Source organism: Macaca thibetana, chromosome 8 (genome assembly GCF_024542745.1).
Source record: "Macaca thibetana thibetana isolate TM-01 chromosome 8, ASM2454274v1, whole genome shotgun sequence".
NCBI classification, from domain to species: domain Eukaryota; kingdom Metazoa; phylum Chordata; class Mammalia; order Primates; family Cercopithecidae; genus Macaca; species Macaca thibetana.
This window is the reverse complement of record NC_065585.1, coordinates 129,935,172-130,079,350: the sequence shown is the minus strand read 5'-3', so window position 1 is coordinate 130,079,350 and position 144,179 is coordinate 129,935,172. Positions and strand designations below refer to the sequence as shown.

General features: G+C 37.1%; 1 pseudogene; it reads left to right on the top strand.

The window, feature by feature from the left end:
- Positions 1-74,119: 74,119 nt before the first annotated feature.
- On the top strand, positions 74,120-77,430 carry LOC126960722 (zinc finger protein 654-like; annotated as a pseudogene).
- The last annotated feature ends 66,749 nt before the right edge of the window (positions 77,431-144,179 follow it).

Here is a 144,179-nt window from a genome sequence, read left to right as displayed (position 1 = left end):
TAGGGTAATGCTAGCCTCATAGAATAGGGAGAATTTATTCCTCTTCTTTTGAAATAGTCGGAGAATAATTAATGTTTAAAAGTTTGGCAGAATTTAGCAGTAAATCTGTACAGTCCTGGGCTTTTCTTTGTCAAGAGAATTTTTATTACCAGTCCAATCTGCTTAATTATTATTGGTCAAAGTTTTCTATTCCTAGTTCGGTCTTAGAGTTTATATGTATTTAAGAATTTATCCATTTCCTCTAGACTTTCCAAGTGGTTGGTGTGTAGTTGCTCATAATATCTAATGATCCTTTGTTATTTCTGTGGTATCAGTTGTAAGTTTCCTTTTTCCATTTTTTATTTTATTTGGGTCTTTCCTCTTTTTCTTAGTCTAGGTGATGGTTTGTCAATTTTATCTTTTTAGAAAACAACATTTGGCTTTGTTGATCTTTATCTTTTGTCTGTTTTTAATTCTGTTCCGATCTTTATTATTTATTTTCTTCTACTAAATTTAGGTTTGTGTTGTTCTTCCCTTTCTAGTTCCTAGTGGTGCATAATTAGCTTGTATATTTGAAATCTTTCTACTGCATGTTTTTGTTTTCTACGTAGAATCTTTTTCCATCATTTTGCTTTCAGCCTATGTGGGTCTTTATACGTGAAGTGGGTTTCTTACAGGCAGCGTGTAGTTGGGTCTTCTGTTTTTACTTATTTAGTCAGTTTATATCTTTAAATTGAAGAATTTAAACTGTTTACATTCAAGGTTATTGACAGGTGAGGACTTATTTCTGTCATTTTTCTTGTTATTTTTTAGATTGTTTTGTATATCCTGTGTTCCTTTCTTTCTCTTATTTTTTCAGGTAGGTAGTGTTTGTAGTAAAAACATTTGATTCCTTTCTCTTTCTCATATATGTATTTGCTTTACCAGTGAATTTTATACTTTTATGTTTTCACGGTAGTAGGTATCATCCTTCTGCTTTGAGATGTAGAACTCCCTTAGGCATTTCCTGTAGGGCAGCTCTAGTGGTGATAGATTCCCTCAGCTTTTGTTTGTCTGGGGAAGGCTTGCTTTATCCTTAAATTCTGAAGGACAGCTTTGCTGTGTACAGTATTCTCGGCAGAAGTGGTTTTCTTTTTCTTTTTTTTTTATTTCAGCACTTTGAATATATATTTCCATCTCTCCTGGCCATGAAGTTACTGCTTAGAAATCTGTTAGTCTGATGAGAATTCCATTATATGTAACTTGATGCTCTTCTCTTGCTATTCTTAGAATTATGTCTTTGACTTTTGACAGTTTGACTATGATGTGTCTCAGGAAGGACTTTTTGGATTTGATTCTATTTGGGCATCTTTGAGCTTCCTGTGTCTAAATGTGTGTATCTTTCCCAAGATTTAGACAGTTTTCAGCTATTATGTTATTAAATTGGTGTTCTGTGCCTTGTTCCCATCTCTTCTCCTTCTGGAACTCCCCAAATGTGAACACCTTTTTACTTAATGTCATCACATATGTTATGCAACCTTTCTTCATTCTTTTTTATTTATTTTTGTCTGGGTTACTTCAAAAGACCAATCTGCAAGTTGAGACGTTCTTTTTTTCCTGTTTGATTTAGTATATTGAAGTTCTTGATTGCATTTTTTTGTTTCATTAATTGAATTCTTCAGTCCCAACATTTCTGTTTTTTAAATGGTATCTATCTTTATGCTTAATTTCTTACTCAGATCAAAGATTGCTTCCCTGGTTTCTTTGAATTGTCTATTTGTGTTCTCTTGTATCTCACTGATTCTCCTTTAGGGCATTTTTTTTTTTTTTTTTTGCATTTCTTTTCAGACATTTCATAGGTTTTCTTTTCTTTAGAGTCTGCTACTGGAAAATTACTGTGTTCCTTTGGAGGGGAGTCATCGTCTAGCTTTTTCCCGTTTCTTGTGTCCATACATTCATATCTGTACATCTGGTGTAACAGTCACTTATTCTAATATTGTGGAATAGCTTTCATAAGGAAATACTTGTTTTTTCCCCTGTAGATACATCTATAGTGTTGATTAGGTAGATTTGGCTTTGGTTTTGGGTGGACATAATAGTCTCCACACAGTATCTTTGTCTGTAATCCATATCACTGGTTAGTAACTGACATTGTAGTGGTTTGTGAAGGGTATGGCATGGCTTTACTGTGGAGGGGAATGCCAGGCAGGCTAATCACTGGGCCACTGGGAGATGTGTGACAGCCCCATCACTGAGGGGTCAGGGTTGCTGGCAGTGCTGAAACTCTAGGTAGGTGGCTCTCAGGCTTTGGTGAATGTGTGCCTTCGCTCTCTGTCTTGGGGTCAGCCTCCCGGATGTGCTGAAGTGCGTATTCTCTGGGTTGTAGGGTGCTATGTGGGCTCAGGTGCTAAGGACACTGTTGCACCTCTATGTCCAGCAAATGTTATGATGCTATAGCCCTATGGGTGGATGTGGAGGGATGCCGGTGGGGCCCCAGTAAGGTGGGTATGCTGGGCCTGGTGGGCCTTAGAGTGTGATACTCTGTTGGTGGCTCTGGTCTCAAAAAGGTTCTATGCTATATTTTGGTTGCAACCACCACAACAAAAAATTCCCTGTTGCACGTGGAAATGTACATGGTATTATGTATACTTCTGCATTTTCACGGAAAAAACAATAGGATTAAGGTTAGATCAGTTTGGGTCCTGGGGAATGACAGGGATTTAGTGTACATATCCTTTCTGGAATAATGCAGTCACATGTACTCCAGGCAGCTCCTTACAAAAGGCTCATGGCCTGTGAGGAATACGGGGCTCTCCTGACAGAACTGCAGGCATCTGGGGTGGAAATGTGGAGTGCTGAATGTCTCTCACTTTTTCCCTATAATGGATAATCTCTGTTGATACTAAGCCAATCCTACTGGCTACTTCATTTCTGTTTCTAGGCTGACATTTCAAGTTTCTCTGCCTCACAGTGTCATTTGGCTGCTGAATTCCAATATTCTCCCTTTGATGCTCTATTTAATGTGTGGGTATCTGTTGTTTTGATTCCTCCTTGTGGAGGAGGCTAGTGTTGGGCACCTCTAGTCAGTCATCTTGATCTAAAGGAGCCAGTATTTTTATCTTAAACAACATGCAGTTTTCTTTAAAAAGCTGATGTTGGTGTATGTTATATATTACATAGTGATGGTAGATCAAGGAAGGAAATTATTGAAACTTTAAAAATATCTGCCTAGTTCCACAAAAATCCCTGATATAGCTATTATTAGAATTCAAAATATTTAGTAATATAAATGGCATGAACACTGACCAGAGGTAATACAGACTGTAAACAACATGTATGGGCATATTAGGGCATACTAAATTATGATTGCCCCAGGCTGGGCACAGTGGCTCACACCTGTAATCTCAGCACTTTGGGAGGCTGAGGGGGGGCAGATTACCTGAGGTCAGGAGTTCGAGACCAGCCTGACCAACATGGAGAAACCCCGTCTCTACTAAAAATACAAAATTAGCTGGATGCGGTGGCATATGCCTGTAATCCCAGCTACTCAGGAGGCTGAGGCAGGAGAATCGCTTGAACCCGAGAGGCGGAGGTTGCCGTGAGGTGAGATCACACCATTGCACTCCAGCCTGGGCCAAAAGAGCAAAACTCTGTCTTAAAAAAAAAAAATGCCCCAAATATTATATCTGTTGGAGATACTGAAAGTAAAGCTCTGAGAATCTAGTGCCTGTTTGCCAAATAACCGATAAAGCTAGAATATAAGCTGATCTAACCCTAATCCTATAATTTTTCTGTGAAAATTTAGCAATGTACACAATAACATGTATGTTTCTGTGAGTATCAGTAAATTTTTTGGTTTTGGTGGCTGCAAAAGTAGAAATAAATTAATTATAAGTATTGTAAGTACTTATAAACAAATCAAATGACTAACTCCGATTTCTTATGTCATTAATGCTTGCTTTTAGGTCCATAAAGAGATATCTTTCTAAATCACAGAGCATTATAACTTAATAGTTTAAGAACCTAGTATGGTTCAACATAGAGTCATTACATTGGAGTCTGTTCTTAGAGAAAAATTAATACAATGCAGATGTTATTTACCATAGTGACGTGGATTATAGTGCCGCAACTGAAGAAAAATTACAGCATTTCAGAAAAGAGCGAACTAGATGTAATTTCATATGAATAATAAAAATGCAAAGGAATGACACAATTTAGGCACTGATGCTGGCGAGCAAGTGGGTAGATTATTCTATTGTTGTGCAATGAGGTATGTGTCAAAGAATGCTAGATGCCTATCTAATATTCATTGTCTTTTTATTTACTAACTGAAGTCCATTTTTCATAGAAATTTTGTGCGGTTACAACACATTTTCAGCATTCCTTGTAGCTAAGTGGGGCCTTTTAACCCTTCAAAATAGGAAATAGCTAATCCTGCTTTGCCCTAGACTTAATTTAATATTTATTGAACTTCTGGTATGTGCTAATTATTATTTATCTAGAAGATGGTGTGCCAGGTCAGATTTTTAAAATGTGAGTAAATTCCCATTGATTTTCAAAAGAATTTCATTTCATGCTTTCAAGATACGACTGAGAGGGTAGAAAAATCCATCTACGGGTATAGTAAGTGATATTTCTGAGGTTTGCTCCTCTGTGCTTAAGTAATTTCTTATAGTAATTTTTCTATGCCCTTAATATCTATCCTGGAAAATATAACCACAATCTGATTACTGTTGAGGTTGCCTTAGTATGTATTCAAGGGAAAATAATGATTGAGACTGTAAGTTTTTTTAGGTTATACAAAAATATAATATACCTGGTTATGTGTGTGTACCTACATGAATGGTTCATTTCTTTCAGTTAAAATTTCTGTGATACAATAATGATATAAAATATAACATTTCTGTAATATAATAATCCTCTACCTCATAGGTAGAGGATGTAAGCCTTTTAGTAAAGGCTTAACAGATACTATCTGTATTTTCTATTCTCTTGCAAATAACCATTCTGTTGTATTATTTTGATAGTAAAGAGATACTAATTCATCTTCTCTGTAAAGTCTTTTATGCAGTTGAAGACTGTTTTTCCTTTATGATTAGTAATCTTCTTATGCTTATCCATCTTAGTATATATTTTCTGCCATTTAGATTGTTGAATCTTCTTCACAGTCTTCATGAGCTTCTTCAATTTTAGCTGTTAGGGATAAACATTTACTATTTGCTCAATTTTTAAAAGATACTCAAAATGAATCCTTTCTTAGTGAAAATGTTCTGGTACTATCCGTAAATGCCATGTCAAAAACCAAAATGCAGTATTTTTACATTTCTCAATTAGTCTTTTCCAAAGATACATGATCTTTTCTTTTTTTTTTTTTAATTTATTTATTATTATTATACTTTAAGTTGTAGGGTACATGTGCATAACGTGCAGGTTTGTTACATATGTATACTTGTGCCATGTTGGTGTGCTGCACCCATCAACTCGTCATTTACATCAGGTATAACTCCCAATGCAATCCCTCCCTCCTCCCCCCTCCCCATGATAGGCCCCGGTGTGTGATGTTCCCTTTCCTGAGTCCAAGTGATCTCGTTGTTCAATTCCCACCTATGAGTGAGAACATGCGGTGTTTGGTTTTCTGTTCTTGTGATAGTTTGCTAAGAATGATGGTTTCCAGCTGCATCCATGTCCCTACAAAGGACACAAACTCATCCTTTTTTATGGCTGCATAGTATTCCATGGTGTATATGTGCCACATTTTCTTAATCCAATCTGTCACTGATGGACATTTGGGTTGATTCCAAGTCTTTGCTATTGTGAATAGTGCTGCAATAAACATACGTGTGCATGTGTCTTTATAGCAGCATAATTTATAATCCTTTGGGTATATACCCAGTAATGGGATGGCTGGGTCATATGGTACATCTAGTTCTAGATCCTTGAGGAATCGCCATACTGTGTTCCATAATGGTTGAACTAGTTTATAATCCCACCAATAGTGTAAAAGCGTTTCTATTTCTCCACATCCTCTCCAGCACCTGTTGTTTCCTGACTTTTTAATGATCGCCATTCTAACTGGTGTGAGATGGTATCTCATTGTGGTTTTGATTTGCATTTCTCTGATGGCCAGTGATGATGAGCATTTTTTCATGTGTCTGTTGGCTGTATGAATGTCTTCTTTTGAGAAATGTCTGTTCATATCCTTTGCTCACTTTTTGATGGGGTTGTTTGTTTTTTTCTTGTAAATTTGTTTGAGTTCTTTGTAGGTTCTGGATATTAGCCCTTTGTCAGATGAGTAGATTACAAAAATGTTCTCCCATTCTGTAGGTTGCCTGTTCACTCTGATGGTAGTTTCTTTTGCTGTGCAGAAGCTCTTTAGTTTAATGAGATCCCATTTGTCAATTTTGGCTTTTGCTGCTGTTGCTTTTGGTGTTTTAGACATGAAGTCTTTGCCCATGCCTATGTCCTGAATGGTACTACCTAGGTTTTCCTCTAGGATTTTTATGGTATTAGGTCTAACATTTAAGTCTCTAATCCATCTTGAATTAATTTTCGTATAAAGAGTAAGGAAAGGATCCAGTTTCAGCTTTCTATTTATGGCTAGCCAATTTTCCCAGCACCATTTATTAAATAGGGAATCCTTTCCCCATTTCTTGTTTCTCTCAGGTTTGTCAAAGATCAGATGGCTGTAGATGTGTGGTATTATTTCTGAGGACTCTGTTCTGTTCCATTGGTCTATATCTCTGTTTTGGTACCAGTACCATGCTGTTTTGGTTACTGTAGCCTTGTAGTATAGTTTGAGAGCTGTTTATGACAAACCCACAGCCAATATCATACTGAATGGGCAAAAACCGGAAAAATTCCCTTTGAAAACTGGCACAAGACAGGGATGCCCTCTCTCACCACTCCTATTCAACATAGTGTTGGAAGTTCTGGCTAGGGCAATTAGGCAAGAGAAAGAAATCAAGGGTATTCAGTTAGGAAAAGAAGAAGTCAAATTGTCCCTGTTTGCAGATGACATGATTGTATATTTAGAAAACCCCATTGTCTCAGCCCAAAATCTCCTTAAGCTGATAAGCAACTTCAGCAAAGTCTCAGGATACAAAATTAATGTGCAAAAATCACAAGCATTCTTATACACCAGTAACAGACAAACAGAGAGCCAAATCATGAATGAACTTCCATTCACAATTGCTTCAAAGAGAATAAAATACCTAGGAATCCAACTTACAAGGGATGTAAAGGACCTCTTCAAGGAGAACTACAAACCACTGCTCAGTGAAATAAAAGAGGACACAAACAAATGGATGAACATACCATGCTCATGGATAGGAAGAATCAATATCGTGAAAATGGCCATACTGCCCAAGGTAATTTATAGATTCAATGCCATCCCCATCAAGCTACCAATGAGTTTCTTCACAGAATTGGAAAAAACTGCTTTAAAGTTCATATGGAACCAAAAAAGAGCCGGCATCTGCAAGACAATCCTAAGTCAAAAGAACAAAGCTGGAGGCATCACGCTACCTGACTTCAAACTATACTACAAGGCTACAGTAACCAAAGATACATGATCTTTTCTAATCTACAAACACTCATAAGCCGCCATGAATGTCTAAATATGGCACTTCAATAATTTTTTTCTTTCAGCATATAAGGATATATCTACAAAGTAATATACATTTAAATTTAGCTTTTAAATTTTATTATACTTCCTTTCCTTAAACTTCTTTCCACCATTTCAACTGTGTTAACTTTCTTTCCTTAGTTCACTATTCCTTCTTCTTTCTTTTTTTTTTTTTTTTTTTTTTTTTTTTTTTAATTTGAGATGGAGTCTTGCTCTGTTGCTCAGACTGGAGTGCAGTGATAGTTCACTATTATTTCTAAAAATGTAGGTTCAGAAGAATTTCAAATAATGTACTGTGAAAAGTATTTACCTTTCTAAGCTTCAGTTTCTTTATCTGGAAGACCAGGACGTTGGATTAGATGAGCTTCCAGATTCCTTTTAGCTTTAGGTTACAAAGTGTCAAAAATAAAGAGAACTAATTTTTCTGGTATATTGAATATATATTGTTGTTATAAGTTTCACAACATTTCCTTCGTCTTTTTAAGCTTGACTTGTTAGTCCTCCTCACCACTCTTTTCTAACTTAGAAGAATGGCTATTTATATTTCAGTTCCTTATGTAGTTCTTATATTCATTGTAACCTTGATTCCTTATTAAGAATAGGATAACTTTTGGTGTGGCCCCAGGGCTATGGTAAGAAAAAATCAGAGGGTCTCACTTGAAAGAATCGGAGTGTTAAATTTCATTTGTGGGAGGCAATGGTTTTGCCAGAGGGAAAGAGTCATTCTGTCTTGGTAGTCTTTTTTTTAAAAAATTTTTAAATTTTTTGTTTTTCTTTTGCATCTTTACCCTTGGATCCTAGTGCCTGAACCTACAAGTCTGCTAAATTCTTCAATGATTTTTTATCTCACTACATATAGCATTCTTTCAAATGCAAGGTCAGGGTGTAAGTAGCTTTTGATATCATGGTTGTAAAAGGAGAATTGGCGCCTATTTCAGATAAAACCTCTTTTTAGCTTTCCATAAAAGCTTTGTTTTTTCCCATGTAGTATTTGATTTTTATATCTACGTAAAAAATAGAATAAAACTGGAGAAACAGAGGAACAAGGTTTGTGACTATTGAAATAACGGAAATGCATGTTGGGATGATACATTAAAAGGGCATTTATTTCACTTCTTCATCGTCAAACAAACTTGCTGTTAAGTCAGCCAGGAACATGAGTCTGTAATCTTTCTATGCTGTTCTGTGACATCAATATCAACTGCTGCTTTTTCAACATACAAGATTGTTAACTTACTAATTTAGGCTTTTAAGTATATCTAAGTCACTGGGCCTTTGGAATACAGGAATTTTTTAAAATACCAGGAAATATTAGCTGTGCATGACTCATTAACTCATTTAAATTGTAATTTCTTTTTTGATCGGAGGGCAAATGTAGAAGATATTTGCATATTTTCTTTTGAATAAGCATCTGTCCCAACCTCACACCATACATAAAGATTAAGATGGATTAAAAACCTAAATGTAAGAGCTAAAATTATAACACTCTTAGAAGACATATATGTAAACCTTTCATGCTTTTGGATTTGGCAGTGTTTTTTATATGACCTCAAAAGCCCAACAATAAAAAAATTGGATAAATCAGGGTTAATCAAAATATAAAAACCTTTGTGCTTCAAAGGACACTATTAATAAAGTGAAAAGATAGCCACAAAGTGGGGAGAAAAATTTGCAAATCATGTATTTGACAAATGATTTTTATCTAGAATATATGAATAATGTTTGCAGCTCAACAATAGACAACTAATCCAACTAAAAATATAACAGAGGTATGAGTGAGAACATGCGGTGTTTGGGAATTGAACAATGAGATCACTTGGACTCTGGAAGGGGAACATCACACACTGGGGCCTATTATGGCGGGGGGGAAGGGGAAGGGATGGCATTGGGAGTTATACCTGATGTCAATGATGAGTTGATGGGTGCAGCACACCAACATGGCACAAGTATACATAGGTAACAAACCTGCACATTGTGCACATGTACCCTAGAACTTAAAGTATAATAAAAAAAAAATATATAACACACGTCCTGAAATAGAAATTTCTTCAAAGAAGATATACAAATATCCCATAAGCATATGAGAGATGCTCAATGTCAACTGAGCATCAGAGAAATGCAAATATTACAATGAGATATACTTCACACCCACTAGGATGGTTACCATAAAAAGGTGGACAGGCCGGGCACGGTGGCTCAAGCCTGTAATCCCAGCACTTTGGGAGGCCGAGACCATCCTGGCGAACACGGTGAAACCCCGTCTCTACTAAAAAAAAAGTACAAAAAAACTAGCCGGGCGAGGTGGCGGGCGCCTGTAGTCCCAGCTACTCGGGAGGCTGAGGCAGAAGAATGGCGTGAACCCGTGAGGCGGGGCTTGCAGTGAGCCGAGATCCGGTCACTGCACTCCCGCCTGGGCGACAGAGCAAGACTCTGTTTCAAAAAAAAAAAAAAAAAAAAAAAAGGTGGACAATAACCAGTTTGGGTAAAGACACTGAAGTCAGAACCCTTATACACTGCTTCTGATGGAAATGGGAAATGGTGCAGCCACTTTGGAAAGCAGTCTGCTGGTTCCTCAAAAATGTGTACACTTACCTTTTGACCAATTTAACTCTTGCACATTTACTTATAAGAAATGAAGACATGTTCATATAAAAGGTTGAACATTGCTGTATACAGCAGTATTATTTCTCATAGACAAATGGCAGAAACAACCCAAATAACCACTAACAAATGGATAAACAAAGTATTTTATATCCATACAATGGAATATTATCGAGCCATAAATGTAATGAAGTACTGATACATGAAAATATGCTAAATGAAAGAAGCCAGTTATAAAAGGCCATGTATTGTATATTATGTAATCCCATTTATATGAAATGTCCAAGATAGGAAAATCCATAGAAACAGAGTAGATTACTGTTTGCCAAGATGTGGGGAGGGAATGGGAATATTGAAAGGTGACAGCTGAATGTTACAGGGTTTCTGTTTGAGGTAATTGAAGTGTTCTGGAATTAACTCATGGTTTGCACAAGCTGGTGAATATACTAAACACCTGTGAATTGTGCCTCTCAAATGGGTATTAGTATTACACTCAATAGGTAGTATTTATATTACATTCAAAAGTAGTATTTGTATTACACTCAATAAAACTGTTACCAAAAATAAGCGTATTTTGCCTTCTTTCTGTCAAAGTAAAATTCTGAATATGTTAAAAATATTCCCATAAAAATATATGAGATACAGAGATAAAATAGGCTAGAATCAGTTTGCTTGGTTACATGCCACACTGGTATAATGTCTTATGCAGGATAATAAAACCATAAAGTTTTGAGTTTACCTTTTTTTTTTTTTTTTTTTTTACCATACTCATATCTATTAAATAATCATTTTTATTCTTTTTTCAATTGAGTTTCTAATTGTATAGTCTGAGCTCTAATGATACAAAATTAGTAGTACATAGAATGATTTTGCTAGAAACTTAGATGACTCTTAAGAGGACTTGTTAAAAGGTGCTCCAGGATCACATAAAAAGAGCATGTAGTCATCCTTTTACCTCAATTTTAATAAATTTTTATCAAAGCTCCTATACTATCCACTGCAATTTATTGGCATGCAGCTTCCTCCAAGAAATGAAGTGACCAGAAGCTTACACTCCTGATGTTAAACACATACACACACACACACACACACACACACACACAGAGAGAGAGAGAGAGAGAGAGAGAGAGAGAGAGATGTACAAATGTAGAAGGGTAGGCAGAGTTTCAAGATGAATGCTGGTATTTATGGCTGGAGAATGATAAGTTATTTGGAAGCACACTGTGCTTGTTATCACTATATTGCTTCTCATGCCCAAACTATCCTTTTTTGCCCTACTTTGTAATACTGGAGCTGGACCCCGTAAACATTTCTCCTTTAATAGTATAATGCTAAGCTCTGTAGTAGAGGGATCTAGAAGAGTTTTTCTCTTTCTGAATCTGGTGTCCTGCTTTTCTTTCTTGCTTCAGTGACATGCAGCTGAGCTGTCATTGGTGAGGGTCACCAGTAGTGTGCACCCAGTGAGTGGCTTCTTAGTGAGTTTTGCCAGCACTACAGAAGCAGCTTTCTAGTGAGATTTCTCATCCCACAAGTAGCTTCCCAGCAAGTTTCACTGCCCCCTAGCTGATGAGGCTGGTGATGCTGTTGGTTTCACAGTGAGTATCAATGGAATATTTGGGGGCAGGTTTCTGTTTTCCAGGCTTGGTGTGCATCATTTCAGTGAAGTTCTCAGACATCCTGTGGGTGACAACTGTACCTTCTCTAACCAGTTCAAAATATTAGCCTTACCACAGTTGTCTTCTAAGATCATCTCTTTTTTGGATACTTGTTTCTAGCCCTAGAGGTAGTGGCTGCCACTTACATCTGCTAGTTGTATAACTTCTTTTTTTTTTTTTTGAGATGGAGTCTCGCTCTGTTGCCCAGGATGGAGTACAGTGATGCAATCTGAGCTCACTGCAACCTCTGCCTCCCAGATTCAAGCAATTCGCCTGCCTCAGCCTCCTGAGTACCTGGGATTACAGGTGCCCATCACCACACCCAGCTGATTTTTATATTTTTAGTAGAGAGGTGTTTCACCGTGTTGGTCAGGCTGGTCTCAAACTCCTGACCTCAGGTGATCCACCTACCTCGGCTATATTTTTTAGATTTTTATATATATATATTTTTTATTTTTTTATATTTTTTGGTTAATCCCCTGTTGTGAATTCATATTTCCTTATATTCTGTTTTCACTCTTCGGATTACCGGTGTGGTTTCTGCTCCTAACTGATGTCTAACTGATACAGATAGCATTAGGCTTTTACCTGAATCCTTTTATCAGAGGAGAAGCAGCTAAAATCCAAAAGAAAGAGTCTTTTGAGGCCAAATTTGAAAGCACCTGCAGTAATATTTGGTGTGTCATTACTGTTAAATAGTTTAATATTTTCTTCAAAATTCTTAAATTTTTTGCTCCAGGAAGATACAGATACTTAGCAGTGATTGTCAACTATGACTTTTTCTACCTCTGAATAAATTGCTATGCTCACCTGAAAGTATACATTCCCATGTTGGTTGTATAATGCGTATATTCTTAAAGAGTCTCAACACAGTCTCAAGCTGGTTCAATACTGTTTCTGTAGTCTCACTACCTGCCAAGTAGGTCTTAAGTGTACCACTGTGACTCTTCTTGGCTTACAATAATCTTTAATCTTGGAGAGGAAAGGTGCCCACAGGAAATTCAGATGAGAAGCATGCAACATTTTGAAACACTTATAGGTGTCACTATTTCTGGCTGAATGCTGTGCAGTGCTGGTTGCTGATAATTTACTATCTTCTGTAGATAATAATAAAGAGAATTATTTGTTCCGTGAGCCACAGGATGGAGCTCACTTGTATAAAGTTTGGATAGTTCATGACCCCTGTCTCTACTCCTGTGGGACAGCATGGTCCTTGAACAAGATGTCTCCTCGAGGTCATTTGCTAATTGCCTGCCATCCCTGTAATACGGATATCTCACCATTGCTGTGTTTGTTTCCATCTTTCTACATGGGTACCTAATAGCCACTTTTTTTCTGGACATTCTTGCTGTCTATGATTTGTGGTCAAATAAATAATGAAAATTCTCACTTTCAGTATTCATTTTAATGAAAATTCACAGACTGGGGACTGGTACAGACTCCATTGTTTCACAGCCTTGCTTTCCCCCACCCCACCCCAGGTCCAGGCTTCCCCGGGCCTGGTGGTCCACCTCTGTCTATGCAAACACACCAAAGCCACGAATGCTGGAATGCAAAACTGATGAGGTTTCTTTCTTTTTCAGAATAATGAAAATTCGCATTTTCATTATTTGCTTTGTATCCTTTTTGAACACCCGCTTCCCGACACCACTCCTCCCCACAGGGCTGAAGCTGAAAGAGAAGGAAAGGAGGGAGCTCCATGAGGAGTTTGGACACCTGAAGCGGGTCCACCAGGAGAAGTGCAAGGTGGTGGAAAGGCACCAGGAACTGGAAGAGGAGACCAATGCTTTCAACTGACTGAAGGCTGCGGTAGAGGCCTTGCAGTCGCAGGCTTTGCAATATCACCTTACAGCAGCCCCTGTGGAAGGCAAGGACAAGAAGAATCAACACATGCGTGCTTACATGTCGAGAGTGGACTTTAGACTCTCATGTGTTCAGTTGTTTGAGTTACACCTTGCGACTCTTCTCATAACATAGTGTGAGGACAGACTGGGAGCCGGTACCGACTCCATTGTTTAAGAGCCTTGCTTTCCCCTACCCCACCCCAGGTCCAGGTTTCCCCGGGCCTGGCGGGTCACCTCTCTCTTTGCAAACACATAAAAGCCATAAATGCTGGAATGCAAACCTGATGAGGTTTCTTCTTCAGAACCAGTGGTTGTTCTTCCATTTACAGTGTCACTGTTGCTTCATGGAGGAGTTAGGTGTGGCTCTAGCAAAGGCTCCAGCCATGATACTGGGCCTGATTGTGCAGCAGCTCGTTTGGTGCCATAGGTGCAGCTGCTGGTCTGGTGGACTTGCTGCAAAATGTGCTCATAGTTGCTCATTTTAACTTTCCAAACCTAGAGCTCAGTTTTAATAACTTCAAAACTTTAAAACACTTCTAAATTTTTATTTTGGCATCAGTGTAAAGACAAATAATATCCTCTCCTACTATTTTCATAAGGAACACACATTCACTGATTTAAAAAAAAAATCACTAAACTTTTCTAATGTATAAAACATCCCTATAATAGAGAGTGAGAGATGGGTAATAAACTTCCTGTAATAACAGTGTTTGGCTTTTTATTTATTTTTATTTTTATTTTTAGACAAGATCTCACTATATGCCCAAGCTGGAGTCCAGTGGCAGGATGATGGCTCACTGCAGCCTCCACTTCCTGGGCTCAAAGAATCCTCCCTTAAGTAGCTGGGACCACAGGCGTGTGCATTTTACATTTCTTTACTGATGGAAGTAGAACCTGAACAAACCCATGTCCACTGTTGTTACTATGAATGTAAACGGAATAGCGGCCTGAAGCAGTCTGTGTGCCCCAGAGATGCTACCTGTGAAAAGGGACCAGTTCCATTTGTCTGTGTTAAAGTGTTTGACTCCAGTTAAGACAGGATTCCAAGCAGGCTGGACATGGTGGCTCACGCCTGTAATCCCGGCACTTTGGAAGGCTAAGGCAGGCGGATCACTTGAGGCCAGGGGTTCTAGACCAGCCTTGTCAACATGGCCAAACCCCCTCTCTACTAGAAACACAAAAATTAACTGGGTATGGTGGTACATGCCTATAATCCCAGCTCCTCAGGAGACTGAGGCACAAGAATCATTTGAACCTGGGAGGTGGAGGTTATAGTTAGCTGAGACCGTGCCACTGTACTCTAGCCTGGGTGACGGAGAATAGGAAAGAAGAAAAAAAAGACTCCCAAGCCAACCCTGCATATTCCAAATGGAAAGAGTGCTCAGTGGGGAAAAGGTGGTTACTGCAAAGTCGTTGCTGCTGATTTCCTGGCTGGGACACAGGGTGAAGGAATGAAGGTGTCTGATGTACACGGACGATTTAAGAAAAAATAGGCAGCAAAGGAGCTTTTCCCCTTCAGCTGCACTCTAAAGGGGAACATTTAAGGAGGCACTAGCAGCATTGATTCTTCTATGCTTCTGTTGGTTTACAAGCCTCTGAGAAGGTGAACATTGAGAGTATTACCTGGTAAAACGGGAGATGAAAAATGACTAGATGAAAGGAAGGGTATCCTTTAATGTTGATGAAGCACTATGCTGGGCACTGGAACTACCCAGAGGAATGCACAGTGCTCCCCTCAAGGGGCTCGCAGTCTAGCATACTGCGTGGCTAACAGCATTAGGAAGCTGTGCTAATTTATTGCTAGTTTGGTTTTCATGTCTCTTTCCTTCCCATTACCACTTCCTCCTTTCTTCTTAGCTTGCTTTATTCATTTCCAGCACCAAGTCCTGGCTTCCTTCTACCTCCCTGAGATGATGTTCTGCTCAGGGAGAGACAGCTGGGTGAGCTGCTTGTGTCCACTGAGGCACCACCAGGGAAAGGCAGCCTTTGCATGTGAGGTCCTCCACATGCCAGGAGTAGGGCAGATTCTAGTGACAATTCTCCAAGTGTTTATGTCATGACCAGGGTGGATCCAGATTTTGTGGATGGAAGCTTCAACTAATTAGATGTTTTAATAAAAATACGAATATAAAACTAGGTAGAGGGCCTTGGAAATGGTTCTGAAAATAAAGCTTCATTAGCTTCACAAAAGTCTAACTCTGGTTGCATCTGAAAACTGATGCTTCGATGTGGGTATCTACAAAGGTAAACTGGCATATCTAAGGCAAATGTAGGCTGCAAGTGGCTCATCTCTAGGGCAATTTTATGTCTGAAAGTGTATTCAGTTGGGTCAAAGTATGCCCTTTAATAAAGCCTCTCAGCTATTGTATGTCTGAAGATGAGGTCTGATGACCCAGCAGGGTTCACTGGCTACACTAGAAATCCTGGTTCAGGGGCCAGTCTGGGACTCTACTGTGGGCAGATTTGCCAGTTGTACACTGCAGCCTGTGGGTTGCACCCCAGGCATACTGGTAGGCCATAATTTTTGTTGCTTGCCTGCCTGTGGGCCTAAGTCTTCCCAGCATCTTTGGAGAGGCTCGACAGGCTTGAATTTTCTGGGGTCTGAGCTGCTTCTGCAGGTCCCGTTCGTTCTTACGAGCCTCACCTCTTCCCCTGCTGTTAGTGTTTGGAATTTTGTCTTTGGCTGAGAACAAATTAATACTTGGTGCACAACGTGAGCTTAAAACTTGCCTTTATTTAACAAGATACCGTTCATGGAATGTGACCCTGTCTGCAGGATCTCATTTACCCTTTTATTTTTTCCTTTGTCATAGTTTGTTAGCATTATTAGGGCTGTCTTATAGGCTCATGTGGGCATTTACCATCATCTCTTTCATAAACCATGTTGGTTTGGGGTAGAAGAATCATATGTTTTATTGTGTAAACTGGGACTATTGAGAAAGGGGATGCTGTTAGTAACTGAAGTAGATCAACAGGCGTAAACCAGAACTGTCCCAGGCAAACCGGAATATATGGTCTTCTTAGTTATGGGTAACCTGGTCTAGGTGGGTTTTGTAACTGTGCATACAGACTGCATATATATTTATGTGTGTGTGTGTGTGTGTGTGTGTCGGCTCCCTGTAAAGTGGGTCTCCTATTACTGAATAAGAGGCCTGAGGGAACTATGGCTTGCTAGTCTGTTATGTTAACATGCTTTTCTAAAATTGCTTCACTTGTTAATTCATTTACTCCTTCATTCATTGTTTTGTTTTTGTTCCTTGTCATTCACTTCGTGCTCACTTTTTTTTCATTAAATTTTGCGTTAAAATTTTACGTATCTGCCAACAGTGTACGGGGTTCACTTTTCTCCACATCCTCACCAGCATTGCTTGTCTTTTGAGTAAAAGCCATTATAACTGGGGTGAAATGATATCTCATTATATTTTCAGTTAGCATTTCTCTGATTATCAATGATATTGAGGATATTTTAATACTTCTGTTTGCTATTTGCATGTCTTTAAAGAAATGTCTATTCAGATTTTTGCCCATTTTAAATTGGCTTATTAGATATTTTCCTATAGTGTTTGAGCTCCTTATATATCCTGGTTTTCTTGTCAGACTGGTAGTTTGCAAATATTTTCTCCCATTCTGTGGGTTGCCTGTTCACTTTGTCTATTGTTTCCTTTGCTGTTCAGAAGCTTTGTAACTTGATGTGATTCCATTTGTTCATTTTTGATTTGGTTAGATGTGCTTATATGGTACTACTCAAGAAATCTTCACCCAATCTGATATCCTAGAGAGTTTTCTTAATGTTTTCTTTTAGTATTTTATAGTTTGAAGTCTTAGATTTAAGTCTGATACCTTTTGATTTGACTTTTGTATATGGTGAGAGATAGGGGTCTAGTTTCTTTCTTCTGCATATGGATATCCAGTTTTCCCAGCACCATTTATTGTAGAGACTGTCCTTTCCCCAGTGTATGTTCTTGGCAAACCTTGTCAGAAATGAGTTCACTGTAAATGTATGGGTTTGATTCTGGAGTCTCTATTCCATTGGTCTATGGGTTTGTTTTTATTTCAGTGCCATGCTGTTTTGGTTACTATAGCTCTGTAGTGCAATGTGAGATCAGGTAATGTGATTCTTCCAGTTTTGTTATTTTTGCTCAGGATGATTTTGGCTATTCTGGGTCTTTTGTGGTGTCATATAAATTTTAAGATTTTTTTCCTCCTGTGAAGACTGTCATTGGTATGGTGATAGAGATTGCATTTAATCTGTACTTTGCTTTAGGTAACATGGACATTTGAGCAATATTGATTCTTAAAATCCATGAATATAGAATATCTGCCCATTTTTTGTGTCCTCTTCAACTTACTGCATCAGTATTTTATAGTTTTTGTTGTGAGGATCTTGTCTTTGGCTAATTCATAGGTATTTTATTTGTAGCTATTATAAATGCGATTGCTTTCTTGATTTCTTTTTCAAATGGTTTGCTATTGGCATAAGGAAGTGTTACTGATTTTTGTATGTTGATTTTATATCCTGCAACTTCTCTGAATTTGTTTATAAGTTCTAAGAGCCTTTTTGGTAGTGTCTTAAGTTTTTCTAAATATAAAATTATTTCATTTGGAAACAAGGATAATTTGACTTCTTCCTTTCTAACTTAGATGCCCTTTATGTCTTCCTCTTGTCTGATTGCTTTAGCTAGGGTTTCAGGTACAATGTTGAATAACAGTGGTGAAAGTGGACATCCTTTCATGTTCCAGACCTTAGAGGAAAGACTTTCAGTTTCTTTCCCATTCAGTATGATATTAGCTGTGGGTCTGTTATATATGGCTTTTATTGTGATGTGGTATGTTTTTTATATACCCAAGTCTTTAGGGTTTTTAAGCACAAAAAGTGTGAATTTTTTTCAAATGCTTCTTCAACATCAATTGAAATGATCATATGTTTTTTGTCCTTCATTGTGTTGATAAGATGTATCACACTGATTGTGTCTGTTGAACCATCCTTGCATTCCTGGCATAAATCTCACTTGGCCATGATGAATGATGTTTTCAATGTGTTGTTGAGATTTGTTTTGCTAATATTTTAAGAAGTTTTGCATCAGTTTCAGTTTTCATCAGGGATATCGATGTGTAGTTTTCTTATTTATCTGTTTATTTTGATATGTCTTTGCCTTATTTTGGTATCAGGGTAATATTGGTCCATAGGATAAATCTGGAAGTATTCCCCCCTCCTCCATATTTCAAAATACTTTGAATAGAAATGATATTAGTTCTTCTTTAAATGTTTTGTAAAATTTAGCATAAAAGCCATCAGATCCTGGACTTTCATTTGCTGGAAGACTTTTCAATAAGTCTTCAATGACATTACTTGTTATTGTTCTATTCAGGCTTTAGATTTCTTCATGATTCAATCTTGGTATGTTATGCGTTTCTAGGAATTTATGGATTTCTCCTGGATTTTCCACTTTATTGGCATATAGTTTCTCATGATAGCCTCTAATGATCCTTTGAATTTCTGCAGTATGAGTTGTAATGTCTCCTTTTTCATCTCTGATTTTATTCATTTGTATCTTCTCTCTGTTTTTAGTCTGGCTAAATGTTTGTTGATTATATTTATCTTTCTGAAAAACATACTTTTAGTTTCATTGATCTTATTTCTTTATTTCAATTTCATCTATTTCTGCTCTGATCTTTTGTTTCCTTTCTTCTGCTAATTTGGGATTTTATTTGCTCTTGTTTTTCTAGTTCTTAAAAATTCATTGGTAGGTTATTTGAGGTTTTTCTATTTTCTTGGTGTAGATGCTTATAGCTGTAAGCTTTCCTCGTAGTACTACTTTCATTGTATTCCACAAGTTTTAGTAAGTTGTGTTTCCATTAGCATTTGTTTCAATAAATTTTTAACATTCCTTCTTAATTTCTTCATTGACCCAGTGGTTGTTCAGGAGCATATTACTGAATTTCCATGTGTTTTAGTTTCCAAAATTCTTGTTATTTATAGTTTTATTCCATTGTGGTTAGAGAAGGCATTTGATATAATTTCAATAATTTTGAATTTTTTAAAGACTTGTTTTGTGGCCTAACATATAGTCCATCCTTGAGAATGATCCATGTGTTCTGGACAAGAATATGTAGTCTGCAGCCATTGGATGAAATGTTCTGTAAATATCAATGAGGTCCATTTTGGCCTATAGTGCAGATTCAGTCCAATGTTACTTTGTTGATTTTCTGTCTTCATGATCGGTCCAATTCTGAAATTAGGATGTTGGAGTCACCTGCTGTTAAGGGATTGGAGTCTGTCTCTCTAGCTCTCACAATACTTGTTTTGTGTATATGGGTGCTCCACTGTTAGGAGCATATATATTTATAATTGTTATATCTTCTGGCTGAATTGACCCCTTTATCAGCATATAATGGCCTTCTTTGTGTCTGTTTATAGTTTTTGTCCTGAATGTAGTTCTATAAGTATAGCTACCACTTCTTTTTTTGTGTTTCCATTTGCATGTAATATCTTTTCATTGTTTCATTTTCAGTTGGTGTGTATTTATAGGTGGCACATATTTTTTATAGATCATTGGCTTTTGTTTTTCCTTATTCAACCCCTCTACATCTTTTGATTGGAGAATTTAGTCCATTTACATTCAATGTTATTAATAAGGACTTACTCTTCCCATTTTGTTTACTGGTTCTTGTTTTTTTTTTTCTTTTTTTGTCCCTTTTTTTCTTCTTTCCTGTGAAGGGTATTTTTTCCTGGTGGTGTATTTTAATTTACTGCTTTTTGTACGTTGTGTATTTGTTGTGCTTGTGTTTTGATTTGAGGTTACTGTGAGGCTTGTAAATAATTTAACTCATTATTTTAAACTGATGACAACTTAACACTGATTACATAAACAACAAAGAGAAAACTAATAAAACCTCTACCCTTTAACTTTGTTACCGTGTTTAACTTTCTGTTGTTTATTAATACCTTTTTTTTTAAACTGATTATGCCTTGAAAAGTTGTAGTTATTTCTAGTATGTTCATCTTTTAGTCTTTCTACTCAAGATATGAGCCATTTACATACCACAATCACAGTGTTATAGTATCCTGTGCTTTTCAGTGTATTTACTATTACCAGTGAGGTTTGTACCTGCAGATTTCTTATTGCTCATTAATGTTTTTTTGTTTCAGATTGAAGAACTCCCTTCATCATTTCTTTTAGGACATGTATATTGTTGATGAAATTCCTTGGCTTTTGTCTAGGAAAGTCTTTATTTCTCCTTCATGTTTGAAGGATATTTTCACTGAATATATTAGGATAGTATAAATTATTTTTTCCTTCACCACTTTAATGTCATGACACACTCTCCTGGCCTGTAAGACTTCCACTGTAAAGTCTACTGCCAGGCATTGGAGCTATGCTGTATGTTATTTGTTTCTTTTCTCTTGCTGCTTTTAGGATCTTTTCTTTATCCTTGACCTTTGAAAGTTTTATTATTAAATGTTTTAAAGTAGTCTTACTCTTAGGGCAAATTGGCTAAGTGTTCTATAACCTTCTTGTATTTGAATATTGATATCGTTCTCTAGGTTTGGTAAGTTTTCTGTTATAATTCTTTTGAATGAACTTTCTACACCTATGTCTTTCTCTACTTCTTCTTTTAGGCTAATTATTCTTAAATTTGTCCATTTAAGGCTATTTTCTAGCTCTTGTAGATGTGTTTCATTATTTTTATTTTTATTTTGTCTCTTTTCACTGTGTACTTTAAAATAGCTTATGTTGAAACTCACTAATTCTTCTGCTTGATCAGTTCTGCTATTAAGAGACTGGTGTATCCTTCAGTGTGTCAATTGTATTTTCAACTCAATAATTTATTCGATTCTTTTAAATTATTTCAATCTTCTTGTTAAACTTATATGATAGGATTCCAACTCCCTCTGTTTTATCTTGAATTTCACCGAGTGTCTTCAAGACAGCTATTTGAATTATCTATCTGAAAGGTCACATATCTCTGTATCTCTATGATTGGTCCTTGGTGCTTTAGTTCGTTTGGTGAGGTCATATTCTCCTGGATGGGCTTGATGATTGTGGAGATATGTTGCGTCTGGGCATTGAAGAATAAGGTATTTATTATAGTCTTCATAATCTGGGCTTATTTGTACCCATTCTTCTTGGGAAGATTTTCCAGAGCTTTCCAGGTATTTGAAGGGACATGGGTAGCGTAACCTGTTTTTTTGTTAGTGCAGCTATATCTACATTAGGGAACTTCCAAAGCCCAGTAACCCTGTGACTCTTGCAGACTTAGGGAGGTGCCACCTTGGTATTCTTGGATGAGATCTGGAAGAATTCTCTAGATTACCAGACAGAGACTCTTTCCTTTCCTTTCCTTTCCTTTCCTTTCCCCCAAACAAATGGAGTATCTTTCTGTGCTGAGCTTCCTGGAACTGAGGGAGGGGTGACACAAGCACACCTGTGGCCACTACCACTGGGACTATGCTGGACCAGACCTGAGGCCATCACAGCTATGGGTCCCACCCAAGGACTACAGTAATCACTGACTGGATACTGCCTATTATCACTCATGGCCCTAGGGCTCTACAATCAGCAGGGAGTGAATCTAGCTAGGCTTGTATCCTTCCCTTGTATCCTTCAGGGTGGTGAGCTTCCCCCAGTCTCAGGTAGGTTCAGAGGTACAGTCTGGGAGCCAGGACTTGGAGTAAGAAACCTTAGGGATCTACCTGGTGCTCTATTCACTGTAGTTGAGCTGGCACCTAAGCCATAAGACAAAGTCCTTGCAGCTCTCCCATCTCCTTTCTATAAGCAGAGGAGTCTTTCTCCATGGACACCACTACACCAGGCTCATGGCAAGTACAGCCTGGCTACTGCCTATGGTCACTCAAGGCCCAAGGGGTCTTCAGTCATCTTATGGTGAATGCTGCCAGACTTAGTACTTACCCTTTAGTGCAGCAAGCTCCCTTATTGCCCAGGGCAGGTCCAGGAATGCTGTCCAAGAGCCAAGGCCTGGAATCAGGACCCCAAGGGCCTATGTGGTGCCCTACTGCACTGTGGCCAAGCTAGGACTAAAACTGCAAAAGGCAAAGTCCCTTTACTGTTCCCTCTTCTTTTCTCAAACAGAAAGAGTCCCTCCCCATAGCTACCACAGCTGGGAATGTGCTGAGTTTCGTCTGGAGCCTGCACATCACTGAGTCTCATCCAAAGCCCATTGTGAGCACTGCCTGGGTACCGCTACTGATTATTCAGGGCCCATGGGCTCTTTATTCAGCAGGTGATGAATCCTTTCAGGGCTGGATCTTTCCCCTCAAGCATTCCCTTCTGATACAGGGTGTGTCTAGAAATGTCATCAAGAGCAAAGGCCTGAACTGGGGACCTCAGGACTCTGCCTGGTGCCATTTTCTACTGTGGCTAAGCTGGTACCCAAGTTGCAAGACAAAATTCTCTTCACTTTTCCGTCTCCTCTCCTCAGCAGAAGGAAGGGGTCTCTCCGGATGCTACAGGCTGTGCTGCCTAGGGCAGGGAGAAGGGAGGCACATGCTCCCTTGGCTGACCCAGCTGGTTTCCCACTGGGTCACGTGCCTCCAACTCCACTGGCTCCAAGCTCATCAAAACACCAGGACATAACCCAGAAATTGCAGGCCTAGACTGCCTTTCAAGTTTATTTAGAACCCCAGAGCCCTTTAGCTTATAAGATTTAACAGAACTCAGGTTCCAACTATTGGGATGCCCAATTTGCCACTGAGTAGTGCTGGTCTAAATGCTCCCTCCATGGGCATCAGCTGAGTACTGCTGGTGTTACTTTCTGCTATGACAGGGTGGCACTGAGTTCCAATGAAAATTCTGATAATCACTGTTCTCTCTCTCCCCCAGTTGCACAGATTCTTTCTCCATGGCACGCGGTTGCTGCCTTCATGGTGTTGGGGATGGGTGGCATCATCCATTCAAGACTATATTTCTTACCCTCTTCAATGCCTCTTTTAGTGATATGAATCATAAAACTAGGCACCTGATTTTTGGTTCTTATTAACATTTTTTGATGTGTGTGTGGATAGAAGTTCCATTTGGTTTTCCTGCAGGTGGAGGCTTCTATCTGGCCATCTTGCTCTGTCTTCCCTCTAACTCCAATTTTGCAACTTCATATTATATCCCACTATATCTTGATATTTCAGGTATTATTCTTATGTTTCCAGTTGGTCTGCACACTTCATGAAGGGAGAAAGATGCAAAATAAATATTTATTTGAAATTTTGCCATGAAGCATCCTTTCCAATTTCTGGGAGATATGTACACACTTGGACCTCATTAATTCCAAAGATTATTTTAGAAACCAGGGGATATAATTCTGTTTGGGGAGACTTAAAGAATGCTCTCTATTGAAATATTTTGCTCTCAACACTTCGTATCAGATGTTGCCATCAGGCCATGGTGGAATCATATGGTTAATTCTCTACTTGTTTCTATCATGATTTTACTTAGAAACATCTCATGTAATAACTGAGATAGCTATGTAATTGGAAATTCAGACACTTAAACTTTTTAAATAATAGAGAACTTCATAGTTTTTGAAATAGTGCTTGTAAAAATCGTTAGTGTTTTATAACATGAGGAAAAATCACAAACTAGAAACTGCAAGATTCAGTAAAAAAAGCCCTCAAGCTATTCTCATCAAAAGGAGTCAAAAAATGGGGCGCTTTCTTAGTTCTATAAAACAATTTTGTTAAATACTAAATTTACCAAAATTTAATATTGCCATTTTACAGATTGTCTAATGAATTGAAAATGTTAACATTGCACATTTTTACAGTCCATAATGTTTTCTTACAACTTTAGATTTGCATTTATACTTTATCATTTCCTGAATCTTGAAACACATCTTCTTGATGATACTACAGAATTCTCAGCTGTGTGACTATTTAAATGAATATTATGCAGTCCAGTTTAAGTGCAGAGGTGATGCCTTTATTTAGGTCATTTATCCTCAAATTTGCACCTTTAAAGACAAAAAGCAGAAAAAAGTATTAACTATATTCATCCGACTATGCTATCGAACACTGTAATTTATTGCTTCTAACTGTATTTTTGTGCTTATTGACCAACCTCTCTCCATCGAGCCATCCTATCCTTGCCAGCCTTGCTAATCACTATTCTACTGTCTTCCTCCATTATATAACTTAAAAGTATGAAATAATTACAGCAATGCATGAGATTTAGTAACCTTTTGAACATGTGCATATGGATGTCCATTGTATAGCATTTTTGTTATTTGTAAAATTTCATAATACAAATATATTTAACTTAAGAAAAAGGCCTTCCTAAGAGATATCAACACTGGCATTCTTATATCTACCAGTAGTATTTTACTGTCTGTAGCTGATGTAGGCTGTCATAGTTACAGCTAAATACAAACTTGATCTCATTGGGACAATTTCTGTCACTGGAAAAGAAAAATATATAGGCAACACAAACACTTAGAAATAAAATTTATCATTGATAAGGGAATATGAGAGATAGTCACTGGAATAAAGCTGAATAATTTACAGTGATGTAAATTTATTCACTTTTCTTAACAAGGACAATAACTCAGTCACCCCACTCAGATTACCTCCAGACTGTATTTGTTTGAAGCACCATGGCTGCCTTGAGGCAATTTGGAAAAAAAAAAAAAGCGTGCATCAAGTGTGTAAATATTTCACAGCTACTGTTCTTCATTTCAGTATCAAGCAACTTTTTCCAAACTATATTTTTTCCAAGCTGTTTTAAAAGTCTGTTTTTTGAGACTGAAGAGTGTTGAAATAAACTTTAAAAACATTTTAGTGACATTCAAGAGTAACTGTTGAAGTACTTCCTTCTAGAAGAAAACATAAAAGCATTTTTAGAATTCCGTACACATTGAAGTCACTAGAGCATTTTAATATGCATTTCTATTAATATAAAATATAGCTGCCTATAACTGCTTTTTAATCAAATTTAGGAGTTCCTAATAAATATAGAAGACAACACCAACATAAGAATCTTACACATGAACATTTGGATTTTTATTTTGAAAAATCACTAAAATGCAGTCTTAATTTTTTAATGTTGTCTAGAAAGAAAGTACCATTTAAATACTTGAATTATAAGGTCAGTAGCTTCATTCTTGAGTCACAGTAAGCAGATTAAAATGTGTTAATTTTAAAAGATGATCAGAGGAAATATCTTCACGTCTCTGGCCAATCCAGGCAAGCACAGATGGGCCAGCCCCTATCTGACTCCACCCTGTGGACATCATTCTGGCTTACTATGGCTGTGGCTGCTCTACCTGTACTGAGTAACCTGATCTAAAGAGATCTGTCCAAGCCAGGTTCTGTTTTTAATACCCTGTGTTAAAAAAGTAAGGCAAATACAATGGTCTCTGGCATGGCCAGCTATAGGTAAAACTGCAAAGTAGGCAAGCTCTCTTGACTTTCCTTTCTGAAATTTCTGTGCCCTTGAAGTATCCACAATCTCATTTGGTAGCCTCATTGCCCAGCTCTCCCTTTACTCCACTGCCCTTCCCAACTTTTCATTCTTAAAAAATCTCTTTGTCCCTCGCACGCCTTCCTAGAGAGCTGAGTATTAACAGGAAAAAAAAAAAATAAAGGCAAGACTGGTTCTTGTGTTACTCCATTTTGATAATGAAGGCATTTAGAAATTCTATATTTCAAAAAATAAATGACTAGTTAAAGTGGAAGGCATTGGTCAGCTGACCAAAGGACAACATATTTTGAGGGCAGAAGAACTTTTTCCAGCAGCCATCCTGCTCAGGCCCTCTATGGATTATACAAAACCTCACACATTGCAGTTGTTTGCAAAATCCTTTTAAGATCATCATGGGTTATGAAACCATGAAGAGGGGAACTGTTTTCTTTGCATATTCCCTTATCAATGATAAATTTTGTCTCTAAATGTTTATGTATTTTATTTTTCTAGTGATAGAAATTGTCCCAATGATGACTCAAGTTTGAATCTAGTTATAAGTATGACAGCCTGTATCATTTTCAGACAGTGAAATACAATGGGTAGATACAAGAATGCCAGTGTTGGTATCTCTTGGGTTTCAAGAGATATCAAGAATCTCTTGATGTCTCTTGATAACTTCATTTCTAAGTTAAATATATTTGTATCATGAAACATTAGCAGCAGCAAAAATGCTATTTATTTGCATCACATTTTCCTATAAATTCAGAACTTTATGTACTTAGCATGTTTTCAGATTGAGCTAACTTTTATTGAGGACCTTGATATATTTTTGTATTACATCCAAAAGAAAAGATATTTTTGGTCTTTACATTATAATATACTGGTAACTAATGGAGTGTAATACAAAAGTGCTTTGTTTTCATAATGATATTCAATTTCTTCATGTCATTTAAGGTTTGCTAGGGAAGGTGGGTCTACTGTGCCCTTGAAAAAAAAATTCCAACATCCTAATTAATATATTTACATTTGGGAGTTAAAATTTTTTGGCCTAAATTTTCATTGATCATAATTTCAAATAGTAAGTACAGTTAGTATCACGTCATAGAATATTTGAAATACAGAATGTAAGGTTGCTCAAGAATACTTGGGCCCATATATCGTAGTATAAAAGATAAAGCCATAAACGGAAGTTTGCTTAATAAATATTTCTCTTTAAAATGATGAATTGTGATACTTTGAGTCTCTGCTAATATCCGTAGGTACTTAAAAAACATGTAGAGCCATTTACAGGGTTTTATCTTGAGTGATGTGGGAAAACACATCATTGAATATTCATGAATGTACACTGAACACCCAGAACTTTGGTAAGAGAAGAGGATCTATAGTAGGCATGGTAATGGCTCTGAAAGTGTTCACAGTGTAATCCTGAGAACATGTAAATATGTTATCTTATAGATAATTTAAGGAAATGGCTTAAAATGAGAGATTATCCTGGATTATTCAGGTGATTCAGTGTAATCTCAAACTCCTTGAAAGTGAAAGAAAGATGCATAAAAGTCAGAGTCTTGAGAAGGAGATGTGATGGCTGAAGCAAGGTCACGTGATATAACATGAGAAGGATGCTATCAGTTTGTGCTAGCTTTGAAGATGGAGGAAGGGAAACACATTAGAATCATAGAATAAATTCATATAAGTTCTTGCAACAAATATACAAACCCATCAGCATCTGCATTTATCCCTCCCTGTCTCCCCACTGTTAGAAGAGCTTACCCTTTTCATTTCCAAGCCTTTCATTTTGTGCTTGTGAATGTGGGTGGTTTCTAGCATCTATAAAAGGCCAAGAAATGGGTTCTGTCTTAGAAAGTATAGAAACAAACACAGCACTGTAGACACTTTGACTTTAGGCCAGTGAGACCTGGTCAGGCTACTGACCTACAAAACTCTTAAGGTAACGAATTTGTGTTGTTTTAAGGAACTACGTTTGTGGAAATTTGTCATGGGAACAATACAAATCTGATAAAAAATCTGAAAGAAATCCACAGTCATAATTTTGAAAGGAATTCAAAATTTTACCTTTTTGAAGGGATTTCCTTTTTGGAAAGCAAAAATAGGCTGGTGTGGTGGCTGATGCCTGTAATCCTAGTGCTTTGGGAGGCTGAGGTGGGAGGAACAGTTGAGTCCAGGAGTTTGAGTCCAGCCTGGGCAACATAGCGAGACCCAATTTTAATAATATAATAATGAGTGAATTAAAAATCAGGGGCAATGACTAATGACACAAGAGGAACTAGAGGGCTTTGAGAGGTGGACAGTAGTGATACAAGTAAAGACCCCACAGAAAGCAGAAGCGTCTCAAAATTGAGAACAGAAAGCATTGAAATAGCTGTAGCATAAAGTAGAGCTAGAAAAGAGTGAGGACCCTGGGAAAATAATCAGGAGCTAGACTAAAAGATGCTTTATGAAATACAAAAGGGTTTTGAATTAGCAACATTTTAAATATGAGAGTTACATAATTTGATTTTAAAATACTAGCCTTGCTGTAGTGTGGATAATGAATTGACCTGGAATAGTACTGGAGGCAAAGACACAAGTTAGAAGGCTGCTGACATAATTTATATTTTACCTTAAGGTTGTAGGACAGCAATGGTAAGGATAAAAAGTTTGTGGATTTGAGAAATGTGGACTAGGCTGGCAAGTGAAGGAAGATAAGAGAGTCAAGTATAATACAAAGGTTTCTTGCTTGAGCAACTCAGTGTGTCACTTATTGAAACATGGCGCAAACAATTTTGTGAAAGAAAAAGTTCAGTTTTGGAAATGTAAAATTTGACATGTGCTGGAGATATTTAAATGGAGGGAAACATTGGAAACTTGAGTTTAGACCTGTAGGGAGTGAGTTTTAGGCTTGTGGTATAGATGTGAGAATTCTTAGTACACAGATGATGTTAGAATTTCAGAAAATGAAGTTAGCCTGTGTGTATCAACATCTAGAAGGCTGTGAAATGACATTTACAGGATGGGTGGAAGAAGATAAAGAGCAGCGTGCTGGTTAACGAAGCTGGTTCGTAGATGTGTAACATTTGCTAGTTTGCATGAGATAAACATTCCTATCATGACTTATTTTTTGAGCTGCCACTGTTACATGATAATGCAGTTGGGAAGAGATTCACACACTTGGCTTTCTTGAATCGGTGCAAGCTGTTTCCATTATAGAACTAGGGAATTTCAGAGAAAGTCATCACCAGTGAGGAATTAAAAACAGAAAGCCTAAGAAAACCCATTAGGGACTTTGATTATGAAAGGAGGAGAGAGATGGGGAGTGTGTGGTTGCTTTTGTTTTGTTTTGAGTTGGAGGAAGAATTGAGTATATTTAAATGCTAATGATAAATAGCCAGTAGAGAGGAGAAGGAGTAGTTGAAAAATAACCCTTTAAAGAGTGATTGATTGTGTGTAGGGGAAATTGGTGGAAATAAGATCACAAGCACAAAATGAAAGGCTTGGAAATGAAAGGGTAAGCTCTTCTCTTCTAACAGTGGGGAGACAGGAAGGGATAAATGCAGATACCGATGGGTTTGTATATTTGTTCCAAGAACTTGTAGAATTTATTCTATGATATTTTGGCTATTTTGCAGCATAATAAGTAAGGTAAAATTTGAGACTGAAGAGAGGGTGATGAAGATTGGAACTTTAAAAAAGATTCTAAATAGGAAATAAGAGTTGCTGGGAAGCGTTCCTTTGGTGAGGTCAGTGGCTGTAAACTTAGAGGCACAAGTCTATCTGGTAGTAAATTTTCTCCATTTGCTCTTAGATTGCTGAAGTAGACAGAGAGAAAGCAGGCAGCTGGATTTCAGCAGCATTGGCCTCTGTGAAATGGAATGCGAAAGGCCCAGTGGGGCACAGAAGTAGAGGAAGTTGATCAGAGAGAGCTTAAAGAGATGGGTGTGAAATCTGTTGTATAGGGAAAGAGGTAAAGATACACAAAGGCTGCTAAAGGTAGAGGAAGTAGGTAGATTAAGAGAGGTTGCTGGGTAAATAAAATACCACAAAATGGGAGTAACTGATTAAGAATCCTGGTAGCTCACGCCTGTAATCCTAGCACTTTGGGAGGCTGAGGCAGGCGGATCACTTGAGGTCAGGAGTTTAAAACCAGCCTGGCCAACATGGTGAAAACCTGTCTCTACTAAAAAAAAAAGAAAGAAAAAAAAAAAAAAAAGCGGATGTGTTGGTGGGCGCCTGTAATCTCAGCTACTTGGGAGGCGGAGGTTTGCAGTGAGCCAAGACCCCAGCACTGCCCTCTAGCCTGGATGACAGAGCGAGACTCTGTCTCAAAACAATAAATAAATAAATAAATAAATAAATAAATAAATAAATAAATAAATAAAAATGGGGAAAAACATAAATTGTGGTCTCAAAGGTCCAGGTCTAGATTTCAGAGGTAGTGTTCACTTGAAAGCTATAACTACTGGGTGACTATGTGAGTAAGTGACTGAGTCGAGTACAGTTGAAAATAATAGGCAGTGAAGTAACAGGACTATGAAGTAAGAAATATATGTCGGTCATTAATTTGTATATGGAAGTCACTGATGATGCTGGAAATTAGCTAAAGAGAAAGACATTAGTTTTCAATGAATGGATGATAGTTCAAGGGAGGATAAAATATGTTATATGAGTAATATGAGTCTAAAAGTAACAAGCATTGAACTTGGTGTGGGGGAGGAAGAACTCTTTGGAAGTAGCTGTTTTCTTGTTGTGTGTGGGGAATGAAAACTCCAAGGCAATTAATATTTCCAGGGTGGGAGTCAGATTCTGGTTGAATCTACAAAGTGAAGGTGATATGTGCAGAGGTAGGAACCTAACTGCTGTTTCCTGAAATGTTAATCTTAGAATTTTTAGAATTTTCTTAGAATTTTTGTCCTTCTCTGAAGAGTTACAATTTTAGGTTTGGAACAATCTCAGTGGATTTGTTTTTATAACTTAAAAATGCACTCTAGGCTGGGTACCTGTAATCCCAGCACTTTGTGAGGCTGAGGTGGGCGGATCACGAGGTCAAGAGATCGAGACCACCCTGGCCAACATGGTGGAACCTCATCTCTAGTAAAAATACAAAAATTAGCTGGATGTGGTGGTTGCACGCCTTTAGTCCCAGCTGCTCGGGTGGCTGAGATAGGAGAATTGCTTGAACCTGGGAGGCAGAGACTGGACCGCTGCACTCCAGCCTGGGTGACAGCAAGACTCTGTCTCAAACAAAATAAATACATAAAATAAAAATAACCACTCTATTTGGAAGAGGAATACATATTCACTATGCTGTTTTTGTGATGCAAGGCTTTGGGAGAAAGAGCAGAGCTGAAAGGTAATTGGCACCTGTGTGGAAAATGAAGGAGGAATGCTACAGAAGGAGGCATAGGAATTGCTAAAGAACATGTTGAGCTATAACACAACTTCACTTTTAAGCTGAGACTTCTGGGAATGAGCAGAGATGCTCAAGGACTGCATGCTCTCTCTTTGATTATTTCTAAATGACTAAATGGCTTTCTGTGCCTTGTAGCATTTATTATCTCCACTTTTAGTTGGCTATTAAATGGATACATTGTTTTTATTGAAGCTATAATTTGCTTGTGTCTTCAAAAGTATATTTTGCCATTTCGTTATTGCTTGTTATCACTGCCCTCCAGAAAAACTGACACCTACATTAACACCAAATAAATTCATAATGAACAAATCTATTAGAAAAGTTAGTAAGTTAAAAATACTGAGTACAAAAGGCATTGTCTTAAAGCATTTCTTTGAGAAGATTTTCAATGCAATTATTCATCTATTTTAAGTTTACGGGTTGCTTAATTGAATACTTGATATTGGAGAAAATATGAACTATTGTCAAATTAATTTTGTAAACAAGCTCTTACCTTCCACCTGATGAAAATGATTTTTAGAACTCCTTGGATTTTGTGAATGCACATGGCACTTCAGGTCATTCCTACATAAAGTAGCTTATAAGGTGTGCATATCTTGTGTATTTTATGATAGTTCATAAAATTTCATTAGTAACGGGAATGACCTAGATATATAGGGAAGCATGCCGTGTGCACAAGTATGTAGGATTATGTGTGTGGTGCCCGTTCATAATACCAGGTCTGTCGCAGAAACCTTTGATGACACCACAAAAGAGAAAAATGTGGAATGTGCTCAGGAAACATGAACATAAAGAGATACACGTTTAAAGAACATCCCGTTTAAAAATAGAATTATGTTTTATCAATATTAAAAAGCACTAGAAAAAAATACGCCTGAAAAATGATGCTGTCATGGTTTGGGGGTAGTATTTAGTCATTATATTTTAGGCTTTAAAGCCAGTCCTAAGTTTGTAAGAATTTCTTAAGTTAAAGCACATACAAGGCTCAGAAGGGTGTCTCATACATAGAAGCAGTCAATTCATGTTAAATATTGTTGTTATTGTGATTATTCGTACATGAAACAGTTCATAGAACTTTTTGCCTGATGGTATCACTGAATGTTGAACAATGGGAAAGTTAATAATGTAAAAAAGCTTCAGTATTTTCTTATAATTAGAGCAACAATATCATCCTTGCACATTGACCTTTGACCTTTGACCTTTTTTTCATTTTCACTTCCTTCCTAATGCATATGTCTTTCTACCCAAATAATGTAGTAAACCCCTTAAAGAAAAAGCATTCTTTATTCCTATTTCTAAACTCAACACCTGCTTTAAAATACTATGTATAAGTGAAACTCAAAACACTTAACTCTATTATCAATATTTGGTTGGCTAGGGATCCCACATAGAGAGAAATTTCCAAGAGGTAAGCCTGAGTATTTGCTATCATTTAAATACATATTAAGGAGATATCTTTATGTCCATCTATACTCATTGTTTAGCTTCCACTTATAAGTGGGAATATGTGGTATTTGATTTTATGTTTTCGTGTTATTTCACTTAGGATAATGGCTTCCAGCTGCATCCATGTTGCTGCAAAGGACATGATTTCATTCTTTTTTTATGGCTACATAGTATGCTATGGTGTATATATGCCAAATTTTCTTTTTCCAGCCCACCACTGATGGACATATAGGTTGATTCCATGACTTTGCTAGTGTGAATAGTGCAACAGTAAACAAGCCATTGTAGGTTAGTTTATGATAAAATGATTATTTTTTTCCTTTGGATAGATACCCAGTAGTGGGATTGCTGGGTTGAATGGTAGTTCTATTTTTAGATCTTTGATAAATTTCCATACTGTTGCCCATAGGGGTTTTACTAATTATATTCCCACTAGCAGTATGTAAGTGTTCCCTTTTCTCTGCATCCTTGCCACTATCTGTTCTGACTTACTAGCCATCCTAATTAATGTGAGATGGTATCTCATGTTTTTAATTTGCATTTATTGGGTTTGTGATCTTGAACATTTTTTTTCATGTTTGTTGGTTGCTTGTAGGATTTCTTTTGAGGACTGTGAGTTCATATTCTTTGCCCATTTTTTAAGGATGATAATTGTTTTGTTCTTGGTATTTAAGTTTCTTTGCATAATTTCTATAGTTTCTATGCATTCAACAAAGGACTAATAATAGTACTAATAGCTCCTTATTAGTCCTCTGTTGGATGCATAGTTTGAAAACATTTTCTCCCATTCTGTAGATTATCTATTTTCTCTGTTGATTAAGTCCCATTTGTTTCTTTGTTTCCGTTTCATTTGCTTTTGAGGTCTTAGTCATAAATTACTTGCCTAGGCCAGTGTGCAGAATAGTTTTTCCTAGGTTTTCTTCTAGGATTTTTCCAGAGTTAGGTTTTACGTTTAAGTCTTTAATTCAACTTAAATTAGTTTTTGTATATGGTGAGAGGCAGGGCTCCAGTTTCATTCTTCAGCATATGGCTAGCCAGTTTTCCCAGCATCGTTTATTGAAGAGGATGTCCTGTCCCCATTGCTTATTTATGTTGACTTTGTTGAAGATTGGTTGGTTGTAGGTATGTGGCTTTATTTCCAGTTTCTCTAGTGTGTTCCATTTAACTCTCTGTCTTTGTAACATGCTGTTTTGATTATTACAGCTTTGCAGCGTAGTTTGAAGTCAAGCGATGTGATGCCTCTAGCTTTGTTCTTTTTGCATAGAATTGGTGTGACCAATTGGGGTCTTTTGATTCCATATGGATTTTGTAATAGTTTAAGTCTGTGAAAAATGGTAATTTGATAGGAATTGGGTCAAGTTTGTACATTGCTTTGGGGAGTGTAGTCATTTTAATGATCTTTGTTCTTCTCATCCATGAGCATTGGATGCTTTCCCATTGTGTGTCATCCATTATTTCTTTCATCAGTCTTCTGTAGTTATCCTTGTAGAAGTCTTTCACCTCCTTGGCTAAATGTATTCCTAGGTCTTTTGTTGTTGTGTGATAATTGTAAATGAGAATGAGTTCTTGATTTGGTTCTCAGCTTCAGTGTTGTTGGTGTATAGAAATGCAACTGAATTTTGTGTATTAATTTTGCATCCTAAGACTTTATTGTAGTAATTTACCAGGAATAGGAGTCTTTAGGGTTTCCTAGCTACGAGATCATGTGATCAGTGAACAGATATAATTTGACATCCTCTTTTCGTATTTGAATGCTTTTCTTTCTCTTGCCTGATTGCTTTAGTTAGGACTTGTAGTACTATGCCCCCCTAATAGGAATGGTGAGAGTGGACATCCTTGTGTAGTTCCAGGTCTTGGAAGAAACACTTTCAACTTTTGCTTATTCAGTATGATGTTGGCTATGGGTTGCCATATATGGTTCTTATCATTTTGAGATAAGTTCATCAATGCCTTGTTTGTTAAGGGTTTTTATTATGAAGGGATACTGAATTTTTATAATGCCTTTTCTGCTTCAATTGAGATGATCATATGGTTTTTGTTTATAATTCTGTGTATCTGGTGAATTACATTTATTGACTTGCAAATTTTGAACCCTCATTGCAATCCAGGAATAAAGTCCATTTGATTGTGATGAATTATTTTTTGATGTGCTGCTGGATTCTGTTTGCTACTATTTTCTGAGGATTTTTGTTTATATGTTCACGAGGGATACTGGCTTATTGTTTTGATTTTTGTTCTTCGTGGATTTTGGTTATCAGGATGATATTAGTTTTATAGAATCAGTTAGAAATCCCTCCTTGATTTTTCTGGAATAATTTCAGTGTGATTGATACCAACTCTTCTTTGTATGTCTGGTGGAATTAGGCTGTGATTTCATCTTGGCCTGGGTTTGGTTAATTGGTAGAGTTTGTTGCTGATTCCATTGGTGAGCTCAGAATTTAAATTCCTTCCTCATTCGAACTTAGAGGTTATGTGTTTCCAGGATTCTATCCATTTCTTCTATGTTTTCTAGTTTGTGCGCACAGAGAAGTTCATTGTAGTCTCTGAGGGTCTTTTGTATTTTTGTGGTATCAGCTGTGACTTTGCCTTTGTGATTTCTGATTGTACTTATTTGAATCTTCCCTGGTTTTTCTTGGTTAATCTAGCTGGTGGTCTATCAATTTTGTCTGTTCTTTAAAATAACAAAATATACATTTTGTTGACCCTTTGCATGATATTTTTAATCTCAATTTCATTTAGTTCTGTCCTGATACTTGTTCTTGCTTTTCTTCTGCTAACGTTGGGTTTGGTTTGGTTCTTGTTCTGGTTTTGTTATGTGCAAAGTTAGGTTGTTAATTTGAGATATTTCTATCTTTTTAGTGTAGACAGTGCTCACTGTAAACTTGTAAAACTGTTTTTGCTATACCCCAGAGGTTTTGGTATACTGTGTCTCTATTTTCTTTGTTTCATTTTAAAAAAAAGTTTGCTTTAATTTCATCATTTACCCAAAAGTCATTCAGGAGAAAGTTGTTCAGTTTCCATGTATTTGTGTCATTTTGAGAGTACTTCTTGGTATTGATTTCTAATTTTATTCCACTGTGTTCCAAGAAAATGTTTGATGTGAATTTTATTATTTTTGAATTTATTGAGACTTGCTTTATGAGAAAGCATGTGGTCAATTTTAGAGACTGTTCCAGGCATAGATGAGAAAAACATACATTCCATGGTTGTCGGGTAGACTGTTCTGTAGATGTCTCTTAGGGTCCATTTGGTCAAGAGTCAAATTTAAGTCTAGAGTTTCTTTGTTAGTTTTCTGCCTCGGTGACCTGTCTAGTGGTGTCAGCGGGGTGTTGAAGTCCTCCACTATTATTGTACAGCTGTCTATCTCTTTTCTTAGTATTTGTTTTAAAAATCTGGGTGCTCTGATGTTGGGTGCACATATATTCACAATAGTTAAATCTTGTTGAATTAAACCCTTTATGATTATGTAATGCCCTTCTTAGTCATTTTTTTAACCGTTGTTGGTTTAATGTCTGTTTTATGTGATACAGAAATAGCAACCTTTTTGTTCTCCATTTGCATGATGGATTTTTCTTTGTCCGTTTATTTGAGTCTGTGGGTGTTACGTGTGAGATGGGTCTCTAGAAGGCAGCAGATGCTTGGGTTTTGTTTTTTCAAATCTAAGCTGGATCTTTTGAGTGGACCATTTAGGCCATTTATATTTAAGGTTAATATTGATATGTTAGGTTTTGTTTCTGTCATGGTGTTTTTAACTAGTTGCTTTGTAGTCTCAGTTGTGTAATTGCTTTAGAATATCTGTAAATTTTGTGCTTGTATGTGATTTTGTGGTAGCAAGTATCATTCTTTTGTTTCCATGTTTAGAATTCCTTTGAGCATTTCTTGTAGGGCCAGTCTGGTGGTGACAAATTCCCTTAGCCTTTGTTTGTCTTGGAAAGACATTATTTCTCTTTCGTTTATGAAGCTTAGTTTGATGATATAAAATTCTTGATGGACATTTTTTTTTTCCTTTAAGAAGGCTGAAAATAGGCACTACATCTCTTCTGGCTTGTAACGATTCTGATGATAAATCTGCTGATAATGTGATGAGGTTTCCTTTATAGGTAATTTAGCCCTTTTCCTTCTAGTTGCCTTTAGGATTTTTTCTTTTGCATTCACCTTGGATAGTGTGATGACTATGCGTTTGTGATGCTCATCTGGTATCTCACAAGAGTTTTCTGAATTTCTTATATCTGGATGTCTACATCTCTAGCAAGATTAGATAAATTTTCCTGAATTATTTCCTCAAATATGTTTTCCAAGTTACTTACTTTTCTTCTGTCTCAGGAATGCCAACAAGTTAAACTTTTGGTCACTTTACATAATCTCATATTTCTTAAAGTCTTTGTTCATTTTGAAAAAGTCTTTCTGTCTTTATTTCTGACTGACTGGGTTAATTCGAGAGACCAGTTTTCAAGCTCTGAGATTCTTTCTTCTCCTTTCTTCTGCCTACTCTATGGTTAAGCTTTCAACTGTATTTCGAAATTGCTTCAGTGAATTTTTAAATTCCAGAAGTTATATGTTTGTTTTTTTTTTAAAGCTCTCATTTTTCATATCCTGAATCATTTTTAGGTTTCTTTATGTTGGATTTCAACTTTCTCTTGGATCTCTTGAGTTTTCTTGCAAGATGTAATTTGAATTCTTTATTTTTTCAGATTTTTCAATTTGGTTAGGATTCTTTGCTGGAGATCTAGAGTGATCTTTCAGCATTGCCAAGACATTTTGTTTTTGTATTTCTGTAGTTCTTGTGCTGATTCCATCTCATCTGAGTGATGTGTTGCTCCTTATTTTTGAATTTGCTATCATTTGAATGGGACTTGTTGATTTTTAATTATTTTTTTCCTTTGGACTGTGTTTTATGTTTTGTATGATTATTTGGCTTCATTTCTGGGTGCTTTCAGGGAGTCAAGGCTCTGTATTGGTTTCTTGGTTGTAGGTAGTTTCTGTACAGTGGCTTTCTCAGGTGCTGCTTGTTATAGAAATTAGATTTATAAACCAACACACTATCTCCTTAGGGCTGAGGGTGCAGAGGTCTTAGAAAGCTTATCTCATACACTAGCACTAAGCCCTTCTGGCAGCAGGTTTTTTTATTTGATAGTGCAGTTCAGGCTTCAGTCCAGCAAGTGACACTTAAGAGTAAGAGCTGGCTCATGCTCAGGTAGGCTGATGACAAGTAGAAGCACTTGCTTTGATCAGGGAGTGATGGGAGGATATTCCCTTGGGATGTATTGAGGTCTCCGGGTAAGAGGAGGGGAAGGAGCTCCTCTCCTGTGCAGGCTAGAACATGATCCACTTCCTTATTAGGTCCTTGTTGCAGAGTTCACCACTTTCAGTTCATATAAACTTGGTCCTATGGTTTCCAGCCACAGTATTACTGTGGACCACAGATTTGGCCCTCTGGTGGCTTCCATCAAACGGGCTGAATGCAGTCTCCTCCAGTTCAGAGCAGACAATCTGTGTCTTGTCTGTCTTCCGATGCCAGGACACTGCTGCTCTGTGTAGGAAGGAGGAGCTGAGCTCTGTCCCTCATGCAAGCCCAAGCAGCGTGGGCTCACTTTCAGTGGGGGTAGAGCCACTGTGGAAAGCAGGAAAAAGACTTTTTCAAGTGCATATGTGCCAGCCCCCAGTGGTAAGAACTGCTGCATCTGTAGCAGTGGGACAGGGGAAGATGGGATGAGATGATACCTCTCTGTGATTGTACATGGCCATCAGTGCAGCCCCCTTCAGTGATTGGTGCCACGCCCACCTTTCCTTTGTCCCAAGGAAGGGTTTGGCACAGTGTGTTCCATCTCCCTTAGGGCAAAAAACCTTTTTATTTTAATTTCCAGAGTTTCTTTCACATGGGGTGACAGATACACAAATAATACGTACATTACACACACACACACACACACACACATATATATGTTTAAGTATGCAATTTTAGAGCTTTGGGACCTGACATGGTGTATGCTACTTAAGATCACTGACCTCTTGTAGTATGCAGCCTACAATTCAGTTGCTGAATTTTTGTAGAGAAAAATAAAGCTGGGGTTCATGGACCCAGGGGAGTATCATGTTTAAATAAAACATGTTATTGATAAAACATTCTTCGTAAATTTTATGTTACATTTTTGGTGCTTGGAACAGATTAAACTGTGTCTATTACTGAATGCTAAAATTATTTTATGGTTTAATCTGACATGGAAGTCAGAAGAGGTAGGTTCAAATCCTTCTTTTTGTTGCTTCACATAATTGTTACATAATCAAGACCAAATCACTTGATCCCTGTGAACCTCTTCTGCAAAACAGGGGTTTTCATGATCGATTGAGCTTTACTGAAAGTACTTAACCCAGTATTGGTATAGGATATAAGTAACATAAAGCAAAAGTTGATTTGCTGGCTTGTTTTACTTGTTTGTACACTTAAGAACAAAGTGCTAGAAATTTTGATGCTGATATCATGATCACAGTAAGCAGAAACATTGAAAAGAGAATTCAGCATATTATTCTAATGTTTAAACATACAAACACACCCAGAGAAGCTGGAAAGTTCTAGCCTGCACACCTGTATGCTAAGGGGTTGCCTGTGGTTTAATATATTGATTTACTATGTGATAGGACTCTGTTAAACTGACAACCTCTGGTCTCTCAGCAGTGTGCTTGAAGTCTCTGGTGCCACTGGAGAACAGTATCCACCCCACAAAAAAAGCCATTCTTTTAGGAGACACATTTGTTACAAACACCTTTAGATTAGAACCAAACAAAAATTTATAAATGCAACAATCACATATCTTAAAGATTTGCTTGGATGTTTGGATGATATAAAAATAAAACAAGTGATTAAATGAAGGCAAAATGTTTTTAATTATAACTGACCAGCATCTACCTAACTTCAAAAGTATTTGTATGTTATTCTTGCTTTTTGGAATTTTGGACTCTCTCAAAGAAGGGCAGTGTGCCTATAATGCTAATTTTTGAAGTTTAAAAAGCTTGGACCAACTGTCAAATGTGGTTCAGAATATTTTATCTCACAATTGTAGGGTAGCAATAATTTGCACATTCCAACCTTCTGTTCTTATTAAGTATGAAATAAAACTTATATGATGGCATAATGCTTTTTTAACTATCCAGTTTTAGACTGTTATGTGAAGGTGGGATGGCTATCTTTCCATTTTTTTCCATTTTTTTAAAAACCAGCCCATTTATACCTGTTCAAGTATAACACTTCTCACAAGAAGCTTCCCTTGGTGAGTGGCTAAGTACATAGAAGTAGGAATGACTACTAATGCATGTCAAAAAATATCAAACAAAAAGTGTTCCTTCAGTCTTTAATTCTTTCGAGATAAAGATAAGTATTTAGCATTAAACTAAGTATACAATACAGTGTTAGGTTTTTAAAAGCTTTTTTGTTTGAATTTCTCTCCAAGTTTCCCTCTGGGAATGTTAAAGACCCTTGGCCAGTGTTTTATACCAGATTTCCTTTCTTTACGTTTCTTCTTTTTCTTTACTGTTTTCTTTTTCTTTCCTTTTCTTTTCTTTTTGCACTTTTGACCTTATTCTTCCAATAATTATTGGAACTGTGCTGTCAACTACATTTCCTGATAAATCTCAGAAAATACACTGATTAACAGATTAAAGACATAAAAACCCAAGGCTCAGCGATGTGACTCCAAAATAAGCTGTAAGGCAGCTTTGAGGGACAAAAGGTGTAATGTGAGTTAATTTAGCAACTGGTCCTTTCAACTATAGAGCCCCTACCTGTGGTTTCTTCAGTGGATTGAGTTTCTTCACAGCATATCAATATCAGGGTGGTTCTATGGTGGCTCAAGGGTCCAAGCCAGAGTGCAAAGTGGGAAAAGCAAAAGCAGTGCCATTTTTAATGATCCAGCTTTTGAAGGCACACAGTGTCACTTCTGTTGCTTTACATCTGTTGATTACTACTGAGCCACCAAGGCCAGTTCAGGTTCAAAGATCAGAAGGATATAGCAACACCACCTCTTAGTGCGATGAGATGACAAAAAAAATAATGGATACATATTAAAACTGCCACGGGCAAAATGTGTATCAGGAAATGATCATAACACATAGTTAACCTGCATTATCAATGTTGGGATTTGAGTAAGAAGATAAACACGGCATTGCAGCATAGATATCCAGGGTGGAATACATGGAGATAACCTTCCAATTAATTAATCATTGATCAGATTCTTATAGATGGGAATGCTGCAAGTCAGAAAACAGTTCAAAGAAGAAGACAAGAAACCCTGAATATGGATAAATGATAGGATCTATCTGTGAACACAGTTCTGAGAGTTGAGATTTTAAACATGAAACAGAGTTTCACAGGTGTTTGAATAAAGTAAGAAAGGTGGGAAAATTGACTCCTTATTTAACCAATGTGGGGTGGACCAGCTGCCTTCCAAAGAAACCTGCCCTAGAACAGTCATGTTTGAGTTACAATGAGCAATGTAGTGACCATCGTGAAATGTTGTTAATGTGAGTCAGTTAGGTTGGTTGAGCTAGTTTTTGTTTATCATTTTAAGTTGTATAAATGTATAGGAGCTTAAACTTATCAGGTTTATGTCTATACCCTTTACATTTGTCATTCAAGAGTTGAGGGACCCAGTCTGGGCCAATGTAGTGAGACCTTGTCTCTACCAATAAACAAACAAACCAGGCATGGTGATCCATGCCTGTAGTCCCAGCTGCTCAGCAGGCTGAGGTGGGAGGATGCAGTGAGCTGTGATCATGCCATTGCACTCCAGCACGGGTGACAGAACGAGACCTTGTCTCAGAAGAAGAAGAAAAAAAAAAGATGGGAGGATTACCTATACTTAACCTGAATACAAGAGAGATGAGTCATTAAAGCAAACACTAGTACCTGTGTAAAAATATCATTAAGAAAGGAATGACAACCGCCTTCTTTATGCACAAGGAAAAAAGTAAAAAGTTACTAGGTGTTAAAATTTTAGCTAGGCTATTTAGTAAATGTTTTCTAACTTTAAGGAGGCGTTTATTTAAAACATGCCAACAGAAAGCATTTTAAAAACATCTCCACTGCAATAAAATCTCCATTTATAGAAATAGAAAACATTATGCGTTAATATTTAAAATCATAATAGAAATGATGTGATCAGAAATTTCTTGATAGAGACTTATTTAGATGAATGAGAAAAAGTTCTCTATAATAAATTGGGTTGTTCTTGCTATTCAACTTCCATAGTTTTTAAGGATGCTTTCTATTTTTAAAAATAAGTTGATAGTTCTTAAATATACTGTACTGCATATTTCCCTGTAATTTTTCTTACTAAAAATTACCAGATATGATGCATTTGCCTTAAAACACCTGAACTTTGCCGGGATATTGAAATCAATCTTAAAACCTTATTGAAACACTGTGGATTACTACAGTGCTGAACTTCCTAGGTTTCATATGCACCAGAGAAAAGATAGTAATGTTGATGAAAAGTGAAATTGTCGTGGATTATGCAAAGTAGCCCTATAACCTGGCCAGATGTGTAAAGAAAACAACCTTGCTTTCTTAAATCACAGATCTAATGCTAGTTACTTAAAAAAATCATTTGGGAAAGTGTTTACATGATAACAAAAACTATACGGTTTTGAAAAAAATCTCCTGACTCTTTACTTTTAAAATACCCCAAATGAATGTTTTTGTAAGCATAAGAATTTTTAATGACTGTCATTTTATAATGTAGAGATACTTAGTTTTTCAGAATTAAATGAAAGAATATAATTATGTTTAGTTACTATGGCACCTCTGATTGTTAATACAGGTTGTTTGATAATATTTTTTAGAAGTCTCTAAAAAAAAGGGTACACATTTCCTTTAGCGCGTGTTCTGTTATTAGGTCAATAGCCACTAGAGGGCAGTAAATACACTTTCAATGGGAACTAATAGCGTAAGGTTCCCGGTCTCCAATATTTTTCTACTGTATAGCTTCTGCACGGCTTGCATTTCAACCTGACTTTAAATATTTTATATTATTCAGTAATTTTAAATGCAAATATTAAGGCAAAATTATGTTCAAACATGTGATATTGATAATAAACATAAGAACTAATATTTACTGAGCACTCTTGCGTGCTGGGTACTGGCGCTAACACTTTGCGTACATAATAGCTTCTTTTGAGCCTCACAGTACATCTTTAAGATGGAACCACTATTATACCCATATCACAGTGAAAGAAACTGAGGCTTAGTGAAGTTAATAAAAGCCAAATATCTTTAAAACAAGATTTTAGTTGTTTCTTTTGCAGGAAGGAGAGAAGTGTCAGCATAGAATTTGGTTTATTAGATGTTTTGAAGCTGTCTGCTTGAAAAGGTTATGAGAAAATTAAGCCAGCTAATTCCTTCTGAGTTAGTACAGGAAGTTAAACTTGGAAAAATAAACCTGCCTTATTTTGTAAAGATGATGAGGAATGTAAAATAATGGCTGTGCAAAGGAAAATAAATATAGCACATCCAGTTCAAGGTGGTTTTTTGGGTGATAATTTTTTTAAAGTAATAGTGTTCTAAATACACTAGTCAAGATCAGTTACTAATCACGATTATGATAGTTATTTAGATACAGTCTCTGCAAAAAGCAAAAATGATGTCAAGCCTCCTTCCACTGATATATGTCCTACTTCTCAATACTGTCCTGCTGTCTAACTACCCAGCAAGGTGTACATCTCTCAGTCTTCAAAGTCTAAGCAAGAAAACAAATTGGATGGTGGAACCATAAAAAAAGCAAAAAGAGAAACTATTTACATAAAAATATCTTTAACCACAGTTGTTTTACTCTCGATTTCAGCTGAGGTCTCTTGGCGGTTACTGGTGCATTTTAAAACAAAGTACAGAAGCCCTCTGCAGAATTTGCAGAGGAGTTTTCCAAACTGGTTTTGTTACAGCCAATCATTGATTTATAGCTTGTAATACAATTTTGAGAAAAGAATAGGGATTTGCAGAAGGTTTTGGGGGAGCTCTGTCAATATGCTGGTTCAGATTCCTTCACCTAAAGCCTAGGGAAGGAATAAAGGCCACTCAGAGGTCGACGTGTGTCCCCTGGAGCTAGGTGCAGTAAACTGATGTCTGACTGACGCTTCTGAAATCTAAGTACCGGGACTTGTCTGTCTGATGACAGAGGGAAAATAATTTCCTGTTAATGTAGAGCTTGTCAGAACAGAGGATGGGTTGATCTTTCCTATGTATTTGATAATATGTATGATATATGTGAAATGCATGGAGTGGGCTTGTCTTAATTTCTCTTTAAGAGGGGAGCCTTGAGAAGCAAAAGAACCTCTGACTGGGTGCGGTGGCTCACGCTTCTAATCACAGCACTTTGGGAGGCCAAGGCGGATGGATCATCTGAGGTCAGGAGTGTTAGAGACCAGCCTGACCAACATGGAGAAACCCCATCTCTACTAAAAATAACAAAATTAGCCGGGCTTGGTGGCATATGCCTGCAATCCCAGCTACTTGGGAGGCTGAGGCAGGAGAATCACTTGAACCCAGGAGGAGGCAGAGGTTGTGGTGAGCTGAGATTGCACCACTGCACTCCAGTCTGGTCAACAAGAGTGAAACTTCGTTTAAAAACAAAAACAAAAACAAAAAAAACTCAGAAAAAGAACTAGAGGTACCACCCAGTGTCCAGGTATGTGCAGTGTGGGAGCTAGAATAGCAATGAAAGTGCCTGGATCAAGGAAACTTCAAATGAGGGCTCTCCCACGAGGGCAGTGTCCGCTTGGAAGACTGCGAGACCTGGAGAGCATCAGTGTAGATTAGCGCTAAGTAAGATACGGCTACCATTTTTCTTGCTTCTCTTTGTTCCTTCTTACCTCTCCCTCCCTGAAGGGTGAGGACCCAAAATTATTAAAAGCTGAGCAAGAAGCAGGGAGAAGAAGTAAGCTGAACATGCCCTGTCTTTTGGCTTCATAAAAAAGTACACGTTTAAATGAACCTAGAATGTTTTTAGTGATTACATTGGATTGAATATTCCAATTACTGAACTGATTGTTTTGAGACAAAAGTGATAGGAAGAACTTCTGTTACCTAGGAGTGACCTGAAGAGTCATGGACCTACCCTTGTTTTCATTCACAAAGTGAGAAAATGGAGAAACCTCCTGCATTTGTTTTCTGCCCTTACTCCGTGTAGCAGTTATTGTAATTCATAATATTTATGCAAAAACTATAGATATTCCAGTTTTGAATTCAGAATTTGCAGACACATACACTGGTTTAACAAAATTGTAATAAAATAGTATTCAATCTGAAAAATTTGTGTCTCATATAATGCCAACCTTATACTGTATTGCAATATTTGAGATAATGTTTATTATCTGAGGGTAATTCAATACTAAGGAAATTCTGATTACAGAATATTTTCTTAGGATTTATTTTGTAACGTGCCTATAGCATATTGAGCTTGAGAGATGAATTGTTCATTTAAAGTTCATTTAAAAGTGTCAGACAGTAATTTAACATTTTTTTCCCACTGTCAACTGCAACTTGACATCATGCATCAGGCTGAGTGACACAGGTTTCTGGAGACTGCAATTTAGTTTCTGCATGTCCTATGGGCATGAATAACAACTTCTCAAGAACACTGTTATCCCCAAGGGTGTCTGCAAAAGATTATCTAATTTCACTTGCTTTAAAAAATAGCTTATCACAAATATTTCTGATTTGTTCTACCTGATCCTTGAGTTACCGATACTATTAGCCATAGCAAATCACAGCTGTTGACTTCTCTTATTCATTGCATAATCAGTAATATTGAACATTAAACAGAAGTGACGTTTCGTTGTATGGTTGACAACTGCAAAGCTCTAGGGCATTTAAAAGGCAGAGACAAAGAGATAAAAGGTAACAATTGACCTGGAGAAAACCTTGCATATAACAAGTAAAATCTCAAGCAATATTCCAAGTGTGAGTACCCTTTCCAAAAATCTACAATTTATTGAGTCCTTGCTATATATTAGGCTTAAGACTCCTATTATTTTTATTTTACAAGTGGAAAAAATGTGACTAGAGTGGATGTGTTAAATAAATTAGTCAAAGTAATATACGGGGAGTTAACAAAACTCAGTTGTAGATTGAATACATTCAATTCTAGGGTTGTCTAACAATAAACCTCATTCACTCAGACACAACACCACATCACCTCTCTTGACGTACTTTCTAGTTGCAATGTCAACCTCTATATGGATGGCTGGACAGAAATTAAAAGACGATAAAAATCATTTACCAGCAATTTTGAAAGTTCTTGAATTCTTGTATTACCTGAATTACAACAAAGATCTGGCTGTTGTAACAGAGACTCAAGGTAACAAAGGCTTAAACTAAATTGAACTTAATCATTTTAATTATCTTTCACCTGATTGTATAGGAGACTGTGGTCCAGGACTACTTGGTTAACTCTGTAGTACCAGGACACAAGACTTTTTCAATCTTACTCCTCCGTAGTGAGTTGCTTTTATCTACATATCCAAGACAATTAACTACAATCATGTCCATATGCTTGCCAGGGAGCTGAAAGAAAGAGAATGAGAGAACACACTTCTTCTTTATCAGATGTGGACATTGCTGGTTGCTATGGTCTGAATGTTTGTGTCTCCCCACCGCTTCCAGTTCTTATGGTGAAATCTTAAACCCCTCAAGGTAAGGTAGTATAAGGTGAGGCCATTAGGAGGTGATTAGGTTGTGAGAGCAGAAGCCTCCTGATTGGGATTAGTGCCCTTATAAAAAAGGCAGCAGAGAGCTACTTGACCCTACCAGCATGTGAGGACACAGTGAGAAGGCACCATCTGTAACTAGGAAATGTGCCCTCTGCAGATACCAAATCTGCTGGTGTCTTGGTCTTGGACTTAGCCTCCACAACTGGGAGGAATGAATTTCTGTTGCTTATAAGCTACCTAACATATGCTATTTTGTTATAGCATTCTAAATGGACTGACACTGATACTATTTTGAAAAAAAGAGGTACAATTTACAAAATGTAAAATTCACACTAAGAAATTTCAGGGCTGGGCGCAGTGGCTCATGCCTGTAATCACAGCACCTTGGGTGGCCGAGGCGGACAGATCACCTGAGGTCAGGAGTTTGAGACCAGCCTGACTAACGTGGAGAAATCCTGTCTCTACTAAAAATACACAATTAGCCGGGTGTGGTGGCTCATGTCTGTAATCTCAGCTACTTGGGAGGCAGAGGCAGGAGAATCGGTTGAATGCACTCACTCCCAATTTCCCCTCTCCTCCATCCTGGGCAATCACTAATCTACATTTACTTTCTATGGATTGGACTATTTTGAGTATTTCATATAAATGGAGTCATACAATGTATTACCTTTTGTGACTATCTCCTTTCACTTAGCGTGTTTCCAAGGCTCATCTATGTTGTAACATGTATCAGTACTTTATTCCTTTTAATTGCAAAATAATACTCCATTGTATGGCTGTGTTCACATTTTGTTTATCCATTCGTTTGATGGGCATTTAGACTGCTTCCATTTTTTTGCTATTATGAATAATGTTACTATGAGCTATTATATACAAGCTTTGGGATGGGCTTATTTTTTAATTCCCTTGGATAGGGCTAGAATTTCTGGGTCATATGATAACTTTACGTTTAACTTCCTGAGAAGTTTATATTACCTATTTCTTCTAGATCACTGGCCAAGGTGTTGTCATATCATTAGCCTGGGAAGAGTGAGAAACTTGAGAGTAAAGTCTATATTCTGACAAGTATGTTCTCAGCTAAATATCGATTAAAATATCTAAATATCTATTACTCTCAGACAAAGGAAGAATGGGTATTTGGGAACAAAGAGTTTTCATCGTCATATATCTTTTTGGTCACACAAATGTCAAAGTACTCTTCTTCTCAAGTATAGAAGACAGTTGCTCTTCGCCAAGAAAGATAATCCAAATTTCTGAACCGGGCTCAACTTCAATTACAAGTCCTAGAAATTTGAGAGATGTGCTCCTCCTGTTGAATCACCTTTAAATTAAATGACATGTCACCTTCCTGGGAGACACCCAATGCACACTGGTTACGGAATTGTAAAACCATACTAACAAGTATTTGGAAAAGCCAAAAATGAGAAACCCCAGAGGTAACGATACATATGAAATATCCTACAGTACTGGGCTGGACTAGAGAGGCGTTCTGAACTGTAGCTGAGTAGGATTCTTGCTAAGGTCATCTCCTGGTTACTCTGGAAGTATCTTAGCCACTGTCTTCTGTGACCTCTAATGGAGATGTCTGAAAGATCCTTCCTTGCCTGTTAATCTGAGCAAGTTGTAATTGAAGTGAGCATTTGGTATTTTCTTGGAGAGGACCAACTTTTCTCAGTTTTCTTCTTGCGTGTGTTTGGAGCTCCAATTTTAGTTTTACTGGCTGCCTAGGAATTTTTAGGACTGGCTTGTAGTTTCCTTAATCATATAATTTAGTCAAAAATGTTGCTGATGGTTAGTTTCTGATTAATTTCATGTGTTAACAGTCATAGCAAAGCTATCACATGGATAAGTTTTTAAGCCTAAAATCATTTATTTACTTGTCTCTTCTGCTTTTTCTCTTCCCCTTTCTCCTAATATAATGGTGATTTCCTTGGAGCCATCTGAAAATAGGCTGAGGGAATAAGGCAGTAATTTTAATCTGATTTTTTAGTTGTTCAATGGACTCCTATTATCTGGCCTCTATAGGTGAAGGATTTTGGGGCACAGATTTATCTCTTCCCCAAACTACCTTTTCAGAATCACTGTAAAAAGTTATTTCAGTTGTCTTGATCAATACTCCAAGGCCCCAAGTTTCCAGATCCTAGTCACCTTGGGTTTCTGACCACAGGCTAAGAAAAATCTATCTAAAAACTGAGTTCTTTTCAATTTCAGCATACACACTTACAAGCATTGATCTTAGTCACTCAAATTGAACTTTGCTGAAAGTGCCAAGAAACAACCAATACATACCAATTTTATCAGTTTTCCCCCATAGTTTCTCTTAGAGTTACAAGCTCTGAGGCGCACGGTTTTCCCTATGAGGATTTTGTATAACGCCCCAAAATGCTTTCTCATGGCATAATAAGGGGCACTAGTTTGCCTGTGGACACTTTCTGTGTTTGTGCAACTGACTTCTAAGTGATGGCTAGCTATTCTTGATCTTGTTCTGACCAATTTTTTTTATTTGTTTTAATATATAGGTACTATAAAGAGACCTAAACTTATAATGACCTAGTAAGATAAATATGCATTGTTTCTCTCCTATATGGTCTGGCCAGAAGTGGTGTGAAGATGACCTTGTGCCAGGGGTCCAGGTTCATTCTACAACATTCCCGCAGCCCCTGTAAGATGTTGACTTTTACCACGTCGTGCAGGTTGGCCAGTAACTTTTGCCTTCCAGCTAGTGACCTGGTCTGAACCAAAAAAAAGGAGAACTCTTCCTTTAAATGACATGGCTCAAAGGTTGCACAAATCACTCATGGTCACACCTCATTGACCAGAAATTGGCCATATGTTCACACCTAACTGCAAGGTAGTTTGGGAAATGTAGCTTTTATTCTGAGTGAAAATACACTCAGAGAAAAAACAATTTTTGTAATGAAAAGGAAGAAATAGATACTGGATGAAACGCAGCTGTTTCCTACTTCTTCACTTATTGCCATGACAAATAACAGTAGGAACAAGCAGAAGCTAGAAAAACTGAGTTTGTACTGCAAGTTGATTTGTATATTTTCTTTACACTATTTACCTTTGAAAGCTGATTTCTTTTTCTTTTTTTCTTTTTTCTTTTTTTTTCTTCCCTGAGATAGAGTCTTGCTCTATACCCCAAGCTAGAGTGTAGTGGCATGATCCTGACTCACTTAAAATCTGATTTTTCTTAAACCAAACTAGTTTTATTTGGTCTCTAAGCTTGTTGTATCATGCAAATGCAATACCTGGAATAAGGATACTAATTTCAGTGGTAGTATTTAAAATTAGATGCTGACAATTTATTCTCTATTTTTCTTATTCTTTAAACCTTACTTTCATACTCTAGTTTCTAAAGAGATGCACAAATCTTATACACCTAAGTATTTCTGCCTGACTTAGCATGTTAGACATAGATGAAGATGTTTAAAAAGTAAAACAAAAATAGCTCTTACAGAATTGATTCTAATTTATATGTTAATTAATAAAGCAATATTTTAGAGCCAGAAATAAGTAATTCCAACTAAAATCTAAATTGCTATCTATATGTAACCATTTTCATTTTAGCCAAGGAAATTTTGTTCCCCTCAGTGTCCACCCTTTTTGGCTGGTAATATCATTAACTTAAATGCTTTCCCTCTCTTTGACCATTAGGTTATGAAGTCTAATACTGGAAATAGAGTAAGTATATCATTGTGAACTTAGGTCACATACATTGTGATTTTATTCTATATGACTTTCATAATTTATAATTGTCAATGTTTTGTTTTGAGATTGAAAGCACTTAAGATACCTTATGGTTACTTTTAATAGGGTGCTCATTTTACTTAAAGATCTAAATACAGTTTTTCAAAATTTTAGTGGAAACAAAGACTGAAATTAGGTGTCGAGTGGTGTACTTATAAACTTCATGTCACTCTTAAATTCCAATGAATTATAAAAATCCAACTTGCTTTTATTATGTTTTACATAATGTGGTCGGAATTAATTTTTTTATCTTACCCAGGCCCCACAGAGTATGCCTCCTGGGTTCCTCCTCAGCCTCCTGGAGCTGGGACTCCTCATATGATTTTTTTAAAAACCGGAATGGTCTCGATCTCCTGAATTGGGAACACTTGTGGCTCGGAATAGATGTAATTTTGTGTTACAAATTAGAATTTAAACCAAGACACAAATTGTCCATTGGCTTCCGTGAGCCACAAATGTCTTGAAGATATATTTTATTTAGCCAGGACAATATTTTAAAAATAAAATGCAATCAATTGTCAAGGTTTTAAAAATTAAATATACATGAAATTTATATTGCAGCTTTTCTTTAAATAACAAATGTTGATGTTTGGCCTTGTAGGGTCCCCATTTCACATGTGCTGAAGACTGACTGTTCTCTTAGAAGGCGCACACTTTTTCTGGCTCAGTTCACTGATATTGGTCTCTTTTTGTTGCTCTACATCAAGCCAGGTGTAGCACCACTTGATGGAATCTCAATAGAGTTGTGCTGTGGTTTGAATGTGTCCCTCAATGATCATGTGTTGACAACTGAATCCACAATGCAACAGTATTGGGAGGCGGGGCCCTAATAAGAGGTGATTAGGTCATGGGCAGTGTGCCCTCATGGATGGATTAATGTCATCATCTCTCAGGTGTAGTTCAGTTTTCTCGAGAGTGGGGTTCTTATAAAAGTGAGTGTGGCCCCCTCTTACTCTCTTGCCTTCTTGCCTTTGCTATGGGATGATGCAGCAAGTAGACCTTCACCAGATGCAGGCCACATGACTTTGGACTTCACAGCCTCCAGAGCTGTAAGAGATAAATCATTGTTCTTTAAAAATCACCTGGTCTATGGTATTCTGTTATAGTAACATAAGATAGACTAAGACGAGTTGGAAGAGGGAGGAGATAGTTGAGGGCAAGCAATCTTAGTAGCTAAGCCAGCTCTTCACTGAGATTTCCAGCAATGCCCCAATGCATCTTCCAGTCCATTCTTCTCTGAACTTCTCTGCAGGGCTTCTACTCCCATCAGTCTTTCATCCAACATGCCTCCTTTGGAGCGTGCTGCCACCACAGGGGAAAGCCAGGGCCTGTATCTTTTCAGTGCTTTTGGATTCCTGCTACTGCTAGAGTCACCTCCAATGCTTGTTGTCCTCTACTGCATTGAAAGTGATAAAATGTGATTTTATTATTTTTCTTAGCAGAAGCATCTTGGCATAGAGATGGGATTAGACATAGAACGGTGATGAGTCTGATGATAAATTGTAAGGGAATTTTGAAGTTATAGAAAGTAGTCAAATCCTGGGGAATAAAAACTTACCTGTCTAATTAGGTTGAAATGTTCATTCTACTTACCAAATACAACACTAGGGTTTATTATAGTTAGTAGCCGTCTTGGTTAACTGATCGATTGTCATGGTATCACAATGCTGGTTTCAAGTAGCCCTTATTTTTACAAGGTGAGATTTCATCACACTAATTACAGTGGCATGCAATTTAAAACATTTCAATCATCTATTTCTGGAATTTTTCGCATAATATTTTTGGACCGTGATTGACCTTGGGTAACTGAAACTGTAGAAAGCAAAACCACCAAGAAGGTGGTACTACTGTATCTGTGATTTTTATAAATTAAAAAAGAAAACATGTGAAAGATGATGGAGAAAAACGTAAAAATGAGATACAATTAAGAAAAAGGAAAACAAGAATGCTTAAATTTGGGAGAGCAGGCAGAAAATCAAAAATTGAAAAAGGAATTTGTGGAATATGCAACAAGTTACAAAATCTTCACCTTTTTTTTTTTTTATTGTACATCCCAAAGATTAAAGATTGATGCATCAGTGCTACGACTGTCAGGGAGTGATCCGGTGCCAGAATTGTTTCGCATATGTTGTATCCCTGGGTACTTGAAAGTCCCCAGAGTATGCAGATTCTGCTCATCATGGCTGTGTCTTGCTTGTTACGCTATTTGTAACTCTAGTCTTGTTATTTCGTATTTATTTACACACGCTGAGGTACATTAGTCAGTAAATTATTTCCCTGTACTCCAATTTTGTCACAGTTATTTTAAATTAAGTTCTGCTCCCTAAATTTGTCCCCATCCTCTTGGGTGTGTTTTTTTTTTTTTTTTTTTTTTTTTTTCACATTTGCACCCTTCATCATTTTTACTGGTTGCTTCCATTCCAGCATTGGAAATACAGAAAAATAGTGAATCAAAATGGTCTTCATATTTTAATCCCCATGGAGCCTCACTTGTCACTGCTCTTCACCTTCAAATGCTTCCTTTCTCCAAGCCGTTTGTCACTGGACTCACTCTCCTATGTTGCGAATAGTGCTTGTTGATCTTGGAGATTAATCTTTGGTGGGTGATGTATTTTTGAAAACTCACTGAAGTTCAGGTACTGTAATTTATGACTGTGGTTTACTTCAGTTAGATAAGAGATATTAGTCCTTCATAAAAATGTCAGCATATTTGTGCTGCAAATTTGTCTGAACAAAATTATTTTTCTATTAAGCATCTGTTGCTTTTCCATGTTGACTCCATTTCAGTCTACAGTATTTCAGGGCATTTATTCTTTCTACTGTTCATTATTTATCCTGGGGCAATAAATAGTATTGGCTATAATGCTAGAAAGAACCTCATCTACAATACTATTTATTGCATATATATGCATATATATTACTGTATATATATGCATATATAGCATTGGATAGATATTTTCCATAATTATATATACATAATTATATATTTTACATAATTATATATCCAATACTTTATATTACATATAGTACATATATGTAAAATATACTATTTATTGGTAATACATGGTAGTACAGTAATGTAGTGTTGATACATATAAAACAAAGTATAGTAAATATAAAGTATAGTGAATAAAATATAAAGTACAGTATTAGATTGTATGTATATATATGTGTGTGTGTGTATATATATATATATAGAGAGAGAGATTGTATCTTACATTCTTTTTTTTTTTTTAGACGGAGTCTCGCTCTGTCGCCCAGGCTGGAGTGCAGTGGTGCGATCTCCGCTTACTGCAAGCTCCGCCTCCCAGTTTCACACCATTCTCCTGCCTCAGCCTCCCGAGTAGCTGGGACTACAGGCGCCCGCCACCTCGCCCGGCTAGTGTTTTGTATTTTTAGTAGAGACAGGGTTTCACCATGTTAGCCAGGATGGTCTTCATCTCCTGACCTCGTGATCCGCCCGCCTCAGCTTCCCAAAGTGCTGGGATTACAGGCGTGAGCCACCGTGCCCGGCCTTATATTCTTTTTTGGTTCAAAATCCCTAAGTTAGAAGGTAAAAATCTGGATTCTAGTTTTTGTTCAATAATTTATTTGTTGTCCAACACTGGGCAAATTCCTTGTCCTCACTCTACCTCACTTTCCTAATCAGTGAAATGGGCATAATATCAACTGCCAGTGCTCTTGCATAGTAGTTTTACAATGAAAATACCAGGTACATGGGAAAAGAATTTGAAAGTTTAAATGGCGTATACAAATAGTGTAATAGTATTGTCACAGGCTAGCAGAGTAACTAGTACAGATATTAGGCATAAGTATTACATGAATTGCTTATGTATTCTAGTTACTATTGCTTTTTATAGATTTATAGAGACAAAGAGAATTTGATACTAATGTTAGTCCACATTTTACTTGCTGGGACTTACATTAGTACAAGACCCAGTAAGGTTCCCATTCCTGATTAGTGACAAATTTGGAGTAGGATTTAAGACTTCACTCCTGACCTGGCTATTAAAAGCATACTTTGTAGACCAGTTCTTTTCATTGGTGTGCATACACTGTGGAATATGTTTAGCTTTACTAACAATCACTACCAATTTTAATGCCCCTCAGTGGGAGAAGCAAAAACTTTTTTGCCCTTACATTGATTCTGGGTTAACAGACTGTGGAGAAAGAAAAATCACTCTATTTATCTAACTTGAACTTTTAAAGTTATCAAAATGTTTTCTTGAGGTTTAAGCTTCATTTCTTGGAATATCCAACCTTCTCCCTTTCCACAGTTCCTCATACCTTCAACTCCAAAATCGTCCCCCTAATTTTTGCTGATGTTTATTTAGGGTTGAAGTATAAATTATGTTCTCCTGACCTTCTCTGCCTCCTGAGCTCTGGCTTCTCCAGGTGGAGCTTTGCTTCTACAAAACCCCAACTTGACACTCATTTACCAAAATAAATCTGTTGCCAAACACTCGTCAGGGTGATAGACTTTACTGGAGATTTTTTTTTTTTTTTCGTTGAGGGGACTACTTAAAGTAAAGGGTTAATTGCACAGCTTGCAGGATTTTGCAATTTTTGCCACCCACCTTTTTTTTTTTTTTTTTAAAAAAAACCATGTTCCACTTCTTTTATTGTGATCTCAAGAATTCTGAAAGCTTTTCTCCGCAATTTTCAGGGTCATTTAGTTCTCCCATAGGGAAACTTGGCAAAACCCAGCAGAGCCACAGTTTTAAAGTACAAAATAGGCTCATTTCATCAAGCTATTTTCAGTATGGTTTCTAGGATAAATTCTGATGTCACTTTTTGTAAGTAACATTTCTACATTTCAACTCATAAGCCTTGCTTTTCCATAATTATACTAATGCGAGTTTTCTTAAGCTTTATGGGCCAAGTTGATCACTTAAGTCTTTATTTTGTCAGTAACAGAATACGCAGAATGAACTGTATTAAATAGTAAAACTGCAAGGTTAATTTAATCTAGTAGCTTACCAATGTCTAACAGTGATACTTTTTCATATGTGAGTGATCCCTCTTAAAATGGTGGGTACCAACGTTTGCCAAGGCTGCATATTTCTTGTCTATACTTAGAGTATGTCTCTCCCACAGCTTTAACATTAACACTGTTAATCTTACGCTGACTAATTTATGCTACATGCCTATTTCTGAATCAACTATGATCAGGTGTGTAAGATTATGCTGATTGATTTAGGTCAATAAATGCCCATTATTAGATTGGAGCATGAAGTCAATTGCATCCAAACCATATAGCTTAGCATGGCAGATATGTGTTCCCCAATGAAATATCTTCAGGCTGGTAGGCCAGGGTTGAGTATTGTTGGTTATAAACGCTATTCATCTTTCACCTTTCCTGGAATGTGATAAATGTTGTTGCTGCTCACTGTATATTGGCATCTCTCATCTAGGTACAAATGAGGCTTGTAATTCATAGCCAGCTGTGGTTGGTTGAGCCCTTTCTCATGACTAGTTCTGCCCAGTAATTTTTTTTCTTTGACCAGGTACTTTTAATGGAAGTGATGTGTGTCACGACTGGGCTAGACCATACAAATGTCAATGCCAGACTCTTAGGAGTTATATACTTTTTCCTCCTGTCTCAGCATCAGGCATAGATCCAGGTAGTAACCAGGATCTCAGAGTAAGAGCAATGAGAAAATATTGAGCATAGCTCCCCTCTGACCTATGATGGACATGGAGAGTGGATAAACAATAAAATATTCTTTTAAGCCACTAAGAGTTGGGAATTGGCTGTTATCACATTGGCCTGTCCTAGCCTACATATAATACAGATACCCCCTGACTTAAAATGGGGTTATCTTCTGATAAACCAATCATAAGTTGAAAATGTCATACATCTAAAATGCATTTAATATACCTCACTATGGAACATCATAGTTAAGACCAGTCTACCTTACATGTGCTCAACACATTTACCTAAGCATACAGTTGGGTAAAGTCACATAATACGAAGTCTGTTTTATAATAAAGTGCTGAATATCTCATGTAATTTATTAAATATTATAGTGGAAGTATAAAACAGAATGGCTGGGTACGGTTGAAATACGGTTTAGAGTAAGTGTGTATCACTTTTGCACCACTGTAAGGTTAAAAACATCCTACATCAAATCATTGTTAAGCCAGGTACCATTTGTAATAGAGGTTTGGCCTGGCACATTGCCACCTAGAGAGCCAGGGGCTACATTTTCCAATCGACTCTTACAACCCTGTGACTGTGTTTTGGCCAACAGAATGAAAAAGGATTTTAAGTATGCAACTTCCATATGACTTGTTTGCAAGGATATCTATTCTTCTGGGCTTGTGCTTTCTCCTCAACGCTGGCTGGAAATGGCAATCAATGTCTGTAGTAACCCTGAAAGCTTCATGTTGAGGATGGCAACCCACAACTTTGGTGCATGGGTGACTTAATTGATCCAAGGCAGCCTACTAGGTCAGTGCTTTATATGAGAAATATATAACTTTTTTTTCTTTTCTTTTCTTTTTATTTTTTTATTTATTTAATTTTTTTTTTAAAGGCAGGGCCTTGTTCTGTTACCCAGCCTGGAGTGTAGTGGTGTGATCATGGCTCACTGCATCCTTGACCTTCTGGACTCAAGCAATTCTCCTGCCTCAGCCTCCAAAGTAGATGAGACTCAAGGTGCAGAGCATCAAGTCTGCCTAACTGAAAAAAAAAATGTAGAGAAGGAGTCTCACTATGTTGCCTAGTCAGGTCTTTAACCCCTGAGCTCAAGTGATCCTCCCATCTCAACCTAAAATTTCTGTATTCTTTAAGACCCTGCATCTCTGGGTCTTTATTGAAATAGTCCATTATTTAGCCCCAAAAATACAACAACCTGAACATATAATCAGCAATAATTTATAGATACATTTATATTGTATTCATACCCCAGGGATTATAGAAAAAGCAGAAAATGTGACCTTTACTTTTACTATGTAGTTCATTCATTCATGTGTATATTCTGTGAATATTACAAAATTGCTACAGTATGGATGGATGATATTTAGTGTGAAGAGAGATAATAAAATTAACAATGCAGGGTACTTCCCATGGAAGTGTTTATCATTTAGCAGGAAAAGGTAAAACATGTAAATAGTTTTAGAGAAAACTATGAAGCAGAGTAGAGTCAATACATCATGATATGGTGCATTTTGAAGGCAGTCAGACACAAAGTGAGATAATGATTTTTGATTATATCTGCTAATTATATGATGTTGGGCAAAAGACTAATATGCACAATGATGACTAGTAGGATTGATATAGTTATTAATCATGTAAGTTGCCTAGAAAAGTTGACGGCAAATAATAGGCACTCAATTGAGGTAGCTATTATTAGTCATAATCCGAAGATGTTTGCATAAGTAATGACATTTCAGAAAAAGGATACAATTAGAAGAGGTAGCAAAATTAGAGAAAATTTTGTAGAGGTAATTGGAAGAACACTGAAATTTGAAATCAATAAAAGATTTTTCCCAAAAGGGAAACAGTTGATTTCAGACAGAGTTAAACAGACATGTAGGAGAACAGGTTGAAGTGTACCTAGGATAAATGGGGTGTGGATGGGATTGGATAACGTGCAGCAGAAAAGATAGAGAAGAATGGAGGTGTATCTTCACTCTTCTCTCATTGCCTGCATACAGCAGAGCCAAGGATAGATCCCATTTTGGGAAATCTTGAAAGATATAATTCAGGGGTGACTTTTTGGAAAAAGAATCCAGGATTACAAATACAAATTGAGGCAGGTAAGGAAATGGTAAACATGAGGTAGGTAATCCATTGAATCCCTTTTCCGGGACAGCAATATGTTCCTGGGAGAGAAAGCAAATGGCATCATCAATTTTTATTGTAAACTCACTAATGACATATCTCTTGGCAAACAAACCAGTGGTATTTGCTAGCAGGAGAGTAACTGTCTTCTGATTGTTTTTCCCAAGCATAAATGTATAAACTTCCTTCTCTAGGATTTCATGAGCTCAAAAAACATGACAGTTATCTTTTTTTTTTTTTTTTTTTTTTTTTTTTTGAGACAGAGTCTCGCTCTGTCGCCCAGGCTGGATTGCAGTGGCGCCATCTCGTAGGGATGGGGTTTCACCTTGTTAGCCAGGATGGTCTCCATCTCCTGACCTCCTAATCCGCCTGCCTCAGCCTCTCAAAGTGCCAGGATTACAATTACAGGCGTGAGCCACCACACCCAACCAGTTATACTTTTATGGGGAAATTCCAGAGAAAATTTCTCGTTATCTGTGTAACTATCGGAATATAAAAAATGTTGTAATGACCAGAGTGCCTCCTTCTGTACAGTGTAAGGAATGTGACTGCATGTATCACTGGGAGAGCACATCTGTTGATACAGGACCAGTACACATCTGGGGAACTACATTGGAGACCCTAATACTTTACGTGTTTTTCTGAGACTTGTGATTACTTGGATTCCTTAAATTATTAGTAAAGCTCCTCTAGGGAAATTCAAAGCTTTTCTCTCTAAAGAATCAAGTCTAAGTCTGTTGAAATGAATTGACAATTACAATTGTATTAATGTATGTAAGCATGGGGGAGTGCGGGAAAGAGATTACGCAGTAACTCAGTGAAGTACAGATGCTTATATACTCTTCTTCATGGGGTGGGGGAATGAGAAATGTAGGCAATTCTTTTGAGGGGTAGTAAGTGGTTATTAGGGAGAATGACTGGACCTCAGAGACAGAAATAAACTTGATAATGAATGGGATTTCAGAGGGGATGGAATGCAATTGTGTTCTCTTTGGCAGATCTAGTCTTATGGTAGATAACAGAATATCAAAGTGGAGCCTCTTCTAGCGTTTGCTGAATTTCAAGAGCCTTTAATTTAAAATAACCAGCATACCAGGGGACTAATTTTGGGGTAAAATTCCCTGGGCTCTTGTATTTGATACTGGGTAAGATCTCTGATTTGTGTGTCTGATGTCACAACATGCTCTTTCATGTTCTCTCTGATCGGTGCATTGAGTAGGGTTGCATTTTAGATCCATAAATCACAATAGCTCAGATATTGTTATTTTGGCAAGGAAAAGAAGAAATGGGGGAAACTATGCAGGCTTGTTGCCGTGTTTTCTGCCTATCAGCCTTTGTATGGAAAGGTGAAAATTCAAGGCGTAGTTACTGGAATGAGTCTTATCAGTGGAATTTGTAGGAAATCGATATATCTGGGGAAAATGGCTAAGTGGATAGACAGGAGTCACAGGAAAAATGGCAAATTAAATAAAAATTCTATTCTCTGGCCATTGTTAAAAGCCCTTATGAAAGTGAGACTTCTATGAGAGGAGGAGGTGACAGGTGGAAACCTCAGCGAGACTACATTTTCTAGTTCTGAATAGCTTATCGTGCCTCTTTGACAACTAGGAAAGATATTACTTTCACTAGCAAAATAACTCAATTATTGCCCCTGGTTACTCACAAAATTATAAACACAGCTAGAGACCAGGTGCAGGTAACGATGGAATCTCAAAAGGGTGCTTTCTGTTTAAGCATTAGGACACTGAAAAGCAAAATGTTAGAAAAGCCTGGGGAACAATTATTGACATGTTACTGCAGAAATAGCAATCAGGGAAATACGCTGATGATGATGTATATTGCGGAATGGAAGTGATTATTTGTGCTGATGACTGATCCCCAAGTGGCTGCAACTACTTACGAGCAAAGGCCCCTGGATGATCTGACATCTAATAAGCTGCAGTGAGTAAAGGCCTGGGAGGTTTCCCAGTCTCTTTTAACTCTTAAAGGGCAGTGGTACTTTTGCTTGATCTATACTCTCTGAAGAAATTTACTCCCTTAATTAAAGGCTAAGCCATGAAAAAAGGTAAGATGAACTGAGAAGCCAAGATCTCCATGCTTCATCTCTGCAAGAGATCTTAGACTTCATGCAATGATTAGGTTAAGATGGGGGGCACGGGGTGTAAACAAAACTTTCTTAGGATTGTTAGCTATGGAATTTTAGCCCAGTGTAAAGTACATAGGAAAGTCATTTTTCTCAGTAACATAGCTTATGAATGTTAGCCCGCCGTAAAGTAGTAAGGAGGGTAATTTTGCTCTGAATGGCGTGGAGGTGAACCTGAGAGGGGTCCCGGTGCTGCTCAGGCAACCATGGTAAGGGTAGAGTGATGAACTGGAAAGTGTGATTGCATAAGCATGGTCCCCCTGCCTTTTTATGAATGTGAGCTTGGGAGGGGTACTTTGTGCAAATAGGGAATGTTACCCTTTACAAGGAGGATATCTGCTAAATCTTTCTCATGTAGTTTTAATTGGCTGTGATAAACAAAAATCTTTAGAACCAAGACTTCCTTAGTAATAAACATGAAAAATAATAATTCCGGGAGGGAAACAAGAAATTGTTGCTCTCGTTAAGAAATGGTTGAGATGGGAGTTTTGATTCCTTTATTGCCCTTTAACTTGTCCAGTGTGGCCAGTACTTACAGATAGCAGTGTTTAGAGGTGAATACTAGACTATCAAGGATTAGACAAGTTGATTCCTCTGATTGATCCAGCCATACTCAATACAGTGGAGACTCTCCAGGAAGTGCAATAGGCCAACAAGGACTGCTATGATGTTACCTTCTTGGCAGACACATTTTTTTTTCCATATCAGATTTGGAGTCCAGCCACATACAGTTTGCAATCTTGTGGAATGCACATTGGCCTTACACGCACTGTTTTAACATGGAGAAATTCGAATTCTCAGGCATATGGCTGCAATCCAATAAGGTAGGACTTCAACTTGAAAACCATTAGAGCAAGTGAGAGCACAGCACTGCAATGAGGGCATGATTATCACTGATTATCACTCAGAGGGAGAAGTGCTGGAAGACAAATGGAGGCTGGCTGGCATTTCCAGTTAAAATTGAAATGTCTGTGAAATTCCTGGAAATTGTGAGGACTGAGGCAACCAAGGCCATCCCCCTAACTGACAAATACATTTTCACGGGCTCTGCTGAGAGAAAAGATATGTGGACACTAGCAGGGCTATTCAGGTACTGATAACAATTCTCTTCCTTTTCTGGAAATCCTGATGGATGCTCAACGCAAAGGCACTAGAAAACGATAAAATATGTAGAGGATCATGAGCAGAAATAAACATGCAGAGGTTTACAGAGGATGGTGGTGCAGGCAGCCCCACTTTGTCCTTATAATCCGCGGCTGAACATATGTAGATCAAAGCCTTTGGCAGAACTCAAATAAGGCCAAGACACCTTGGGTTTTGAGTTTCTAAGCTGTCTGAAGCATCTGTTCATTACAGGCTGTTAGAAAGCAATTGTTAGCTTGTTAGGAGGCAGTGGTGAAAATTACCCTCACAAGAGAAGTCTGAGTTGAGAAATACCAACCACGTCTTGGGTAATGTCAGAGCCATTTGAATAGGGATGGAGAAGCCAGCAAAATTCAATTATTAAATGGAAGCATATTGAAAAGTGTAGTAAGGGGGGAAGTTCAGGAGGCATTGGTCACATATACAAGGAGGTTGGCTTTATGCAGCCCTGGTAGTAAATATACCTGAAGTCTGTGGATTTACTGAAAAATGTCACATACACACATTAATGTCACATACACATTAACTCTGTGTGTCTAATGGGATGTGTCAGAACTGAAGTGGCTCCCTCTGCAAGTGATGGGACTGCACACTTTGCTTAGAAGTGTCATATGTTAACTTGGACCCAAATGTAACGAGAAGGTCCCTGGGCACAACTTAATGGAAGGTCCTGGCATTCCCCCTGCTTCATCTCTCTCTCATAACTTCTTACATATTTGAAATGATTAGTGATATAAGGTATCAGAATTATAGAAGTCTGACCTGATTGTGTGATTGTATGTTACCTCAATTACGAAAGAAAAGCTTTTCCTTAAAAAAAAAAAAAAAAGTCTTAGTATATTCTGTCATAAACGAAGTAGTTTAAAAAGAACAGAAACGTATTTCTCATAATTCTAGATGCTGGGAAGTCCAAGATTAAAGCCTCAGCAGATATGCTGTCTTGTGAGGACCCACTTACTCACAGACAGTGCCTTCTAGCTATGTCCTCATGTGGTGAAATGGTCAAGACAGCTCCCTGGGACCTCTCTTAGAAGGGTGCTAATCTCATTCATGAGGGCTCCACCCTCAAGACCTAATCACTTCCTAAATGACCCACCTCCTAACATCATCTCTTTGGAGGTTAGGATTTCAACATATAAATATTGGGGGAACATGAACTTTCAGCAAAAGATAATCACAAGACATTCCAAATCTGAAAATTAATGAAAATCAAGAAAAATGATACAATACCTTTGTTACTTGATACCAGACACATCTCTATGACACTTTCCTTTCCCTGCATGTTTTGGCTGCATCCTCTTTAATTGCTCTTCACATTATAATCTTGAAGAATCATTTGTACAGTGAGAGTAGAAAGATAATTCTGTCTTTAGCATTATTTTTGGTGTCTTTTTTGTTGTTTTTGTTGATTGTTTAGACTAGGGGCCCATAAGAAAGAATATTTTGCTTAGAGTTTTACATTTCTGAGGAATGTAAAAATTATTCACAAAGTATTTCTCGGTTTTCAAACCTTGTTTCTTCCCCACTACGTTTATATTTTGATTGGCAGTAATGTAGGACATCTACATGTCATCTGGTCCTGCCCTCCTGTTGTGACAACAGGAGAGTCAACACGATGGGTGGTAGAAGTATTCCTAGGAGTCATTTCTACGCTCAGTGGCTAGCAATAACTTAACTACGCATGATACCGTCAACTGCACAAGCGTACCCCCACTAAGCACAAACTGAATATCCTGTCAGTTTGCCTTTCCTTGAACTGGAATTTCCCAAAACCCCTAAAAAAAGGAAGTAGGGGTAGAAAGCACAGCAATGATAACTATGTTGAAAAAGAAAAAAAATTGTGCCAATTTTGTATGTGATGTGTAAGCACAGTGCTAGGGCCCTTTCCGGGGTCTTGGAGGAAACCCATGCAAGTGAGGGACTGTATTAAACTTCAAAAACTTCATAGTAATTCTGCCTCTGAGTGGGGCCAGATTGTGAAAAGATTTAACTCATCAGGGAAAGCTGGGTTTCATGGAGTCAGCATCTAAAATATGCAAGGAACATTATTATGATCAGATAGTTTAGGTATTTAGAGAAATGTTTGAGCCAAAGATGTGTGATATGGATAAATGTGTTAAAATGACCAACTCAGTACTCATCAAATTATCTTGCTATTCTATCAAATCTCTTCAGAGAAAAATATCCCATCTTGGCAAGGCTTTCCTAGTAATGGGTTACTGGGGGATAGAAAAGTTATGTTGAAGAAGTAGGATCAGTTTCACTAGGGCTAAATACATTAGCAATGCATTAAATCATGTTCTGGCTACATCAAATGGTTATCATGTTCCTAAAGCACCACTGAAGGGATTCTAGCTTAATCTTTCAAGAGTATCAGACATTTCAGACTTCAAATCCAGTGCCCTCACTGTGATTGATTTTGTATCCTGTCAAACAAGTCACCCACCATGAACAGGCTTCTCCATTTGAAAATTGGGGTGTGTTCAAAACATGGTCAACATTTTTGTTCTTTGTCAGTGGTGGTCAGGAAAAGAACACTCCTCTGGCTGCCAAAACTGAAAGAGTCTTGCTGCAGTGGAAGAACTAGCCCTAGAAATTAGTCTGCCTAATGATTTAAGACAGAGAAATTTGTACTGAATAAGAAATGGAAACACGGAGGCGTTAGTGGAATGCCTACCCCTTGAAATTGGAGACTTGGCCAGAACAGAGATCCTTACTCCATCTATTTCTCCACTCAGTGACCCTAGTTTAGGTGTGGACCAGGACGAATCTAGGTTGAGTTGATGAATCTTCCCTATTCTGAGTCATAGACCTGTCCATTTGATTTCCAGTTATGCCTTTCCATTGTATATCTTAGACATTTCAAATTTACATCTGCCTCTGAACCCCAGATTTTCTTTACTAATCAAAGGCTCTAAAATCTGCTCCCCAATTTATTTTTCCCACATCAGTAAATTCTCCTACCTCCGATTGAACACCTAGTTTTGTGAGCACCCTCCCCTCTGCCTCAGTCTTACTGTAACTGTCTTATTGTTCATGTGTTTACCATAGTAACCTCCTCACAGGCTTCAAACCTTCATTTCAAAATATAAGCAGAATAATCTTGAAAAAGCAAAACAGAAGAAAGAAAATTGAACTCTGTTAGTCACCAACTTAAACTTATTTAATGGTTTCCCCCAGCCATCAGTAAGACATCCAATTTTCACAGTAGTCTCCAGGGATTCCTATGTTCTGGCCCTTGCCAATTTTTTCCAGCTTTACTGTCATCCTTGCACCATTCCTGTGATCCCAAAAGACTTGTAATTTGCTCTTCTGCCTCCATGCCTTTGCATAGCTTTTTGTGGCCTGGAATGTTCTCTCCCAGCTTCTCTGCTCCAAGACTAACAATAAGTCATTCTTAAACATATCTGTTCTTTATGTTTTGGATTAAAGTGTCCTATGCTCTAAGTATTTGAAAAAAATTATTTAATATAATCTTATGCTAGAATAAAATTATGTGTTTGTCTATAAGAATAGAAACTATCTTATTAATTTTGTATTCCTAGTACCCAGATCACTCTTGAAATATATAAGGTATTTAAAAGATATATGTATATTCAATAAATGAGTCAGCATAGGCCGCAAATAATACAGAAAACCACTCAGCCACTAAGAGATGCCATTTAAAAGAATCAGATATTCGTAAAGAGAGTAAAGCTTACTGAAAAAATCCCATAAACTCAGCATAAAATATGATTGTTACCAACTAATGAGACAAAAGATAATGATGTCAAATATTAAATATCTTTGCATTTGATTTTTTTAACTGACTGTAGACAAATACTGTGTTATATTCATCTAGGGATGTTTGGAACTCTAAGTCCAAACTGATTATATGAGTGTGTTACATCAGAGGAAACCAAAGTAGGTAGAATCCATAAGTGAGAATCTGTATAACCCTTACACACACACAGGGTCTCTGTTAGGGCAGAGCCAAAAAAAAAAAAAAAATGGAATGAAGGATATGAGACACATTTGGAACTGGTGCCCATTTGGTCATGGAAGAGGGTAAACAGTTTACTAAAATGGTCAATACCTACAGGAGAAGACAATGCCAGGGCTCAGAATTACAATCATGCACCCTTATTTGAGATTATATGTTTCACAGTGGTTGCAGTCTCCTTTATAAAATGTCTAAAAATGACACTCTACTTGATGGCAATTGAACTTTAAAAATGTTATTAATCAAAACCTCCTCTGCATTTAGTACTGTTTTAAAATGTCATTTTAATTTTGTATTGTCATAAATAATTAGAAACATAACAGTAGTATGTAAAGGTGTGCAAGATGCGTTGGATCAGTTTATTGACAATATTTGGTGCTCACATGAATTCATGGGTCTCTTGCAGTGCCTAAAGGGATATGTGCATTACAGATGGGAAAAATACTTCCTTCTTTCAAATAATCATGTTGGATGTCCTTGAGACAAGTACTATTAGTTCACTTCTTTTTTTATTTTTTGTTTTTTTTTGTTTTACTTCTCGTTTTTAAATTTCTTTTTTCGTTTTATTTATTTATTTTATTATACTCTAGGGTACATATGCATAACGTGCAGGTTTATTATATATGTATACTTGTGCCATGTTGGTGTGCTGCACCCATCAACTTGTCAGCACCCATCAACTCGTCATTTACATCAGGTATAACTCCCAATGCAATCCCTCCCCCCTCCCCCCTCCCCATGTTAGGCCCCGGTGTGTGATGTTCCCCTTCCCGAGTCCAAGTGATCTCATTGTTCAGTTCCCACCTATGAGTGAGAACATGCGGTGTTTGGTTTTCTGTTCTTGTGATAGTTTGCTGAGAATGATGGTTTCCAGCTGCATCCATGTCCCTACAAAGGACACAAACTCATCCTTTTTGATGGCTGCATAGTATTCCATGGTGTATATGTGCCACATTTTCTTAATCCAGTCTGTCACTGATGAACTTTTGGGTTGATTCCAAGTCTTTGCTATTGCGAATAGTGCCACAATGAACATACGTGTGCATGTGTCTTTATAGCAGCATGATTTATAATCCTTTGGGTATATACCCAGTAATGGGATGGCTGGGTCAAATGGTATTTCTAGTTCTAGATCCTTGAGGAATCGCCATACTGTTTTCCATAATGGTTGAACTAGTTTACAATCCCACCAACAGTGTAAAAGTGTTCCTATTTCTCCACATCCTCTCCAGCACCTGTTGTTTCCTGACTTTTTAATGATTGCCATTCTAACTGGTGTGAGATGGTATCTCATTGTGGTTTTGATTTTCATTTCTCTGATGGCCAGTGATGATGAGCATTTTTTCATGTGTCTGTTGGCTGTATGAATGTCTTCTTTTGAGAAATGTCTGTTCATATCCCTTGCCCACTTTTTGATGGGGTTGTTTTTTTTTCTTGTAAATTTGTTTGAGTTCTTTGTAGGTTCTGGATATTAGCCCTTTGTCAGATGAGTAGATTGCAAAAATTTTCTCCCATTCTGTAGGTTGCCTGTTCACTCTGATGGTAGTTTATTTTGCTATGCAGAAGCTGTTTAGTTTAATGAGATCCCATTTGTGAATTTTGGCTTTTGTTGCCGTTGCTTTTGGTGTTTTAGACATGAAGTCCTTGCCCATGCCTATGTCCTGAATGGTATTACCTACGTTTTCTTCTAGGGTTTTTATGGTATTATGTCTAACATTTTAGTCTTTAATCCATCTTGAATTAATTTTCATATAAGGAGTAAGGAAAGGATCCAGTTTCAGCTTTGTACTTACGGCTAGCCAATTTTCCCAGCACCATTTATTAAATAGGGAATCCTTTCCCCATTTCTTGTTTCTCTCAGATTTGTCAAAGATCAGATGGCTGTAGATGTGTGGTATTATTTCTGAGGACTCTGTTCTGTTCCATTGGTCTATATCTCTGTTTTGGTACCAGTACCATGCTGTTTTGGTTACTGTAACCTTGTAGTATAGTTTGAAGTTAGGTAGCGTGATGCCTCCAGCTTTGTTCTTTTGACTTAGGATTGTCTTGGCAATGTGGGCTCTTTTTTGGTTCCATATGAATTTTAAAGCAGTTTTTTTCCAATTCTGTGAAGAAATTCATTGGTAGCTTGATGGGGATGACATTGAATCTATAAATTACCTTGGGCAGTGTGGCCATTTTCATGATATTGATTCTTCCTATCCATGAGCATGGTATGTTCTTCCATTTGTTTGTGACCTCTTTTATGTCACTGAGCAGTGGTTTGTAGTTCTCCTTGAAGAGGTCCTTTACATCCCTTGTAAGTTGGATTCCTAGGTATTTTATTCTCTTTGAATCAATTGTGGATGGGAGTTCATTCATGATTTGGCTCTCTGTTTGTCTTTTACTGGTGTATAAGAATGCTTGTGATTTTTGCACATTAATTTTGTATCCTGAGACTTTGCTGAAGTTGCTTATCAGCTTAAGGAGATTTTGGGCTGAGATGATGGGGTTTTCTAAATATACAATCATGTCATCTGCAAACAGGGACAATTTGACTTCTTTTCCTAACTGAATACCCTTTATTTCTTTCTCTTGCCTAATTTCCCTAGCCAGAACTTCCAACACTGTGTTGAATAGGAGTGGTGAGAGAGGGCATCCTTGTGCCAGTTTTCAAAGGGAATTTTTCCGGTTTTTGCCCATTCAGTATGATATTGGCTGTGGGTTTGTCATCAACAGCTCTTATTATTTTGAGATACGTTCCATCAATACCGAATTTATTGAGAGTTTTTACCATGAAGGGCTGTTGAATTTTGTCAAAAGCCTTTTCTGCATCTAATGAGATAATCATGTGATTTTTGTCTTTGGTTTTCTTTACATGCTGGATTATGTTGATTGATTTGCATATGTTGAACCAGCCTTGCATCCCAGGGATGAAGCCCACTTGATCATGGTGGATAAGCTTTTTGCTGTGCTGCTGGATTCGTTTTGCCAGTATTTTATTGAGGATTTTTGCATCGATGTTCATCAGGGATATTGGTCTAAAATCCCCTTTTTTTGTTGTGTCTCTGCCAGGCTTTGGTATCAGGATGATGTTGGCCTCATAAAATGAGTTAGGGAGGATTCCTTCTTCTTCTATTGATTGGAATAGTTTCAGAAGGAATGGTACCATCTCCTCCTTGTACCTCTGGTAGAATTCAGCTGTGAATATATCTGGTCCTGGACTTTTTTTGGTTGGTAGGCTACTAATTATTGCCTGAATTTCAGAGCCTGCTATTGGTCTATTCAGGGATTCAACTTCTTCCTGGTTTAGTCTTGGGAGAGTGTAAGTGTAAGATTTGGTCTTTTCACATAATCCCATACTTCTTGAAGTCTTTGTTCATTTCTTTTTCCTCTTTTTTCTTTAGACTTCTCTTCTCGCTTCATTTCATTCATTTGATTCTCAATCGCTGATACTCTTTCTTCCAGTTGATTGAGTTGGTTACTGAAGCTTGTGCATTTGTCACGTATTTCTCATATCATGGTTTTTATCTCTGTCAGTTGTTTATGGCCTTCTCTGAATTGATTATTCTAGTTATCCATTCTTCCATTCTTTTTTCAAGATTTTTAGTTTCTTTGCACTGGGTATGTAATTCCTCCTTTAGCTCTGAGAAGTTTGATGGACTGAAGCCTTCTCTCAACTCGTCAAAGTCATTCTCCGTCCAGCTTTGATCCATTGCTGGCGATGAGCTGCATTCCTTTGGAGGGGGAGATGTGCTCTTATTTTTTGAATTTCCAGCTTTTCTGCCCTGCTTTTTCCCCATATTTGTGGTTTTATCTGCCTTTGGTCTTTGATGATGGTGATGTACTGATGGGGTTTTGGTGTGGGTGTCCTTCCTGTTTGTTAGTTTTCCTTCTAACAGTCAGGACCCTCAGCTGTAGGTCTGTTGGAGATTGCTTGAGGTCCACTCCAGACCCTGTTTGCCTGTGTATCAGCAGCAGAGGCTGCAGAAGATAGAATATTGCTGAACAGTGAGTGTACCTGTCTGATTCTTGCTTTGGAAGCTTTGTTTCAGGGGTGTACCCTGCCGTGTGAGGTGTGGGGTGTTGGTCTGCCCCTAGTGGGGGATGTCTCCCAGTTAGGCTACTCAGGGGTCACGGACCCACTTGAGCAGGCAGTCTGTCCGTTCTCAGATCTCAACCTCCGTGTTGGGAGATCCACTGCTCTCTTCAAAGCTGTCAGACAGGGTTGTTTGCATCTGCAGAGGTTTCTCCTGCCTTTTTTTTTTTTTGTTTAGCTGTGCGCTGTCCCCAGAGGTGGAGTTCACAGAGACAGGCAGGCCTCTTTGAGCTGCTGTGGGCTCCACCCAGTTCGAGCTTCCCAGCAGCTTTGTTTACCTACTTAAGCCTCAGCAATGGTGGATGCCCCTCCCCCAGCCTCTCTGCTGCCCTGCAGCTAGATCTCAAACTGCTGTGCTAATGAGGGCGGCTCCGCAGGCGTGGTACCCTCTGGGCCAGGTGTGGGATATAATCTCCTAGTGTGCCCTTTGCTAAGACCCTTGGTAAAACGCAGTATTGGGGTGGGAGTTACCCAATTTTCCAGGTGTTGTGTGTCTCAGTTCCCCTGGCTAGAAAAAGGGATTCCCTTCCCCCTTGCACTTCCCAGGTGAGGCGATGCCTCGCCCTGCTTCAGCTCTCACTGGTTGGGCTGCAGCAGCTGACCAGCACCGATTGTCCAGCACTCCCTAGTGAGATGAACCCAGTACATCAGTTGAAAATGCAGAAATCACCTCTCTTCTGTGTCGCTGGCGCTGGGAGCTGGAGACTGGAGCTGTTCCTATTTGGCCATCTTGCTCCGCCCCACTATTAGTTCACTTCTGTAGCATATAATGTGTTTTTTAGAAGCACCGTAGTTTATCCTAGAAATACATGTTTTAATATGTTATGGAACACATTGAAAACCAGGTCACATATTTAGCTATTAATCTGCCTCCTCTAAACCTTTAAGATTTATTATATGAAACACTATATAAACAAGACTTTAAAAGAAGAAATTAAAATAGGCTTTTTTAAATGTAAAAGATGTCTCACACCTTTAATCCCAGCACTTTGAGAGGCTGAGGTGAATGGATCACAAGGTCAGGAATTCAAGACCAGCCTGGCGAACGTGACAAAACCCCGTCTCTACTAAAAATACAAAAATTAGCTGGGCGTGGTGGTGGCTGCCTGTAATCCCAGCTACTTGGGAGGTTGAGGCGAGAGAATCGCTTGAATCTGGGAGGCGGAGGTTGCACTGAGCCAAGATGACGCCACTGCACTCTAGCCTAGGTGACAGAGTGAGACTCCATCTCAAACAAATAAATGAAAATAAATAAATGTAAAAGAAACACCAAGATGTGTGGATCATTAAGTGTTAAAAGTCTAAAATAACTGTTTTGTATGTCCCTGAATAAATCCATCTACAGTTTCTATGTATGTGTCCAAATTTCTTTTTAGAAGCTTATTGAATAACATGGGACCACAAACACAACTGGATTTCTAATTACATAGGCAGTGTTTCTGCCTCTACATTAGGTTGCATCTAAAAGTTAATTGAGGATGAAGCTTTCTTAATTAATCACATATTGATGGGTTAATAATCTAAATGCACAAGTAGACTGATTATCTTAACTTACCGCACACATATCCCATAGAGCTAAAATTGTTAGCCTGTAATGTTGATTTTTCTATATTTTAAAAGATACAAATTTAGAACAATGAGGGAAAGGCATCAAAACCTAGTCTTAAATTGATTGTGTTTGCAAAAGCTTTGCCTTAGGTGTTTTCATAAACCTGATTTTGCACAATTTTTATTTGGAAAAACATAACCTAGGAAACTATTGAAAAGCAATGCTTTTTAAGTAACAATAATTGACACTAGCTCCTTATTACTAATCTTATGAAATCCAAATGCCCCTATCTACTAACCATATTATTTCAATAGGCCATCTCATTCTCTAGTTTCATCTCTTTATTTTCAATTAGTCTTCCTACCTTAAGTTTTTCTTACTTGAACATCTATTTTTATATTTTGAACTTTAAATTTCATTCTCATTTAAATGTTTTCCATGAACAAAGTAAAACAAAACCAAAACATACTAAAATGTATTAAAGATTAGCCCTCCTTTTGTGCATTGGAGCCATACTTAGCTCCTGCAGTTACCCTTCCTTGCACTTGTGTCAGGGCTCAGAACACAGTACCCCAATATATGATACCTTGGCATACTAAGTATTTTAAGCTGAAATTGAGAGGACAACGGAAGCAAGACAGTCACCTTCTCTTTCTCTTTCTCTTTCTCTGAACTTTTCCCTCCAGTAAAGCATGGTCGTAGAAGAATTCTCTGACCTATGTTGTTTGAAAGTAGGTTGTAGGACCCCCATTCCAGAGGGATCCAGCCCTATACCTGGAAGCCGTGAAGAATCTGGACAAACAGGCCTTGCTAAATTAGTACTATTACAGTGTACCCTTTAGTCCTCATATCACACTTCTGCATGACCACCTGTAAAAATACAGTTTTCTCTGGATCTATCTTTAGGACTTCATTTCTGAAGGCTCCACTCTCACATAAAATTTTAGTTAAATATAGTTTAATGATTTCCCCTTGTTAATTTGTCTTTTATTACAGGAGTCTCAGCCATGAGTATTGCAATGAAATGAGGAAAAGGTATTATAGCTGACCCTTGAACAATGAAGGGATTAGGGTCACAGACTTCTGTGCAGCCAAAAATTCACATATGACTTTGACTCTCCAAAAACTTTGTTACTAATAGCCCATTGTTATATGGAAGCTGTACCAATAAGATCAATAGCCAACTAACACACTTTTTGCCTATTCTATGTATTGCATGTTGTATTCTTATAATAAAGTAAGCAAGAGAAAAGATGTCACTAAGAAAATCCTAAAAAAGAGGGAATATTTAATATTCATTAACTGGGTCATAGTAAAGGTCTTCTTCCTCATTGTCTTCATATTGAGTAGCTAAGGAAGAGGTGGTGTTAGTCTTGCTGTCTCAGGAGTGGCAGAGGTAGAAGAAAATCCACATATAAGTGAACTCACAGTTCAAACTGATGTTGTTAAAGGGTCAATTGTACACAGCTTCTGGGAAGCAGGATGTTGAAGTCTTTGGCCATTATTCTGCATATCAAACACTTAAAGCAATAAACCAATTACCAACAGAAAAATACATAAAGCAATACTTCAAAGACACTGAACGTAAGGCAATGGATAACAGTGATCTCTGAGATACGAAAAACAAGGGAGGAAATAATGATTTTCCCAGTATTGACAGTTTTCAGGCCACAGAACAAGCAGGGAAATCCCAGGCATAACCCTGAGTTGAGGAGTTAAGAGTCCTGGGAGATCAAGGTTGCTAGCATTGACAGGACAAAATACCAGAGAAGAGAGAAGTACATAGACAACTTCAGAGATCCTTAGACGTCTCCTTAGGGAATTCAGCCAAGTGACAGTGCACTACCCAAGCCTTGGGAAAGAGGCCATCAGAAAGGATTAGCAGTAACAGTCCCTGGCTTTCACATAGGGTCAAGAGGTGCACCCTTTTTCCGGGGACGACAGGAAGACGAACATTTGGGTAAAATACATCTAAGTTTCTTGGCTCAGTAGGGAAGATTAACACTAGGCTGAGTACTGCTCAATCACATCTAACAAATCTTAAAAACATAACGCAAACTCATCAAACATTTTCCAATTAACTGCAACCCCAAACAAAACTCAAGAACATTTATAGAAATATAAACATCTACCACCTACAGGCTGATGTTCACATTATCTGGTATTCAATAAAAAATGACCCAGGCATACAGAATAGCAGGAAGATATAAACCATAAAGAGGAAGAAAACAATTAAAAATGACTCAGTGAGACAAGGTGAGATAAAAATACAGTGAAGATTTAGCAATCTTCCTTGTATTATAATGGAAACTAATAAATGTATTATAATTGAAACTATCTAAAATGAAACAGAATTATTACAGTTAAATAGGAAGAGTAAATCATTATAAGATAACTATAGTTAATAGTTACATAGTTGCAAATTGCTGGAAAGAGGATACTGAATGTTCCCAATAAAAAATATTTGAAATGATGGATGGATATGCTAATTACCTTGATCTGATCACTATACCTTATATGTATGGAAACATCACTATGTACCCCCATGAATATGTATAATTATTTGTCAAGTAAAGACAAAATAATTAGCTAAGTTAACAGATCAGCCTAATAATATATATGTAACTGGAGTTCTCAAAGTGACGGTATGTGTGCAGAAAATATATTTAAACAAGTAGTAACTATTGCCTTTCTGAATTTGGTAAAAATAATAAATCCATAAATAGAAGAACCTCAGCAAAGTCCAAACACAAGAAACATGAAGAAAATGATACTGAAACATATAATATTCAAATTCTCTAAAAGCAATAAAGATAATCTTAAAAGCAAACGTAAAAATGACACATTATATACAAAAGAACAAATGTAAAAATATGACCTTTTTTTTGGCAGGGGGAGTCAGGAACAATGCACGTGAGAAGAGCTGAACAACATCGTAGTGTACTAAACTTTTAAAAAATTTAAAAACTTACCAACCTAGAATTTTATCTCCAGTGAAAATATCTCACAAAGTGAAGGCAAAGTAAATACTTTCTCAGAAATATGAAAGCTGAAATAGTTCCTTACTGGCAGAGTTCCACCCTGAGACCCGTTAAAGAAAATCCTTCAAGAAAAAGGAAAATAGTGAAACTGAAATACAAATCTATACAAAAGAATGATGTCACAGAAAATGACAATTATGTGAGTAAATGCTTATATTAGTTTTCTAGGACTGCTGTAACAAAGCACTTCAAACGGGGTGTCTTAAACGACAGAAATTTATTGTTTCACAGTTCTAGGGGCTAAAAGTTCAAAACTGAGGTGTTGACAGGGCCATATTTTCTGTGAAATATTTAGGGAAGAAGTATGCCTTGCTTCTTTGTAGCTTCTGGTGTTTGCTGGCAATTCTCATCTTCCTCAGCTTGCAGATGCATTACTACAATTGAGGTAGGAAGCGGGATAGAACTCCAGAGGTGGGGCTTGGAAACTGGAGCAAATTGAGGACTAGTTAAAACAGGGATGAAGTGGAAGCAACTTTTCATAAAACATGCCCAGCAGTGTGCCATGTCAGCTTACCATTGCCATGGCAAGACCTGGGAGTTACCACCCTTTTCCATGCAATGATCCAACAACCAAAGTTACTACCCTTTTTTTTTTTTTTAAAGAAATTTCTGCATAAACTTCCCCTTAATCTGCAGGTGATTAAAGGTAAGTATAAATATGACTGCAGAACTGCTCTGAGCTGCTAGTCTCTGCCAAGGTGGGGGGGTAGTCCTCCTCTGCAGAAACAGTCACAGAGCTGTAACACTGCCAGAGCTGGAACATAGCCACTTCAGTAAAGCTGTTTTCTTCCACCACTGGTTCATCCTTGAATTCTTTCCTGGGGAAGCAAAGAACCCTCCCAGGCTAAGCCCCCGTGGCTAAGCTCCAATGTGGGGCTCACATTTAATTGGAGATCCACTCTACTTTAGGATGGTAACTTCTTAACATGGTATCTGTGGTGATCCTATTTCTCTTGCAGTTAAGACTTCAGCATATCATTTGGGGGAATACAGTTGAACCCACAACAAGACATACGGATGTTTTTCTTAGTATTCAAATTTCTTTAAAAGCTAATTGACTTGAAAATAATGCAACTTGGATTTATTCTACTTAATGACTCCAGGCATTCTGTTAAATAGGTATAATTGTTTCTATGTTGAAGTTATTTAAGTTTAAAAACTATATATTCATGGATGCTATTTTTTTTATTTGATTTAGTTTTAGTTGAGCTCTGGAGAAAATCTAGCCAGTACCTACATCACTGATGTGAACCCTTGCATATTGTAAATAGATTAAAGCCACAGCATTTAAAAAATTCCTTAAAAATAAGTTGGTCACTCAAAAATATGTAGCTAAACAGAATGAAGTATTAAACTGAATGGAGACCCTCAGGAGTATAACAGATTCCATGGACAAGAAAACGCTTCTGGCTCAATGGTTTGCTTCAGTTTGTGACAGAGAACTTGTGTAATATACACACAAGTAGTGAATGAAGAATCTCACAGACTTCCAGGTAAAAAAATGTGAAGTCAGACCTTAAAATACCAAATGGATTATTGTTTTCTCCCAACAGTCTCTGTCCCTACAGATTTCATCTCATAGTGACTACATTTCATTAATTAGAACAGGAGACAGGAGAGTAAAGAAGGTATTTTTTTTTGAAATTTTGTTGTTTGAAAATTGTAAAACGTCGCAATCATAATGCCCCTGTGTCTACTGTGTGCTAGGCTTTATTGCCTGATTGCCTTCTGCTACATGCATTAGCACTACTACCCTTGAAAGACACACACACACACACACACACGCACACATAAATATACATCGTGGAACTTTTGGTTTAACCACCCAGCCATGGTTTCCAGGGTCGTAAACCATTTAAGTCAAAAGCAATCACCAGTGCCCTAGACACCACCCTCATAAAAACAGAGAACTCCCTGGCCTGGGTCAGAATGTGCCTCTTCCATGCTCCATGGACTCTTGGAAAAATATTTTTATTACGTAATTCCTAGCACCTGGAAATGCTGTATTTTGTGGAGAACTAGAGGGAATTTTAACTTGTCATAATCTCACAGGGGAGATCTCAACATTTCAAAAGAGAGCTCCCACTTTCATTATCACAGAACCATTTCAGTCAGAATGCCGTAAGAGATTGTATAGAAGAAAAATGGCCTAGAAGGGTTGATTTCACAAAAATTAATAGAATAATAAGACAAAGCAAGGATAAAGTAAATTCAGAATGGAAATAGGCTTTGATAACGCTTCTAAAATTATTTTTGAAACAGCATTAGCTGTTTGGAATACTAGTCACAACTTAAGCCTTGAGAACAATTAAAATCCATCTAAGTCAGCTTGTGATTTAAATGTGCAGCAAACAGTAATGAAGTGGAGCAAAGGAAAATGCAAATTTCGTCAAAGGCAATTTGAAGATTCTCAACATTTTATAGACCACCTTAATAGACATAGCTATCCAAATGTGTATTTTTGTTTGCATTTTAATTGCAATGAGTCATTTAAGCTGCCATTCCAGCTTGCCCGGCATACAAAAAGTCACAGGCTATTTCAAACTCAGTAGTTTTCCAGAATTCCATGAGCTTTTGGAAGATCTTCTTGTGCTGTATGAACAAGAAGCTCAGCAGTCTTTAAGTAAAACACCAGAATCATCTGCACAATCCAGTGAAACAATTGTTTGGGATGTTCACACAGACTCAAATCCTAATCATCAGGAAAAAGATTCATCTAGTAATGAGAAACAAACTATTAGTCTGCCAGTTACTACTAGCAAATCAAGGAAAGATTCTACAGAACCAAAGGCACGTGTAGAAAGTATGGAAAAGAAAACAGTTTAGTTCAGAATAGAAATGAACGTTCTGATGACGGTTTCAAATATGAGCTTCATAGACAAAAAGATGCCTGACAAAGAGCCAAATTCTGAAAATAATCGTAGTAGTAGTGATTTAGTCAATGGACACAGTGAGGTAGAGGAAACACCTTTAGTTTGATCAGATCCTGCTTTGAAAATTGATGCAAACAGAATCAGGACAGAAAATGGTTCCATTTTACCTAGTGTTGTACCACAAGAATACAATACGTTACCGGTATCTCAGGCACCTTCCAAACCAAATCTGACAAGTGAACATACTTCATATGGTTTGATTTTAACAAAACCAGTTACCTTGATGAACAATATCTTAGTAGGCCCAAATGCAGAAAATTTCTTACTGATAGATGCCTGTTCTGATCAAGATAACGTGTGTAAAATATTAGTGAAAAGATGTGGCAAATGCCTGACCACCTACTGTAATGCAGAGGCACTTGGGGCTCATCTTGACTGATAAAAATGTTTCACAAAGATCTGTCAATCAAGCAGTAGTGTGAAAAAAGCACTATAAAAATGCATCATCAGTTTGCTATTTCCCTGATGGCCTTAATTTTAGAGTGGTCTCGGATTACTAAAGATAAAGACAAAACACGTTTTCTAGAATGAACTCAGAGGAGATGGAGTGGCTTAGACTCTAAAAGGGTTATTATAAAACTCCCGAAGTACCAGTTCTCCAGAAAACCACATTTAAAAAAGTTTATGATGATTAATAGCAGCAGCATGTTCAGTTTCGCTTATATGAGAAACATGTTTAGGCAACTCGGTGGAAAACCAGCTAAGGCTATACAGAAAGGGAAAAGTGTGGGGTGTGGGGCTCGTTTACAATAATTATCAATTTAAAGTATTTTATTCTACAACAATCTAAAACAGGGATAAAAAGAACAAAAGGGCAAACTGTTTAAAAGTGGATCTCCTAATGCCCCAATGTCCGATATTCCAGTTACTCTAAATAATAAAATCTTCATTCAAGGCAGATAATCTCATAAGACCCTATTATATTAGAGCTTCTTGAATGAGGCTACTATGGAAGTGGGAAATTTCTTCCAGGTAGCATCTATATTTTATTAAATTAGGATTTCCAGGTCATGATAGATCAGATGATTTTTTTTTTTTAATTTCCTCGTTCGTCTTGAATGAGGCTACTGTGGAAGTACGGATTTTCTTCCAGGTAGCATGTGTATTTTATTAGGATTTCCAGGTCATGATAGATGAGATGATTTCTTTTTATTTCCCGGTTTTATCATCAGCATTCACTATGCAATGATGATGATTATAAGTCAATTCCAAATTTAAATTTGTTTTTGTTACGTGCCCTACATTAGGCTGTGGAATTTACATTTAGGTAACTAAATACAACTCATAACCAAGTTTTAAAATCTTTAAGGTCAGGTAAAAAATGTTTTCTATATTTTTTGATACTGAAATGTAATGATTTTTATTTCGGTTCATTCTAAAAGTATGCCTTGTAATAAGTCTATTTGTAAAAAAAAAATCCATCTACATCAGTTGGCATGCAAACCTATTAATTGAAGTTAATTCTGTAATTGACTCTAAATTGCGTGGATTGCCATGATAAGAAAAAGAAAGTAATACAACTAAATGCATGGCTTTATAAGGTGAATACTTCGAGACCACAGAACAGTTAGGAGGGAATCACCAGGTTTGGTAAAGAAGCCAGGGTATAATGAGACTAGATGAGGTTTTCATTAAAGGCTTAGTGTTGGGAGCCATACTGTGAGGAAGATCATTGGGAGAAGTCCTCATATTGACCTCATATTTAGAATTAACTGCCAACCCAAACTTCTTATAGGCCAAATGCCCAAATTAAACTCCCACTTCTTGTGGATATCGTAGATATGCTAATCCTGAAATTTCTTCTCAGCTCTATCAATGTTGTTAGTTTTATCATATAAAATCCAGCTAATTTTATATTTTTGCTTACTAAAAGCACCCAAATCAGTCCCTCACACAGGTGTAAACAATTCCACTCTTAGAAATCAAGAATTCGCTAGTCTTTGTATCATAAAGTTTTTAATGAGAAGCACATTTTATCCTTTACCCTACAAAGGTTTTTTTGGGTTTTATTCTGATCAACATGCAATATACAGAATACTTTCTCACCATTATTAGGGTAGAACCACCTTTTCAACTTAGGACACCGTTTAGTAGATGTGAAATGGAATATAGAAAGATAGAATTCTTGAACAAAGCTTCAGTGCTTGCTGCCTTAACTAATGTCCTCCCCTCAGCTTATTGCCCCTATGACAACTTGCAAGAGACTGATTTTGTTTTACTTTGCTTATGTAGTTAGATTATGAGGCTGATCATTCAGTGTCCATCAGATTGTACATTGTTGAATCCTCTCTCAAGTTGCCCCAATACCATTTGTGACCAGAGGAAGAGAAAAACATTCAACTAGTAAATCCAATTTCTTTTGCAAAAAAGACTCATAGTTCTGATAAAGAGTCATTGCAATACCTGTTTCAGCATTTAGAAAACATGTTTCTATTTGTATAGCACCTCTGGGAACCTAATGCAGTAATATTGCCTTCTTTTCCATTTGTCCCTGATCTAGATACTATATTTTTTATGCATCCCACCTGCTATTAAGTATTTTACAATTATAGATTTATGCCCTTTTATTCTGTCCCATCTCACCTTGCTAGCAAATTTTTATTTGCTTTATTTTTTTCATATCAAAGCTTCCAGGCTATTTGCATTACAAGGCCACATGGAATGTTCTTTATTCTCTCAAATTCTCAAAGGGATGTGGATGGTAATGTGTGATTTTAGTTATTCTGTCCTTACGCATATCAGTTAACCTTCCATTATCCTTCTTTCAGAAAAGGATTGTAAACAAGATGCCTTCATTTAATTTTTAAAAATCTAGCCCAAAAAAGTCATAAATAATCTAAACTAAACCTACATTTAAAGAATTCCAAATTTGCTCCTTATGGCACAAAATAGCCTTCATCTTCCAAAGTAAAGTCACAAGCCAACTCCAAGTTCAAACATGCACATAATCCTGGACATGGATAGCTATTGTTATTGACAGTTCCTGAGACATGCATCATTTGTTAAGCCTCTTTTACTTGAAATAGGACTGTTATTCTAGAACAAGTATCTTGATCATAAGAAAATCTTTCCCCTGAAAGATCAGGCCACGTGGCTCAAAGGGTTTCTCAGAGACCATAAGGAACTTTTCATACTAAATTACTTTTTGGACCTCCTAAAAGGTTGTGTGAGGTCCCCTAAGGATATTCTCCTCTAAACTCATAGAAGCCAGAAGAAGGCACACAAGAGCAAAAAAGGTAAGATGACAGAAATAGTGAAATACAACTCTTATGCTTCCAATTTTCAATGTGGCTCAATAGTATTGTCAACCAGCACAATTTGGAAAGCTCATAATGCAGGCAATCTTTCAAGGAAAAGATGCAGATCAGTCTTCACCATGACTGCATTTTGTAGATACATGACTTGATTTTATCCAGAAGAAGACATGACTATACTTTACCTACCTACCTCATTCAGAATCTGCTGGGATGCTGGAATGACATGGTGTATTAGTCTGTTTTTATGCTGCTGATAAAGACATACCTGAGGCTGGGAAGAGAAAGAGGCTTAATGGATTTACAATTCCACATGGTTGGGGAGGCCTCACAATCACAGTGGAAGGCAAAGAGGAGCAAGTCATGTCTTAAGTGGATGGCAAAGAGCTTGTGTAGGGAAGCTCCCAATTTTAAAACCATCAGATTTTGTGACTTATTCACTATCATGAGAATAGCACAGGAAAGACCCGCTCCCATGATTCAATCACCCCCGACTGGGTGCCCCCCATGACACATGGGAATTATGGGAGTTACAATTCAAAATGAGATTTGTGTGGGGACACAGCCAAACCATATCATTTCATCCCTGACCCCTCCCAAATCTCATGTCCTCACATATTACAACCAATCATGCCTTTTCAACAGTCTCCCAAAGTTTTAACTCATTGCAGTCTCATCTGAGACAAGGCAAGTCCCTTCTACCTATGAGCCTATAAAATCAAAAGCATGTTACTTCCTAGATAAAATGGGGGTACAGGCATTGGATAAATACACCCATTCCAAATAGTAGAAATTGGCCTAAACAAAGGGACTACAGGCCCCATGCAAGTCCAGAATCCAGCGGGGTAGTCAAATCTTAAAGTTCCAAAATGACCTCCTTTAACTCTATGTCTCACATCCAAGTCATGCTGATGCAAAAGGTGGCTTCCTATGGTCTTGGGCATGGGAACTGTGGCTTTGCAGGATACAGTCTTCCTCCAGCTGCTTTCACAGGCTGGCATTGAGTGTGTCTGGCTTTTCCAGGCACACAGTGCAAGCTGTCAGTGGATCTACCATTCTGGGGTCTGGAGGACAGTAGGCCTCTTCTCACAGTTCCACTAGGCAGTGCCCCAGTAGGGGCTCTGACCCCACATTTCCCTTCCACACTGCCCTATCAGAGGTTCTCCATGAGGGCCCTGCCCCTGCAGCAAATTTCTGCCTGGGCATCCAGGCATTTCCATACATCCTCTGAAGTCTAGGCAGAGGTTCCCAAATGCTGGTCGTTGACATCTGTGCACTGGCTGACTCAACACCATGTGGAAGCTGCCAAGGTTTGGGGCTTGTACCCTCTGAAACCATGACCAGAGCTCTATGTGCGCCCCTTTCAGCCATGGCTGGAGTAGCTTGGATGCAGGGCACCTGGTTCCTAGGCTGCACACAGCATGGGGACCCTGGGCCTGGCCCACAAAACCATTTTTTCTTCCTAAACTTCCAGGCCTGTGATGGGAGGGTGTGCCACAAAGGTCTCTGATATGCCCTGAAGACATTAATCTTGGGCGTTAACATTAAGATCCTTGCTACTTGTGCAAATTTCTGCAGCTGGCTTGAATTTCTCCTCAGAAAATGGGGTTTTATTTTCTGTTGCATTGTCAGGCTGCAAATTTTCCCTTTTATGCTCTGCTTCCCTTATAAAAATAAATGCCTTTAACAGCACCCACGTCAGTTCTTGAATGCTTTGCTGCTTAAAGAATTCTTCCACAAGATACCCTAAATGATCTTTTTCAAGTTCAAAGTTTCACACATCTCTAGACAGGGGCCAAGTGCTGCCAGTCTCTTTGCTAAAACATAACAAGACTCACGTTTGCTCCAGTTCCTCTCTTCGTCTCCATCTGAGACCACCTCAGCCTGGAACTTACTGTTCATATCACTATCAGCATTTTTGTCAGAGCCGTTCAACAAGTCTCTAGGAATTTCCAAATTTTCCCACATTTTCCTGTCTTCTTCTGAGCCCTTCAAACTGTTCCAACCTCTGCCTGTTACCAGTTCCAAAGTCGCTTCCATGTTTTTCGGTATCTTTTCAGCAACACCCCACTCTATTAGTACCAATTTACTATATTAATCCATTTTTAAGCTTCTGATAAAGACATACCACAGACTGGGAAGAAAAAGAAGTTTAATGGACTTACAGTTCCAAGTGCTTGGAGGGGCTTCATGATCATGGCAGAAGGCAAGGAGGAGCAAGTAACATCATAAATAGAGGGCGGCAGGCAAAGGGAGAGCTTGTGTAGGGTAACTTCTATTTTGAAAACCATCAGATCCTGTGAAATTTATTCACTATCACGAGAACAGAATGGGAAAAACCCACCCCCATGATACAATTACCTCCAACTGGGTTCCTCCCATGATGTGGGAATTATGAGAGCTATGATTCAAGATGAGATTTGGGTGGGTACACCCCAAACCACATCACATGGTGATTTTAAAAAATCAACTGTTGTGACTTCCTTTTTCTTTTTTTGAGAAACAGGATCTTCTTTTGTTGCCTAGGTTGGAGTGCTGTGTGCTATGGCATGATCATGGCTCACTGCAGCCTTGACCTTCTGGGTTAATGGGACTTCTCACCTTAATCTCCTGAGCAGCTGGGACTGCAGGCTCATACCAACATGCTTGGTTATTTTTTAAATTTTATGTAGAGACAGGATCTTACTATGTTATCCAGGCTGGTCTCAAAATCCTGGGTTGAAGCAGTTCTCCAACCTCAGCCTCCAAAAGTGTTGGGATTACAGGCACGAGCCACTGTGCCCAGCCTACTTGCATTTTTGAGACAGGACTGATAAGTTACTCAGATCAAAAGTCTTGCTGAAAACAACAAAATCTTAGGATAAAATAAATTTCAAACGCCTCTTTTAAAGAAACTAAGATTTCACAAGCTTAAATAAACTTACTGGATGAAATTGAAGGGAAAATGAAAACTCAGAGCTGTAGGTAAACCAAGAAGCCAAGGCATATTGCCAAGGGGTATCCACTGGTGCTGGCTTTTTTAAACTTATTTTCATGATTTGTGTACCCTCCATTACCTCTTCATTTCTCACTACTTTCCCATACTCTTTCTGTGCTAGGAACACTGGTCTTTGTGAATACTTTGTAATTGTATTGGTAATAACTATAGCACAGACAGGATAATAGTGCAAAGAATTAACGTATTCAGAATAAAATAAACTACCAACTAATAAGTCTGAGGTCTTCAGTCCATGAAAATAAATGCCCAGCATTAGTGGCTAAATTCTCTGGCATAGAGTGAAGAAGCATCCAATCATACTTCATTATTTCTATTCTCACCCTTTGCAATTGTGTGCTAGCCAATGACTTTCATAAGGAGGGAAGGGCTTGTCTAAAATAGGTACTCTATTTTAGTATTAAAATTTTTTGTTCATTCATACCCTTAAAAGCATGTGAATCTAATTTTCATGTTGCTATATCAAGTGAATGTTATCATGTGAGCTTTACAGAATGCTCATGGCTGATAGATGCTGACATGGTTTGGCTGTGTCCCCACCCAAAAAATTCATTTTGAATTGTAATCCAAATTTTCATCCCCATGTGTTGTGGGAGGGACCTCCTGGGAGGTGATTAGATCACAGGGGCAGTTACCCCACGGTGTTCTTGTGATAGTGAATTCTCACGAAATCTGATGGCTTTATAAGGGGCTTTTCCTCCCTTCACTCTGCACTTCCCTCTCTTGCTGCCATGTGAACAAGGATGTCTTTGGGTCCCCTTCTGCCATGATTGTAAGTTTCCTGAGGCCTCTTTAGCCATGCAGAACTGTGAATTAAACCTCTTTTTATAAATTACCCAGTCTCAGGTATGTCTTCATAGCAGCATAAGAACAGACTAGTACAGATGCCCTTTTCCATCAGGAATTGCCCTAAGCAAGAGAAAGATGCTCTAACCAAGTTTGCATCCTTTTTCTTAAGACAGTTCACATCCAATGACAGGTAGATGCAGAGGTACAAAGACGTTGCCATTATCCAAAGGGCCATCCCAGACTCAAATTTCCCCATTGAGTCTTCTGTGGTCTCTGTGGTCAATGTAACATGGTTCAAATCCTCACTTTTGCTTATTCAACTATTCCTGCTTCCTCACATATGCTGGTCCTAAATGTACTTCTCAATTAACCTCTTGCTGACAAATCTCATATTAGAATCTCTTTCCAGGAAACCTTATCTAAGATAGTTGGTACCAGACATTGTCCTGGAAACAGGCATCATAATAAAATTTGGTAAACTGGATCACCCACTGGTTGGATGGCAATAACACCCTGATGGCTTGGTTTTCTACTGGCATGCTGTAGTGTGAAGTGGTTAATATTATCACTAGATGGGATGCCACTGAAATGGAATGCAATTGCTTTCAGTTATTTGAGGAGTGTAGGATTAGAAATAATTTTAAGGACTAAGAAAACAGATGACAGTTGTTGAATAAAATTATGCATTGAAAAAAGACAACAAAAAACTAGATATGATTATCAGCAATTTAAGGCAAAGTGTGAAAATCAGAGGTCCCTTGGTAGTATACAAAATAAAAACAAAACCCTCGTCTTTTGAAGACAAAGCTGACGATCAGGCCCAGGACTTGATTTTTAAAGTAGTTGATCTCTAGAGAAGATTCAGTTCTCAACCCCAGCAATCCAAAGCCCTAATTTAGAATCAGAAAACTGAAATGTGGGATTCAGACATGTAGGTCAATGTACTTGAGAACCTTTGTCATATCAATGGCTCATACTTCTCTCTCCTTGCTTGAAAATGATGCAGAAGCCTCTGTCTTGAGAACCATTTTGCTCCCAACCCTAGACTCTGCCCCTATCTTTCCTCCTGGCCACCGGAATGATAATTAAGGTTAAATCGCAGCATAATCCAGGTGAGGAAGTGCTGGATTGGTTAAGGGAAGAAAGGAATTTTGTACTAAAAGAGTTGTAGGCACTAGGCAATATGTATTATCAGCAGGAATTGGAAGAGGATGCGTGGTATTAGAACACAATGACATCAGATTAGGGCGGCTTCAATAATAAAACTGGATGAGGAAGACATCCAGTTAACATAAAAACACTATCAAAAGCAAAAACGAAAAACAATGGTATACACTTAATGCAATAGAATGTGGAGTAAGACATAAAATACTCCAGAGAAATAGGCAGACTAGAATGGGGCACACTGCATAAGACTGGGAAATCTACCAGTCAACTATATTCTATAGATAGACCCAGGAAAACTGACAAGTACCACAGTTGCTATAGTTGTAAATTATTTTCTGGTGAGAGTTTTACCAGGATTGTGAAGAATCTCAGTTGTGGCTATCATCTTTAGACTGGAATGAAAGTAGGAGATCAGTTTGCGGAAACTTTAATAGATGATGGAACCTGAAAATAATAAAATGAAGGTGGTAATAGAAATGAAGAGATGTTGAAAATTTGTCATTAGGCTAGACAGTGATTTTTAACTGTAAATAGTGAAATGAATACAAACATCATATAAATGTTAAAGTTATAATCCAGGAGTCTGTAAAGTCCTGATAAGGGGCTCCAGGTCACAGAGAACAATTATTCTGAGGGACGACTAAACACAGACCACCTGCTGGCACAACATCCTGTTCCCAAATACCTCCTTAAGCATGTAGCCCCAGCAGTTCAAACTAGGTCCACACTTGGCCCCTCCAGCACAATCCTATTAAAAGTTCCCTGTAGCCCCTGACTCTTCACAGAGAGCAGCCCATTGCACTCTTGTCACATATTTTCATACTTTCTCTTATGAATCTGCCTTTCTTTACCTAAGACTGCCTTGGTAAATTCTTTTGCTACTGACAACACTCGCCCCAGCCAGTCCAAAGGCTGGACTGGCCAAGAGCTCTGGAGATAGGTTTCAGGTTATGGTGTTTCTAGGAGTAAGAGAGATGGGCAAACATTGAGTTTCTTAATCTGAACAACAACAAAAAAGAATCAAGGCTGAAAAGTAAATCAAATTCAGGAAGCTTAAGGTCATTGCACCAATAAAAAGTCAGAATCCTTTGCTTAGTTTCTGGACCTGAGCCAATTCTCAGACCCAGAACCATTGCCCTCAGGGAGAACCTTGACACACCATAGCAAATGTACACTGAAGTGATTTCCTCAAGTCATCCCCAAAGGAAATACAACATTAACTTGAGTATATGCTGGGAGAAGAACACTCAAACATTTCAACGACTTCTGGATACAGAGTATAAGTACATTATCCAGGGAAACCAGAGCATTATCCTACCCCTCCCCTACATTAAAGAGGGATTATGGAGACCAGATAATAAATGGAGTGTTGACCAAAGTCTGGTTCAAAGTGGATTTGTGGGTTCTGTGTGTGAATGAAGTGCCTATTTCTCTGATCCATGTGTGTAATTGGAGTGAACATATTGTATCCTTGGTGAAACATAACTTTTTTGGCCTAGAGGGTAAGACTATTGTAGTGGTATGTAAATCTAGCCAAACTAATAAAATCTGTACTGTATCACAGGTAGAATGGCAGATATTAGTGTTCTTCTCTTCAATGACCTAAATGATACTGGGACAATGGTCCTCATTACATCCTCATGTAGTTTGCACAATCTGGCTCATAGGTTCTGGGTGATAACAGTGGACTAATATAAACCTAAACGAGGAGAAGCCTCATTTGTAGCTACAGTGATAAAAGTGATGTTGTTGCCAGACTTGCCAATGAAGCCTTGAGTAACTAATACGTGACTGACGATCTGGCATAACTTCTTCCAGTACTATCAGGAAGGAAATTAAAAGAATTTTTCATACCACAGTGACATTACACATTCAAAGTCTTACTGAGTTCTACATTGATTCTTCTCTCTGTCATAATATAGTCAGAAAAGGCCCGCTCCAGCAACACATCCTGTGTAACATGAGTCCAGTTTACCAATGACATCCATTATTTTATTTTATTTTTTTTTTGAGACAGTCTCACTCTGTTGCCCAGGCTGGAGTGCAATGGCACAATCTCACTTCACTGCAACCTCTGCCTCCCAGCTTGAAGCAATTATCCTGCCTCAGCCTCCTGAGTAGCTGGGATTGCAGGTATCCGCCACCACACCCGGTTAATTTTTGTATTTTTAGTAGAGAATGGGTTTCACCATGTTGGCCAGGCTGGTCTCGAACTCCTGACTTCATGATCTGCCCGCCTCGGCCTCCCAAAGTGCTGGGATTACAGGTGTGAGTCATAGCGCCTGGCCAAAATCCATTAATCTTAAATGAGAAAGATGTGGCAAATATGTTGGAGGCTTTGGGTAGATACATGAACTCACTCCTGAAACTGGAAAATAATCCCTGTGAAAATTTGAGTGTCCTTCATGTGAACATATTCTGTGGTAGGCCACTCTAACTTTCCTTTAAGGCTTAAGGCAGTCATTCCCAGCTAATGAATATCTAGCAATTGTATCATAGTTCAGCTTTTCAGCTTTTCCTTTTGCTCAGTCTTGTTTTCTTTACTGCCTTACAGCTGTTTCTGAGTGCACTTCCAATAAAGTTCCTGCATGAAATCCCTGTCTCAGAAATCTGTTTCCATAGGAGAGAATCCAGAACATTTAAATGTTTCTAAATAGTGCTTGCTGTGACGTACTTGAAAGCCTTAGAGATCTCCAGGACACTGGTATTTCTCCTTGGTAGTTCCTAATGAAATAGAACACAACCAGCTTGGCAGAGTTGTGTTTGATCACTTTGTGACTATAACTTTTCTAATATATAAAATGACCTAATTGATTTTAGAAATTAGCTATTTGGCTAACATTTTAAAGTCAATATTAATACAATCAATACTCTGTTACACATTTTAATGTAAATTAATGTAACAGAACTATGGTTTTACAGAACTAATTGATTCACAGTTTTATTCTAGATAAGGGAATAAAATGTTCTCATGGGAAAAATGCTACATATACATTGGAAAAACTGCTACACATAAATTCCAGATAATTTAAAATCTAACTATGATGTGGTTAGTTATTAAAATTAAAAATTTTAAAATATGTATGATCATGGATTGGACCTATAATCATGGCTTGGGAGCACACCAGCACATAAGTGGCTGTAATGCTGATAAGATGCAGCTTAAGCTACATCATTAATAAAATACAAAGAGGCTTATCTCACTAAGAGTCTGGACAAGTGGCATGTAACATATACTTAGAGAGTTGAAAAGCGGGTCAAATTACAATGAAATTACCTCTTAAAGATTAAATTCTGAAGAAGGGTAGTGTTGAAAAATCGGCCAAGAAGGATTGTGGAACCGGAGAGTATGTCTTCCTTTTGTTAAGACAAGGATACATTAAAATTAAATATAGTGTTTCCCTCAAATTCTCCTCAACTACCATTAGAAGAGCAAACAAAAGTTCTGCACCATAATAATACATTTTTTTGTGAATCCAAATATTTTATAGCTCGTATACTCTGAAAAGTCTTAGTGTGAGCTATTAAGAAATCTGTGGTTAAACAAAGGAGTTTGCTGAGTTGATGAATCAATTTGAAATAAGTTCCTAAGATTAAATCTAATCTCTCTGCTTTATTACACAAGTGTAAGGTTTTCGTGAGTCCTTCCAGAAAAAAAAAAAAAAAAGAACACTCATTTGTTTTAGTAAGGCTGTCTCAAGCATTTTTTTGTGTGTTTTTTTGGCTTTCTATAATATATCCTTCATAATGTGATAGTAATGATATTATCTGTAATGAGTATGCAGTTTATTCATTTACATAAATTAATATAATACACATTGAAGCATAACAATGAAATTAACATTTTTGAAACTGCCACTGAGCCTTATCAGCTGCAGCTGATGTTCCTTCTGGCTCCTAACAAGGCTGATTCACCCCTTCCTCCCCAGAGGCTGAGTTTTGTGGACATGATTTTGCTTGAGTTTATAGTTTCCCCTATATTAATAGATCTTTAAAACACTATCTGCAACTTACTTTCTAAACATCATTTGATGTATCCATGTTGATATGTTTGACTGAGACGTACCCATGTTGATATGTTTGACTGCAATTCAGTCATTTTAATTACACTGAAATACGTGATTTTAAGTGACTTTTTGTAGAATATATAAATCTTTTACTATCTAACTCGAAAATGTGACTTTAAATTGGATTGTTTAGACAACATACATTTGGAACACTTACATATAATTGAGTTTCAATGTCCAATCATGTTATTTGTTTTGGGTTTATCCAGCCTGTTTATACGTTTTTCTTCTTTTCCCATGTTTTGAGACTATTTATATGCTCCAACTTTACTTCACTATTGCCCTTTTATTTAGTTTTTAGGGATTGCTCAAAGGTTTCAACTTACTAACTCAGTTGTCTTTTAAATAATATTGTTTCTTTAGTTGTAAAGCAGGAACCTTATAACATTATGCCTTTTCTGTCCTTTTTGCCATTGCTGTCATACATAGCCTGAGTGACAGAGCGAGACTTCGTCTCAAAGAAAGATGAAAGAACAAATAAAATAGAATATGTTAGATATATCACAATATGGTGTCATTGTTTCTGCTTTAAGTAGTCACTTAATTTTTAAAGAAATTAAAAATGCGAGAATATACTATAACTTAAAAACGCTTTAGCTTACCTGTGTATTGATCATTTCTGGCTTTCCTGATTCCTTTGTGCATATGCAAGTTCCCACTGGGCTTTGTTTTCCTTCTTCCTGAAGAACACCTTATAAAATGTTTTGTAGATTTGCAAGTTAAAATCGCCTCAGAGATTTTTGTGTTTATTTATTCATTTGCCTGTAATAGTCTTTATTGCATTAATTTTTGAAATATATTTTAAACCAATTATAGAATTTGAGTTTGACAGTCTTGTTTGTTTCCTTTTCAGCTTTTTAGTGAGATATTATTCTGGCTTACAGTTTTTCCAATGGGAAGTCTGTAATTTTACTTTTTCCTGGGTACAGAATATGCCCCTGCCTCCTTTTTTCTTTTTTTCTTTCTGGGGTTTCTTTGTATGTGGTAATTCGTTTGGGATTCATTTAGCATCTTTGATCTATGGACCATCAATTTTCATCAGATTTTGAACTTTGTCTTACAGGTCACCGTTTAGTTTCATTTTTCATACATTCAAATTTTCTTTCTGTATTTTGGATATTTTCTACTTTATCTTCAAGTTCATTGATCATTTCTTATGTAATGTTTTATCTCTTGGTAATCTTGTTCAGTGAAATCTTCATTTTAGAAATTATATTTTTGATCTGTAGAAGTTTCTTTTAAGTCTCATCTTTTATATCTGATACTTTTTTTTTTTTTTTTTTTTTTGAGATTTGCTCTTGTTGCCTAGGCTACAGTGCAATGGCATGTTCTTGGCTCACCACAGCCTCTGCCTCTGCCTCTGCCTCCTGGGTTGAAGCGATTCCCCTGCCTCATCCTCCTGAGCAGTTGGGCTTACAGGCATGCGCCACCATGCCCAGCTAATTTTTAATTTTTATTAGAGAGAGGATTTCTCTATGTTGGTCAGGCTGGTCTCAAACTTCTGACCTCAGGTGATCTGCCCGCCTCGGCCTCCCAAAGTGCTGGGATTACAGGCATGAGCCACTGTGCCTGGCCTGCTTCTCTTATTATATTGATGTTTTTGTTTAAATCTTTGAGCACATTCAGTATATTTATTACAGCTGTTTTAATTTCTATCATTTATCGCCTCTCATTTCTGGGTCCGTTTCTACTGACTGATTTTTCTCCTGGCTGTGAATCAGATTTTCTGCTTTTTTTTTTTTTTTTTTTTGCCAGTCCAGAGATACTTGAATGAAAGTCAGACTTTCTATTTTACTCTAATCGAGTTAGTGATTTTTTTTTGTTGTTGTTTTCTTTTAAAAAGCACTGGATTTGGTCTTGTTGGCACTTAAGTTACATATTACTGTGATCTTTCTGAGGCTTGTTTTTAAGCTCTTTGAGAAGTGTATCCAAAATTGCCTGTACCCTCAGGTTAATTTAGTCACATGACTAAAACATTACTAGCAAACATCCTATGATTTACTGAGTTTGAGTTTGCTCCATTCTCCTCAGTGTGGACTTCAATGTTTTCTAGTCTTACGTGAGTTCCAGGAATTATTCAATTTATAGCCCCCGGAATAACTGTTCTTTCACCAGAAACTGTTTTTGCTCTGTGTCATAGACATTACCCCTATGCATGTGAAGATCGGGATTTAGACGAAAATTCTAGGGGACCCTATAGTGATGTCTGGAACTCTTTTGTTGTTTAGCTCCTTTTTCTCTAGTATTATTCCTGCATATTCTCAGCTGTCCTCTTTTCATACTTGATCTCTGTTTACTTAAAGGTGAGACTACTGGGCTCTGTTTTGAGCTTTAAGTCCTTGTACCACATTCCAGAAATTGCCTGCAGGGTGAAAATCAGGGCAGTCAGTCATACTTTTGCCATCTTGTTTATTTTCCTTTTCTCGTAAGTCACATTCCTATATTGTCTAATGTTTGGAAATCACTTGATAAAGTACATGTTGTCAGTTTTTCTGTTTGTTTACAGTGAGAGGGTTATTTTAGACATTGTTTATTATGACTGAAGATAGAAGTCTACAATATGATCGTTTCCTTTGTAGGCTAAAGAAAATATTGTGGAATCTGTAAACACACATCATTTAAGAAGTTGGAATAAAATATATGTATATATTATTTGTCTATATATTGAAAATGTCATCATCAGTACACTGTTTTGATAATTTAACCTTCCTAAATATTGATTCTGTGTAGACACAAATAACTTTGCCCCAGCAGCTGTCAGTGTTTTAGAAGAAAGCACTTCATTTTGCTTCTGATTTATAGAGAATATGAAACATGGTTTCTTTGACACATCCAGACATTTAAAATTACTGGGTTAAGGACTATTCTAATACAGCCTATAACTTTTAAACTTTCTTCCCTGTATTTAGGTGTGGCCTAGTTTTCCTTCCAAATATTGTATGCTTTTTTCCTCTTGATTAAACTTGAAGTAGATGTATTAATTTGTTTAGACTTTTCTGAGAGCCAGCTTTTAATTTTGTTATAGTCTCTATTTGTTTTTACATTTCCATAATTTATCTTTGTTTTTTTGTATTTTTTTTTCTAGGGGAGAGAGGATGGTATTAGTCTTTTTATTCCCTTTATTTTGTTCAGTTACATGCCTAGTTTATTAATTAGCAATATTTCAAATTTAAGTACACTTAAATACATTGACACGTTTCCATGATTTACGTAATAATTATTGTCATGAATACGTATGAAAGTACAAAACACACTAGTAGAGATAAATACATAGTCAAGCTCAGAAATACATTGTAATGGTAATATGTAAATCATACATATATTTAGTATAAAAGTTAAAAGCAAAAATGGTCAGAAATAACTACAGCTACAACAAGTTATTAAAGAATGCACAATATAAAAAGATTGAAATTGTGACATAAAATCATGTGTGGGCAGGAGAGTGCAGAGTTTTTGTAGGTGACAAAAGTTATATGCTTGAAATAGTTGATTATAACTATAAGATGTTTTTTGTAAGCCTCATGGTAATCACAGAATAAAAACTACAGCAGATAAACAAATGATAACAATAAAGGAAACAAAATCTAACAACATAAAATTATCAAATCTGAAAGATAGCTGACAAGAGAGGGAAAAAGCCGTAAAAAACTACAAAAAAGCCAAAAAATAGCAAAATACTGGTAGTAATTCCTTACCTATTAACCTATTTTCTAAAGGAAAATTTATGGCCATAAATGGCTACCTTGAAAAAGAAGATCTCAAATAGTCTAACATGATTCCTTAGAGAACTAGAATAAATTATACCCCAAATTAGCAGAATAAAGGACATAATAAAAATAGAAACAGAGATAGAGAACAGGATAGCCACAGCAACAATTAAGAGTTTTATTTTTCAAAACATAAACATAGTTGACAACAGATGACTCAAGTAAAATGAAAAATGAAAATGAAGAAATTATGAAAGATGTTTAATAAATTAAAAGGATCATGAGAGAGTACTGTGAACAATTATGCCAACAAATTGGAAAAACTTCGAGGAAACAGATACATTCCTAGAAAAATAAAACATGATAGTGAGTCAGGAAGAAATCAAAAGTCCATATGCGCTTAACAAATAAAGTGATTGAAGCAATAATAATAATAAAAAAAAAACTCCCAAAAAAGAGATCCCTCCCAGGACCAGATGGCTTCACAGTCAAACTCCAGCATACAGTCAAAGAAGAATTAACACCAATACCTGTGAAACTCTTCCACAATATAAATCTAGAGGGAATACGTCTCAAGTACATTTTATAAGGCCAGCATTACCTTGATCCTTAGCCAGACAAAGGTATCACAAGAAAAGGAAACTAGAACTACAAGTCAATAGCTCTTATGAACACTGATGTAAACAAAAAATCCTCAATAAAATATTAGGGAACCGAATCCAGAAATACATCAAAATGATTATATGTCATGATCAAGTTGAATTTATTCCTGACATACAAGCCTGGTTTAACATACACAAATGAATCAATATGATACATCACACAAATAGAATGAAAGATTAAAATCACATGATCATCTTGATGCAGAAAAAACGTTTGACATCATTATTAAAAATCTTTCAATAATTTAGGCATGGAAGGAAATTATCTCAACCTAATGAAAACTATGAAAAACTCACGGCTAACATCATAATCAATGGGGGAACAGTGGAAAGCTTTTCCACTAAGATTAAATTCAAGGCAAGGATGCCCATTCTTGCTGCTGCTATTTAACATGGTACTGGAAGAACTAGCAGGAACAATCAGACAGCAAGAAGAAAACACAAATTGGAAACGAAGAATTACAGTTATCTGTATTTGCAGATGGCATGAGCCTATATGCTAAAAATTTCCCAAAATTTCCACAAAAAAATTTACTAGAACTAATAAATGAATTCAATAAAGATTCAGGATGCAAAATCACTCGAAAATCAGGAGTATTTTTATACACAAATCAGAATCTGACTAAAGTGAATCCAAGAAAATCCATATATGTTAGTATCAAAAATAAAATTATTAGGAATAAATTTAACCAAGGTGCTGAAATATCTCTACAATAAGAACAATAAAACATTGATAAATAAATTTAAGAAGACACAAAGATATGCTCGTGGATTGAAGAATAAATATTGTTAAAACGTCCATACTACCCAAAGCAATATACATATTCAGTGCAATCCCTATCAAAATACAGTGGAATTCTTCAAAGGAATATGGAAAACAATTTCAAAATTGTATAGAAAAATAGACCTCAAATAGCCAAAACAATTCTGAGAAAGAAAAACAAAATTGTAAGTCATCATACTCCCTGACTTCAAATCATGTTACCAAGCTGTAGTAATAAAAGCAGTATGGTACTGGCATAAAAATGAACACAAAGACCAGCAGAACAAAGCACAGTGTTCAGAAATAAATGCAATCATACACAGTCGACTAATTTTTGACAAGGGCACTAACATAAACCTTAGGAATAGGATAGTTTCTTCAAAAAATGGTGCTGTGAAACTGGATTTCCACATGCAAAAGATTAAAATTGGACTCTTATCCTATGAAAAGCAACTAAAAATGGATAAAATACCTTAGAACTCAATGGTAGAAAAACAATTAAACTGATACAAAAATTGACAAAAACCTAAAATAGATATTGATCAAAGCAAGGCCGACAAAGGCCAATAGATACATGAAAAGGTGCTCAATGTCATTAATCGTCAGATAAATACAAATCACAACCACTATGATATATCACCTCACACTCCTCATTAGAATGGCTATTATCAAAATGTCAAAAGATTACAAATGATGGTGAGGGTGTGGAGAAAAGGGAATTCTTGGACACTACTGGTGAGAATGTAGATTGGTACAACCAATGTTAGAAAAACAGTATAGAGATTTCTAAATAAATTAAAAATAGACCTACCATATGACCCAGCAATCCCTCTTCTAGACAAATACCCAAAGGAAATGAAATCACCACCTCATAAAGATACCTGCAATCTCATGTTCATTGTAGCATTATTCAGAATATCTAAGATATGGAAGCATTGATGAATGAATGGATAAGGAAATTGTGGGGGGGTGTGTGTGTGTGTGTGTGTGTGTGTGTGTGTGTGTGTGTGTTTGTATGATGGAATATTATACAGCCTCCAAAAAAAGACCTTTCAGTTCACCACAATGTGCATGATCCTACAAGACATTGTGTTAATTGAAATGTCAGACACAGAAAAATATTACATGATCCTACTTACATGTGAAAGTTAAAAGAAAAGAAAAATCAATTATACAAAGAGAGGATAAAACAGTGGTTACTAGGGATGGGAGTGGGGGTGGGGAGGAAATGAGGAGATACAGGTCAGAGGATACAAAGAAGAAGAAATGTTAGATGAAGTCTAGAGATCTAAGGTACAACATGAGGAGTATAGGCAATAACATTTTCTTGTATTAGGTATGATGCCAAATGAATAGATTTTAGCTACTTTTTCCACAAAAACAAGCAGAACTACATGAGATGATGAATATGTTAATCTACTTATAGGAATGCTTTTACTATCTGTAGGTAATCTATAACACCATGTTATATACATTAAATATGTACAATAAAATTTATTTTTAAAAGTATAATTGTATTGACTATTTGCTACCAATTTATCCCTAATGTAGCAAACCTCTTTATGTGTTTATATTCTTTATTTTCTTCTAAACATCAAAAATGCAGAGATGAGAAATTTTAGGCAGCTTATATTTGATGGGTTGACTTTCTCAACAAGGTGATGGTTCCGTTAATATTAGAGTGTCCTTGGTTATTCAGAATTCTGTTTTAGTAAGAAAGCCTCAGTTTACACTGTACAGCCTTTTCTACCACTCTATGTTCAAGATGGCAAAATCCTTTACTTCCTGTATGAAAGGCTTATACATTTTCTGTATAAAACTTTATTTTATGTATAAAATTTCCAACTACAGAGAAAACATCAAAGAGATAAGATGTGTTTTTGAGCAAAAGTGTGGTTGATTTCAGTTGGAGCAAAATGAAACTTATGTTTTTGATAGAGGAATAAAGTGTTGACACACACAAAAAATACATCTATAGAAAATATTACCAAATGTGTTTGAAGTCTGAAAGTAAATTATTAAATGCGTATAATGACTAGTTTGAGTTAGATGAACACACGGTTTTTTTTTTTTTTTTTTTGAGACGGAGTTTCACTCTTGTTGCCAAGGCTGGAGTGCAGTGGTGCAATCTTGGCTCACGGAAACCTCTGCTTTCCAGGTTCAAGCAATACTCCTGCCTCAGTCTCCGGAGTAGCTGGGTTTGCAGGCATGTGCCACCTTGCCCAGCTAATTTTTGGCATTTTTTTAGTAGAAATGGGGTTTCACCATGTTGACCAGACTGGTCTTGAACTCCTGACCTCAGGCGATCCACCAGCTTTGCCCTTCCAAAGTGCTGGGGTTATAGGCATGAGCCACTGTGCCCGGCCTTATACACACATTTTTAAAAGACCACAACACTTGTGCCACAGAGGCTGGGACAATGGATCATTAGAGAGAAGTGGGGAGAGACTTTATCTTGGGCTTTGTTAACAATTTAGTTTTATCCCTCTCCGTTTTGGAATTTCAATAAACGTGCTTCTTTTCTACAACTACCTAACATTTCAGTTCAGAGGAAGTGAGTTAAAATGTTTGAAATAGGCTTTTTAAAATTTTTGCGGAAGACAGCTAGAAACAAACTGACACAAAATTGTTGAAAAGCAGAAAGGGTCTAGAAGGTAGAAACAAAAATGATTGACATCAACTTATACAGTGGTGAGACTTTCCTAAAACTTAATGGCAGCAGATAAAGAGGATGAAAATTCGAGATTTATTTGACTGAGTATGCCCTTTGGAATGGAAAGGAGAGTGACTCTAGAGTGTTAGTAAGATGGTAATGGATATGTTCATGGGTCTTTAACGGGATGAGCGTCAACAAGAGCCCAAAGTAAGGCAAGGAAGTAGACTAATATGACAGTGAATGTTAGAGTGTGAAATAAGGATGAGAGAAATGAAATAAGGATGAGAATGAAGGCCACAGAAGTAGAATGTAAGGTGATTTTGATCATTTCTAGGAGGTGGATGTTCTTTGTAATCACTGGAAGCAAGATCATCACCACATCATTGGGTGGCTGAATAAGATAGAAACAAATATCATACAGAAGAGACTTACTAATGTGAACTTTAAAGAATCTTTAATGAGGATGATGGCATTCTTTGAGCTGGAAATAGGTAATGGAGAGCAAAAGATCTGAGATGCGAATGATAAAGTCACTAGGAAATGTGGGGGAATTGTTATAAGTGTTATCAACAGTAAGGAAGGCATTTACTCCCTTGGAGAACATTGTGAAAGATACAATATTAGGAAAAGAGCTTAGGAAGCTGAAAGAGCGCAGACCAAACAAGCAGAGGATGGGAGGAGCTACAAGTGTCGAGAAAGATACTAGGAAAGGACACTTGTGAGTTGAGTGTGGATTCAAGGTCTGAACAAAATAGTATCCTGAGCAATTTATGCACAGAGTGACAAGTTAGCAAACAGGGATTGAGAAGGCAGATGGTATGGAATATTTTTCTTTTGTAAGAAGATAAATATGAATGATAGTACTTCTATCATCAGTCTTCTTAATTCATATAAAAATGTTTGTATATTTTAACAGAGCTACAACCACATTTAGTATGTGCCATCATAATGATATGTTTTATACAGATGTAACATCATTAGTAAAACTGACTACTTCAATTTAATCTCTCTCAGTGCTGCATTTGAAGTTATAGTCACATAAAATTCTGACTGTTATTTGAGAAGTAAAAAGTCAACAACTGATTTCAGTGACCTTTTCCCTAAATAAATGAACTCAACTTAGGCACAGGGTGTATATTCATCATGATCAAGTTAGATTTGAAGAAAATCAATCAATTCTTGTGCTGGTTTTCTAAAAGTGGCTTTGGAAGAGATTTTAGTGAAATAAATTTGTAGATAGATTCCATACAAAAACTAGTTTTTTTTAAAAAAAACAAATTTAATGTGACCTTAGTCAAGTACAGAATAAAAATCAATAGGCATGTAATAAAAACTAGTATATCTTTCTCCTACAATGTTTAAATACCATATTAAAATGGTATTTAACTCTCAAACAATGAAGGGCTAATATTGAAATACAAGGTTAAAATGCTTATAGTGAAGAGTAAATAGTACAGAATATTTTATTATTTTCCAATTGTGATAATTTTAAAAATTATATAAGAAAGCACTTTTATTCTTTTTGTTTTTAAGAAATTATACACTTTTGAGATTTTATTTTGCCTCTTGTTTCACCTGCTTGCATACGTCTTCATTGTGATTAGCTTCAAAATTTATCCAATAAAGTGGGGGAAGCAATAAAATTGAACATATATCTAAGAATATTATGGAGGTCAGTTGGTCCACATTTTGAATTTTGAACATTAAATTAATAATAACTTAATATTGGCATCTGGCTTTTTCTAGTTAAAATTTGAGTTTTATAGAGAATTCCTTTCCTGCTATGATGGTGATCAATAAAGAACAACTAGGAAAGCCAGATGAAAATCTAAAATACATCTGTCTGGGGACATCAAAGGGCAGGTTGAGGCTGCCAGACATTGAGTGGCAAAGAACCTGAAAAAGAAGGTACTAGAAAAGAGTGACAGCATTCTGCAGTCTCCCTCAGCCTTTGAGGCATGTGCTGATTTTCTGAGCGTGGCAACAGGCTGTGAACCCTGGACGAAGGCTGCTGCTAAGAAGCAGAAATCCCACTAGCGCTTTTGGAAGTATCTTGTGTCTGGGAAGACAAATATCCAAGTTTGTGATTTTCAAGTAGGATAAGACTTGAAAGAACAATATCCTGAAGGCAAGGGTGACACAGAGTCATGAACCTAATAATTGAGATTTTGCCTCTTTATAAATGTATTGTATAATTAAACAGCAGTGCGAGAAGACTGAAGCCATTCAGAAAGCCTTTTGAAAGAAGAATGAAGGTTTTGGCACTCTTACTGTACTGAAAAGACCATAATTTAGGATGCACCAATTATGTATAGACAAACATACTGACTCTCACATAATACCTATAAGATAATAATCTCAGAGCAAGGGCCAACCAGAGGTAGAGTGACAGCTAGAAAATTCCAACACAGCGTAGAGTCAATTCAGTGCTTTATTTGATTAAGTTAATCAGACACCACTCTAGCTTCATACCAGAGGATAAGATGAATAATTTCTGGGGCAAATAAATGTCATCCATTACTTTTAGAATTTTTTATGCTCAATATCCAAAGATCAACAAAAATATCACCAAACATACAAAGAAATAAAAACAATAGCAACATCAGACAATAGAAAAGACCCACAAGTGATCAAGGGATTGGAGTTGTGAAACACAGACATTTAAGTAACTGTGGTTATGATGTTCAAGAGAAAAGATGACCAGGTGGAATGTCTCATAGGAATAGGAATATCTAATAAAAGAATTAATGGAAATTCTAAAAGGGAATAATAAATCAACTGCATCTAAATAGAGCATATTGGATACAGAAAAAAGATGATTATGAACTTGATTGTGGTACAGTTTTAAAAAATGTCCAGCAAATGAAGGTGAGAAATAGTGGTAAGAGTGGAAGAGGTATGAAGCATGCATAATTGGAATCCCAGACAGAAAGCAGGGAATGAAGGAGAAACAAAGCTTGAAGAGAAAATGAGATTTTTCCAAAACAGAAGAAACACCAAGCATAGTGCAGAATCAAGAAGTGATGAAAACCACAAGCAGGAAGAGTACATAATAAAAATCTATTAGACCATCCTGGCTAACATGGTGAAACCCTGTCTCCACTAAAAAATACAAAAAACTAGCTGGGCGAGGTGGCGGGCGCCTGTAGTCCCAGCTACTCGGGAGGCTGAGGCAGGAGAATGGCGTAAACTCGGGAGGCGGAGCTTGCAGTGAGCTGAGATCCGGCCACTGCACTCCAGCCTGGGTGACAGAGCAAGACTCCGTCTCAAAAAAAAAAAAAAAAAAAAAAAATAATAATAATAATAATAATAAAAATCTATTAGAAAAAATCTTAAAAGTGGTTAGGGAAAAAGTGGTTAGCAGAATGCTTTCAGTGAGCCACATTCATAAAAGAAGGCTTACTTCTAAAGAGCCAAGAGAAAACGGAAAGTTACCTAAAAAATGCAGGAAAACCCCATGCAATACTAACTTAGAATTCCATACCTAGAGCAAGTTCCTTTCAAAATTAAGGTTATATAAGCTGATGTCAAAACAAAAAAGAAAAGTTAGAGAATTTGTTAGCAGACCTGGACTAAAAAGGAAAATACAGAATTTCTAAGGCAAAAGAATAAACCTAAAGAGAAACAAGAAAACAGGGAGAAATGAAAAGCAATGGAAAAACTGAAAATGTAGTCAAATCAAAATGAGTTATGACTGTCTCAAACAATTATATAAGATCCTATTGGGCTTAAGCCATGTACATAGAAACAAACGCCTAATAATAAAAAGAAGTGACAAGCAGGTAAATAGAATTGAAATGTCTAAGGTCCTACATGACCCTGGAAGGGGATTAATATACAAATTTATATGACATTGTAATGAGTCAGATCACCTTAGAGAACCACATAGAGAACCACTAAACAGACAAAGCAACTAACAAGCTAATTTGTACATCTAAGACAGATTTAGTGCTTTTATGAAAGTTAAAGATGCACCATCTGGTTTAACCATCTCAATCCTAAATACCTAAATAAGTATTTTATATATTATAAATGTATGTGCTCATAATTTATTGAAAATAAAAGGAATATACCATCTTTATATATCTGTATCTATACCTATATCAAAAGCTGTACTTAAATGTTCTTTGTTGCTTTAGGTGCAATAGCTCCAAACTGGAAACCACCCAAATGTCCACCTATAGGTGAATACACAACTGTGCTATATCTATGCCATGTAATACCAAAAAGTAAAAGAGGAAAGATCTATGGATAAATATTATATGGTAGATCTTTAAATAATTATGCTGGGTGAAGGAAGCCAGACATGAAAGAGTACTTACTATCTGGTGACTTTTACATGAAAATCAAAAAACGCATATGAATTTTTAATTGAAAGAACTAGAATGGTCATTATCTACTGATGGGAAAGGGGTGGGAGGGAAGTACAAGAGGGAAAGATTACTTGATTGTGTTGTTTTATGGTATATACATATTTCAAAATTTAGCTGTACATGTTAATATGTGGACTTTGTAACATGTCAATTCTATCAAAATCCTTAAACCTATAGCAAATATCATATTTATTTTTAAAATAATTACCTATTTCCCTTCAAGATAAAGAAGAAAACAATACCTGTTACCAATCTTATTAAATATGTTATGGCAGTTCTTGTTCATCAACACAGTAAGGAAAAAAGAATATGAAACTTGTAAGAAATGACAAAAAGCTGTCACTATTTGTAGACAATGTGATTCTGTATGTAAAAACTCAAAGAATCTATAAACAGCTATTAACATTTTAAGTTAACAAGATAGTGCGGCACGATGTCAATATATAATATCAGTTACATTTCTCATAACAATCCTTAGAAAATGAAAAATGTTTAAATATGTCATTTTTAATAACACCAATTACCTAGATGAGAAAGACCTTTACAGAGGAGGAAGAAACAAAACAAAACAAGTAAAAATTATTAAAAGACATTGTAGAAGGCCTAATTAATAATGTGATAGCCAACGTTTGTGAATAGGAAAAGTTGGTCTTTGGTTGTTGATTTTCTCTGCATTAATGTAGTGAATCAATGCATTATCAGTAAAAATTCTAGTTGATTTTTTTTTTTTGAAAATTTACGATCTTTTCTTTTTTTTTTTTTTTTTTTGAGACTGAGTCTGGCTCTGTCGCCCAGGCTGGAGTGCAGTGGCCGGATCTCAGCTCACTGCAAGCTCCGCCTCCCGGGTTTACGCCATTCTCCTGCCTCAGCCTCCGGAGTAGCTGGGACCACAGGCGCCCGCCACCTCGCCCGGCTAGTTTTTTGTATTTTTTAGTAGAGACGGGGTTTCACCGTGTTAGCCAGGATGGTCTCGATCTCCTGACCTTGTGATCCGCCCGTCTCGGCCTCCCAAAGTGCTGGGATTACAGGCTTGAGCCACCGCGCCCGGCCATTTACGATCTTTTCTAAAAGTTTTAGTAAAGCTTTAGGATAAAAATGACCAGGAATAGTCAAGGCAATCTTGAAGAATAATAACAAAACTAAAATACTTAGGTGACCATATATTAAGGCATACATGTTTTTAACTATAAAAGCTAAAAACAGTGTGAAAGTAGCATAAGTAAAAGCAAACAGACCAACGGAGTCTATGAGGGCATCCATATACACTGTATCACATGACTTATAATAAAGGGGACTCTTCAGTCAATTAGAAAATAATGTCCTTTTCAATAAATTGTTACAGTCAATTGAATATTCATATAAAATATATTTGACCCTTTTTTCATACCATAAGCAAAATAATTCCAGATGGGTTATTATCTAAGTGTGAAAATTAAGATAATAAAAGTTATATAACAAAACATGAGAATATGTTAATGACATTGCAGAAACATTTCTTATACTGGGAAGGAAATGTTTTAGCCATACAGTTAGAAATTGATTGATTGCACTGCATAAAAGTACCAACTTGTGTTACTTGTGTTTATCAAAGATATCACTGTGAGAGAGAAAAGTCAGAGAAGGTGTTTATAAGTCATATCTCAAAGATCTTATATATTGAATCTATAAAGCACTCTTATAAATAAATAAACTGTATAGAAAATGGACAGACTTGAATAGAACTTCACAAGAAGATAAACAAATACCAATTATATATTACATATTTTTAATACCATCAGTCATCAGAAAATTATAACTTAAAAAACAAAGAGATACCACTATATACACAAATGCAACTAAATGTTTGAACCTTTTTGTTGATACTATACTTCTCCACTATAGAAAGTATTGAAAAAAAAATTATATCTGAATTATTCTCCAATTTTTGCTGTAACTTTAGAATATGACCTTTAATTGTGCTTCTCTCAAAGCACAATCATAGTTTGGTTTTCTGGGAAAATAATCAGAAATCGATAATGGAAGAATTATTAGAATTCAAGACATTGTGAGTCACATCACATGGTTAGATGGGAGGAAGTATGGCCGGGTATAAATTATTAGTACTCCAGACTGCATCAAAGTTGATATGGGAAAGACCTGTGATCATCATCTGCATTTTTCTTTTTTTTTTTTTTTTTTTTTTTTTTTTTTTTCTTTTTTTTTTTTTTGAGACGGAATTTCACTCTTGTTGCCCAGGCTGGAGTGCAATGGTGGCATCTCTGCTCTGTGCAACCTCCGCCTCCCGGGTTCAAGTGATTCTCCTGCCTCAGCCTCCAAGTAGCTGGGATTACGGGCATGTGCCACCACAGCCGGCTAATTTTGTTCTTTTGGTATAGACAGGGTTTCTCCATGTTGGTCAGGCTAGTCTCGAATTCCTGACCTCAGGTGATCTGCCCGCGTCGGCCTCCCAGAGTGCTGGGATTACAGACGTGAGCCACCGTGCCTGGTCATAGTCTCCATTTTTCTAGCTGGCCCATCAGAATTCTCTCATATCTGACAAGGAGAACTACAAATTTGATTTCCTGCTGTCAAAAATTTTAATAGTACCTTTTATTTTCAAATCAGCTACAAATGAATTTGCTCCTTTTCATTATGTAATGTTAATTTTACGGACAAAGTTTCAAGGGGGTAAAAAAAACCCTGGAGCAGTTAAAATGTTTGGATAAAATATCTTTTTAATTTTCACACATGACCAGCATTTGATTGGACTTAGATGTCTTCTATTTTTAGTTCTTCCCTTTCCCCCTCAACAAAAAATCTTCCTGTTATAATTGCTCTTTCACTAGTAAGAGTTTGGTTTTGAGACATATGAATTACTTTTCCATTAAATTATGGACTCAGCCTAAATGCAGCATATTGATTCATATCAGTAGAGCCTGACAACTTAGTTCTCATAAACTTTTTGTGTATCTACTTTGATGCCTCAAAATTGTATGCTTCAGAAGTAGGATATGTAAATACACATGTCTCAACCTTCTTCAAGATAATTGAAACTAAGCATCCTCTGTAAAGCATGTGTTCTGATCACAGGTCCCCAATATTGGCTACATGTTAGACACCCCTGGAGTACTTTTAAAACTCCCTGTGACCTCACGGTAGACCAATTCCATTACAATATTAGGCATGGAGCTCAGGCCTTGGTATTTAAAGTTTTTTTCCCCCCCATGAGATTTCAGTGTGCAGGTAAGAATTTAAACCATATTTTTACAGGATATTAAGAGCAGTTATTTCATCTGTAATAGGGCATGGTGACCTATACTTCAGCAGAAAATAGAGTTGCAGAAGAAAAATGTCTTGGACTCATGTCTGTTTGAAATCTGCCTGCTTTTCTGGAATAGTGAGGGTACCAAACAGGAGAGCCTTCAGACTCTCTCTTAGGTAAGCAAAGAACTGCCTCAGAGAGAGCCAGATTGGGCTCAGGAAAAGCTACAGACCTCTTTCATGATTAACAAAGAGCTTAATGAACCTTAGTTATCTGTAGTCTCAATACTTGTCTTTGAAAGCTGAACAGCTATAGAAAATCATGCTACACGCATGGATGGCTGGTTCCATCATAAATCATTATCACCCTCAAGCTGATGTGTAACGCTTCCAGTCACGATGGAGGTAATTTTCTAGTTAGCTCGATTTCATATTTAACAATGATAATTTAAAAGTAATTATTGGAGTTCACTTCCTATTTCAAAGGTCCTTAACTCCCTGTTACTCTCATCCAGTGATCCTACTTCTTATGGAACAGAAAAAATTAATAGATGCCATTATTTTGTTAACTACCATATCAGCATAACAAGCTGTGGCTACATGTACCTTTTCATGTTCAAAAGAAGTTTTTTCTCCAGGCCCAGTTCTTTCTTATGTATTCTGAGACCCATCACATCTTACCTTTTTAAAATCGTGAGTTGTCACCCTTTCTCTTTTAAATCTCTAATTTCACTCTTAACAGCATTTAGAAGAGCTCGGGGAACATTTACCAAAAAGAGTTTCCACAATCAAAGAGCTGAAATGTTCTAAGTTGGGCATAGAATGGTATGGATAAGCTTAAAGATATGAGAAGGAAATTTATGAATGGACTTGGAGAGCATGGAAAAGAAGCTTAGATGTCATTCTCAATACAGGGGTAATTCACTGAAAGTTTTGAAGAAAGAAAATGATATGACCTGGCATAGATCTTGAGAAGATCACTCTGTATTTTAATGTAAAGGAGAAGGAAGGCACAGCCAGAAGGAATATGGAGATTAGAAGGTTTCAGCACCACCTGAAACAAGAAATGCCCATGCTCTTGCAGGATCAGAAGTAGTACGGACAGAAGTATTAAACACATATCTGAGATGTATGTTTGTGGAAGAATTAAATGCCATTTCTGATGCATTGCAAATAGGATGTGATGGAAAGGGAACATCTGGAATGTAGAGAAGTTTGAAGTGGGACACAAGTTTGAGGGTTGCCCTATAGTTATAGATCATTGTTTCTGAACCCTGACTGCTTGCAAGAAATAGAGAAAAATACAATAACAGACAAGAACTAAAAAGCAATATCATCTTCCTCCCCCATAATTGTCACGTGTATGTGTTGGTACTCAAGATATTCATGCAAGCTCTCCTCTGTTCTTGGGACATACCCTCTCCTCTTTTGTGGAGTAGTGTCAATTAAATGTGAATCTCAGATAAACAGCAAATAATTTTCAATATAAGTATGTTCTGTGCAATATTTGGGCTGTTTGTATTTCACATGACCACCTTACTCCTTGCCTTACCTAATTCCTTGTCTTTCAAATTTCAGCTTCAGTGTTGCCACTTCTCTAATTCAGACTAGTTTAGGTTTCACTCCTTACATGTTCTCATAATATGCAGTACTGATATTGATGTAATATCTGTCTTCCCCTTTAGATAGCAGGCTCCAAGTTTTCAAAAAATGTTTTTCTTCTCATGTATCAAGTGTGTTATTGACAGATGGTAGGAACTCAATAAATACTTTTGAGTAAACACGTAGCAAGTAATAACAAAGCCTGGGGCGGTATGGAGTATTATGAAGGGCATGCAATATATAATTGGGTATTTCTGTACTTGAATTCCAGTTTTAACAAACACCAACTGAGTTATATTTGATAAATCTAGGCATCTTCACCAGAAAATTGAGGGGATGATACTTTACATTGTACAACTATTGTGAGAATTAAATGTGAGGCTACATTAATTTTCAAAAGAAAATATGCATGTGTTCTTCCTTATTCCTGATTTTAGTGAAGAACCGTGATGCAGCCTCATCATCCTCCATCTTTGTGACTCATCCACATGTCCCTTTTGAGCCAGATCCCTTCACGTTGCGGGAGTCAGTCTGCTAAGTACATTCACTCTCTTACCCTGTTAATTCTGTTAACTCATAGCTTGGGATTCTCATAACTCAAAAATGTATTCTATGCTGCAGATTTGCAGGGGCAAGCAGATGCGGGGCATTGAGGATTTGGGTCCTCTGAGTTCTATATGAATTCCATTGATTTATATTTTTTGTTTTCATTCTGTTTTTAATTATTCAGTGTCCAATTGCAGGAAGAGAAGGAGTATGACTGCAGCTTTCCAAAAATCTTTCCTCCAGGACATGGAATAAGATCTACTCTTGAGTCTCGAAATTTCTAAGATTGTCATAGTGTTCCCCCCTCCTCCCAGGTTTAGCCTCTACTCCTGGGTAGTGGGCCGTAAAGGAATCCTCCTTACTATTTAATTTTTTTCCACTTTTCTTCCTCCTAATGCACAGATTCTTTCTAGTCCAGAGTAAGGTGTGTGGAACAGGTTAATTTGAATTGAACTCCATTCCTCCACACTTCCTTGTGACTATTCCTTGCCTCTTATGGAAGTGATTGTCTTCAAGAATTGTGTGTCCTTGTTTTTATGGTCCACATGGGTAGTAACAGAAGAAAGGAACACAACATTTGAATTGTTAGTTTGATGAATACGAATTCTTCACTAATTTCCTGCCATTATCTCTTCATTCTCCACCCTATTCTTTCTGCTCTTTTTTTACTGCTTTTCCTTCTGATTTCCTCTGTAGGGTGTTGCTTCCTTTCTTTGAATCACTGCATCATTTATTGACTTTGCATTTTCTTCTTTCTCTCTTCCTCTGTCTTCTTTCCTCTTTTCCACTTGCTGCAATATTGTAAGTAAATCTGTGGCATTACTTTGGATATATATTGGATTTTCATACAATATCAAATGTAAAATCTATACATCTCTAGGCCCATCAGATAACTTGAGATCTTCCCAGCATAAATACAAGCTGAGCTTAGGCCTGAAACAGATTGCAGCCTGCAATTCCATGATCTTTAAGTGTATCATACTTTTCTACATTTTGTCTGTGCTTACGTAGTCCATTAGCTGTTACCCCAACATTACTACATTTGACATCTTGCCAAGAAATGTAAATAGCTAAGACTAGGTTAATGAAATCTGAAATGTGAAATTGAGAAAAAAAAATTGCTGAATTAGATTTTTTTTTCCTTTCCTAGCAAATGATCTTTTAGTGAACCATGCATTTTGTTTAAATGGTCTTTAATGCATTGTCAAACACAGGGTAGGTAATAAATGAACTTGTCTGAAAGGAATCCACTCTCTGTGCGTGTGTGTGTGCATGTGCATGTGCACATAAGTAACTACTGTACTGGCTTTGGGTTTAAGCAACTCATGAACTTCCCCACCATGGCAGATAGAGGCTAACACTTTATTAATTTACATCTAAAATCGTGCATGGCTGGGGATGAGACATATATTTCCTGTGATTGTAAAAGAAACCTGGGGAGCTACACGAGTGAGGGTGGCAATTTTCAGGTGCTGTGATATCATCACTGAATGCCCAGTACTACTGGATAAAGCATCCTGTATAGAAAATAGGCAACAACCTCTATACAAAATAGAATGATCCCAGTGATAACCAGGCAGATTCATAAATCGCTTTTACAACAGGAACAGGGGAACACAGGAAGGGGGGTCACCATTTGGATGCCCTCAAGATACGCTGAAAATGAGAAAAATGGCAAGTAATTTTGTAGGCCCTTATCATGGAAATCAGATTTGGTCAGGGAATGGTTCCTATCAGATTGGGGCCATCTCATTTCTTCTTCCTTTACTTCTGTCTTCTCTTTAAAATTCTGTTTTGATGAATAGTATTACTTGCAGAGCTACCTTTTAAAAAATCATTTGAGAGGTTTCCCAGGCTTGTCTTTTGTTTGGAATATGCAAATACAGGTGTTACAAGTGCTGTATTCAGGCAAAAAGAAGGAGCCCCCTCCCCCCAACAGTGTCACCTACTAGGGGTATTCCCATAGCTTCAGAAGGTTTATTAAAAATATATTTTTTTCCTTAGAAACTTAAAAATACAAACCTAAATGAAGAGTTCCATTCTGGAAATTGATCCTATTATGTAAGATATCTCTCTTTTTTAATAAAGATTCAATGCAAGGAACAGAAAACACATGAAGATTTTAAACAAGGAATAAATACAGAAAAGTGGATGTTTACAAAATAGAAAGACGGAAAGAGGGGGCTCTCAGTAGCACCCATAGAGATGACTCCTAGAACCATCAGCAGAGCCACTACTACTACTACTGAGGTCACCACAGAAGCTAAGCCAAACTCAGGAGCCCACTTCCATGGCCACAGAATTATCAAGAAGCAAGAGAATCAACATCCATGGCTGCCATCCAGGAACTCAGATGATGGAGAGAGAAGCTACATAATGGTGTCCTCTATTCTGGCTACGCTAGAGCAGTGCTGACTAATAGCAATATAATGTGAGACATATTTGTCATTTAAAATTTTCTTGTGCCCTCATTAAACAAAGGAGTAAAGTAAAACAGGTAAAATTAATTTTAACATGTTTTATTTAACAAAATTAATATGATTATACTTACATCATTATATATAAAATATTTCAATTATCAATCCATATGAAAATTGATTACTTGATTTTTATTTATTTATATTTTGGGGAATAGGAAGACATCAAAGCCCACTGTGTACTTTATACTTGCAGAACATCTCCATTTGGCCCAGACACATTGCACACGCTCCGTGGCCACATGGCGCTAGTGACTCCATACTGAGGAAGCACAGAGCTAGGAAAAGAGGCTGTTGAAGAGTAATTGCTGCAGAGAAATTGTTGTTTCCCCCACAGGCTTCCAAGCAGAGGCAGACAGAATGTGACAGGAAGATGGCTTCTACCTCACTTTTGCTTTCCAAATTTCATGCCCAGGCATATGATTGGCATATCTAATTTGCCTCTAGAACCCTTGCTTCAAAGGAATCTGGAAAACATGTTCTGTTTTGTTTTGATTTTAAAATTCCACACTTGAAAGAAAGGTGAAATGCAGTTGAGTAAACTAATCTATAGCATCTAGTAGTTCCTTCACAAAAAGAGAAAGGACCATTGCTATGAGAATCTGTACATCTCATTTGTATCATCCTATAAATATTAGAATATATTGATATATATTATATATTACTATATATTTTATACTATATATTGCTATATAGTATTTAATAGATGATATACTATATATAGTACTGTATGCTATATATTATATACTATATATTAATATATATTTTATTAGTACTAGTATAGATATCATACATATATTAGCACTAATAAAACTTCCATCAGTTTATTTTTTTCTCTATTTTGGAATACTTGTAGGTAACCAAGGCCCCATTTCATAAAGGTTATTGTGATTTTATAAGCAGGAACACAAAGGTGTATCTCTAAACTGCTTATCTGTAACTTAGTCTTAAAATTATCTCCAGCATACAATTTCTGAGGTTTTAATCACAACTCCCATCCCTATTAGAAAGTTTTCCCTCAATTGTCTCTTAGGATTCTTACACGAAAAGGCATCAGTATGAAAAATGAACGCTTTTAAAAATGTTTAGGTGGTTTATCACATGCAACCATTCTCGAAAGTTGCATGGATCTTAATGAGTCGTTCAGTCTGACTTGGAGACTGGTGTGACTTATATTAATACATTCAAGCAATGGAAAAATAAGAAAACAAGATGCAGGCTTCTGGGAAAGACTCATATTATGAGAATAGAGAAGCTTTTAGAAGTTATTTATAACAGAAGTGATGAAACAGTGAAGTTTAGGGCACATTTTCTGAGAAAAACATTGTGTTATAGTGAAGGAGCCTGCAGTTCCATCTGTCTAAAATCCAATCTATGAGACAATACACTCTGCATCTTTCACACCCACAGTCAGTACTTCAATCTGTCACCTCTGTTCATTGCAAGAATGAGCAAGTAGCTGGAAAACGTGCATAATATTTTCCATTTAGACACCTGGAGGGTAATAAGAGCCCAGGCTTGTCTCTAAGGAATAAATAGTAACATATCATCCAGCACTGCCTTGTACCTTGTAGGTGTCCTATGTATACATATTGAGTAAATACTCAGAATTGTTTATAGTTTTTTTAAGGTGACCATATATTGGTTTTAAAAATATGAAGCCGATACATAATGCCAAAAGAATATTGTAAGATATTTGAGAAGGGCACACGCTAGGCTGGTGTTTTCAGAATAGAATTCAATAGAGATTCTTTTCTCCTGTAAAATTGACACCTCCAAGATTTCATCCTCCTGTTCATTTATGGTCCCTGCTGAGAGACCTTTTCCAAGATTATCCTTCCAATTAGCTCTTCTAAGCAGGTGGACTCGAAAATCTATGTCTTTAACTTGTTTTCTCTTTTTAATTTCTCTTTTACATCCCAGATCCATATTTCCAAACCTTCTGATCTCCAGAGCATTTTTCTGATAGGCAAAAATGTTAAATCCAAATTTTCCTTTTTCTTGTACTCTTGAAATCTTCTCTCTTAGTTCACTATTTTTTTGTGTTACTATCACAAGATATCACAGTTAATTATCCACCTGCCCCGGGTTAAACCTTTGAACATCTTCCATTCTTTCTCTCTCTTACTTTCTCTTAAACTAGTAGCTTCATCTAGTAAATTCTCTTTAAATTATAAATGTCTACACATCCATTTTCTGTTCCTTGCTGAAAGTGTTTTAATTCACATTTTAAAATAATGTTTGTTAAAATATTATACAATAAACTTTTTTTCCTTGTATGATTCCACATATATTACCACAAGCAGGTATTTATATAAACACCATCATAAGTGATGGATTCAGAACAGTTTCATCACCCCAAAAACTCCTTTATGCTCTCTTTATTAGTAGTTACATTTTCCTTGTTTCAAAACACCGAGAACTAGTGGTCTGTTCTCTGTCCCTGTAGTTTTGTCGTTTTTTTGAATGCCACATAAATGAAATCATACAGCATGTAATTGTTTGAGACCAGCTTCTTTCACTGAGAGAAATGTCTTTGAGGTTCAGCACATTGTCACAAGTATCAGTGGTTTCTTTCTTTTGAGTGCTGAGTGATATTTCACTGTATGGATGTATCACCATTTGCTCTTTTGACTTCCAAAATACATTAATTTTTTGCCTTCTGTTCAGGGGCCTTAACACACGTCCTCTACCTCAGGCCTAGCTGCTTCTACTGTCTTATTTTAAAATATTATTTCAGGAACAATGTATTTAGTTATGTGATTATAATCAATACTTTGCTCTTCCTTTTATTTAGGAGGTTTCTTCAAGTTTAAAATAACTTACCTCTAAATTACCACCTATTAAAATCTTGCCCATTCTTCAACACCATTTTGTTGATTCTTTTTATCATTCTTGAATAGAGTTTTGTCTCTCTGAAGGCTTGATATAGCACTTTGATTTTATGATATTTATCTGATGTTGGTTTATAGCTATGCATGCTTTGTAGATTGTACATAGATATAAGAGATAACTGTAAAATTAAAAATGATATCTGAGAGTAAATACTGGAAATGAAGACACAGTAGATTATTTAGAAATGTACAAAAATCCCTTAACTGGATTTTCCTAAGGGTTTTTCCCAAAGCAGAATGAATGTAACTGCAGTGTACGTGGCTTAGCTTTCTGCAAACACAATTTCAATGTCTTTTTTACAAAAGAAATTCTACTTGAAGTCCCATTGAAATACCATCAGCTTTGTCAATGACTTTTATCCTATTTTTGGTCTCAGAGTCAAGTATATGACTACTTGGAGAAATAGATGACTCAACGCAAAGAGCTTAGGTCTATTAAAATTTTGTTTCATATATCTAATTACATTTTCCTTTTTCTTTCATGTGTTAGTTTTCCAGGGCTGTCGTAACAAAGCACCATAGAATGAGTAACTTTAACAACAAAAATATGTTTTTCTTAGAGTCCGAGAAACTAGAAGTCTGAGATGAATGTGGTGAGAGGTTCGTTCTTCTGAGATCTCTCTCCTAGGATTGTAGATGGGTGCCTTTTGGTGGTGTCCCCATGAAGTCTCTTTTTGTGTAGATGGGCATCTCTAGTGTCTCTTTGTGTCCAAATATCCTCCTCTTACAAGGACACTAGACAGACTAAGTTACAACTCACCCTAAAAGATTCATTTAAACTTAATCACCTTTATGAAAATTATTGTTTTGAAACTTAAAAAGAAAAGATTCTGAGAGTATATTTACAGGTTTTTTTACATGGATATATCACTTGAAGCTGAGGTTTGGGTTTATGTTCCTGTGAACATAGTACTAAATAGGTAATTTTTCAACCCTTGCCCTCCTCCATGCTTCCCCACTTTTGGAGTCCCCAGTGTCTATTTTGTTCCATTTTTATGTCCACGTGTACCTCCCACTTGTAAGTGAGAGCATGTGTTATTTGATTTTCTGTGTGTGTGTGCTAATTTTCTTAGGATAATGGCCTCCTGCTCCATCCATGTCCCTGCAAAGGACATGATCTCATTCTTTTTTATGGCTGTGTAGTATTCCATGGTGTATATGTACCACATTTTCTTTATCCAATCTACCATTGATGGGTGCCTAGGCTGATTCTATCTATGTCTTTGCTATTGTGAATAATGGTGCAATGGACATACAAATGTGTGTGTCTTTTTGGTAGAATGATTTCATTATCTTTAGGTATATACTCAGTAATGGGATTGCTGAGTCCAATGGTAGTTCTGATTTAGTTCTTTGAGCAATATCCAAACTGCTTTCCACAGAAGGTGAACTAATTTAAATTCCCACTGACAGTGCATAAGCATTCCCTTTTTTCTCCATCCTTGCAAACATCTGTTATTTTTTGAGGTTTTGCTAATAGTCATTCTGATTAAGATGGTATTTTATTGTGATTTTTATTTGCATTTCTTTGATGATTAGTGATGTTGAATACTTTTCATGTTTGTTGGCTGCTTGTATGTCTTCTTTTGAGAAGTGTCTGTTCATGTCCTTTGCCTACTATTTAATGAGGTTTTTTTTTTTTTTTTTTTGTCTTGTTGATTTAAGAATGAAACTGGACCTCTAACTCTCACCATATACAAACATTAACTCAAGATGGGTTAAAGGCTTAAATGTAAGGGCTCAAACTATAAAAATCCTAGAAGAAAACTGAGGAAATACTCTTCTGGACGTTGGCCTAGGTAAATAATTTATGACTATGATCTCAAAAGCAAACACACATACACACACACACACACAGACCTAACACACACACACACACACACACACACACACACACAAATTGATACTGGGACCTAATTAAACTAAAGAACTTCTCTGAGGCAAAAGAAGCCATCAATAAAGTACACAGACAACTTACAGAATGGGAGAAAATACTTGTCAGATGGTTAATACTGAATGTCAACTTGATTGGGTTGAAGGATGCAAAGTACTGTTCCTGGGTGTGTCTGCGAGGGTGTTGCCAAAGGAGATTAACATTTGAGTCAGTGGACTGGGAGAGGCAGACCCACCCTCAATATCTAATCAGCTGCCAGTATGGCTAGCATAAAAGCAGCCAGAGGAACAGGGAAGGACTAGACTGGCTGAGTCTTCTGGCCTCCATCTTTTTCCTGTGCTTCCTGCCCTCAAACATGGGACTCTAAGTTCTTCAGCTTTTAGACTCTTGGACCTACAACAGTAGTTTACTGGTCCTCTTGGGCCTTCTGCCACTGACTTAAGGTTGTGTTGTCTGTTTCCCTACTTTTGAGGTTTTGGTGTTCGGACTGGCTTCCTTGCTCCTCAGCTTGCTGATAGCGTATTATGGGACTTCATCTTGTGATCATGTGAGTTAATACTTCTTAATAAACTCCCTTTTTTATGTATATCTTATATCTATCCTATTAGTCTTGTCACTCTAGAGAACCCTGACTAAAACAATTTGCAAACTTTGCATCCAGCACAAAACTAACATCCAGAATTTATAAGGAACTGAATCTGAATTTTAAAGGTCGTATCTTCAAACATTCTGAGGTACTGATGGTTACAGCTTCAGCATATGAATTTTGAGGGCAAACAATTCTGTGAATAACACTTGATAACTTGGGAACTTCCTGAAAATGTGTCTTCCTATAAAACTTGCTTCTGAGGAGAAACAAATTGGACAGGTTCATTCAGTTAGCAAGTATTGGCTGATATAATTATCTTGACAATTTAATAAATTGACCTTCTAGCAAGTATTTTGTGAGCTTTGGTTATACAAATTAGCATCTACTTGACAATCAACTCTGGGACATCAATAAAATAAAAATATTCGGTTGTTATGCACATGGCAGACTTAAAACTGTGGGAGAATCTGAAAGATAAATGCCCTTTCTGGGCATCTGTTCTGGAAGGCAGCCCAACATTTCCAGCTTACTCCTTCGAGTGTCTCGTACTGAGTAAGTTTCCACTGGCGGCTTCTACAGCCTTAGTCCCCCTAGATACTTAACCTTGAACAAGTTACTTTGTTTCATTGATTGTAAGACAAACATTTTTCACATTTTATTGCATTTTTAATTAGAATGTATGAGATAATAAACAATATTTCATGGTTTAACTGGATGTTTTCCCCCTTATTGATGCATAAAATTAATGGTACAACCTAAAATTTATAGCATCTTAAATGTGTTGAAATATAATACCTTTCCTTACTTCTCTAACTCCCTCTCACAATAAGGAACATAAAATAGCGACTTCACCATATACACTCAAGAAATTAATTATAATGTAAATTATTTGAGAGCATACTATTAACTTTTATTTGTACAAAGCCTCATGTAGCTAGTCAATAATAAATGTTTTATAGAAAAATTAGGATTTGAGGGAAGGGTTCCTGCTTATGACTTTTACTTCAATGACACAGAGACAAGGTTTGCTTATAAAAACTCTTTTCCCTTAACCCAGACTGTATTATAGGAATTGGTTTATGCTATTTATGGAAGTTGAAAAGTCTCATGACTTGCTGTCTGACTGTAACACTCAGTCTGAGTCCAAGGTCCTGAGAAGGCAGCAAGGGTATCTAAATCTGAAGACTGGAAAACCAGAAGTGCCAGTGTTCCAGGAAGGAGAAGAGAGATGTCTCCACTCAAGCTGAGTTAGCAAATTGACCTGTTCCTCACCTGTTTGTTCTGTTTGGGACCTCTACAGATTGGATGATGCTCACCCACATTGGTCAGGGTGATCTTAGTCTACCCATTTGAATGCTAATCTTCCCCACAAATGCCCTCCCAGAAACAACAGAAATGATGATTTACCAGCTATCTGGGCATCCCTTGACCCAGTTAGGTTGACATAAAATTAACTATCACACAGAGAATGGCAGCCAAAGAGGAGGAAATGAGAATCAGAACTTGGATTAGATCCTTAAAAACAACCCCAGGTACCTACTTATCTCTGAGTCACGATAAGAATGTGTAGTGCTTTGGAGGTAGGAAAGAAAGGCACTAAAACATAAATTCTATGATAGCTTTTTGGGGCTCAAGACAGATTCCTTTCAGGTCATTTTTCTTGTTCCTAGATGAAAATAACTAGAATGGATCTGAGTATTGTAAAAGTACTTCATCAGTGCTGCTGAATTCAGTTTTGGGGAGCTACAAAAGTAGAAAGCACTTGGAAAGTTTTTACTGAAGATAGCTGCTATGGGATGTGAGCAAAATGAGCGCTGGGTTCTCTACAGCTGAGAAGTTCTCATATTGGCCTACCAGGGAGATGTTGTGGGTTTGGTTCCAGAGCCCCACAATAAAACAAATACCACAAAGTGAGTTACAGAGTGAGTCACCTTTCCTAACCATTTGTGGGATAATGTAGCCTTTCAAAGCCTCAGTTTCCACACCTGTAAAATGGGTCTAACACTAGTATCTCATTGTTGTAACATTAAAATTGGATAACTTGTGTGAAAGCATTTAGATATTGCCTGCTCATAGTAAGGATTCATTGAATATTAGCTATCATGACCTCAAAACAAAACATACTAAAAAAAGCAGAGAAATAAAATCTAACACTGCTATTTATATTTTCTATACAGGCATACCTCAGAGATTTCAGACTACCTTAGTAAACGGAATATCACAAAAAATAATCACAGGAATGTTTTGCTTTCCCTGTGCACATAAAAATATGGTAAACTATAGTCTAAGTGTGCAATAGCATGATATCTAAAAAAATTTTAATTTAAAAATGCTTTATTGTTAAAGCTTTTTAACAACCATCTGAGTCTTCAGGGAGTTGTAATCTTTTTGCTGGTAGAAGGTCTTGTCTCAATGCTGATGGCTGATGACTGATCAGGATGGTGGTTGCTGAAGGTTGGGTTGGTTGTGGTAATTTTCTAAAATAAGACAACCATGAAATTTGTGCTATTGATTGATTTTTCCTTTCACAAAAGACTTCTCTGTAGCAATGCTCTTTGATAGCATTTTACCTACAGTAGGACATTCAGAATTGCAGCCAATGCTCTTGAATCTTGATGCTGCTTTACCAACTAAGCTTATGCAATATTCTAAATTCGTTGTTCTCATTTCAACAATGTTCACAGTGTCTTCACCAGAAGGAGATTCCATCTCAAGAAACCACTTTCTTTGCTCATCCATAATAATAAGCTCCCCATCTCTTCAAATTTTAGCGTGAGATTGTAGCAATTCAGTCATATCTTTAGGCTCCGCTACCAATTCTCTTGCTATTTCCACCTCATGTGCAGTTTCTTCCCACGCTGAAGCCTTAAAACCCTCAAAGTCATCCATGAGGATTGACATCAACTTTGTTCAAACCCTATTCATGCTGCTACTGTGACCTTCTCCTATGAAACATGAATGGTCTTTAAGGGCATCTAGAATGGTGAATCTTTTTCAGAAGCGTTCAGTTAACTTTGCCCAATCCATCTGAGAACTCACTACCTGTGGCTACTTAGCCTTATGAAGCATATTTATTAACTAATAAAACTTGAAAGTAAAAACTACTCCTTTATCGATGGGCTGCACAATGGGTATTGTGTTAACAGGCATGAAAACATCATTAATTTCTTTATACATCTCCATAAAGCTCTTGGGTGACCAGGGGCATTGCCAACGAAGAGCATGATTTTGATACTAATCTTTTTATCTGAGCAGTAGGTTTCAACAATGGGCTTAAAATATTTAGTAACCCATGTTGTATACAGAGGTTGTGTCATCAAAATTCTATATATATATTCTGATTCTATATATGTTCTGTCTTCAAAATTCTCTATATGTTGTCAATGTTCTCTCTCTCCATATATATACACACATACATAATGTATATGTTTTCTTCTTCTTTATCTGCTGACCTGAGAGAACAAATGTCAAATCATTTTTGGTCACGATGCTAAAGGATCACAAGGATAGCTAGGTGACACTGAACTTTTATCTTTGAAATATGTGTATGTTCCTGTATCCCAGGTCTCCCAGTTGTCCCAATTCATTCGTTCCCAACAAAAAGTTGGTGAAGATTATTTAGCACTGTTTGGACTTTCCTTAAATGCATAACATCTGTCTGCTCATAAAATAGGAAACCAGCCATTTTGATGAAGTAATTTCAAGATTTAGAAATTCATGGCATAATCCCAAATTTGGTCAGTATCTGAAAACCAAATGGGTATCGTGATTTTACGAAGCAATATAAAATAACTTGTCTTATTAAAGAAACTTGGCTGCTGATCTCAATATTAATAAAATTCTCTCAGGAGGAATTTCAGTTGGTAGCTTGTAGATGCAGTCACCATATTTTAAAATGCTGTGGTAATTACCTCAGGATGCCTCTGTTTCAGCCACATCCTCCTCCTGATTTCCTGGCCTTCTCAGTGAGGAGGGAAGCACAGTCTTTACTGGCTATGATGTTCCTGATCAGATTCTACTAAAAAAGTTTTCTTTCTTTCTATCCCATTGTCTCTTGAACATTACTGTCAGCATTTGCCACAATATGCTCATAAGAAGTGTGGAGAAGCTATAGAAAAATGTGTAGCTCGGCCGGGCGCAGTGGCTCAAGCCTGTAATCCCAGCACTTTGGGAGGCCGAGACGGGCGGATCACGAGGTCAGGAGATCGAGACCATCCTGGCGAACACGGTGAAACCCCGTCTCTACTAAAAATACAAAAAACTAGCCGGGCGAGGTGGCGGGCGCCTGTAGTCCCAGCTACACAGGAGGCTGAGGCAGGAGAATGGCGTAAACCCGGGAGGCGGAGCTTGCAGTGAGCTGAGATCCGGCCACTGCGCTCCAGCCCCGGCGACAGAGCGAGACTCCGTCTCAAAAAAAAAAAAAAAAAAAAAAAAAGAAAAATGTGTAGCTCTTTCTCAAAGAAAATCTAGGTACCCATAATCCCAGAGCTAAAACGAATGTTATTCTGGCCGGGCGTGGTGGCTCACACCTGTAATCCCAGTACTTTGGGAGGCCAAGGTAGGCGGATCATGAGGTTGGGAGATCAAGACCATCCTGGTTAACATAGTGAAACTCCGTCTCTACTAAAAATACAAAAAATTAGCCATGTGTGGTGGTGTGAATCTGTAGTCCCAGCTACCTGGGAGGCTGGGGCAGGAGGATGGCGTGAACCCCAGAGGTGGAGGTTGCAGTGAGCCAAGATCGCACCACTGCATTGAAGCTTGGATGACAGACTGAGACTCTGTCTAAAAAAAAAAAAAATAAAAATAGAAAAAAATTTTAAAAAGGCTATTCTTCCCCAGCAATGTTAGTTTATCCTGTTTTCCTAACAGAGACAAATAAAATTTTTGTTATCAAATTTTATTTTTTTCTAGCTAGGAATTTTTACATGGTGAACATGAAGCTAGAAGAACTCGTGGTCACATTTAATTCTCCTACGTCCTTAGGGTCACTTAAAAAATTTCCTTTCCTAAATTGCATTCTCTGTGCTCCAGAAACTCCCCTCGCTGCCCCCATGCTGCAGGATACAACAGCCTTCCTTCCATCTGAATTTTGCATTGCAGTTAATGAAGGGTGATTTTCAGGATTGGTCAGAGTTTCCATTTTAGATTTGTGCAGCACCCTATTCTTGAACTCATCAAAATTAAATTCAAATTATTAGGTACAGATGGTCTTCAGTTTATGGTGGTTTGAATTATGAGTTTTTGACTTTACTGTGGTGCAAAAATAATACACATTCGGTAGAAAGCATACTCCCAGTTTTGAATTTCAATCTTTACCCAGGCTAGCGATATGCGGTAGGATACCCTCTCAGTATGCTGGACAGCGGCACTGAGCCTCAGCCCATAGTCAGCCACACAGTCATGAGTGTGAACCACTGATACTCTACAGTGAACTCTGCTGCCAGATGATTTTGCCTAACCGTAGATTAATATAAGTGCTCTGAACATGTATAAGGCCATCTCGGCTAAGCTGTAATTTTTTCATAGGTTAGGTGTATTAAATGTATTTTCAACTTACAATATTTTCAACTTATGAAGGATTTATTGGGATCTAAACCCACTGTAAGTCAAGAAACACCTGTAATTATATGTAAAGTACCTGTGTTCTCCATTTGATGGTGAACTCCATGACAGCAGATACCACAGAGAGGCCAGTTTGTTGTTGAAGGGTAATATTTGTTTGACATATGGTATCCATTCAATAGACATATTTTGGAAGAATGAATACAATTAGTAAATAAATGAAGAACTCTACACAGATGAACATGAATTTGAAACATGACCCTAATTTTAAAATATAGCAAAATTATGAGAATATTCAGAAATACACTGAATAGTTCCGTTTAAGTATATTTAAAACACTGTTACATTTGAGGGATGCCTTTTCTAATCTTTCCTTCAAGGATGTACAGAAGCAAAGCAAACAATTTCTTTATTCTTTTGTGTCTACACAATGAATAATGAGAAGAGCCTTTGGGCCTTCCCAGTTATGAGCGTGGTCTCCCTGAGCCTATCTCCTCTGATTCTTTATAGTCAAGGACATCCATCTGATAGCCTCAGTCCTGCCCAGGTTTACTCACTGTGTCTGCTTCCACTGGGAAAGGGGTCTCTCCTCCAGACAGCATCCTTTCGGCCCCATCACCCAACCAAAGTTGCTCATGAGGACAATAAACAAACTTTCATTGTGATAACGACTTGCCAAGCAGTCATTTAAATGTATTTAATCATAACAAAGATATGTTCCCAGCCACTAGCTATTTAGACATTTTTTAGAAATTTGATTTAGAACTACAGTGATCATCTTCAAAATTTTATTCTGGTTAGCTTTATAAAAAGAAAGATAACTATTATCCTTGAGATTTTATTAACACGAAACAAAAAGGAATTTTAGATGCCAAACAAGTAATTTATTTGGACGTTGTAAAGGATAAATGATACTTGCTTCCCCATCTGAAGTTAATTTTATAATTGACAGATTTTTCCATATATTTTTATAGTTTTATTAGCATTTTATAGCATGCTTTATATTGGAGAAAACTGCTTTATACTCATTTTAATTAGTTATTTTTTCATATATATCAATTAGTTCCAGTAATAGAAAGAGTGAAGTCAAAAAGATTTTGAAAAGCAAGATGTCACATATGCATACAAATTAAACTTTAATGACTTCCATCTGGGGACTATTACCCAGCTTCACAAGTGGTTTTAGAAAAAAATTGTATGAATGACAAATGGATCCTTCTAGTTTCCTCATTTCATCCAGAAGAGGATAAAATGAGTTTGTCTTTGAACATTTTTTAGGTTGCTTATGAAAATTGGCATATTGGGTAAGTGGAGAAAAGAAATAAAATGAAGCAGTAACACAACCACATGATCCATAGCCAATGGGATGATATGGCAACCATTAGATGCTCAAAAATATTGGCTTATGGAGTCTCTAACCTGGGTTTGGTCTGGACTTTACTACTTACCTGCATATGACCGAAAGCCAACCAGCTAGTATCTTTAAAACTCGCTTTTCCCACATGCACAATAAAGCTCTCAATACCCATTTTGTGGGTTGTTTTGAAGTTTAAGTGAACTCATTTGTATGAAGTGGAAAGCTCAGTATCTGACATGTGGTGAGCTCTAAATAATGGTCAGTAGCATTATTTGTATTCGTTGTCCAAGGGTTATTTTTCTTGTATAGTGTCATTGATCACCATTTCCACCCTGACCTTAAACTTTGATTTTTACCACAACACTATTAAACAGCACTGTTATCAAATAGAAAATGACACTGTGACTTGATCATTATGGGTTAGAATCTAAAATTATTAAATCTCTGGCTCTTGAAAGAGTGACGTATCCCTTATCTGGAAGGAAACTTTTACAATCAATTTAAACTTTTTTACCTCCCAAATCGTCCTTATAACCAAACTAGTCCCATCAGGGAGTATAAATACATTTACAAACATAGCTGAATAATATAAATAGGTACACAGAAAAGCCCCAAAACTTTCCTGATAGCTCAAGTGAGCAGATGCTTCCTCTTATAACGGGTAGTGTTATATGGGACGTGTGGGGACCATTATCATTTATTATGCAGTTGATGGCATTCTGTTGCCAAATTAAGCCAGGTTTCATCTGGATGTCAAATAACCAATTCTTAGTGCCTCAAAGTTCTTCTAATTTCATGATTTTTATAGTTTGAAATGTAACCAATAATTAAAAACTGACAAACTAGAAACAGCCAGAACATTATTGTCAAACTGAAATACATTCCAGGCTGGACAGCATCACATCGATGTTTACCTCAGTTTTATTGAGTATTTATACACGTCATCTTTTTTTGCTAGATCTGTGACACAGCTGAACTACTTAATGCACATTAATTGTGCCTAGATAAAACATGTATTTTCATCGGGCATCTTAACATATTATAAAGGATTGTATTTTTCCCCCATGTAATGTCAGCAATTACCAGGGCAACATGTAGAGATTACTTAAACTAGATAAGAAAATGTGTTATATGAAATTACTTTTCGGGATGGATATGTGCTTGACTTACATATTTTTTACCTACTTATTTTTCAGCAAGACTTTATATTGCAGAAAACGCCAAAAGGTAATACATTAAAGTTTCCATGTGACTTACTGTTGCAATATAAATTGCAGTACTCATTGAAAACAGAACTAGCATATAGTGAGACTCCAAACAAGAATATTAACCTATCTATAGCCAACAATCACTTAATGCACTAACATTGTGCTGGATGCAGTGGAATCTAAAGAAGTAAATTGCTGTGCAAAGAGTGTGTCTTTAAAACTGATGAAAATTTGCCCAGACGCAGGACACTAGACCTTCTAATTTTCTCCATGATGACTAGTGACCATTCACATGAGTCAGTGTCTGTCAATTACATTCCAACAGTAGCTTCTGCCTTATCATTTTGTAGTTTCGGCTGGTGTTTATCTCACATTTGTCCATGAACTTTAAATCTACTTCTCACCACTATTTGCATTGGGTATGTACTTTTCCATTATTCTTGTATATGGATCTTACTGCCAAGATTGACACGTGTTACATGAAGCTGATTTTCCTACCTTGCCAAGTCTCTTTTTGCTGTCCAGTCCCTAGCTGGTCCCTGATTTTGTTGCTCTCGCCTTTAGCTTGACAGTCTTAGTGATCTCATCTTTCATGTGATTCTTGCAATGTCAAACTACAAAGGAGTGAAGGATTGAAACTGACTTCTATAAACTAATTTACAAAGTATTAATAATATATAAATAATTGTTAAGTTGCATGGCACAAATAATTGTTTTAGGGATTTTAAAAAGACTATGTATGTATGCATGTATGTGTGTTTGCGTTTATTCATCTATATAGCCTCTTTCGGCAGCATTTATATACCACAGGCAGGTTTGATAAGTACACACACAAACACACATACATCCCACAGCTCTGGATATATATGATATTATATGTTATATACCAATGAATATATAGCCAATAAGATACACTGCTTAAGTATAGTTACATAAATTATTACTAGGTCAGTGACATGGTTTGGCTGTGTTCCTACCCAAATCTCATCTTGAATTGTAATTCCCATAATCAGCATGTGTGGAGACATCTGGTGGGAGGTAATTGAATGATGGGGTGGTTTCCCCCATGCTGTTCTCCTGATAGTGAGTGAGTTCTCACGAGATCTGATGGTTTATAAGCATCTGGCATTTCCCCTGCTGGCACTCATTCTCTCTCTTCCTCCCTGTGGAGTGATGCCTTCCGCCATGATTGTAAGTTTCCTGAGGCCTCCCCAGCAATGCAGAAATGTGAATCTATTAAACTTCTTTCCTTTATAAATGACCCAGTCTCTGGCAGTTCTTCATACCAGTGTGCAAACAGACTAATACTAGCCATACTCGTTCACATGCTTTTGCCCCCTTATTGCTATATTTTCAAATATGCTCTGAAAAGTAAAGGCTATGAGAGTTGATTTTACATTGTTTCTTTCCCTCGCTCTCTATTTTTCTCTTTTTGGTGGATACATTCATAGAATATTCTGTCACACCCACCTACTCCAGGAGAATAGAAAATGACTGATCTCAAACGTACTCTGAAAAAATTGACGTGTAGAATTACATAAATCTAATGTCTTTAAGACATTTGAGTGGTAGCTTAATAAGGAATCTTCAAGGATACCATCACAGGTATTGGGGAAATACATGATTTTCCTGTTAAAAATGGGGGAAATGTAACACATCAAATCTGTGAGAAACAGAAGTTTCTTCAACAGAGAAGTTAGAGGAAAAGATGTAATGTGTCCCACTTGAAGAATAGAGAAATATTTCTACATAGATTTCTATATATAAAACCTGTCTGGCATCACTCTTTTAGGGGTAGTTCCCAAAACTTAAGGGCACAAGAGTTAATAAGGTGGCAGTCTCTTAGATGAAAACCAGTAAGAACTCATAAGATGAAAGTCTGTGCACAGTATTCATACAAAATCAAATAATCAGGGTTGACAGACAAAATACAGGATGCCTATTTTAACTTCAATTTTAGATAAACAGTAAATTTCTAGTATAAGTGTGTTCCATGCAATACTTCTATTTGCTAAGTTTTGTAATGCTGCAAGTAACAGATTTGTAGACAATTACCTTGAGTAGGCAAATCATTATAGGAGAGGATTTCCATAGAGTGAAGGAAACATTTACGCATTAAATATTACTGATCTAGTAGAGCAAGAATTTTCCTGGGAAGTGTTTGAGATAATTTGCCAGAATCACCAACTGAGAAATATTATGGAACAAGAGCACTGCGAATGTGGTAATTATAAAGAAATTTGCAAATAGTAATAATCAGTTTATAATTAATTACAAAAATTAAATGTGGACATGGTTCCATAAATGTTCATAATTAGTGAAGTCATTTCTTCTCAATGAAGACTTCATCTACATTATAAATGTTGCCTAAGTAACCATATCAAATTAATATGATTACTTCTGCACCAGTTTTGCCCTGAGCTCAAAATGTCATACTCAGCAAAGTTCTTAAAGAGAAAACTTTTTTCATGGGCCTATAGGATTGTGACCTATAGAAGCTGAGCTGAAGCCATCGAGTTACAAAATTATTGACACTGGAGTTTACAAAAGTATTACCATATATCTTTGGACTAGTGATTTTATTAGGATGCTCATCATCATTAATCAGGTTGAAAGCATATAACTTAAAAATACAAAAACCAATAAACAGTTTTATGGCTTACTCATTAGGAGTATGCTTGAAAACATATATCACGGCCATTGGTTGTGCTCATGAATATTTTGGTTCTCAGTACAAGAGAAAAGTATCTTTTTTTATTTTAATCTTCTAGAATGTATAGTGCATGGGTTTGTTATTAATCTTTAGTGATGATTTTGTTAAAGCTTTAGGATGCAACTGTCCTACATTTCTGGAATAAATAACAAATTACCAAAAAAAAAAAAAAAAAAAAAAAGGAAAGAAAAATTAGAGCCAGGGCAGTTGTAAAGTGAAGGGGAAGCTTGCACTAAGCTTTGGTTAATTCTGTTAAATAATTTTAACTACATTCTTGAACTGGAATAATCTGATAAAAATTCTAACTACCTCCTTATAAAATCTTAACTAAATAGAATTTCAAACAATGTTTTATTAGCATCACATTTTATTCCTTGGGTTTGTGGGGGCTAAGTGCTGTTTTCACATTTCAGTTTACAATTGTTAATTCTAGGTCCAAAGGAAAGTTACACATGTTTATTGCACTTGAATAGCATGGGCATTAGCTTTTCTTTTTCTTGGTTGTTCACTGGTCTTTTCCTTTTCCCACTGCCATAGTTCCCTTTGGAACTATGAGAAGGATTATGCCATGCTGTGAGTGAGTGCCAATAAATGGCAATTGAAACTGAGTTGAACTATAGAGTAGGATCCTGTTGGGGTTCTGGGCTTACCCCTCTTCTGCCCTTCTTCTGACATTTCAACTGGAATTCTAGGTCCTGTTTACAAGGTTTTCAGAATCTGTCCTTCAAGTCCTTGTTTTGCCCTCACTCTTCCCACCTGGGCTTTTTACTGTAGTCACGTTTCATACTCCCCTTTCTGCACTGTTGCTCTTTACCCTTGCATTTAACCATACTAAAAGTGTACTGCATCAGTTTGATATTCTTCCCGTGGCAGCTCGTAGAAGCCACTTCAACAGCTCTACATAATTTCCTCCCAACCCTGCCACATCTATTATCTGTGAATTTAGTTCCACAACAACTGTCACCTTGGAAGGAGCTTTAAGAGTAGATAATGGATAGGTAGAATGTGCCACATATAATGTAAGATTATCTTTAAGAATAGTTATGGGCTGGGCGCGGTAGCTCACGCCTGTAACCCCAGCACATTGGGAGGCCGAGGCGGGTGGATCACGAGGTCAGGAGATCGAGACCATCCTGGTTAACACAGTGAAATCCTGTCTCTACTACACATACAAAAAATTAACTGGGCGTGGCGGTGGGCGCCTGTAGTCCCAGCTACTCGGGAGGTTGAGGCAGGAGAATGACGTGAACCCGGGAGGCGGAGCTTGCAGTGAGCCGAGATGGCGCCACGCACTCCAGCCTGAGCGACAGAGCGAGACTCCATCTCAAAAAAGATGAGCCAAGTTTCAGCATCAGTCCTTTGTTCTGTCTCTGTCTTTCGGCAGTATTCTAGTTTATTCTTTTCAAGATCGGGTTTGTGTCCCGACCACCCACATGCCTAGGACTTGGTGGGTTCCAGGAGCCTGCCAGACCAGAAACTTTTCTTTCTTCTTCCCTGATTGGCATTTTGTGTCAATATCTGTTAGTTAATTAGTTAAAGTAATTGTTCTAAATGTGAGACGAATAAATGCTTGTGCTTCATTTCATGTTTTACCCTAACTGAAATAAGTGTTTTCTCAAAAGGATCACAGGTATTGACTCAAATGGCAGGAAACACAGGGGAGATCAAGGTCCCTCAAGGGGGATCTTTATAAGCAGACAGGTCTTTCATTGCTCTTTACAGCATGCTTTGCAATCAGATACCTGTGGGGCAAATGTGTGAGCCAGCCTGGGGGAATGCAGGTGAGCCAGCTAGGAAGAGAGAACATTCTGCCTTGGCTCCTTCACCTTCCTCCACTCTCTCAGAAGATGACCTTTCTTCCCACTATGAGAAGTAAATGGAAGACTCTAAATAGCAATTGCTCTAATTGCTATCACCAAATCTATGAACTGACCTCTGTTCATTCATGTTTGTTTTTTCATTTGAGTATAATCAAAGAGATATCCTCGTTACATAAAATCAATCCCTTAAATTCTCCCTCTCCCTGGCTCCTTGCCATTTGAACATTCTAAAGTTGATATAGGCTGGGCGCGGTGGTTCACACCTGTAATCTCAGCACTTTCGGAGGCCAATGCGGGTGGATTACCTGAGGTCAGGAGTTTGAGATCAGCCTGGCCAACGTGGCGAAATCTTATCTCTTCTAAAAATACAAAAAATAAATTAGTTAATTAATTAAATAGATAACTGGGTGTGGTGGCTGGTGCCTGTAGTCCCATCAGGAGGATGAGGCAGGAGAATCTCTTGAACCCAGGAGGCGGAGGTTGCAGTGAACAGAGATTGCACCACTGCACTCCAGCCTGGGCAACAGACCCAGACTCCATCTCCAGTCAATCAATCAATCAATCAATCAATAGATCTAACTTCACCCTTTCTGAACCTCATACTCCTTACCAGGTTCTAATCATTTCACCATTCTACGTTAGAAGCAAACTTTATGAACAGGTTATCTATAATGACCAGTTTCGCTCTTCAGTCTCCTAAAATCTGACATTTTCCCATAATCCATCTGTACTGTGCAATATACAGCTACTAGTCACATGTGCAATTTATATTAAGTAACTTTAAGTAAAATTTAAAATTAAGTTTTTTAGCATTGCTTAGCCACATTTCAAGTGCTCAACAGCCACACGTGGCTCATATTGAATAGTGCAAATAGAAAACACTGGTCATCTCAAAATGTTCTGTTGGGCAGTGCTGTTGCATAGAAACTCTTCTAGACTGTTACCCTGTTCTTCATGTTGCTGTGCAAGGGGCATTTTTTATTTGATCTGTTACCAGGGCTCAGATTACTGGCTACTCACTGCTTTTAATAATATACCCTTTTCTTCACTTCCCTGACACCATACCTATATGAACTTTTTTCTATCTCTCGGCAATTTCTCAGGCTCCTTTGACATGTCTCCTTCTCTACACTCAGTTGGTATTTTTCTTGGGTTCTAATCCCTTGTATTTAATTTCCATTTGTATGCTGAGAAGTCCCAAACACATTTTTCTTTTGCCTAGATTCTCTTGTTTTAAACATGTTTAAACAAACATGTTTAGACCTGAACATTGATTTTTTTACCCTCTCCCATAAACATAAAATCAATCAATCAATCAATCTTCTTATTAATTAGCCTTTCCTAGGTCCATCAGGATCACCATCATGCATTCAGTTATATGACAAAAAAAAAAAAAGGTGTTTACCCTGTCGTTATGCCCACATTGAAGCCGTAACTAAGTCATGCCAATCTTAAAATCATTGCAATTGCCCATAATTAATTTTCAGGTTCTACTATCGATCTCTTCCAATCTTATCTCCATATTTTATCCAAAGTTATTTTTTAACAATCGATTTGATCATCTCTACTTTGACTTAAGACCTTTCAGTGGATTCCCATTGCTCTTAAAATAAAACTGAAAACCTTAGCGTTGCATTCAAGGATGGTCCACACTTACTTTGCTCACCTTCTTGCAGTTTCTCCCAAGGCCATATTCATTTTAAGCTTCAGGTCTTCACATAGTCTGTTGCCCTGTCTGAACTATTAGCAGCCCCCACCTTACCTACCTCCCACTAATCCTTCAAGTTTCAACTTAAATGACAGTTTCTCAAGGAGACCTTTCCTGACACTTCCCTGGTTAGATTAGATTTTGTTCTAAGCTCTCTAAGCTCTGCCTACATAGCCCTAAATATCTTTCTTATAATTTCCTTTTAACTTATTCAACAATATGTTAAGTATCTGGCCCACAATGGCAGATACCAAGTTTATCTTTGAGTGAAAGTATAACTGAAAGTTACCTTAGAGATTTACCAGGTCATAGCCTTGATTTTCCAGATCAGTCAACTGATTTCCCTGTGGCCATATGCTATTACGTGACAGAGCCATGCAATGACCTTTCTTTTTCTGCTCCTGAGGATGGAACTGTAGTTTTGAAGGCCTGTGATTTCTGAAATGACATAATGAGAGAAACATAAAGACGCTAGTAGGAGTTCTCGTTCCACTGCCAGATTCTCCAACGCTCTCTGCTCTCTTTGTATTCACTTGCCCAACAAATCCTTAGGTTCAACTAAATGTTTTTGATGATGTTGTCATGACCTCTTCACTTCTGTTTGTTGGCATCTTATTTTCAATTTGCGTCCATTTCAAGGATTACTATACTTAACTCCATTGATAATTTTTGCTTAAGAGAAGAAACATGAACAATATGTAATCCTTATTATAGCAGAATGCAAAACAAGCAAATGGAGTTTGCTAAGCCCAATTAGATCACTGTTAAAATACTGGTCACAAAACATACTAAAGAAACAACATTTGGCCAAGTGCGGTGGCTCACGCCTGTAATCCCAACACTTTGGGAGGCCGAGGCAGGTGGATTGCTTGAGGCTAGGAGTTCAAGACCAGCCTGGCCAACATGGTGAAACCCTGTCTCTACAAAAAATACAAAAATTAACCATGTGTAGTAGCAGGCGCCTGTGGTCCCAGCTACTTAGGAGGCTGAGGCAGGAGAATCACATGAACCCAGGAGGCAGGGGCTGCAGTAAGCCGAGACTGCGCCACTGCACTCCAGCCTGGGCAGCGGAGAAACAGTCCGTCTCGAAAAGAAAAAAGAAAAAAGAAACAACATTTAAAGATAGAGCAATTGTCTGCTCTGCTTTTGTCAATTCCCCATATGGAATACAGGTATGGAGACTGTAGGTTATATGGAAACTGGGTTATATGGATGCACTAACCATGGATCCAAAACACAAAGCGTCTGGATTAGGGATTATGTGACCTCATCAATAGTAACTATGGAAATAGTATCATTGAAAACAGAACGCTAAGGAAATACATTTTTCCTTTTTAAATTTCTCTAGCTGACGACTATGGTAACTGACTGCTACACAAATACTCATATTTTGATAATCACCTGGGGGGAAGAATCTACATTTATTGTAACAAATGCCTTTCTCCTCTCATGAGTCCTTGTGGTGTTTCCCCTGTGTGCTCATTCTCTGTACTGTTATGTTGATGCCGAAAATAATCATAGGACAAAACCTCTGTTTTATTAAAGACATGGTCTTATTTCAAACTGAGAAAATAATTAGAAAGCTGACAGGAATTCCTTTGGGTACAATAGTTTTTGTAATGAGAAAATTGTACATCATTGAAGTCAAAGGGCCTGGTCTTCGGAGTAAGAAATGCTCAGTTTTTGTCTCAAGGGCTGACCCCTGATGCCTGTCACAGCTCAACCTTAAGCACGTTGTTGCTTTTCCTGCCCAAATATGCCAATCAGTGACTTTCTGATGTCTTGCTTCAATACTTATTAGGGAAATTCTGAAGTAGTTGCCCATTTCATTATGTCTGGGAAAAATCCAGATGCAGGTGCATGAATTAAATCACTTACTTGTGTGTCACTTCAAGCATGAAGTTCAAACTCATTGGAAGCCACAAATTATATGCTTGAGAGGCTTCTGCAATTTCAGAAAGAACTGTACTTGACTGCTGAAAGAAAGAAAGGACACACAAGTGCTAAGTTCACCTCTGTCTGCTGGCATTTTACTGATAGTTTAGTTAGTATCTCAAGAATAATTCCAAAGGTCAGGAAGAAACAGGAAATAGCGCTGTGACTTATTCCCACATTCTTATATATTTAATAAGAAAAACACCAAAAAAAGTAGCAGCTTTTCTAATATATATGTGTGTGTATATATACCTATTATATATACCTATATACATGTATATAGGTATATATACACATATATAGTATATACATAGTATATGTGTATACATATAGTATATATGTGTATATGTGTATTAGTATACACATATACACATATATAGAATATACATACACATGTGTACACATATGTGTACATATGGTGCACATATAGTACACATGTGTACATATATATGTGTACATATAGTGTATACATATATAGTATATATACATGTGTATTACATGTGTATTATATATACATGTGTATTACAGTATATATATACTATATACGTTAGTGTATATATATACTATACTATATATGTATACACATACTATTTACTAATATGTATTCATATATAAGCTAATATAATAAGATTATATATACACTAATATATGTATACACTGTTAAGATATATAAGGATATAGATGTATTTCTATATATATTTCTATATAGATATATCTGTGTGTATAGATATCTATATATCTCTGTGTATATATAAATATATAGATATATATAGATATACAGATAGATATAGATCTAGGTATATAGATATATAGATAGATATAGATACATAGATATATAGATATATAGAGATATAGAGGGAGATTTATAGAGATACATATATAGAGATATATCTGTGTGTATATACATATATATATACTAGTAGTCCTGGAACATGCCTGTTATTGGAATGTAGCACAATGAATTCATAAGTAGATAGTACCATTTAAAAGGCAAGGGTTGTATTTCATCAATAATCAAATTCATTAAAATATCCAAATTCCCAGCTGTAGCATTATTCATTCACTAGCGTCCAGTACCTTCTGATTGCTGGAAATAATTGTGAATTATTAGAGAGCAAAATTATTTTAGTAACATTTGTTGGAGTTTCTATGATGAATATTAGAGGCAAAACAAAAATAAGCTTGTCAATGTTGTAGCTCATCATAATTGAACAACCAGGGGATTTGAAATGTTGCAGTAAAGCAATCCAGTTTTCTTTCTCCTAGGTCATTTGTTAGGGTGAGAAAAGCGCTTACTGAGGAGATACACATGACCTCTATCAGCATATGGCCCACTGGTTTCCAGATAGAGTTAGTTAGGTTCTGTAGATAAGAAAGGAAGAAAATTTTATGTGCTTCTAGCCCTTCCTGTATCTGCCAATCTTAAAAGAAAATGTTAGCTGCTAAGAGATTAAGTGTGTAGCTAGAAAAAATACATGATATCACTACTCAATCTACCATATTTCTTGTTTGGAATGTCATAACCTCCCTCTGCCTAGAGGGGGTGTGCAAATCCTCTCATAAAACCAATCACTCCGGGACGTGTCTCCTTGCAGCTCAACACAGTAACATTAGTGTTTTGGCTAAAACTGCACGTGACTGGGCCAACGAGAAAGGCATTCTCCTTCAACTTATGTTCTTATCACTTTGTTTCAACTATTAGCCATAGTGAGAAAATTGTGATTGCTGAGGTTCACTTATCCTCATATTTTTTCTTTTCTTCTTCTCCTCCTCCTCCTGCTTTTCTTTGTCCCTCTCTCTCTCTCTATGTGTGTGTCTGTCTTTCTCTCTTGGTGTCTCTATCTCTCTCTGATTCCTCCTCTCTTTCTCTCTATTCCTCTCTGGATGTTTCTCTCTCCATCCTCCTTCTCCTCTTTCTCTTTTTTCCTCTTTCTCTCTGTCTTTTCTTTCTCCCTTTTGCTCTCTCTCTGTGTCTCTGTCACACACACACACACACACACACACACACATATAGACACACACAGAAAAAGGGTAGAAGCTGGTGGTATTCAAAAGAATACTAATTAGGAAGAGTCTTGTAGTATAACCACCCAATGGGTTCACCTTGGCCACTGCCTAGACAGAGTCGGTTTATCAAGACGGGAACTGCAATGGAGAAAGAGTGAGTCACCCAGAGCCACCTGTGCAGGAGACCAGAATTTTATTATTACTCAAATCAGTTTCCCAAGCATTGGGGGATCAGAATTTTTAAAGATAATTTGGTGGGTAGGGGCTTGGCAAGTGGGGAGTGCTGATTGGGCAGGTTGGAGATGGAATCATAGGTGGTTGAAGTGAGTTTTTCTTGCTGTCTTCTGTTGCTGACTGGGATGGCAGAACTGGTTGAGCCAGACTACTGCTCTGCCTAGTGTCAGCTGATTCATGGAGTGCGGGTGTAGCAGGACGAGCGGCAGAGAAAACTCAGACACCGAGTTACAGAAGGAAGGGGTTTATTCGGCCAGGGGCATTGGCAAGACTTCAGTCTCAAGAGCTGAGCTCTCCGACTGAGCAATTCCTGTCCCTTTTAAGGGCTCACAACTCTAAGGGTGTGTGTGTGAGAGGGTCGTGATTGATTGAGCAAGCAGGGGGTACGTGACTGGGGGCTGCATGCACTGGTAATTAGATCTGAACAAAACATGGTAGGGATTTTCACAGTACATTCCTATACAATGTCTGTAATCTATAGATTACAGAACCAGTTAGGGCTGGATCTTTACGAGGCCCAGGGCACGGCGCCGGGCTGTCTGCCTGTGGATTTCATTTCTGCCTTTTAGTTTTTACTTCTTCTTTCTTTGGAGGCAGAAATTGGGCATAAGTCAATATGAGGGGTGGTCTCCTCCCTTACAGGGACTGCAAAATATCTCAAGCACTGATGTTAGGTTTTACAATAGTGATGTTATCCCCAGGACCAATTTGGGGATGTTCAGATTCTTGGAGCCAGAGGCTGCAGGACCACTGCACTGTAGTTTCTTATCTTGTAACTAATTTGTTAGTGCTGCAAGGGCAGACTGATGCCCAGGCAAGAAGGGGAACTTTTTGGGAAACGGGTATTATACATTTTATTTCGGAGTCAAACTGTGAACTAAATTCCTTCTCAAAGTTATTTCAGCCTATGCCCAGGAATCAGCAAGGGCAGCTTAAAGGTTAGAAGCAAGATGGTGTCGATTAGGTCTGATTTCTTTCAGTGTCATAATTTCTTCAGTGAAAATTTTGCAAAGGAAGTTTCAATAGCAAGCGAGAATTCTTACTCAGTGGACTCAGAAGACATTTCTGGCACGTGGCATGGATGGAGGGAGAAGATGTTTGACTTTCAGATGTCTTTTCTCCACTTTCCCTCTGTCCTTACTCTTACTAAGCTACACTGGATACTGAAAGGGGAATGCAGATAATAAATGAATTGTTAAGTATTTGAAAATATTTAAGAAGGCAAGACTTGGACATGATTAATCCTGCACAGTTGAGGAGGAGAAAAAGATTTGGAGATGGGGAAGAAGTATAATTGTGACTTTTTAAACAAGCAGTTTCATATGTTTAAGTACCTGAAGTCTGACAGTAGAAAATGAAAGAGTGACACATGAGGGAAGGTGTTCTCAGCTGTTACAAAAAGGGAAGGTAGAGTTTGGGTGCAGGGGAAAAAACCTTAGAGTTCAAAAAAAGAAAAAAAGAAAAAATGAAAAATAGAAAAGGATTGAAGGGCTTTCAGGTACCAGGAAACTGGGATCAATTTCACAGAAGGAGACTGGCTGACTCCCACAGTGCTTCCGAAGCCAACATCACTTTCAGTTCACTACAGTCTAAATTTTATTTTCAGATTTTATAATTGGGGTTCTTAAAAGAATTGAGGTGGAAAACAGCTTTTCAGTGATAGTAGCGGGGCAGATGCTTATTTAAAAAGAGAAAAAAATATATAAACAATGACCCCTTACATGTAAAGCACTTACTGAGAAGCATTGATTTTTTTTTTTTCCAAACAGTTTTTTTTAGAGGAGAAAACTGCAAATCTGTATAGATTACAGTGCATTCTTTAGCAAAATAAAACAAAATGTAGCCATGTTTGGGAAAGAACCTATATATTTTCTTTCTTTCTTAATGCCATGAGCTTTGCCAGCCGTCTCCCGTGAGAATCGAGTGAAGAAGACAGGATGTGCATTCTTTGCGTGGAGCCGTGTCAACAATTAGATTTTTCCATTTGTGTTGAAACAAACGGGCAGCATATTTTCTCTCCACTCCAAAATTCCGCACAGTGATTTCTTCTCTGCCACTCTATGACACATGGCCTCAGAAGGTGAGAAGGCCTATCTGTCCATCTGTCATTCTGTCCTCCTGTCCTCCTGTTCTCTCCCTACTACATGTGTCCTCATTGCCACCAAGTGTTGCTTAAGAAATAACAGGGTAGGTGCGGTGGCTCACACCTGGAATCCCAGCACTTTGGGAGTCTAAGTAAGGTGGGAGGATGACTTGAGCATTCGAGACTAGCCTGGGCAACATAGTGATATCCCTTCTCTACAAAATAGTAATAATAATAACAATAATAATAATAAACCATTATGGTGGCATGTGGTTCTAGAACTAGCTACTCAGGAGACTGAGGCAAGAGAATCCCTTGAGCCCAGGAGTTCGAGGCTGTAGTAAGCTATGATTGTGTCACTGCACTCAAGCATGAGTGACAGAGCGAGAGCCTGTCTCTAAAATATCTTTTTAAAATGTCCTTTGCAGGGCCTTGGATGAAGCTGGAAACCATCATTCTCAGCAAACGAACACAAGAACAGAAAACCAAACACAGCACGTTCTCACTCATAAGTGGGAGTTGAACAATGTGAACACATGGACACAGGGAGGGGAACATCACACACCAGGGCCTGTCAGGGCCTGGGGGCTATGGGAGGGATAGCATTAGGAGAAATACCTAATGTAGATGACGGATTGATGGGTGCAGCAAACCACCATGGCACTTGTATACCTATGTAACAAACCTACCCCAGAAATTAAAGTATAATAATAAAAAAAGGAGAAAAGAAAAAAAGAAGTACTGTATATCTAAGTAAATACAGACTAGAAAAGGAAGAGGTCACGTAACAGTTGCTATTATACAATGGATAACACCGTGAAAGGTATTCCTGGTCACAAAAACAAAACGAACTAAGTTTTACAGTCAGTAAAGTGGCATCCCAGGATTTCCAACTCATATCTAATTCCCATGTCTCCCTCCCTTTCTTCCTCCCTCCCTCCTTTGCTTCTTCCCTTCTTCTTGCATTTAGTAAGAAAACACGTTTTAATTTGAAAATACATTTGTTAAAAAACACCTGCTGAGGAAAGGATGAATATTTTTATTTCTGCTCAGGAAATAATGAATAGTTTTATTTCTGGTGAGGAATTTTAGCACAAAAGATTTTTAGTTACACTTCAGTCATGCAAGAGGGCGAACAGAATTCTAGGTGGTCTAAGGCACCTAGATATGCCCTAGTTGCTGTTGACTAGAGGCAGAGCCAGTACACCTGTGTTACTCACTATAAAAGTTAACTGTAACCTGAATGCACACACTCCAAATGATTTTCTTACCTATTTTTTCAAGGCCATATCTGGCATAGGTTTCAATGGCATGACCATTTAAATCTACTATTGAAAAACCCTTAAAGTTCTCATGTTACTGTAATAAAGCCTAAACTGAAAAAAATCAGACTTCAGTTGCAGGCATGTATGCTGAATTTCCATAACTTTTGATGGTTTCTAGTTTTAAAATTCTATAATTCAAAATCTCAGTTGCAGACACACAACTGAGATTTTTAAATTATAGACACTGTACTAGTCTTTAAAAAATTAAAAAGAAAATGGAAAAATGCTACTCTGGAATGGAACAGAGATAAATGACACAATTTTCAAGTGCATAGGCTTTTACTGAACAGTGCCAATAGTCAGTGTGACAGAGGTCAAATTTGGTTGTAAATTGAACTAACACGTTTGGAAACATTTAAGCACACATTGACGAAATTTGATTAAAGGGTCCAACAGAAAGCATTTGAGGTTTATTGAACAGTAGTACTAGTCGAAAAAGTATGCATATGTCTGAAACACTGAGATGAATGTAGCATTTATTTGTCTTACTTGGGTGTTCGAGCTAACATGTTTTGCTTACCTGGCAACTTCAATAAGGAAGCTAAGTGTAGGACTATGCGGAGCCCAAAATTTGGAACCACTTCATTCCCATAGATGTAAATTGATTAGTGGGAGCAAGAGAGGATCAATGATATTAAATAAGCTAAATCTTGGGTGGGGGGGCTAGTTTAGAAGTATGATGAATATAGTACTAGTACCCAGGAATAAAATGAAATACAACTAACATATCATGCTGAAATCTCAGATTATGTTCGCTTTTCTTAAGTAATAAAATAGAGTCTCTCAATAACATTTAGCTTTCAAATAGCATTCATGCACTGATAAGACCAATAAATAAAACTAGAAAAATACTGCCTTGAGACTTTCACCAGGAGCAGTGATGAATTGTTACATCATTTATCAGACAATCATGTGTCTCATTTGTAGGTATTTTATTTCTTTGAGACTGCCTAAAATGGGCATAGTAAAGCAATTTATTGAGAATTATCAAATAGTATCTTTCTTTCTAGAAAGATGAAATAATTTAAAGAGAATTAATATCAGCACATTTTCTTCACCCTTAAATTTCTTCTTCAGGGGATGAGGTATTCTTAATGTTTATTAAAATCTCCCAATCCTTTTCTTTCAGGAGGACTTAATTTCATGGAAAGAACCAGGCATGTAGCTCAGTGTTCCGACTGACTTTTACAAATGATAGTTTTCATTTATAAGATAAACATCCCCATCGATTTTGAGGTCTCGATCTAATTATTTCATCATAGTTTTTGAAATATGGAACTTACTTACATTTAAACTTCTCCTCCTCTGATCATGGCTGACGGCAGCCTCAACCTCCCTGGGCTCAAGTGATCCTCCCACCTCAGCCTGCCAAGTAGCTGGGACCATAGGCAGGTGCCACCACACTCACTCATTTTTGTATTTTTTTTGTAGAGATGGGGTTTCACCACATTGCGAGTCTGATCTTGAACTCCTGGGCTCAAGGGATCATCCCACCTCGGCCTCCCAAGGTGCTGGGATTACAGGCATGAGCCGCCGCGCCCAGCCTGAAGATATTTAACAATGTTACATTGACTCAGAATTTTTTAAAGTCAGAGTTAATAATAATTTACATGTATAAGTATAATGTATATTGTATAACATACACAACATAGATTATAACATGTAACATAAATTCATACAATAGCCATTTCTAATGTACGGTACTATGAGTTAATAGCAAATACACAAAGTCATGAAGCCACCAAAACAGTGAAAATATAGGATGCTCCCATAGTCACAAAATGTGCCCCTGGGACACTTTCTATTAAACCAATCCCTTGATCTGAAGCCCCTGGCTAATGTTGATTTATTTTCTCTAACTATGGTTTTGCCTTTCCCCAAATATCACATAAATGGAATCAGAATTTTCCTTCAATACCCTTAGTTGTGGCTTTTCTGTGTATGTACATGTCAGACGGTCTCTCTCTCCATGTCTTTCTTGCCCCTCCTCCAGGGGTAGCTGTCTTGCTAGTTACTTGATGCTTGCTGGCCTGTCAGAAAGCAAGGAGTTTTCTGTTGTCCTGTCTTAGGAAGACCGCCAATCCTGGCATCTCATTGTTGGGCTCTTCTTAGTGAATCTGCCCTCAATGAATCTCAGCAAATCTATTCTCAATGGTAGCTAAAATATGCCTTCTTTATTTGGTGGACTTTGTATGGGACAGAAATTCCTGGCCCATCTACAGTGATTGGAGACCACAGAACAGTTTTCTGTTTTGTGTCCAGGAGTAACTATTTTGTTTCTTTCATACTTTCCCCAGCTGAAATGAGCCTTCACCTGTGCAACAGAGCTTATGGTCCCTCTCGTCATTAGAGAAGAATCATGGGTCACCTTTCCCACAGGAGTCCCTGCTGCCCTCCTCCAGGCTTACACCATGAGAGGGTGACTCTGATCTCACATGCTGTCCTAATTTTGAGACAGAGTCTCACTCTGTCGCCCAGGCTGGAGTGCAGTGGTGCAATCTCGGCTCACTGCAAGCTCCACCCCCTGGGTTCACTCCATTCTCTTGCCTCAGCCTCCCAAGTAGCTGGGACTACAGGCGCCCACCACCACGCCTGGCTAATTTTAGTATATTAAGTGGAGGCGTGGTGTCACTATGTTGGCCAGATGGTCTGCATCTTCCGACCTCGTGATCTGCCCACGTCAGCCTCCCAAAATGCTGGAATTGCAGGCATGAGCCACTGCTCCCTGCCTAATCTTTCTTACGCCCACTTGGAGTTGGTCTGTGGAGAGCAGCCTGTGAGTGAGTGAACATCGTTTTGTGTGTATCCCTCAAGAGGTTCTAGCTTCTCGTGTGATTCCTTGAAACACTCCTTCCATAGCAACCCATCAAACATTGTAACCGAATTCTTCTTACATGGTTATGGTACCTGGCTTCCCTTCCTTCTGTGTTCTGCTCAGGTGAACCAATGCTCATGCCTCATCCCCTTAGTAGGTCCTGCTTTTCCATAGAGTTTACTCGTTTGCCTTGAAACTGTAGCCCTCTGATGGGCTCCAGGAAAGTTAAAACGTTTTTAGTTCTTCAGCTGTCTTGTGTTATTGGAGTAGGAAATGTTTATTCCCAGCTTTCTACCTTCTAAAGAAGAATTCTGTCCTGCAACCCTACAATATTTCAACTTTACAATATTAATTAGTATCTACGTTACAGCTCTAGAGATAGTAATCATTCTTTGCATCTGCGTAAAATAATTAGTTCTAACAGTAAAAGATTCTACCAATGGGTGTAGTGCTGGATTCAATAACTTTTTATCTTTTTTTTTTCCTAGTAAGAGATTGTATAATTTGACTTTGACTCTTACAGTTGTTCAGACTTTGACTGTTTTTGTAGTTGAAGTGGCAGAAGTGAAAGTAGTCATACATTCTTTGACTGGCCTAGGATTGCCTCTTATATTTTGACCTTGAATTCAACAAAGTGACAAACACACACATCACAGGGAAGGTAGGAAGCAGAGACTACTGAACACATTGAATGCTTTTATGATACACATTTTTGCCTCTATACTACTTTAAGCTCTTCTATAAAACAATTGTAATTAATGTAGAAAACCAACATGAAATCAATTTTTGTAAAGTAGTTCAGTGATTTACAATTGATTTGTGAATTGAGATAATTTAATAAAATGCATGAATAGAAAATATTAGTGCTACTGAATTCTTAATGTATTATTCAACAAAAATTTTTGAGCCCTTATTATGTGCCAACACTGTGAAATTTCCTCCAAACTATATATTGACTTTTCCGGTTTAATTATGAATCCAAAAAGATGGACTCATTAGTCTGAATATTGTGAAGTCACATTCTAAAGTAAAATGCCCATTTCCAGGAACAGAATTTCCATGGGTTCTGTGAATAGATAAATGAAAAAGGAACCTTTCATTTCTCTGTGACCATGACAGAAGACAGTCACTTTTAAGTATTTTGTCAATAATATCATATACCCAGTAAAACCTCTCTTGGGAAGCAGAGAAAGATACTAACAAAGGAAAGAGCTTGACTCAAAATTGTCTCCAAGTTATAATCTAGCAGTGAAGATAAAATTAACCACCATCACTGTCTCCCTAAGCTTCTAGTATTCCAGTATCTTCTTGGCTAGTCTTATTCTAAAGACAGACACAGATTGCAGCTTATGTTTAGTCTCATTATACTGTAACTGAATATAGTCTTATCTCTCTAGAATTTAGCTTAATGTGTATTGACTTTCTCTGTTGTCACTAAGTATTATTAAATGTATATTAATAAAATTAATAATTTTTTCTTCACAAAAATTACCAAATGTGAGTTATCCGATAGCATATTTCTATATTTTCATATATAATTTTTGTTTGTTTTATTGAGATGAAGTCTTGCTGTGTTACCCAGGCTGGAGTGCAGTGCTGCAGTCTCAGCTCACTGCCAACCTCTGCTGCCCAGGTTCAAACAATTCTTGTGCCTCAGTCTCTGGAGTACGTGGGATTACAGACACGTGACACCACCCCCAGCTAATTTTTTTTTGTATTTTCAGTGGAGATGTGGGTTTTGCCATGTTGGCCAGGCTGGTCTCAAACTCATGAGCTCAGGTGATCTACCTGCCTCAACTCCCCAAAGTGCTGGGATTATAGGTGTGAGCCACCACACCTGGCCTATAAAGTATTTTTATTGTTAAAAAACAAAAATAGTACAGAAAGATATGAGCAAAAAATTAACAGCACCCCTCTGCTCCCATACTCTCAATTCTGCCTCATAGTTAACTACAGTCATGCTAAAATACTTTTATATACTTATTCAGCATTTTTACTTACTCATGCTAAAATACTTTTATATACTTACTTAGCATTTTTCTAATCGTACAATTTCATGTATCTAACCAGCTTGCTATCATGTATTTATCTGACATCTATTTTACTACCTAACTCTCTATCAGGCACCAAGATTTGGCTTCAGTTTTGTGCTTAACAAAAATCTTCTATTAAGCTTTGAATCATTCTTGGCTTTGGAAAGTCAGTATTGGAATAACGACTTCAGTGTCATTTTTGACATTCTCAAACTTGTATCTTATCAGTGATCAATGAAAATTGATTAACATGCCTAATTAAACAGGAATGATTCATAACAATCAGACTTATTGCTCATCTACAAATGTTCACTTTCAATTTTTCTAAACTTCCTAGATGAAATTAGGAGTTAAATATTCTTGGATGCTTTAGGCTTGGAATTCTATCAGTTAAATATTTATTGCTGCAAGATGTTATTATTGCAAAATGATACAAGAATTCATGGTGATTGCAGAAGTTGATACTTTTAAGTACAAAAATGATGATTAAATTTCAAGTAGATAGGTAAACTAAAAGACATAGTTACTTAACTAATAATAGCTAAGTAAACCAGAAAGAAAATAGAGAGAAAGAAAAAGAGAGGTGGGATTAGGCAGAAAACTTAGGAATAGAATTTCCTTTCTGAGTCAAGGTTTATGAGGTTAAATGAAAATATAGACAGCAATAATAAAGCTTAGGTCATATCACCATTGAAACTTGTGTAGAATTATTGAATATTCTATCATTCATCACATTAAACAAAATAAACTTAGTTTTTGTATAGGCCATAAATCTTTTAATAAAAAAATTGAGGATTCTTTACCAATTGGGGGGACAAACTAAGAGTATAATGTCAACTTTCTCCTTTCAGATTCTGTGAGGGGTAAGATTTTCAAAACCATGTACAATATAAATTACTTTTGATCAGAAGAAAAAATCATAAGGATAAAGATGAGAAGAAAGTCTTAGAGAAGAATAAATTAACGATTCAAAACTTTCCTCCTTTACTGATCTCATTTGAAAATGAGAAAAATTATAGTACATAGGGTCAAGTTAGCAGTAGACTGAAATAATTATGTCTGTACTCCGTCAAACTTAAAAAAATTGACAACTGAAGTTTGAAATTAAAGAGTTATGGTAATAATTTGTGATAAAAGTTCATATTGTCATCTCAGAAGGCTGGTATTATTTGGCCTCAGCTTTGAATAGTAATTTTAATATTGGCAATTCAGTATCTGAACAAATGTTCATTTGGCATATCTCTAGTATGAGCAAACTATTCAGCAGTTTGAACTTAAGAATATATCTTGGCTATATGTTGATATTTGTATATATATTTTCATCATTTTCAGTTTTACTATTATAAGCAATCTTAAATGAATATCTCATTCCTATTTGTGTCTGTATCTGTGCAAATAGATTTTTAAATGAACCTCAAGAATTATAGTTTTTGTTTAATTAAAAAATACACTTTCTATTTTAATTTATTTTGCAAAATTGTTTGCTTAAAAGGCTACGTAAATTTACATGCTTTTTATCAATGTGTGGATTGGCCCGGTTAGTAGACATCTTCAACATTCACTCCCCGAAATGTGAAATCTCTATCTAAAAAGTAAAATAAGTCATACTGATCACATATTCAATGTTTACTTCCCAGTTATATTTCTTTTCCTATTCATGCCCTACATTTCATTATTATTAGGTTATAATTTTTTCTTATTGAATGATGATATTGTATACTTTTAGGCAATTAGCATTGTATTTGTCCCATGTATTGGAAATAATTTTTCAGTCTTTTTTTGTTAATAATACGTAATCCACATTTTTCATCCAGAAATTTGTTTCTTGCATGAAAAAGTAAAGTAATTCCATCATCGCTTTTCTCCGTGAATTAAAAACATACTACATTTTAAGTGATCTTCCATAGTCAGTGGCTATTTAAAATAATGACTTCATTTGCCTGTAGGAGATTTGTGATTAGCATTTTTACTTTGAAATCTTAGACTCAGTAGAAATGTTAGTAATAAGTTTAGTCATTTTTAAAAATTTTTTCTTATAGGTACCATTTTTGAAACTTGCACTAATACAAGAGCCGGTTGCCACATGTAGTGCTTAAATCTAGTTTATGTTGATTAAAATTAAGAAAAAGTAAACAGTTCTTCAGTTGCAGTAACCATATTTCAAATCTCTGAAGAGATAAATGTGGCAAGTTGCCACTGTATTGGTCAACATAGATATAGAATATTTCCAATATTCCAGAAATTTTTATTAGTGCTGCTCTAAACTATGTAATGCATATTCTAGTTTGTTCTCCTAGTTTCCATTTTCAACTCTGACAAATACTAAATTTTGATGTATAAATTTCAGCCAGTTATAATAAAATCTAAATAAAAAATAAATGTTTAAAAATTGTTATAAAATACACAATGGCCAGGTGCGGTGGCTCACACTTGTAATCCCAAGACTCTGGGAGGCTGAGGTGGGCGGATCACCTGCGGTCAGGAGTTCAAGACCAGCCTGGCCAACGTAACGAAACCCCGTCCCTACTAAAAATACAAAAATAAGCTGGACATGATTGCGCATGTCTGTAGTCGCACCTATCAGGAGGCTGAGGTAGGAAAATCACTTGAATCCGAGAAGTGAAGGTTGCAGTGAGCTGAGATCAGGACA